General features: G+C 39.7%; 13 protein-coding genes, 1 long non-coding RNA gene and 1 pseudogene across 18 annotated transcripts in view; 14 read left to right on the top strand and 1 right to left on the bottom strand.

Moving 5' to 3' along the window:
* Positions 1–1,228: 1,228 nt before the first annotated feature.
* On the top strand, positions 1,229–3,621 carry LOC116050292 (odorant receptor 131-2-like). Its single transcript, XM_031300274.1, has 2 exons — positions 1,229–1,378; positions 2,854–3,621. Exons 1-2 carry the CDS (start codon positions 1,229–1,231, stop codon positions 3,619–3,621), a joined length of 918 nt encoding a protein of 305 aa, XP_031156134.1.
* Positions 3,622–7,759: 4,138 nt separating this feature from the next.
* LOC116050291 (odorant receptor 131-2-like) lies at positions 7,760–11,379 on the top strand. Its single transcript, XM_031300272.1, has 2 exons — positions 7,760–7,909; positions 10,612–11,379. The coding sequence occupies exons 1-2, from the start codon at positions 7,760–7,762 to the stop codon at positions 11,377–11,379; spliced, it is 918 nt and encodes a 305-aa protein (XP_031156132.1).
* Positions 11,380–13,561: 2,182 nt separating this feature from the next.
* LOC116050314 (odorant receptor 131-2-like) lies at positions 13,562–17,496 on the top strand. The gene is made up of 2 exons (XM_031300290.2): positions 13,562–13,711; positions 16,708–17,496. The coding sequence occupies exons 1-2, from the start codon at positions 13,562–13,564 to the stop codon at positions 17,494–17,496; spliced, it is 939 nt and encodes a 312-aa protein (XP_031156150.2).
* Positions 17,497–21,806: 4,310 nt separating this feature from the next.
* LOC116050294 (odorant receptor 131-2-like) lies at positions 21,807–23,452 on the top strand. The gene is made up of 2 exons (XM_031300276.1): positions 21,807–21,956; positions 22,688–23,452. The coding sequence occupies exons 1-2, from the start codon at positions 21,807–21,809 to the stop codon at positions 23,450–23,452; spliced, it is 915 nt and encodes a 304-aa protein (XP_031156136.1).
* Positions 23,453–27,867: 4,415 nt separating this feature from the next.
* On the top strand, positions 27,868–31,184 carry LOC116050313 (odorant receptor 131-2-like). The gene is made up of 2 exons (XM_031300289.2): positions 27,868–28,074; positions 30,326–31,184. Exons 1-2 carry the CDS (start codon positions 27,922–27,924, stop codon positions 31,121–31,123), a joined length of 951 nt encoding a protein of 316 aa, XP_031156149.2. The 5' UTR covers positions 27,868–27,921; the 3' UTR covers positions 31,124–31,184.
* A 3,468-nt stretch (positions 31,185–34,652) lies between these two features.
* On the top strand, positions 34,653–39,316 carry LOC118495266 (odorant receptor 131-2-like). The gene is made up of 2 exons (XM_036002198.1): positions 34,653–34,869; positions 38,522–39,316. The coding sequence occupies exons 1-2, from the start codon at positions 34,717–34,719 to the stop codon at positions 39,314–39,316; spliced, it is 948 nt and encodes a 315-aa protein (XP_035858091.1). The 5' UTR covers positions 34,653–34,716.
* A 2,757-nt stretch (positions 39,317–42,073) lies between these two features.
* On the top strand, positions 42,074–44,949 carry LOC116050311 (odorant receptor 131-2-like). The gene is made up of 2 exons (XM_031300286.1): positions 42,074–42,226; positions 44,179–44,949. The coding sequence occupies exons 1-2, from the start codon at positions 42,074–42,076 to the stop codon at positions 44,947–44,949; spliced, it is 924 nt and encodes a 307-aa protein (XP_031156146.1).
* Positions 44,950–49,063: 4,114 nt separating this feature from the next.
* Positions 49,064–57,898, top strand: LOC116050310 (odorant receptor 131-2-like). Its single transcript, XM_031300285.2, has 2 exons — positions 49,064–49,291; positions 57,101–57,898. The coding sequence occupies exons 1-2, from the start codon at positions 49,139–49,141 to the stop codon at positions 57,896–57,898; spliced, it is 951 nt and encodes a 316-aa protein (XP_031156145.1). The 5' UTR covers positions 49,064–49,138.
* Positions 55,683–56,053, top strand: LOC116050296. Its single transcript, XR_004105053.1, has 2 exons — positions 55,683–55,721; positions 55,984–56,053. It is a non-coding gene; the product is annotated as an uncharacterized LOC116050296 (long non-coding RNA).
* Positions 57,899–60,208: 2,310 nt separating the features above from the next.
* Positions 60,209–61,144, top strand: LOC116050309 (annotated as a pseudogene).
* A 5,570-nt stretch (positions 61,145–66,714) lies between these two features.
* Positions 66,715–74,543, top strand: LOC116050287 (odorant receptor 131-2-like). The gene is made up of 3 exons (XM_031300265.2): positions 66,715–66,978; positions 72,488–72,607; positions 73,177–74,543. Exons 1-3 carry the CDS (start codon positions 66,973–66,975, stop codon positions 73,990–73,992), a joined length of 942 nt encoding a protein of 313 aa, XP_031156125.1. The 5' UTR covers positions 66,715–66,972; the 3' UTR covers positions 73,993–74,543.
* A 2,622-nt stretch (positions 74,544–77,165) lies between these two features.
* LOC116050303 (odorant receptor 131-2-like) lies at positions 77,166–90,240 on the top strand. The gene is made up of 6 exons (XM_036002197.1): positions 77,166–77,184; positions 81,826–81,903; positions 82,695–82,887; positions 84,023–84,161; positions 86,534–86,959; positions 89,851–90,240. The coding sequence occupies exons 1-6, from the start codon at positions 77,166–77,168 to the stop codon at positions 90,106–90,108; spliced, it is 1,113 nt and encodes a 370-aa protein (XP_035858090.1). The 3' UTR covers positions 90,109–90,240.
* Positions 90,241–94,222: 3,982 nt separating this feature from the next.
* si:dkey-43k4.5 (potassium voltage-gated channel subfamily S member 2) lies at positions 94,223–109,849 on the top strand. Its single transcript, XM_031300264.2, has 10 exons — positions 94,223–94,582; positions 99,861–100,037; positions 100,207–100,340; positions 100,499–100,663; positions 101,443–101,614; positions 102,289–102,372; positions 102,492–102,653; positions 104,186–104,269; positions 108,030–108,122; positions 109,089–109,849. The coding sequence occupies exons 2-10, from the start codon at positions 99,867–99,869 to the stop codon at positions 109,542–109,544; spliced, it is 1,521 nt and encodes a 506-aa protein (XP_031156124.1). The 5' UTR covers positions 94,223–94,582; positions 99,861–99,866; the 3' UTR covers positions 109,545–109,849.
* Positions 109,850–116,228: 6,379 nt separating this feature from the next.
* On the top strand, positions 116,229–127,816 carry LOC116050307. Of its 4 annotated transcripts, none has more exons than XM_036002490.1 (5): positions 116,229–116,507; positions 117,976–118,011; positions 122,953–123,099; positions 125,456–125,557; positions 126,231–127,816. In XM_036002490.1, exons 3-5 carry the CDS (start codon positions 122,980–122,982, stop codon positions 126,537–126,539), a joined length of 531 nt encoding a protein of 176 aa, XP_035858383.1. In that variant the 5' UTR covers positions 116,229–116,507; positions 117,976–118,011; positions 122,953–122,979; the 3' UTR covers positions 126,540–127,816. The 4 variants fall into 4 exon arrangements, 3 of the variants coding, with proteins under 3 accessions (XP_035858383.1, XP_035858384.1, XP_031156144.1); XR_004897706.1 differs by lacking the exons at positions 116,229–116,507; positions 117,976–118,011 and adding an exon at positions 122,330–122,540 and having other exon boundaries at positions 126,231–126,665; positions 126,849–127,816; XM_036002491.1 differs by lacking the exon at positions 116,229–116,507 and having other exon boundaries at positions 117,905–118,011.
* Positions 127,817–134,480: 6,664 nt separating this feature from the next.
* Positions 134,481–137,500, bottom strand: part of LOC116050258 (serine/threonine-protein kinase 4-like) — a 50,654-nt gene continuing 47,634 nt past the window's right edge. The window contains exons 11-12 of one of the 2 annotated variants that reach the window (XR_004897624.1): positions 135,236–135,456; positions 134,481–135,167 (exon numbers count right to left, since the gene is read on the bottom strand). Coding sequence is in view for 1 of the 2 variants with exons in the window: in XM_031300237.2 (XP_031156097.1) it covers positions 135,298–135,456 (159 nt within the window). In the remaining variant the exon portion in view is untranslated. Of the gene's footprint in view, positions 135,457–137,500 lie in introns of both variants that reach the window. The other variant, XM_031300237.2, reaches the window with a different exon arrangement.

The raw sequence follows: 137,500 nt of genomic DNA, 5'->3' as shown, positions 1-137,500 counted from the left end.
CAATGCATCATAAAGTAATGAGAATTGATGCTTTAATGGAATATAATGATTTACACGAGTGTGTTATACAACTTTCTCTGCATATTTAAATGATTGACTATTAATAGTATTTTTCAAAATGTGTAGTGCTTCTTTATTTAATAGAAATACATTCAACAAAAACGTTTTGAATGTTTCCTCAGTATAACAATAAATATTGTTATGAAAATAATGAGTACATACACTACCATTCCAAAGTTTGGACTCAGCTGTTGCATTGACATTTTTCTTCTTTCCTTCAATAATAACTCTTTCAACAGTGATAAAGAGTATAAATCAGACACCAAATAAATTATTTCCATTTGAAATAGTTTCGGCCCAAAAAGAAGAAGAATGAAATGATTCAAAATTCCATTAAGAGGATGTCCCCACAGTGTTGCATGATGGGAGAAAAGCGTAAGAGTTTTTCTGTGGGCCCTCTGCACTCTACTCAGTGGTTAGATTGAAGAGGTTTAAATTGTGATTTGTCAGTCCATTAACAGGGATGTTATTTTTTTATTAAGTACCAGTGCGATGCACATCCATCCCTTCATGCATGCGCACGGTTAAATTGTGGCTCCTTTGAAAGGTTATGTAACCACTGTTCCTACGGTGGCATATTTACATACATTAGTCAACTATAGCTACAAAATGAAAGGTTATTTTTGCTGCCCTGTCATCTTTACTAGTTAGTTATGGACTAAGAAAAATGACTCAATTAAATGGCTGCTCAAAAACTACCGCTGGTAGAACGTTTAAGGTGGAATGTTTTCTTGCATGTTACTCAATGCATGAGTTGACGTCGTGAATCAACACAACTATCACACTATGTGATATCACCTATGCCACACTATGACAACTTGACCATTACTTGTTTTTATTGTCTCTCTTGCATGACACACGCTTAAGTGATGATTGGATCCTCAAGCACTTTAAAAAATATGAATTTCAACCGGATTATTATTATTATGTGAACTGAGAATATTTTATTTCCACACCCTTCATACCAAATAACATCTATCTGTACCCAACCAAGCTTTTGTGGCAAGAGTTTCCGAACCTTTGGACGGAAACTCTTTCTGGGGAATTGGATTTTGGATTTGGATTTAAGGACCGCAAAATGACATTGTCTTATATTTGGGTCTATACTGCAATTCCTTGAACTCCATAATAATATTTTCTCCTTTACAAGATCTTCAGCATTCGAGAGATGAACGTGTCATCTGCCAATGTGACTGTGGTTATAGAGTATCGAGACTCCTTTACCAAAGCTGTGACCAAGAATGTGATTGTCGTGGTTCTTTGCATCTTCATCAACTACATCAACGCAGGCCTCATCCAAACTTTTCGTAACCACCAGGTCTGATATTCCTTTAACTAAATGAAAACAGAAATGAAAGATTTCCTGAAAAATTATGTTAGACCAAGTGTTTTTGGGCCAGATCCCAGTCTATTTACAAACAAAGGTAAATATGGTGCAAAATGCGAGAGCTTGTAGACCTGATGTGAGTCCTTGTAGAATACGATGTGAGAACTTGCAGAACAAAAACCTGAACTTGTATGTTAAAATTTGCATTTGCAACATTTACTCATTTTCTTTTTTTAATTCGTCCATTTTCCATCAGAACCATTACAACCTCTAGAATCTGTCACTGCAACTTCACATATGTGCTCTTTCACATCACAAAGTGGTAAATCTGCGCGCCTCGAATTTTGCAACACTTCTTGCAATACATTTGGTGCAAAACTAGTTTTGTACTGTACCTGTGGACTTAGGCTATGGATCTCTCAGCGAGCAGAGCGGGGAGAGCAGGATTTCTATCGCCTGATGAGGGACAACTCTGTCAGACTCATTTAGTGTAGCATGGAAGCTTTGTGGAATTAGTAAGCTAGCGTTATTTAACTAGCCAGTCGGCTTTCCTCACAAACAATCGCTGAGTAGGGTTGGGTACAGAAACCCCGTGCTAATATGGCACAGGTTCCTAAATGACATGGTATCTATCGGACCAAATAGCAATGCGGATTTCCTTGCCTCATTTCGGTCACAGTGAAATCCCTGCGCTTCCCTCTTGTGCTCCGAAACTGACGTTACAGGAAACTCAAGCATAGCTGCATGTGACGCTAGTTAACCCTACACTTGGCAGCAGGGAACGTTAGCCTAACGTTAGCTAGTAACTGGCTAAATCATGGTTAAAATGATGACAGCTAAACAGTTTAACGTGTGGCTGTATTTCACTGGAAAGGATTCCAACACCAGGACGTACAACAGTCTGCAGCTAAAGACATAGAGGAGACTGGCTGCACCTTGAGACTCTATGGACAACTGCCAGAGTCGGAAATAAGAAACAACCCTGACAGGACCTAATGGAGATGCATTCAATTGCATCTCGTAAATTAATGGTGCATTCAAGTGCACCTCAAGAAACTCAAGCTGTTGATGTAAAGTACTCTTCTGCCACCTAGTTGTTCTTCTTTTTGTTGTTTAGCAGAAATTCTATGACCATATGGCCTTAGCAATAAAGAAATCATCCTTAAATGTTAATAGTATCAGTTCAGGCACCGTTCCATCATCATCATTTCAGCACCGGTATCGGGGAAAAAAAACAAACAATACCCAACCCTTATCTCTACAAGTTTTATTGTCTCGTGATACATATTGTCATAGTTTAAAAGTATTCATTGATAAATTATTTCACAACAGATTGTCAGAAATGGAACAAACAATAAATTAACGTAAGCTGATATTTGCTAATTTAATGTATAATGCTTTTCTACGTTTACTGTAGAATAAAAACATTCACTGCCCTCCTGTGTGCACTTTTTTTCATTGCGCAGATCTTCTACATGAATCCACGCTACATCCTTTTTATTCACCTGGTGGTCAACGACATGCTCCAAGTGACACTGACTGTCATGCTGTTCATCATCAGCTACACCCTCTACAAAATAAATGTCTCCGTTTGTGGCACTTTCATCTTGCTTGCTCTTTTCGCCACTGAAAACACCCCTCTGAACCTGGCTTGCATGGCGGTGGAGTGCTACATCGCCATCTGCGTCCCCCTTCGCCACATGCAAATCTGTACCGTCAAGAGAACTTTAATGATAATTGGTTTAATCTGGGCGACAAGCATGTTTTCTGTTCTTCCTGATCTGTTCATCACTTTGGCCACAGAGCCACTGGACTTCTTTCATTCCCAAGTCTTCTGCCTCAGGGAAACTGTCTTTCGTAATCCCTACATTATCAGGAAGAGGGACATTACCTATATAGTGTATCTAATTATAGTTTGGTTTGCTATCTTTTTCACTTACTTCAACGTCCTGTTCACTGCTAAAACAGCTAGCAAAGATGCCAAAAAGGCCAGAAACACAATCCTCCTCCATGGGTTTCAGGTGCTGCTGTGTATGGCAACATATGCAGATCCCCTATTAAGATCTGCTTTGCTGCAATGGTTCCCTAAGAACTATGCAGACTCCTTGTTTGCTTGTTATATTATCATACAGATCCTACCACGATCCATTAGTCCAATCATCTATGGCGTACGGGACAAGACTTTCAGGAAGTACCTGAAAAGGTATCTGTTGTGTAAAATGAGCCACCAGTAAGAATCACTTCATGGAGTATAATTTCAAAACCATTTAAAACCTTTACATGGAGTCGGATGCTCAAACAATGATTTCTTCAGACTTTACTCTGTTCCAGTTAGAAACTACTATGTTTGGTCAAAATTGAGTTACTGAGCCTTAAAACCCTTCCGTTTGGACTACTGTAATGGAGTCCTGTCTGGGGTCCCCAGCAAAACCCTAGACAGGCTCCAGTATGTCCAAAAATCTGCCACCAGGGTCTTCACCCACACCAAGACGTATGCAGCACATCACCCCAACCCTCATCCACTTTCACTGGCTCCCAATTAAGTCCTGCATCACATATAAAATCCTCCTTCTCACCTACAAATCGCTCCATGCCCTGGCCCCACACCCACAGTACCTCTCCGACCTCCTCCATCCATACACCCCACCCCGAAACCTGCGGTCCTCAGACGCTGGCCTGCTCTCCATTCCCCACACCAGACTCTGCACCTTTGGAGACAGAGCCTTCAGTGTTGCAGCCCCATTCCTCTGGAACACCCCCCCGCAGATATCTGAAATGCTACATCCCTTTTTAAAAAACTCCTGAAACACCACCTGTTTACCACGGCCTACAACCTCCCTTAGTATAGCCACTGTAATTCTGTAAAGTGTCCTTGGGTTTCATGAAAAGCGCTTTATAAATAAAAGTTATTATTATTATTATTATTATTAAAATTGTTCCTTTTTTCTTTAGAAATTATGAAATCATGGAAAATCAGTTGTTTAACTAACGGTGTTCAGGCTGGGTATCTAACCTCAACACTTTTTTGGAACCGAATATCATATCTACTGATGCATTAGATGGCATTGAATGCTTGTTCATGTTCTTTTTTCCTTGACTTTTTCCCCCTTAATCGTATCCCCAATAATTCAAACAGATTCCCATTTAAGTCATCATTTTACACCAAGGCCTGGTTGTGGTATTTGTCACTTTTGTTTTTTCCACCCACTCCTAGAAAACCTTTTATCTTTGCAATGAAAGGTTTCTGTAAAAAAAACTGTTCATATCAATTTAAAGTAACTGAAATTGTATTGTCATTCTGCACCAAAACATTTCAAACAATACCCGGAACTATTTAAATATTAAAACCCTGAAATAACACTTTCATTTGACCTGCAGGGTGAATTCTGTATGAATTCATGAAATAAATTTTGTATACTTCAATCACATCTTGTCCCTTTATGTGTGGAATGTTAAACATGTGATTGTCCATGGAAACCGACGCTTTTAAGTTTATTTATTTTTATATTTATGATTATGTCGATGCAGATTTGCAACATTCTGAAAATTCACATTTGTATTTCAAGAAAGCAACAACATTCATACACCTACTACTCTCATGTATGCATAAACATGTTAACATTTATGCACACACCCATCGGAGGGATTTGCAACCAGGCCATATATAAAGTTTGAGATTTCCTGGAGTCATATTGTTTGTGTCCTGGTCTACATGCATTAACTACGGTAAGTACCACCTGCTGTTAAACTGATGACAGATTTTGAACTGTGCTCTGACCGGACTGATATTTCATCACTGTGGCATAGAGAATACAAAGATGCGGGTTTCACTTACACAGGCCATTCTGTTTCTTTTGATTGTTCAATGTGAATGTTTTTTTACCTGTTGTTTTTTATTTTAAGTTAACACATTTTCAGAGCACGTTTTTAAATCAGTTCAAAGTAAAAAGAAGAAATTTGTTCCTACTTTTACTGAAACAGACAGTTTAAAACGTGTATGACTCTTCAGACTCTTGTTAATCCTACAAACAATATTAATGACAAAATGCTAAAGAACTATATCTTGATCTGCAATTTGTACTCAGCATTAACATACGTTTTTTTTCAGGGTTTGGAAAGTGTCAAGACTGAAATTACATTGAAAATTATATAATGAGGATACTTCTTAATATATACATTATCATATTTTAATTGTATGATTTTAAATGAATTAAATTCAATTACAAGAGAAATATATTGATTTTCAGTTTTTAAGTTGATGAATAAGTGAATACTTTTTCCTTGCATCATTATTGTTATTGAGTGACTTTATGCAGGACTATCCATAATTTTCTTTTAACTTATAACACTTCTTCTGAATATCCAGCGAAAAAGTAACTTAACCTACAAAGGGCCTATTTTAGAACTCAAAATAATGATTCACAATACATTTTGATGATGTCGAGAGTTTATTCCCTACCATTTTAAAGCTTAGGAAGAGCACCCAAGCAGTTTTGGGTACCACCTAAGCCAAATGAATGTACAATCAATGTGAGCATAAAAACTTAAAGTGCTCATATTATGCTCATTTTCAGGTTCATAATTGTGTTTAGAGGTTGTACCAGGAGAGGTTTACATAGTTTCATTTTCAAAAAATACCATTTTTTGTAACCTTATTTTTCACCCTGTGTTTTGAGCTCTCTGTTTTAGCTACGGAGTGAGGCATCACATTTCAGTTCCATCTTTGTTGGCAGTTGCATGCGCAGGAGTTAGGTAAGGACTACTAGCCAGTCAGAAGCACAGTATGAGGGCGTGCCATGCTAGCAACTAGGTGAGCATTATAACGTGTGTTACAAAGTGACGCACGTTCGTCTCTAAAGTAAAGGCTGGACTACAATAGAGCTGTTTGGAGCAGTTTGTGAACAGTGTTTTCTGTTGGAGATGGTAAGTCCCTTTGGGGTGGACATTGGGCTTTTTCACTTTGTAAACCTATACCGTGCACAAAAAAGATATATAACATAATAAAGGAAAGGAAAAAGCCAAAAAGCATAATATGAGCACTTTAATGACTTTTCTCTGATCTAATGATAGTAGTTGTTCTCCAGCGGAGCTCTTTGGCATGTTTTTGAGAGTTATTTATTTATTATCCGCTCTAGGTTTTCCAAGTTTTTAGACACAGATATGTTAACAATAACGGTGCAAAATTATGTATAATTGCATTTTTTATTGAAAAACCTTTTTCCCACCCCCCTGAAAAAAGAATCCTAGGGAAAACACTGATATGTGCAACTTCCCCAAACCTTGGGGAAGACTTAGTACATATATACATATATATATTCCTGTTTGCACACATCTTTCCTGGAAAATAAATGTATTTAAATCAAAATATTAGATCAGGAGATTAGACTCTCTCTCTCTCTCTCTCTCTCTCTCTCTCTCTCTCTCTCTCTCTCTCTCTCCCTCAGCAGTGCGCACTGCACACACACAAACAAACAAACACACACACACACGCAGGCAGGCAGGCTGGCAGAGAGGCAGCCTATGCCTAAACAACTAAAACACAGCACTTGCCCAGTTAATGAGTTAATAGTCTTTCCCCCTTAAATGTTAGGTTTAAATACGTAGATTAATTTAGAAGAAATGTACAGAATAAAACAAATACCATCTAAATGTTTTTTCATTAGTGGTGCAGTGTTTTTCCTGTAAAATTAACAAAATATCCGCAACAGCCTTTTTCAGGTTAGATTTTTGTTGAGATTTTTTATGGTCATTTGCAAAATAAACACAACTATGTCCCTCTCCTTGGTGCAGTCATTTATTCTAAATATAAACAGAAAACATGCACATTGTGGCAGAGTTCCCTTTGGTGTTTGTGATTAACCTGGTGAATACTAAAAAGTCTGTATGAACTGATTATTTTGTTGAGTATTTATAATATATTAAACAATTGCGTAAGGGGAATAAGATAAATTAGTAAGGTAGTCAGAGTTGTGTTAATACATTTAACGTTTTGTTTAAATTTCAAATAAATAATTATTAACTATTAGGCCTTTTTTTTTCTTTGAGCCCCTGCCACCCAAAATGTCTGTGCATGTTGCTGCCTAGTGGAAACACTGATGTCCTCTCATTTTCTTTTACACAAATGCACCATTCTGAATTTATTCTGAACTTACTGAACTACCGGTAACTAACTAAAAATGTCAGATATGTTATATTAGCCTACCTTCTTTTGGTCAAAGTGTCTCAGATTCTAAGTAAGTCTACCACAAACAGGTCTTAAAATCAGTGTTGTCTTATAGGTCATTGTCTAGTCCATTTACCCTGTAATTTGTATAGTCTATAATGATTGTAAATATTAACTAAAGAATATTTGTTTTCTTTTCAGTTCAAGAGATGAACGCGTCATCTGCCAATATAACTGTGGTTTTACAGTATAGAGACTCCCTCACTAAAGCTGTGATCAAGAATGTGATTGTTGTGGTTCTTGGGATCTCCATCAACTACATCAATGCAGGCCTCATTCACACCTTCTGCAAACACCAGGTCTGATATTCATTTGACATGCAGGCAATAAAAATGAATTTAGAGAAGAAGTTATCAGCTTTGCATCGAATTCATGTTAGCAGATTTCTTGGTATTGTGGGAATATTTTGCTTATTTGGACATATCCATGGTGTCAGTTAGCATGGAAGTTGTTGTAGTGGTTGCTAACAAAAGTTAATTCAATGTTTTTTATCACTATAGGAGAACATTTAGAGTTTTTATTTCAGCGAATCACAGAACCTGAACAACTGCTTCTATCTCATTGACGCTTGGCCAATTTTCTGTGGCCATTTTACTGTCTACTTTTCCACTGATGTATCTAGGTAGCTATTAAGTGACAGGGAGATGACATCTCTAAAAGATTGCTTGATTACTTGTCCAACTAGTTCCAACTCGATCTTTATGAATCACTGCACCGATACCAAAATCTTGTAAATTTTGAAATCGCTTTCCGGTTCCTGTTTGTTAGTCTCGCATGGACAGAACTATTTTCACAGCACTGTGGAGTAATGTCTGGCCACATCACAGATAGTTTCTGGGATAGGAGAAAAGAACGGTCTGGGTTGTTTCATTTTTTTTGAACCAATCACAATCATGCTCTGATCCGTGGTCCGTACGGATCGACACTCAGTTCGGAATGCATGTTATCCGCGGATTATAGAGATAGATAGATACTTTATTCATCCCGAGGGAAATTTTAGGCATCCAGTAGCTTAGACAACCATAACACAACAAACACACAAACACACATACAGTATATCTCACATACATAAAAGTCACTCACAGAAATTTAAAGGGTTAACAATTTGTGAAGTGATTACAAAGGTCTGGTATGGACTGACCATGTGATACAATGGCCCTGGTAAGGCGCTATGGTAGAGTGTGTGCAATGGTGGTAGTGCAAAAATAAACAGTGCAGGGATTGAACAGTGCAATAGCTTATTATTAGATATTATGACTATGAGAAGACAAGAATGTAAACATAATAGAATTAATTGCAAAGTTTAACCATAATAATAGTGTGAAATACATTTTTACTGTCGCTGTTACTTAATGTAGGTTTATAAATCTCTATGGAGGGTAGCCATGAAAAGATACAGGCAACGCAATTTTCTGTTCATGTGAACAGCACATGTTAAAATCCGGTGCCTAAACGACCGGTAACGTTATCTACTGGACAAAATAGCAATGCAGATTTTGGTGCCACTGAAATGTCTGCGCTGCTCTCTGGTGATCCGAAACAGACGTTGGAGGCAACAGAAGCATCACTGCATGTCACGCTAGTTAACACTAACGTTACGCTTGGCAGCAGGTAACGTTGATGTTAGCCTACCGCTTGATTAAACACGGTTAAAATGCTGCCAGCTAAACGGTATAAAAGTGCAACAGGTTCTCACACTCATCTCGTAAAATATGGACGCTTGGTCAGGTGCCTTTGTCGTTTTTATTGACGCTAAAAGTCTCCTTTAGCGCTTTAAGTAAACGCGCTTGGTTGGGGCTATTGCCGTCCCTTTAGCGCTTTAAGTAAACGCGCTTGGTCAGGACTATTGCCGTCCCTTTAGCGCTTTAAGTAAACGCGCTTGGTCGGGACTATTGCCGTCCCTTTAGCGCTTTAAGTAAACGCGCTTGGTCGGGACTATTGCCGTCCCTTTAGCGCTTTAAGTAAACGCGCTTGGTCGGGACTATTGCCGTCCCTTTAGCGCTTTAAGTAAACGCGCTTGGTCAGGACTATTGCCGTCCCTTTAGCGCTTTAAGTAAACGCGCTTGGTCGGGACTATTGCCGTCCCTTTAGCTCTTTAAGTAAACGCGCTTGGTCGGGACTATTGCCGTCCCTTTAGCTCTTTAAGTAAACGCGCTTGGTCGGGACTATTGCCGTCCCTTTAGCGCTTTAAGTAAACGCGCTTGGTCGGGACTATTGCCGTCCCTTTAGCGCTTTAAGTAAACGCGCTTGGTCGGGACTATTGCCGTCCCTTTAGCGCTTTAAGTAAACGCGCTTGGTCAGGACTATTGCCGTCCCTTTAGCGCTTTAAGTAAACGCGCTTGGTCGGGACTATTGCCGTCCCTTTAGCTCTTTAAGTAAACGCGCTTGGTCGGGACTATTGCCGTCCCTTTAGCTCTTTAAGTAAACGCGCTTGGTCGGGACTATTGCCGTCCCTTTAGCGCTTTAAGTAAACGCGCTTGGTCAGGACTATTGCCGTCCCTTTAGCTCTTTAAGTAAACGCGCTTGGTCTGGACTATTGCCGTCCCTTTTGACGCAGTTATGTTAAGGAAAAGGTGGGGGGGAGGAAAGAAAAAAGCGACTATCGATCTAAAAGCTTTTTCTCCAATTTTTTTTCCGAGTTTATCTGCATACATACAGTATGTAGATAAACAATCTGGTCGTAGACGTCATCTCTCAACTCTTCTTGTGACTCAAGTTGCTGACTGTAATGTAAAAAATGATGGCCGCATGGAAGAGAAAGTCTTTGCCTGGATATATCCTGGATAAACTGGAACCCCAGAAATATTGGCCCTTGCCAACTTGTTATCACACTGATATCAGATGAGTTCTGAGATTTGGTAGCTGTTGAATGTAAATTATTTAAAACTGGCTAATAGAGTGGTAAGAATTCCACATTTAAATTTTGAGCATGTCCCTGTTTTATACTTAAAGCTTTCAAACCTTTTCTCCCTTCCTTTGTGCTTTTTTTCCCACCTTCTAGCTCTTCTACATGAATCCTCGATATGTACTTTTCATTCACCTGGTTGTCAATGACATGGTCCAAATGACATTAACCGTCATCCTGTTTGTCATCAGCTACATCATACGCCAAATAAATGTCCCCATCTGTTGTATCCTCATCCTGTTTGCTCTTTCCACCACTGAAAACACCCCTCTGAACCTGGCTTGCATGGCGGTGGAGTGCTACATCGCCATCTGCGTCCCCCTTCGCCACGGGCAAATCTGTACCGTCAACAGAACTTTAATGCTAATTGGTTCAATCTGGGCGACAAGCATGTTTTCTGCTCTTGCTGATCTGTTCATCACTTTGGCCACAGAGCCACTGGACTTTTTCTATTCCCAAGTCTTCTGTCAAACACAAACTGTCTTCCCAAATCCAATTATCATCAAGAAGAGAGAAATCACATATGCAGTGTTTCTAGTTTTAGTTTGGATCACTATCTTTTACACTTACTTCAACATCCTTTTCACTGCACAAACAGCTAGCAAAGACGCTAAAAAGGCCAGAAACACAATCATTCTCCATGGGTTTCAGTTGCTGCTGTGTATGACAACATATGTAGCCCCCCAGTTATCAACTGTTCTGCTGCAATGGTTCCCTAAAAATTACACAGACTCCCTATTTTCTGTTCATCTTATTGTACAGGTCCTGCCACGAGCCATTAGTCCTATCATCTATGGCGTACGAGACAATACTTTCAGGAAGTACCTGAAAAGATATCTGTTGTGTAAAATGAGCCCACAGTAGGTATCAATTCATGTGATATAATATGGATGGCCTCTTAAAAACATTCAATAGCTTTAAATGAAGTCAGATCCTAAAACTTGCCCAATTATTTAGTTGACTTTACTTTGTTCACGTTTAAAACCACTATGTTTGGTCATAATTTAGTTATTGAGATTTAATTTGTTTATTTTTTTGATTGGTTTATGAAATTATAGACAGTTGTTAAACTAATGGTATGTTAAAATTAGGGCTGGGTATTAAACCTCAATACTTGTTAGGTACCGAATATCATATTTAATGATACAGTAGGTGGCATTGAATACTTGTTCATGTTCCAAACCTTTTTTTGTACATTACTTTTTTACTTATTCTTATTACGTTTACAAAAATATTCTGGTTTGAATCCTAATTTTACTTAAGTAGGCCAGTTTGGAATGTGTTTTTCAATACACATTTTATATTTTTCTCTGACTTCTAGAAAACTGTTTAAAATCTTTTCAATGAAATAAGAAATGAAAAGTGTTAGTTAGAAAAACATGTTCATATACCTCAAAGCAACTCAGATTGTATTATCATTTGGCATTTTACAAAAACACACCCACTACTCATGTATGAATGTACATCTAAAAATGCATATGCACGCCTGGGAATTTGAGGACATTCGCCACCAAGCCATATATAAAGTTCAACATTTCCTGGAGTCATATTGTTGGCATCCTGGTCTACATGCATTAACTAAGGTAAGTACCACCTGCTGTGAACTGATGACAGATTTTGAACTGTGTTCTGACTGGAATAATATTGTATCACTGTGGCATACAGAATAGAAATATACAGGCTTGTGGTGTATTTTTCACTTGTTTTGATTATAAATATGATTTTTCAATGTTTTTTTTCCTGTTGACCTTTAATATATATAGTTCCTTGATTTCCAGAGCAAAGTTTTAAATCAGTTCAATGTAAGAAATGTATTCCAACCTGAAACATGGACAGTTTAAAACATATGGCTCTTCAGCTAATCTTACAGACAATATACTAATAACAAAGGAAGTAATGCTTTTGACGATGCCGTTTAAAGAATTATATCTTGTTTTGCAATTTGTACTCAGCTTTAGCATACGTTTTATGAAAGTTTGGAAAGTATACAGTAAAATTACATTGAAATACACCTGTTGATATTTTCAATAATTTTAATTGTATGATTGTAAATGCATTTAATTCAATTAGATTTTTTATTTTTGAAGTTGGTGAAAGAGGGAAGACTTCTTTCTTGTGTCGTTATGTGGCTTTATGTAGGAATATCCAGTAAAACGTTTAATTCACAACGCCAGTTCTAAATGTCCTACAGTGTCTAGTTTTTTCCAACATGGGAAAATAAATTCTAAAAACGATCTACCGTAAGCTGTAATGAAGCTCTTAATGTTAGTGATAATACAAGATGTAAGCCTATTGTCCAAGCTTCTGAAATTAGATTATGAAGCACAAATTAATGATGACTAGAAAACCACATTTTAAGAACGAGACATAAATGACATTATGGATTTATAACTTATCCTGTCTGTCTTTACTGTTGATGGAAATATAATATGTTGATAAAGAAGGTGGTTAAAAACACCAATCCATCAGTTTGTTCTGATACTTATTCACATAGTGAACAAGCAGTTCGTGCCACACGCACACACGCCCGCCGCAAGAGTTGAATTGTGTTGAACTTTTCCCTACGCAAGCGACGCACCGTGCAAATCAATGAACAAGAGACTGATTCTTCTGTTTGTGAGTTCAATAAAATATAAAAAATTGTTTCCCCTAACAGTTATCAGGACATAGACAGCAGGGCTTCTGCTTGTCAGAGCATCGGCACAACCCTGGATTTATCGGGTAATATCCGATATGGAATATGGAAAAGTATCTTACCTTACAAAGGGCCTATAATTCAGAACTGATTATTAAAATTGTATTGATGATTAAATAGAATGCATTTTGATGATCTCCTCCTCTCATTTTCTTTTACACAAATGCACTATTCTGAATTAATTCTGAACTTAGTGAACCAACATAAAATGTCAGGTATGTTTTATTGCTCTAACTTGTTTTGGTCAAAGTGTCTTTTATGCTCAGAAAGTCACACAAATATGTAATAATTGCTGTAAATGCTTACTTATAAGTGAAGAGTATATATATATTTTCTTTTCAGTTTATAGAGATGAACGCGTCATCTGCCAATGTGACGGTGGTTTTACAGTATCGAGACTCCTTCACTAAAGCTGTGATCAAGAATGTGATTGTTGTGGTTCTCGGGATCTCCATCAACTACATCAATGCAGGCCTCATTCACACCTTCTGCAAACACCAGGTCTGATATTCATTTGACATGCAGGCACTAACAATCTGAAAACTAAATGTGTTAAGGCTGGCTGGAGTTCAGTATCCTGCTATTTCCTTTGACTTCAGTAATTCAGCTTTACATTGTGTTAATGTTAGATTTCTTCTTGTGTGGAAAATGTTTGCCTGTTCTGTCCTAAACAATCAGGGGCAGTGAAGTTTCCATTGTGCCATTTTCATTTAACATGGAAGCTGCTGTAGCAAGTGCTATGACTTAACTTTTAATTTAATGTTTTTCATGACTATAGAAGACATTTATTATTTCAGTGAGTCAACTAACCTGTACATCTGCATCAATCTCATCATGCACTAAGCTAAATACTAAAAGTGGAAAGTTGACAATTTTAAACCCTTCTGAAGCCAGTCATCCAGTGGAGATTTACCGGCAGGTAAACGGGGACCTCCGGGTAATGGCCCCATTTATCTTCATGTACGGCTGAACAGAAAATCAGCAAGATTTTCCTGAAAGGGATATTTCACCGCTGGAAAGATGAATATGTATTTAAATTGGGCCATTCATGTAGTAAAAATGTGAAATAATTTTAGAAGTTGGTGCCTTCTAGACCGACAAAAGCCAGAAAATGTATTTTTGGCTCATGTGGATGAAAAACAGCAACTCCTAGAATGCACTTGCTTCGCTTCCCTACGAGGCCGCTCCCAAGCCATGCCTACCGGTTACAGAGGGCAGTATTGGAGGGAAATGAATAATACATACTAATACTAATACATACTCTAATGGAGCAACACTAAGGACTATAACACGAACCACAACCAATGTGAGTTTGAACTTTTAATTAGAAAACATAATATGAACAATTTTACACTCATAGCTCATCCAGAGCTTCAGCAGTGTCTTTATAGCCGCAGTATTGCCCATCAGGAGCTGGATATCTCTGTCTGATGTCCTGAACAACACAGGCAGGCAAAACAAGACGATAGGCTTTCCCCAGTCTCTGGCCTTGCAGGACCCATTCCACGAAGTGACGGTAGGCTGTTAGGCAATATTGTCTACAAAACAGAAAGCACAATGTTAGCAATGCAAGCTATTTGCACCTACAGTAGGCTAGCATAGATGTAAATATAACAACGATAGTAACAGCTGACTAAGTGGGAAGAACGTTGTGATAATGGGTCTAAAAACTCTGTACATACAGACAAAAAATACTCACTTTATACTCAGGCGTCCGTTTGTCCCTGCGGGCTTTGGCTGGTGTTTCCACTTCACCTTCTGGATCCTGAAATAAGTTTCCAGGATCCCCCTGTCCATGTGTCGATCAAAGCTAGGGTGCTCTGTTACACATGCTGGTAGTGCCGTTTCTTGAGCAGATTCAGCGATTTCTTCCAGAAGAAAATGGCATTGCCGAAATTTGCGACAGCAAAATAGGACTCTTTTCTGTGTCACCACCACCAGTCAGCCCCAGCTCGAGTCTGCCCGGGCTCTTCCTCCCGACCGCCATGCAGGTCTCGCTCCTGTCCTACAGCAGCTGCTCCGGCCGCCTCGTTCCTCAATCATCTGCAATTGTTCCTCGCTGTACTGCGCCTCGTACAGGTAGCCACGACCATCGGATTCGTGCACCAGATCTTTATAAAAAATCCCCTTCTGCCATATCATCTTCAAAACTATCTTCATGCATCGTGGTTAGCATACTACTCAGCTTTCTCCACAATTCAATTCAATTCAATTAAATTTTATTTATAGTATCAAATCATAACAAGAGTTATCTCGAGACACTTTACAGATAGAGTAGTTCTAGACCACACTCTATAATTTACAAAGCCCCAACAATTCCAGTAATTCCCCCAAGAGCAAGCATTAGCAGTGGCTAATGCGACAGTAGCGAGGAAAAACTCCCTTTTAGGAAGAAACCTCGGCAGACCCAGGCTCTTGGTAGGTGGTGTCTGACGGTGCCGGTTGGGGATGTGATGAACAGTGGCAATAATAGAGCACAGAGCAAGACCTGTTAGCTTAGCTTCAAGATGGCGGACACTATTTGGACATTCTGGGATTGAGGTCCCACCCCCTATGGGTGGGTTGAAAACATGTGGAACTAGCTCCTACTGGCTGTAGTCTCTAGCCTCTGGCCAACAAAGCCACCGATGACACAAAATGATGGTTTTTGCGTCATCAGAGGGTTTTTTCCAGACACACAATACAGAGATCTCTCATCTCAGGGGGACATGAGGGAGGCAAGCATGGTCATTAAAAAATACTACCGTGTTACTACTGATACAAAGCTTAATGCTAATCGGTGAAGTATCCCTTTAAGTTACCAGCTAACGCTCGTGGTAGCTAGCTAGCTTGGCTCTGTCCTGATTGACAGGTCCTAAAGCATCCTCTGCTTTATCATCTGTTTTAGAATAAATGGGACCATAATTTACAAAATGAACATCATGCTGTATTGAAGAAGACTTGAAACTAAAAAAATGTTTACTGAGGTAATAAATCAAGTGAGAAGTAGGGTCATTGTCTTATAGACTTCTGTAGAAAATGACTTCTTTTTGGAGCTAGTAGAGTCGCCCCCTGCTGGAAATTAGATAGAATTCAGCTTTAAGGAGCTTCATCATTGGCCTCACTTTAAGCCCCGTAGTTCGGAGTAGCATTGATTAATCCTGTTTGGTTGCATGCAAGAAACCATCTGTGTGGAGAGCAAAAAAGGCGGAATTCATTAAGCTCATTGGCTATCATCTAATGACGATTTAGCTTTTTATTAGATTTTTCAAATTTATCTGCATTCATATGCATAGACTCAATCAGTTCTTAGACGTCGCCTCTGAACTCCAACTACATTTTTGTGTCTCAACTTGGTAATTTGACTGTAAACAATGTTTGGCACACGGAAGAGAAAATCTTGAATAAATGTAAATTATTTACATCTGGTGGTTGAGAACTTTTGAGCATGTCTCCGTTTCAAACTTAAAGCTGTCAAACCCTTTCTCTTCCTTTGTGCTTTTCTTTCGACCCTCCAGATCTTCTACATGAATCCTCGATATATACTTTTCATTCACCTGGTTGTCAACGACATGATCGAAGTGACAGTGACTGTGATCCTGTTCGTCATCAGCTACACCATCTACCAAATTAATGTCTCCGTCTGTTGCATTTTAACCCTGTTTGCTCTATCTACCACTGAAAACACCCCTCTGAACCTGGCTTGCATGGCGGTGGAGTGCTACATCGCCATTTGCATCCCCCTTCGCCACGTGCAGATCTGTTCCGTCAAGAGAACTTTAATGCTGATTGGTTTAATCTGGGCGACAACCATGTTTTCTGCTCTTGCTGATCTGTTCATCACTTTGGCCACTGAGCCACTGGATTACTTTTATTCCCGACTCTTTTGTCTCCCAAAAACTGTCTTCCCGAATCCAGTTATCATCAAGAAGAGAGATATCACATATTCAGTGTATCTAGTTCTAGTTTGGATCACTATCTTTTACACTTACTTCAGAATCCTGTTAACCGCTAAAACAGCTAGCAAAGATGCTAAAAAGGCCAGAAACACAATCATCCTCCATGGGTTTCAGGTGCTGCTGTGTATGGCAACATATGCAGAACCCCCGTTAAAAGAGGCTCTGCTACAATGGTTCCCTAAGAACTACACAGACTCCCTTTTTAGTTGTTATATTATTATACAGATCCTGCCAAGATCCATTAGTCCAATCATCTATGGAATGCGAGACAAGACTTACAGGAAGTACCTGAAAAGATATCTGTTATGTAAAATCAGCACATATAAAGCAACTATTCATAGACTATAACAAGGTCTCAAAAAAAAGGTAAAAACATTTGTCTGTTTAAACAAGAAAACTCTTTAGCCTCTACAACTTCCTGTGCTTTTCTTGCATTTACACAGTTCATTTGCCCAAGTAACATGCAGACACTGTAAAGTTCACACAGCTGTTAGAAACTTGTGTGAATCAAAACTTATGCATGGCTCATTACATGTGGAAGCTGTACGGTATGTCAAGTTATTTAGTGTTTCTGAGAGACTGCTGTACAATATGCAAAATACTGTAACTACAAGTTTGGAAAAATAGAATACTCAGATTGGTAGGGGTGTAACGATACATGGATCTGGATCGATTCAATGATCGATCAACGATCCAAAATCATCGACAAAAAGTGTAAATATTGATACAGAATGCACCTTTATTTTGAAATTCCCACTTCATATTTATTCCTTCTATGAAAAAGAATAGTTTGTTTTTCATTTCGTATTTAGTTACTTTACTTGGTTGATATAAAACTAACTGATTGTGCTGAATGGTGATTTGATAAGCGACTTTTCATGAACCATACGTTCAAAAATCTATGAAAAGTTAATAATTCGCAAGCATTCCACGTTTTTTTTTTTGCTGTATGCACCCCAATGACTGCTGCTGTATAAGAACACAGCCGACCGCGTAGGAAGGAGCTCAGGGAGGATGTTCGGGTCATAAAACACAGGACTTTCAAGCCAGGGAGTGGCGTTCGCTTCCCGGGGAAAACAAAAGAATTTCACCCTGGAAATGTGTGTTCCTTGTTTTAATCCAAACGACAATCTTTACTCCAAACTTAACTAGTTGCTTTGGTGCCTAAACTTAACTTTCGTGGCTGCATAACGCTCACTTTGTCACCTAAACTTAACCATAATGTCCTATAAAACAACCAGCAGCTCGCGGTGCTCTGTACCCGGCCCAAAGTCACCTATTTTCGGTTTAACTGAACCACCGCTGACCACCGTGGCCGGCGTTGCAGAGCTCTGTAGCGTCTAAACACATCTACTTACTGTCGCTGATACAACCGAGCTGAAATGGAGGTCTGTAGCGGCTTAAACAACTAGCAACTGCCACTCGTCGTCATGGAGCTTGTAGCCAGCCACTGTATCCAGCGTCACGTGACCAGCCGGCAGTCTCCTAGTTTTGTATGATAGCTTACATGTTGGTGTGCATACATTTTCGTATGATTTCGTACGGACACATTCATGAGAATGCGTTGATATGATTGTAGGGTATCTACGAATTTGTGATTAAACTTGTGAAGACTTTTATTTTGACATTTGACACGGCGCCGCCATTTTGGGTTATGACGAGGAGAGAGGAGAGAGTGGAGAAGAGCAGCGGCAAGCTGAAAATGAATGTCGATCTCGGGTAGTCAGTCACGATAAGAAGTTGAGTTTAGACCCGCGACAAATATAAGAGCTGCATGACGTTGCCTCTGAGCGTTTGTTTATGTGAACAAGTTTGTTAAAGTAAGTGTTAAAAGTAGTTTTCTGCCGTGTTCGTGCGTGAAGCTGGGCAAAAAGATCTGTGAGTCTCATTAAGTTTTGGTCGCGTAGGAGTTAAATACTCTCGTGTTTTCTTTGTTGAAAACAGTTTGTTTTTTTCTTGTTTCATTTGTTCAAACGAACTTGAAACCGTGAATGCTGCTGGTCGTGTGAAGAAAAAGATTGAGTCGTCGGATAGGGTCGTGTGTTGTTTGTCTTCTCATTGCGTATCCATCAGCTGGGATTGCGGCCTCGTTGAATCAAGCTGCCGTTGTCAGGATCGCGAGGACAATCGCTGAGGGTCAATGAGTGAAGAAACAGTACCCTGCCATCCGTTGGTCATCATTCAGCACCTCATCCACGAACCAAGAGTGGTGATGGATATTGTTTTCCTCTTTTCCTACTGAACATTGGTAAGCAAACTACCATTTTCTGTTAGTGAGTCATCAGAACTGAACTGTTCAATCGTGCAGTTATCTGTGATGGAACTGTGACCAGTGAATATTCCTGCAAAGGGATTCATAGACTTTCTTTTGTGCACATTACTGAACTTTTTGGCCCGTGAACTCATAAATGGACGGAGTATAACTTTTCCTGGATTTTTTTTAATCGGATCTTGAATTTTTTAACCGAATTGAAGTGAACTTTAAGTGAATCAAGTGAACTTCATTTGAAAGGTTGAGTTTCCTGAAGTGAACTGTGAAACGTTTCAGTCTACTTACAATAAGTGAAACTGATTGTTATTTTGTTCAGATTGAACTGCAACTGAAACACATTTGTTGATTTTCTCTCTTTATTATTTTCCACATTTTTATTTCACTTTGATTTTTCTGCATTTGAAATTGTTTTACACTTCCTGTGAAAACAAAGAAAACAGAATCATTTCAATTCACGCAGCAGAAATAAATGTTATTTTTGTTTGTTAAGCTAAAACTGTTTATGTTAATTTTGAGTCACTTATACTAAGGAGTGGGGGCGTCTTACCTATCCTGTTAGATCCGGGGAGGGCGGGTTTTGCAGTCAACTAGATTTAACTCCTGAGTTTTCTACATATACACACTTCAGGTGGCTGCCGTGTATTGAGTAAATCCTGAAGCCCACCTCGCCGACTCTTGAGCATTACACATTGCAACGCGATAGACACCACACACAACAAGGCTAGCAGTTGTACAAAGACTAAAAGCAATGGGTGGGGGGACTAGGATCCTTTTGCTCACTCAGTCTTCCTTAGTATAGTGCTGGATATTTCCCCCACAAGGCGGTGGCATATTTCCCTCCGCCACATGATATTATCTCATATCGATCGCAGGCCCATGAATTATATCAAATCAAAATCATATTGTGCCAGACTTTGGGATATCTGCAAATATTGCATTGTTGTCCAAAGAATCTGTTTGTTTTAATCAATGACATGTTAAAATAAATGAAAAATGCCAATATCTAGTGTTTTCTTTGCTCTGTTTCTGCATTAGGATGTCATAAGTCAAGGCAACACACACACACACACACACACACACACACACACACACACACACACACACACACACACACACACACACACACAGACAGACAGACAGACAGACAGACAGACACACACACACACACACACACACACACATACACACACATGCAAACACACCCCTGAATCCTGAACATATAAGGACAGAGATTTACTGGAGTCATTATGTTGGTGTCCCTGTCTGAATGCATTAACTTAGGTAAGTAACTGTGGTTAATTATCTACTACAACTGTCACGTGAAGTACTACAAACCTAGTTAACTCATGCCTCTTTAACTTTCCAACTGATACTGTGTATCATCTCGTAGTCACCGGCTCTGTTGGTTGATTATGTGTACACAGGTCTGTTTTCAACGATTGTGAAAAAAGTTTTTCCTGTTGCAGAACTTTTTTATATTTTCAATTCCCCCATTCACATTTCTAAAACACAATTTTGACTGTTGGTTGAGACGATAACAAATTATTTGCAAATAGAATGTACATTTTTAAATCTACTGAGGACACGGTTTAAAAAAATCCTTTGTTGGTAAAACTTTAACAAACTGAATGAGTAGCTTATTTCATTATCCTTCATTCTTTTTCCATGATCATACTTTTATTGAATGAGTCTTAATGCATTGATGTCAATCTTTATTTCTTCATATTTTAGATTGATGCTTTGATCTTCTGAGTTATTCTGTCTCTGATGCTGTTATCACTGAGTGATTGACTTTCTACAAAATCCAGCTGTTTCTACTTTGTTTGATTATGATTTGGTTGATGTAAAAAAATGTTAACAGTAGCATATGTTAGACTATTTTCAAAGCTTTTGCTTTATAAATAATGTTTTGTAATTCCAAAATCCTGATCTTGTAATGGTAATCTTTTCTCGTAATCTGTTTAGGTTTTGACTTCAATAGAGCTGCAAAGATGAATCAATTAGTTGTCAAATGTTAAATTAATCGCCAACTATTTAGACAATGAATGAATCGGTTTGAGTCATTTTTAATGAACAAAGTAAAAGTCATCTGATTACAGCTTGTTAAATGTGAATATTTTCTAGTTCCTTCACTCCTCTGTGACAGTAAACTGAATATCTTTGAGTTGTGGACAAAACAAGACATTTAAGGGACGTCATCTCGGGCTTTGGGAAACACTGATCCACGTTTTCTTTTACCATTTTCTGACATTTTAGAGACCAAACAACTAATCGGTTAATCAAGAAAATAATTAACACATTAAGTGATGATGAAATTAATTTGTTGCAGCCCTAGACATCAGCAACTGTTTCTTAGGTGCTGGATCATCTTATTTTCTGTTGAGAGATGAACGTGACATCTGCCAACGTAACGGCAGTCTTACAGTATCGAGACTCCTTCTCTAAAGCTGTGACCAAGAATGTGATTGTTGTGGTTCTCGGGATCTTCATCAACTACATCAATGCAGGCCTCATTTACACCTTCTGCAAACACCAGGTCTGACACATCTTTCATGCCGTGCTACCAGTAAAACATAATTTACTTTAGATATTTGGTAGAAATGAATATTCACATCATCAGCTCTATAGACATTACTCTTCAATAACACATACATTAAATGTAAGTGATAATTCTTAAACATAAATAAGATGAGGTAGGTTAGTGAAACAGTCAGTCACAAAACAGAGTAAAACAACCAAATACATCCAACACAGAAAGTAGCACTTATTTGATCTAAAATGTCCACTCCTTGATGTCTGAGTGGTGACAATGCATGTCTACATATAGACAAGTGTGTATAGATTTGTCAACTTTTGATACAACAGTGGTACAAAGTAAAAGTTCACCATTTATACTTGGCATTAACATGCAATCTGTATCTGGATATGCTGTCTGGACATAGAAAACTGCAAGTTAATGAAAGTTTAAATTCACAGCTGCAACTTGAAGGGTCACCTGACCCCGCCTCTTCCTGCAAGCTCAAGCAAGTGTGACAAAAGCTACTTGAAGTAACAGTAGCTCTCATGTCTTTCTATGCAAAAAAGTGATTTAAAAATGAATGACGCCCTTCCATTACACTCAGCATCCAGATTTGGATCACATGTTAATTCCGACTGTAAATGGGGCAAAAGTTAGCACAAAGATTGAAAGCAAATATTTGCTATTGTCAATACTAAAAAAATCTACCCTCTATGGTTAAAACGTTCCTCCATACTTCTACCCTCCAGATCTTCTACATGAATCCACGCTACATCCTTTTTATTCACCTGGTGGTCAACGACATGCTCCAAGTGACGCTGACCGTCATCCTGTTTGTCATCAGTTACACCATCTACACAATTAATGTCTCCCTCTGTTGCATCTTCATCCTGTTTGCTCTTTTCACCACTGAAAACACCCCTCTGAATCTGGCTTGCATGGCGGTGGAGTGCTACATCGCCATCTGCGTCCCCCTTCGCCACGTGCAAATCTGTACCGTCAAGAGAACTTTAATGCTGATTGGTTTAATCTGGAAAACAAGCATGTTGTCTGTTCTTTCTGATCTGTTCATCACTTTGGCCACAGAGCCACTGGACTTCTTTCATTCCAAAGTATTCTGCATCAGACAAACTGTCTTTCCAAATCCCATCATCATCAAAAAAAGAGATATCACATATTCAGTGTTTCTAGTTCTAGTTTGGATCACTATCTTTTACACTTACTTCAGAATTCTATTTACTGCAAAAACAGCGAGCAGAGATGCTAAAAAAGCCAGAAACACAATCCTCCTCCACGGGTTTCAGGTGCTCTTGTGTATGACAACATATGCAGCACCCCAGCTTTTAACTGTTCTACAGCAATGGTTTCCTAAGAATTACACAGACTCTCTGTTTGCTTGCTATATTATTGTACAGATCCTGCCACGATCCATTAGTCCAATCATCTATGGGGTACGAGACAATACTTTCAGGAGGTACGTGAAAAAGTATCTGTGTAGAGTCAGCATACTGTAAAACGTAGGTCTTTTCAATAAAAGTAAAAGAAAAAAGGTTTGCACAACTTCAGGCTCATTTATTCTGGGAGTTAGACAAATATGTGAGCTCCTGTTTTAAAACGGCAAATACGTCTGGTGCCCCTCAAGTTCACATAGATTTCCATCCGACCTGGCCCAGGTCGGGCCAATGGCAACCGTTTATCTAATATAGGGCGAGCTTCAGACAACGCCAGACAACTTTTGGAGCATTCGCGTGACACTGTGGCGAGCATTAACATAGCTAAGTAAAGAGGAGAGTTGTGAAGGCTGCAGCTGGTGTGGAACGTACTGTTGAAATACTATTTTCTAATTCTGATGGCAAAAACGGTAATTTTAACAGACATATTGACGCTACACCATTACAACTATAGACTGTAAAAAATAATGGACACAGCTTCGGCAGAGGGCCACTCCACTGTCTATGAGAAAATAAGCCTACTTCTCACTATATTTATTATCGCAGTAAACATTTTCATAATGAGTTTATAACCTTAATCACTAGTTTCAAGTCTTCTTCAATACGGCATGATGTCCATTCAGTTAATTATGGTCCCATTTATTTTAAAATTGACGTCAATGCAGTTTTTTAGGTCAGAAGCATGTGAAAAAACTCTTTGAATCTGCTGTAAAACCTTATCTTGCAATAGCACAGTCATATTAAAGCAGATTCATGTCCAGATTAGGCCAGGAATACAATCCTGATCCATGGCTTTCAGCTACTGTATGCTAACCTATGTAGCCCATGTGTTACAAAAGGCGCTGTTGTACTGGTTCCCTGAACATTATGTACTTGTACTCTTTGTTTGCTACATCATCATCCAGATCCTCCCCAGGTTTCTCAGTCCTATTGTGTACAGGCTACGAGACAAGACATTCAGACAGCATTTGAAAAAGTATTTGCTGTGTTCAGTAAAAGCAAACAAACCATAGACTGCAGCGAAAATGATTAAGGAATCAAACCCTGTCATTTCTGCTGCTAAGTTTCCTCCAAAAACAAGATAATTATCATCCTGTGTCAGGATCAGACTGCATGCATAGTGTCATCTAAAGCCCAGTTCAGACCAAAGATTCGAGACCAGATAAAACTATTTTAGAGCGTTGCAGGGAAAGCTGCAGTGGTCTGAACTGGCCTGTCTCAGGTCGACTCACACCAACTGATGGTGTCGCTGCGACTCAGCTTGTGAAGTCGCCGGCGGCTGGTTTTAAATCGTAAGAGACGTCACCTGTTTCAACAGCCAGTAGAGAAGTCAGTTTGTAAAGTCAGCTACTAACTATAGAAATAAAATGACGGTTTGAGTTTTAGACGGAGTGTAGTGGGAATTTTATTTTAACATTATAGTTTGATATCTTACAAGATTCTCTTATATACTTTACAGGAGTTTCCTAATAATCTTTAATTTTGTTATAGACTTAGAGACTCCAAGGGAAGAAGCAACTGGCATCATAAAATCTTGAGCCTAGGTGAAGCTATTCTTTGTAAAGCTATTTTTTGTTTTTAGAACGCAGTCACTCCTTTTTTAGATAAGGGTGAAGAAGGGCCATAACATTTTGAACTGTGTCTCCTTCTGTCTCCTGCTTTAACAGATGTTTAGGCTAAGTAGAGAGCAGGAACAGAGGGGAAAGGTAGTAAAGTCATTGTGACTGTTTATGGTGTTTTTTCATCTGCGTAGCTGCTAAACTTATCCTGGAGGGGGGTGGTTTAAGTGAGTTTTTACTATATAGATGTATGGTTTTCTAGCTGGGTCAGAAGACCCTTTCAGATGTGCCATGAGTACTTGTGAAACTGTTTTCTCTGCATTTGCAAATGTAAATAAATACTCAAAGACCAAACTTTGGTTTAATCCTCAAATCGTCCTTATTTGTTTCATCTGGTGTTTTTGATACACACTCCTGCTGCTAACAAGAAAAACTTCCACTACAGGAGGCTCAAAGAGCGCCCACGAGCACGGATTTTTGATCGAGCGAGCTAGAGAGTGACTAAAGAGAGGGAGCGGTGTTAGAACAAAGCAGTAAATCAGAAAAATAAAATGTTTTCGTAGTTTCCTCACTTCTAGAAATGCAACTGTAGCAAGTATCTCACTATCACTAATGTTATCCTCGTTCATATTTTGAATATGATTTTAGATTATATAGATATATATTGCTACAAATGTTCTAGCTAAAAAATAGCTGAACGTCTGAAGTTAGAACTAAAGTACAGTATAAAGTATGTGTTTATACTTGCTGCACACCTAATCGCCCTTCGGGGACACAAATAAAGTTGAAGTTGAAGAGAGTTGTTGCTATAAAGATGACACTCTGTCTCGTCGCATCGGTGAAAATGGCAGGTTTTAGAATGTTGCAGATGTGCGTTGCAAGTAGTTGCAAGTTCAACTCATCATGTTGCAAATATTTGGTCTAAACTGAGCTTAACTATAAAGCAAGGAATCTCTGTGAGTTTGTGTGTCTGTCATTCAAATTTCTCAAGAACTGTTCATCCGATGTACTTCACATGTGGCGGGAGTGTTGCTGGGGAGCCGATGGCCTGCAGTGTCGAATTTGATGTAATTTGTAATTGCGTACAATTTTAATAAACTGAACAAAACTACGCAAACAGCTGTTAGCGGGTTCACGGCTCCGTGGACTTCAAGTTCATGTTTTCCACTGCGGGCTACCAGCGACCAATACGTATATTTAGATCAATAACTCAGCTAAGTGTCTTTCATTGTGTGCGTTTCTTACCGCGGATGCTGAGTATACTAATGTGACAACCGAACTCTTCTTTATTTCCCTGAAGTTAGCAAATAAGAGTAGATATCCTACAGGACAGAAAAAAAAACATTTTTGTTTTGTAAGTTTGTTATTTGTGCTGGCATTAAAATGATTGTGGTCGGTATGTTGTCTGAGTTACAGTTGTAAATAAGATTATTTTAAGTCACTTTTTACAGAAGCATTTGACAAATCAATGTACAGTAATGTCTCGTATTTATGTATTTACAATGTACAACTTCGAAACCAAACTTATGAGGCATAGTGCCCAAACGCACACACACACACACACACACACACACACACACACACACACACACACACACACACAAACACACACGTTTGTTTCACTATCTTTGTGGGGACCCTTCATTGACATAATGCATTCCCTAGCCCCTTACCCTAACTTAACCATCACAACTAAATGCCTAACCTTAACCCTTACCCTCACCCTAACCATAACCTAATTCTAACCCTAATCCTAAAACCAAGTCTTAACCCTCAAACAGCCCTTTAACCTTGTGGGGTCCAGCATTTTGGGCCCCACAAGGCTGTGCAGACCCCATAAGTATACTGTATTCCCTGGTTTTTGGACCCCATGAATATAGTAAAACAAGTGCACACACACACACACACACACACACACACACACACACACACACACACACACACACGCACACACACACACACACACACACACACACACACACACACACCTGATCTTGATCCCATGACAGTTGCATTTAACTACTATATAATAAGCAATTTCAAAATACATCTGACACTGTGTGTATGATTGCCACATATGACCTTTGCCAAGGTGGGTACATATATTTTTCTGTGTTAATATCTGTATATTAGGAGACAATATCTTGATTTTATATTTTACTTTTGTGTGCATGGCTCATTTTGTACATTATATTTTAAGGAAGATGTTCTCTACTCTAGAATGAAACAATATTTGAAAAAAAAAAAATGTTTTAATATCTCTTAATATCATGGTTTGAATCTTGCTCTCTTGATTGCTTCGAAATGCAATTATTTGTGCTTACAATATTATTTGTTTCTGTTTTGGTGTTCCAAGAATAACAGCAAATGTACAGAGAATAGTCTTTTTTCACAGCAGACATTGTTACTATTAGTAATTTTTCATACTATTTACATGCTAAAGGATTTATTACCAGGAAACATATGAGCACATCACTGGTTAACCAAAGATTTAAAGTTGTGTTTTGCATTATTCTTTGAGGAGAAAATCAGTTTTTACATATCTGTCGATTAACCCAACCAGTGGATTAGTCGACAAAATCATACGAGTGTTAGTCGATTAAGAATTTCTTTAATCAAGCACAAACCTAGTCATCACTTTATTTTATGGTGTTTTCTTTGTAAATGTCAGTAATAAAATTAACTACATATCAAAATAAAAATAACTACAATTGTGTATTGATAAATACACAATAAAAGTGATATTTATTCAAATTGAATTGACTCTTTATGGCCTATATGAGTCCAAATCTAATAGTGTTTTTCATTTAGCATTGTAAAGCTTTGTATTTATGAGAGAAGCTTCTTTCAAGATGGTGATTTGTGTCTGGCAGAGAACTCGACCTTCTGATCAATAATATTCTATCATTTTGTTCTCTTTAACTCTAACGTAACCAACAGTTGTCTGGTGAAACAGGTTTGGACAGTCGACTCATGAACCTCTCAAATACTGGCAGCAATTTCACAACAGCTGTGTATCGGGACACTTTAAACACAGCTATAATCAAGAATGTGATTACTGTGGTTCTCTGCCTCTCCATCAACTATGTCAACAGTACCCTGGTGTACACATTCTCAAAACATCAGGTCTGAGTCTCGTCTATTTCTAGAAATCTATTCAGCATGTATGTGTGTATGTACCAAGTTGAAATTCATTTCATCACTTCATAGGATTAAACAGTATGTTTTGATATATTCTAATATAATCAGTGCCTGAAATGGACTGGTACTCACTTTAGTATGGTGTTATATTTGTGCCTCATTCCTGAGCAAGCAATTGTTGCAAGAATTGTGGAGGTGATATCAAAGAAGGGGTCCTATGTTAACATGTAACTTGCCTTGTTAAGATGTGTTTGATTGAAATAGCTTTTGAATTCAGTAAATATGACCTCCAAATGCTGCAAATTCAGCAAATGACCATTTTCGGTTCTTTACAACCTATGAAATGTTTTGAAACTGTCGTGCATAATAATGTGGAACAGTGCATTTTGAGTTTTTTATTTAAAAAAAACTGTTTTCATTGGGTGGTTTGTTCAATGAAATTCAACTTATACCCTAACGGTTGGTGACTTGAAAATTATACTGACTGTCATTTGCATTGACTACTTAGGAAAATCTGTGTAAAATATAATTTGCATAATAATTTGGAACACAGTGTATATTTTTAGCACATTCATTACATTTTGAAAATAAATTATACACAAGCACAAAATATAAACAAACAAACAATAATTGTATTATCCATAATAACCTGCAATAATAACCCCTCTCACGCAGTTTACTCATATGTCCTCTCATATACTCTTGCTTGGTGCCCTGGCAAACGGCTGCTGCACACCTGTCATGTCTCTCTCAACCTCTCCACTCTGTGCACTCACTGCCCGCACACACTCACACACTGGCTTTCTCTTCAAAATGTAATGTATGTGCTTGCAAAATATATTTCTCTGTCACAGTTGCTGGTGAGCAAAAAAATGTCCATTTGTAATGAAATGCATTCAAAAATGAATTTGAAGTGATACACTTATAAGATATCAGGGATTGACAGTCCTTGGCAACCAGATTGAGTCAATTGGCATCCGTTTCATGGCCTCTGTTTGCCCCCTTTGGCAACCACCTGTTCAATATTAGTGTTTTTTTAAAATATATAAAAACTGAAAAACTGGAAATTCTTATTTCAAAAGAAGTCAATATTGTATTTGGTTGTCTCCGTAAAGCTTAAACACTACGTTTCAGCTGTTGTGCGACCACTTTCCACACACGCGTGTTCACGTTAACGGCACATTTTAAAATCCGGTGCTAATATGGCACCGGTGCCAGGTATCTACCGGACGGAATGGCAACAAGGATTTCGGTGCCTCATTATGGTGCCACCTAAATGTCTGCACTGCTCTCTGATGCTCTGAAACAGACGTTAAAGGTAACAGAATCCTGGCTGCACGTCACACTAGTAAACATTAATAACACGTTACACTTGGCAGCAGGTAACGTTAGCCTACCGTTAGCTACAGTAGTAACTGGATAACACGGTTAAAATGCTGACAGCTAAACGGTGTAAAACTGTGACTGTATTTCGCTGTAGAGGATTCCAACAACGGGACGTACAACTGTGATGGTGCTAAGGCTATGAGCTAATAGACACAAAGTAGCACCAGGATCTTTGCTAGCACGCACTTGGTCACTGCAGTTGTCGGAAAAACAACACAGACGGGACTAAAAGTTGTGTTTACTTAAAACTGGTAAACCTTGTGGTGCATTCAACGTTATTGTAAAATACCATTTTCTCATCTGTTTTTGTCATTTAACAGCAAGTTATTGGTGAAAGAAGTAATTATTGTTAAAAGTTATTATTACATTTTTAATAATGATTTAAATTTCCCCCTTTTTTGTGCTGATTTGAAAATTGATCCAATCTGTGACTCAAAACCGTTATCTGATCGGTGAGTTTTGTGATACGTTGCATTTGAGAGGGCTGGAAAATTATATTGCAAGCCATTTTCCATTGTTTCACTGTTAAAATGTGTGGTATAGTTACAGAAAAAAATAAATAGCTCCAAATATAGGCAGTTTAAAACATGGCAACCGTATTGTCAATTTCGACAATCAAAAGCTGATGCATGGTTGCCAAGCCTGGCAACCACTTTAAAAAGTTAGCCTTGAGCCCTGGATATGGTTATGAATAAAAATACATCCAAGACACATACAAGGATTATGTCATGCAACTGCTTAACTAGGCTACTAGGAGCTTTTTCGGTCCAATTCAGGCACTGAATATCATCAATGGTACAGTTTCTACTCTTTCCCTTTGTTTCCTAATCACTTGTGTCCTCCTCTGCAGGTTTTCAAAATGAACCCTCGCTACATCCTGTACATCCACCTGGTGATCAACGATATCATCCTGCTGAGTCTGTTTACTCTCGTTCAGGTGCTGAGTTACATCGTTTTCACTCTTAACGTCTCTCTATGTATCGTTCTGCTAACGATTGCTACATTTGCAAGTCTAAACAATCCCCTAACATTAGCAATTATGGCAGTAGAGTGTTACATCGCCATATGCTTCCCTCTCCACCACACCCAGATCTGTACAGTCAGGAAAACGTATGTTGTGATCGGCCTGATTTGGGCGATAAGTATACTCTCGATCCTACCGGATTTATTTGTGGCCTTGGCAACAGAATCTCTGGAATTCTTTCGTTCCAGAGTTTTTTGTCTCAGAGATACCGTTTTTAGAAACTCTAATCTGACAGTGAAGAGAGATGTTTCCAACTCAGTGTTTTTGGTCATTGTTTGGCTTACTCTTTTGTATACATACTTCAGGATCCTGTTCGCAGCAAAGGCAGCTGCCAAAGATGCCAAGAAAGCGAGAAACACTGTCCTCCTCCACGGCTTCCAGCTGCTGCTCTGTATGCTCACCTACGTTTATGATCTCGTAATGCAGGGTCTGACATACTTGTTCCCAAAAGAGGTGCTGGCCATTCGCTACATTGTTTCGATATTTATTCAGGTACTGCCTCGACTCATCAGTCCGGTTGTTTATGGGCTACGAGACAAGACATTCAGGAAGTACCTGAAAAGATATCTGCTCTGTACAACTTGTGCTAACACTCATCCACTAACAACTTTAAAGAGGGCATAAAGTCCTGTTTTTGAGTTGTTCATGCTATGCTTTTTTCATAATAAAAGGATATTTCAGATGTTTTGAAGTGTGATTGTATGAGCTACCTTTTTAATAGTTAGTGTTTTAGCAGTAGATGGCGGTTGGCACACCCTGAGTTTGGATAAGCAGGCAGGTTATAACAAAGTGTCCCTGGGCAGGATACCGAAACCCAAATTGATGTGAGTGTGAATGTTTATCCCTCCCCTCCTGATGAGATGGCACCTTGAACAGTAGGGCAGCAGCTACTCAGATGCAGATGAACGGTGCCAGCACCCGGAGGTCCACCTTTATTCACCGGCCAAACTCTTCCTGAATACTTGAGTCACGAGTGTTGAAATCTGTAACTTTCCTTCTTTAGGCTTTAGCTTAGCACAGCACTATTGAAAACATAAACAACACTGGCTTAGACACATCATCCTCCCCAGCACCGCCCTTTTGTCCAAATATGGTCAATTCTGGCACTAAAAATACCAAGATAGCGACCAGCAAAATGCAAACTGCTGGCCTCAAAACGGCAGTCAAGCCAACCACAAACACATATCAGGCACAAACCAATGGGTGAGCTAGAGGTCACGCCACGAACAGGCAAGTTTTTAACGTGCACAGCTAGTTTACACAATGTGAGGAAAAACCTGCTACTGTTACAGTATTGATACAGGGCTTCCTGTTTGAAAGTCGAAGCAGAAAAACATGTTTGTTGTTTTGTAGTTTTGTGGTGCCATGTAAATGATTTTGGTTGTGTTGTTGTCTGAGTTAAAGGCTATAAACAAGATTATTTTTGTACTTATGGGTAGGGTTGGGTACCGAACCCTGTACTTTTACCGGTACCGACCGAATCACATTAGTATTACCGAGTATTGGTTCACGTAAAATTAAACGGTGCCAAATTTTTGTACCTGACAGCGCGTAGCGCAAACTTATCTGTCTTCTCTGCATGTTGACAGAGAGGGGAGCTCCGACACACACACGCGCAGAGGTGCGGACGGAGCAAACTACGTCGCCTCTGCAGTTTTGTTGAAGTCACAGTGAGTCACGGCAATGCCGATAAAGTGGTTTCAAGTGTGGTTACAGTTTTTCTAAACCTCACGCAGACACCTTTCACTGTGATATGATATTAATGGCGAGCCGAAAGCAGTCGCGGTGCTGTTGACTTCCTGTGAGACAAGCAGGCACAACAGTGGTTTCTATGCCCGGGGCTCTGACTGACAGGCTGAGGTTCTAAGGCAAGGTAACTTTATTTCTATAGCACCTTTAAGCAACAAGGCAATTCAAATGATGAAAATAAAACAAGCTAGAAAAGAATAATATACAAATACAAGAATAAAAGTTGAATAATTATTCAATTTAATAGGTTGTAGGGACAGGTTTGGGAGGAGAGAGGGAGGAGTTGGATTTATATTTAATTTCTGTCAGTGAAAAATATTCTAAATAAATAACAATGTTCTAAGTAAATAGGATAAATAGATTTGGAATTGTTTTTACAACTGAAATAATTTTTTTGTAATTACAGAGGGAAAGTACCGAAAAAAGTACCGTTGGGTACCGGGAACCGAATTTCAGGTACCGTTATTGGTACTGATATTGGTTCAGATGCGAAAGGTACACAACCCTACTGATGGGAAGTCACGTTGTACAGATCACATCTGACAAATCAGTAATGTTATTTTATTGTGAATTCATCTAGAATTTACAACTTGGAAATAAAACTTATCATATCCACTAACGGCATGAAAAGTTTCAGGCCTACCCTAATGTTCACTTACTGATCATACACACACACACACACACACACACACACACACACACACACACACACACACACACACAATCCCATGACATTTACATTTAACTTCTATATATGGGTAATTTCAAAAGACATCTGACTAACTGTGCGATTGCCACATATGACCTTTGCCAAGGTGGGTACATATTTTTTCTTCTATTTTATTATCTGTGTATTAAGAGACAATATCTTGATTTTGATTGCACTATTACTTTGTGTGTGTATGGCTCATTTTGTACAGTAGACTTGAAAAAAGATGTTCTCTACTCTAGCATTAAACAATTTTAAAGTTTCTCATTAACATGGTTTGAAAGTATTTGTGTGCTCATATATATATATTATTTATGTTTATATATATATATATATATGTATATATATATATATATTATTTATATTTATCTTGACATGAATTCATTAGATCATCTATTTTTCTTCAGTCTAGCTTTAAATTGAGCCTCTGCTTAAAATTTACTTCATAAATGTCATGCATGTATTTTATAGATTCATATAATGTCTGATTGACAAAAAGGTTTATGGGATGTGCCTTCTTCAGCAGACTGTTTGATTGTCTTTGACCTATTAGGAAATCTCCAGGTGTTACTAATAAGCTCTATTATGGCTTTGTTCTGTGTCCCAGTAAGTTATGACAGTGTGAAAGTGAGTCAGCATGAACAAAACCAGGAACCTGAAACTGAAGCACTTATTATTTCTTGTATTATTTACACCTGTGTTTTTGTTTTACTGTAACATTTCAAAATGTCTCCTGTAAAAACGGACTGTTGCAGTTCAGAATTGGATTGATGAAAAATAGCAGGTTTATGTCAAGTATTTTATTTACTTTAATTAAGTTAGGTTCACAGCTTTTTTTATATCAGCTCAAAGGGTTTAATCAGTTTGTAAGGGAGACAAGGAGAATTAGAAATACTTTGATCTGTAACAGGACAATACTGAATCCAGAGTGTGAATGTAATTATGTGTCTTCACTAGGACTGCCCCCTCTCGGTCAACAAAAAATTATCTTCAGTGGATTAGTCCGTTTTTATGATATTTTCTCATGCTGAATGATTTAATACCAAGGCACTTATTAGTAGGGCTGGGTTAAAATAATTGTTAGTTTGGGTGATCTAAAATCTATTCAGAAAATCCAGAAATCGATATTTTAATATATGCCTTTTCAATGACTGTCAAGTTAGTCCTGTTAAGTAAACAATACTTCAAACAAACTTTTTGAGGGTCAGTTCTTAATGTAAACATTAACTGGTGCATTATCAAAAATATTTGAGGGTTGCTTCGTGCTTGTGTTTTTACAGCAGAAGTTTTCTGAGAATCTCTTTCATCAATTAAATCATTGGTGATGCCAGCTCTACTTATGAGCTCATCTCTGGTAGACAAAGATGTAAAGCTGTGACTTACATGATTCTTTGTGGACAAACTCAGTTTTATAGATCTGTCGATTAAATCAACTAATGGATTAGTGTTAATTAAAGTTAACTGCAAGCACACAAATGTAAATAACTAAACTAAAACTGAGTATTGTTGATAAATACACAGTGCAAGTGACATATATTCAAATTAAATTTACTCTTCATAGCCTATATGAGTCCAAATCTAATATTTTTTAATGTAACATTTTAAAGCTTTGTATTTATATGGGAAGCTTCTTTCCAGCTGTTGATTTGTGTCTGGCAAAGAACTCAACCTTCTGATCAAAAATAATCTTTTATTCTTTTCTCTTCAGCTGTAAAGTAACCAACAGTTTTCTGGTGAAACAGATTTGGACAGTCGACTCATGAACCTCTCAAATACTGGCAGCAATTTCACAACAGCTGTGTATCGGGACAATTTAACCACAGCTATAATCAAGAATGGGATTACTGTGGTTCTCTGCATCTCCATCAACTATGTCAACAGTACCCTGGTGTACACATTCTCAAAACATCAGGTCTGAGTCTCGTTTATTTCTAGAAATCCATTCAGCATGTATGTATCAAGTTGAAATTAATTTTATCCCTTCAAGCCCAGTTCAGACCAAAGATTTGTGAGCCAATCAACTCATAACACTGAGTGACTGAAGAGAATCAAAATCAGAAAAGGATTTATTGCTAAGTAGGTAACGCTTCAAGGAACTTGACTTGGTGTATGGTGCATACATAAATGTAATAAAGGAAATAAACAAAAAATGTAAAAGAAACGTTAACATCAACAAATACGTTAAAATATAACTGTTTTAACAATAATGAATGAAGAGAGGATGGATGGAGCGGGAGATTGGTCGGAGAATCGGCGCAGCGGGTGCGGTATTACACTCAATTTATCGCACCGTTGTGACGAAAAGAGAGCTGAGCCAGAAGGCAAAGCTCTCAATCTACCGGTCAGTTTTCGTTCCTACCCTCACCTATGGTCATGAAGGCTGGGTCATGACCGAAAGAACGAGATCCAGGGTACAAGCGGCCGAAATGGGTTTCCTCAGGAGGGTGGCTGGCGTCTCCCTTAGAGATAGGGTGAGAAGCTCAGTCATCCGTGAGGAGCTCAGAGTAGAGCCGCTGCTCCTTTGCGTCGAAAGGAGCCAGTTGAGGTGGTTCGGGCATCTGGTAAGGATGCCCCCTGGGCGCCTCCCTAGGGAGGTTTTCCAGGCACGTCCAGCTGGGAGGAGGCCTCGGGGAAGACCCAGGACTAGGTGGAGGGATTATATCTCCAACCTGGCCTGGGAACGCCTCGGGATCCCCCAGTCGGAGCTGGTTAATGTGGCTCGGGAAAGGGAAGTTTGGGGTCCCCTGCTGGAGCTGCTACCCCCGCGACCCGTTACCGGATAAGCGGAAGAAGATGGATGGAATGAAGAGAGGGAGTGGTGTAAGAACAAAGCGAATCAGAATCAGAGAAATCAAAGGTTTTCACTTTTTCATCACTACTAGAAATGCAACTGTAGCAAGTATCTGACTATCACTAATGTTATCCTCGTTCATATTTTAAAATGATAAAAATGATAAATCCAGCTACAAAAAAAGGATGTAAAGTTAGGACGAATGCACAGAGAGTCGTTGCTATGGAGACAGTGTCGGCGCTATGGTGGGGCATTCGAGGGCCGTGCCCCCCCTAGCGATCATTGATGCCCCTCCTACCACAGGCCATGGCGTGACAAAAAACTATCCTCATGACGACTGGTGGGGAAAAAGCTAAAAACTTCTCAGACGCTGGTGAATTGCTGCAAATGGAATTAAAAATTTGGCCTGTTCTTGAACATTGTAGGGAAACCTGATCTATAGACTACCTATATTAGTAATACCTTCCAAAACATCAGGCATTACGGCACTTGGGGACAACTTCGATATACTAGACCTATTTGATAAGATTTAACGTAGTTAAGTATATATTATAGGCTATCCAAACAAGCCATAGTGATAAAGTTGAAGATTATATATAATATTTATATAAAACACTTAGCTGTCTGACATTTCCCTCTGGAAACAGCCGGTTGCCCCCAGAGTGGCGAGGACCTGTATTTGGACCGGGATGGCACGGTTGGCAAGGTTGCCCTGTCTACTGGACCCAATTCAGTACATAAATCCAAGAGCTAGATAGATCTGCTACGTGGTGGCATGATATGAAAATAACAACAACAACAACAAAAAAATGAAATTAGCTAATGAAATAATAATAACAAAGAAAAACATATTTCGTTTTTTATCAACATTTCTGCTGTGTTGGAATATGTCGCCACTGCGTTAAAATATTCTCAAAACGGCAGTGCCCTCCCGCCGATGACCTAATGCCCCTCCAGTAGATCTACTCTGGCGAGGACTCTGTATGGAGATGATACTGCTTGTCGCATTGGTGTAAACTGGCAGGTTTCATAACGTTGCAGACCAGGGGCCTCATTTATAAAACTGTGCGTAGATTCTATTCTGAAAGATTTTGTCCGGCAAAAAGTCAGACTTTTCGTATGCAAAAACAAAATTCTGATTTATAACACCTTGCGCACTCTTCTTGTTGTAAATGCGGACGTGCGTTACCTTATGCGGTCGTGCACGAGCCTCAAGCTCCTCCCGAGGTCGTCCCATATTTGTCCTAATAAGGTCCATGTCAATCAATCAATGAATATTGCAGCCTTGTAAAGAAGCCCTTGATGACCAATCATGAAACGGAAAAATGGGGAAAAAACACGATTCAGTGATTGTGAGATCGAGGTGCTCCTAACAGAGGTAGAACATCAAAACAAAATCCTGTTTGGAGGCCTTAAATAGATTTATTTGTTGGATATAAATATCCATTTTATAATTCATAGATAGACCTCATGGATTTTTACAAAAACTAAATTAAAATTTAGAGTGTGCTCACTGCAGGCTGTGCGCTATGCATCCAGAGTACTTTATTAATGTGATATTTTGTGTTACCATCGGAGTTCACTAAAACCTTGTGAGCATTACGCACGATCACACGCATGGTCAAAATGTTGCGGAAAACTGGGCACATTTTTACGCATGGAAATTCTTTATAAATCCTGACTTTTGCGAGGAATGTTGCGACAACAAATTTCACCCTACTTCACACAACTTTTTCTTGCGTAACAGGTTTTATAAATGAGGCCACAGAACATTGACAGTAGTTGCAAGTTTCAACTTGTCTCAATATGACTCTTTGGATGAACTGGGCTTTAAGTTTGATTTATGATTCTGCATTAAATCTACCTCGTAGCCTGACGTGTACCTCCCAAAAAATATAACTAAACGTCACAGCGACGCAGACCACAACAAATGTGATTGGTCTGTTTGGCCGTGGCTTTGTAGCGTCACATATTTGCACTAAAGCTGCAAAGATTAATCAATTAATCGATTAGTTGTCAACTACTTAATTAATCGCCAAATATTTTGATAATCGATTAACTGGTTTGAGTCATTTATATGAAAAAAAAGTTTAAATTATCTGATTCCAGCTCATGTTCTAGTTTCTTCTCTCCTCTGTGACAGTAAACTGAATTTCTTTAAGTCGAGGACAGAATGAGACATTTGAGGAGGTCAGCTTAAGCTTTGGAAAATACTGATCGACATTTTTCACAATTTTCTGACATTTTATAGACCAAGCAACTAATCGATTAATCGGGAAAATAATCAACAGATTAATTGACAAAGAAAATAATTGTTAGTTGCAGCCCTATTTTGCACCTACTCATTCTCAGGTTCTCATTCTCCGTGAACAACATGGAATCAAGGAGAGGTTTAACTTTTCCTGCTACAGCTTTCCAACCATGGTCAGACTTGCAGGGGAGACACTTTGTCTCTCTGTCTCCACCGCCGGAGTCGGTGTTCGCTCCGAAGTCAATACCCATCACTCTCTCACTCGCTCTACCTCACACTCCCCACACACACACATCAGCTCTGCTATTCTCTTAAAGAGATACGCTAGATTGATGCAGACACACACCAAAGCAGAAGTATAAATCCTAACAACGGGGTAGGTCACTTACGAAGGCTACAGCATCGGTTCCGCAGAGAGCCAACATACAACCATTTTTATTCTAATACAATTATTCTAATACAATAATTGGTACAGTTTCTACTCTTTCTTAGTTTGCTAATCACTTGTGTCCTCCCCTGCAGGTTTTCAATGTGAACCCTCGCTACATCCTGTACATCCACCTGGTGATCAATGATATCATTCTGCTGAGCCTGTTTACCCTCCTTCAGGTCCTGAGTTACATTGTGTACACTCTTAATGTCTCTCTATGTATCGTTCTGCTAATGATTGCTACAATTGCAAGTCTACACAATCCTCTTACACTAGCATTTATGGCAGTAGAGTGTTACATCGCCGTATGCTTCCCTCTCCGCCACACCCAGATCTGTACGGTCAGGAAAACGTATGTTGTGATTGGCCTGATTTGGACGATAAGTATACTCTCGATCCTACCAGATTTGTTTGTGGCCTTGGCAACAGAATCCCTGGAATTCTTTCGTTCCAGAGTTTTTTGTCTCAGAGACAATGTTTTTAGAGACCCTAATCTGACATTGAAGAGAGATGTTTCCAACTCAGTGTTTATGGTCATTGTTTGGTTCACTCTATTCTATACATACTTCTGGATCCTGTTTGCAGCAAAGGCAGCTGCATCGGATGCCAAGAAAGCGAGGAACACTGTCCTCCTCCACGGCTTCCAGCTGCTACTTTGCATGCTCACCTACGTTTTTCATCTCATAATGCAGGGTCTGACATACTTGTTCCCAAACAAGGTGCTTGCCATTCGCTTCACTGTCTCGATATTTATTCAGGTACTGCCTCGACTCATCAGTCCAGTTGTTTATGGGCTACGAGACAAGACATTCAGGAATTATCTGAAAAGATATCTCTTCTGTACAACTAGTGCTACCACTCATCCAAAAACTTCAAAACGGCAGTGAAGCCAACAAACCAGCCACAGCCACAAACCAATGGGTGATTTAGAGGTCACGCCCAAACAGGCACATTTTCAACGGTCACAGCTAGTTTACACAATGTGAGGAAAAAGCTTTTGCTGTATTGATACAGGGTTTTCTACTTGACAGTCAAAGCAGAAACAAAAAGCTTTTTGTTTTGTAGTTTTGTGCCGACATATTATAATGATTGTGGTTGTATTGTTGTCTGAGTTACAGGTGTAAATAAGATTATATTTAGTCTTACAGCTTGTCACTTTGTACGAAAGCATCTGCTAAATCAATGTACAGTAATGTCATTTTATTGTAATTTTAGCTAGAATTTACAACTTGGATACAAACAAAACTTATGAGGCATACTGCACCAACTGCATGAAAAGTTTCAGGCCTTCCCCAATGTTCACTTACTGATGACACACACCACACACACACATACACAGCCTGGTCTTGATCCCATGACAATTGCATTTAACTTCTGTATACACACACACACACACACACACACACACACACACACTATAACTACTATATAATAAGTAATTTTAAAAGGCATCTGACTTACTCTGCGATTGCCACATATGACCTTTGCCAAGGTGGGTACATATATTTTTCTGTGTTAATATCTGTGTATTAAGGGATAATATCTTGATCTTTATTTTACTTTTATTTTGTGTATGGCTCATTTTGTACATTAAGAACAAAGTTCTCTCTAGAATTAAAAAAGTATTTGGAAAAAAAAATGTTTTAATATCTCTTATTAACATGGTTTGAATCTTGCTCTCTCGATGGATTCGAAATGCAAATTATTTGTGTGCTTAAATATATATATTATTTATAATTTTCAAAAACTGTCAACTGTTTCTGTTTTGGTGCTCAATGAATAACAGCAAATGTACAGAGAATATTCTTTTCACAGCAGACGTTCTCATTTCAAGTCATTTTTTATGATTTCATGTATAATCACATCTCTGGTAAAAGCAAAGATTTAAAGTTGTGTTTTTGCATTATTCTTTGAGGAGAAACTCAGTTTTTACAGATCTGTCGATTAAATCAACTAATTGATAAGTCAACAAAATCATACGAGTGTTAGTCGATTAAGAATTTCTTTAATCAAGGACCAGTGTTGGGCAAGTTACTTCCAAAATGTAATACATTATAGATTACTAGTTACTGTCATTTGAGAGTAATTAGTTATATTACAATATTACTGTCTCTGAATTGTAATGCGTTACACTACTTTTGCATTACTTTTGAGTTACTTTTACCAAAATAACAGGGGAAATTTGATTTGGCAGCTAGCTTGTGAATCCACTTTAATACATCATAGATTATTCATATTTTGTATAATTAATATAAATATGCAAAGTAACTAAAGCTATAAAAAATAGATAAGTAAAACGTATAATAGGCAATTCGGAGAAAATGAAAATACTCAATTAAAAGTATGGCATTGTTGTAAAATGTTTGTTTATAGCACTTGAATAAGAAATTCATGTTGTTTAGTTTAAAACACTCTAAAGGAAATGTTCAATTATAGTGTGATTAAAACTCACTATTTACATTATTTACAGTACTTGATTTACAGCTGATTTGTGAAAAGGTAGCCTGCACAACCTTATTGAACAGTAATTTAGTATTACAGCGAACCGTCACAGGAAGTGCTTTTTATTTTGAAGTAAGCTACACGGAAGTTGTCTGTTGTGTAGCCTACTCTTGCTAGCTTACTGAGATGCAACCTTATATACAGTCTATGGATGCAACATGTCCGTCAGGCTCAAGTTGTTCACTTTCTTGTTTGTAAAACTGCAACATATTGAACAGTAAATGGTCACAGTAAAAGACAAGCGCTTTTGGTCGTCATTCGAAGCCATTCCACTACTACTAGTTACTCTCTACGGCTGATAAAATGCAATGATATTTACGTGTAGCAAGCCTCAACATTAATTCCCGACATGTTTATATCTGTCAGCCGCTGACGTACCGTCACCTGTTGGGACATACATGCTGTCCGTACCGTCTCTGGTTCTGGCTCTGACCACGGGAACAGAAACAGGACAGCTCACTTCAACGCAGTGTAATAACTCCTGAAAATAATATCCATCTCGCAAATGTATTTGTCTCTGCAGTCATCTCAACCATCGAATACAGCGACAGGAAAATAATACGGCTTTTTTTTTTCCTGTGAAGAAATGTGTCGCGGTGTTGGTGAATTCTTAAAAAAAACGCACCACTAAATGTTGCGTTAAAATGCATTGTAACTCGCGTTATTGAGACTGTAACGAGTATAATATTACCGAAATTTAATTAGTAATGCGTTATATTACTGCGTTACAGCAAAAAGGAATACATTACTGTAATTGCGTTACTCCCAACACTGTCAAGGACAGACTTAGTCATCACATTGCTTTATGGTGGTTTTTGTGTAAATGTCAGTAATAAATTTAACTAAATATCAAAATAAAAATAACTAAAATTGTGTATTGTTGATGAATACACAGTAACGTGACAGTTCATGATTACATTCAAATTGAATTGACTTTTATGTCTGATTCGAATCCAAATCTAATAATGTTTTTCATTTAGCATTGTAAAGCTTTGTATTTATGAGAGAAGCTTCTTTCAAGATGGTGATTTGTGTCTGGCAAAGAACTCGACCTTCTGATCAATAATATTCTATCATTTTGTTCTCTTTAACTCTAACGTAACCAACAGTTGTCTGGTGAAACAGGTTTGGACAGTCGACTCATGAACCTCTCAAATACTGGGAGCAATTTCACAACAGCTGTGTATCGGGACACTTTAAACACAGCTATAATCAAGAATGTGATTACTGTGGTTCTCTGCATCTCCATCAACTATGTCAACAGTACCCTGGTGTACACATTCACAAAACATCAGGTCTGAGTCTCATCTATTTCTAGAAATCCATTCAACATGTATGCATGTGTGTACCAAGTTGAAAATCATTACATCACTTCTTAGGATTAAACAGTATGTTTTGGTATATTCTAATATAATCAGTGCCTGACAGACTGGTACTCACTTTAGATTTTTGTTTACAAGTATGGTGTTATATTTGTGCTTCATTCCTGAGCGAGGAGTTGTGTATTTTGAGTACAGACAAATATTTCTGGCAAGCACATGCATTACATTTTGAAAATAAATAGTTAACAAGCAAAAAAGTATTTTGTTTGAGCAAACAAAAATATATTCTGTGCTCAATAATTGTATTTGCATGTTTGCTATTGTCCATAATAACCTGCAATAATAACCCCTCTCATGCAGTTTACTCATATGTCCTCATATACTCTTGCTTGGTTTGCTGGCAAACCGCTGCTGCCTTTCCACTCTATGCACGCTCAACTCTGGCCGCACAAACTCACACACTGGCTTTCTCTTCAAAATGTAATGTATATGCTTGCAAAATATATTTCTCTGTCACAATCGCTGGTGAGCAAAAAAATGTCCATTTGTAATGAAATGCATTCAAAAATGAATTTGAAGTGATACACTTATAATATATCAGGGATCAACAGTAACGGTTGCCCTTGGCAACCAGATTGAGTCAATTGGCAACTGTTTCATGACCTCTGGTTGCCCCCTTTGTCAACCACCTGTTCAATATTTGTGTTTTTTTTAAATACATAAAAACAAATCAAAACCTACAAAACTGGAAATTCTTATTTCAAAAGAAGTCAATATTGTATTTGATTGTCTCCGTAAAGTTTAAACACAAGTTCATGCGCAACACAACATTTCAGCTGTTGTGTGACCGTTTTCCACAAATGTGTGTTTGCCGTAAAAAGATACAGGCAACACAATTTTCTTTTCACGTTAACGGCACATTTTAAAATCCGGTGCTAATATGGCACCGGTGCCCGGTATCTACCGGGCGGAATAGCAACAAGGATTTCAGTGCCTCATTACGGTGCCACCTAAATGTCTGCGCTGCTCTCTGATGCTCTGAAACAGACGTTGAAGGTAACAGAATCCTCGCTGCATGTCACGCTAGTAAACATTAATAACATGTTACACTTGGCAGCAGGTAACATTAGCCTACTGTTAGCTACAGTAGTAACTGGATAACACGGTTAAAATGCAGACAGCTAAACGGTGTAAAAGTGTGACTGTATTTCACTGTAGAGGATTCCAATAGCGGGATGTACAACCGTGATATTGCTAAGGCTATGAGCTAATAGACACAAAGTAGCACCAGGATCTTTGCTAGCCAAGCTGCCAAGTGTAATATGTTATTAATGTTGGTCATTGCAGAACTGGTAAACCTTGTGGTGCATTCAACGTTATTGTAAAATATCATTTTCTCAACTGTTTTTGTCGTTTAACAGCAAGTTATTGGTGAAAGAATTAATTATTGTTAAAAGTTATTATTACATTTTTAATAGTCATTTAAATTTCCCCCTTTTTTGTGATGATTTGAAAATTTATCCGATCTGTGACTCAAAACTGTTATCTGATCGGTGAGTTTGGTGATATGTTGCATTTGAGAGGGCTGGAAAATTATATTGCATTTATATTCTCTCATTGTTTCACTATTGAAATGTGTGGTAGTTACTAAAAAAAATGAATAGCTCCAAATATAGGCAGTTTAAAACATGGCAACCGTATTGTCAATTTCGACAACCAAAAGCTGATGCCTGGTTGCCAAGCCTGGCAACCACTTTAAAAAGTTAGCCTTGAGCCCTGGATATGGTTATGAATAAAAATACATCCAAGACAAATGCAAGGATTATGTCATGGAACTGCTAAACTATTCAGGCAGTGAAAATCATCAGTGGTACAGTTTCTACTCTTTCCCTTTGTTTCCTAATCACTTGTGTCCTCCCCTGCAGGTTTTCAAAATGAACCCTCGCTACATCCTGTACATCCACCTGGTGATCAACGATATCATCCTGCTGAGTCTGTTTACTCTCGTTCAGGTGCTGAGTTACATCGTTTTCACTCTTAACGTCTCTCTATGTATCGTTCTGCTAATGATTGCTACATTTGCAAGTCTAAACAATCCCCTAACATTAGCAATTATGGCAGTAGAGTGTTACATTGCCATACGCTTCCCTCTCCGTCACACCCAGATCTGTACCTTCAGGAAAACGTATGTTGTGATCAGTCTGATTTGGGCGATAAGTATACTCTCGATCCTACCAGATTTATTTGTGGCCTTGGCAACAGAATCCCTGGAATTCTTTCGTTCTAGAGTTTATTGTCTCAGAGACACTGTTTTTAGAAACTCTAATCTGACAGTGAAGAGAGATGTTTCCAACTTAGTATTTTTGGTCATTGTTTGGCTCACTCTATTCTATACATACTTCAGGATCCTGTTCGCAGCAAAGGCAGCTGCCAAAGATGCCAAGAAAGCGAGAAACACTGTCCTCCTCCACGGCTTCCAGCTGCTGCTCTGTATGCTCACCTACGTTTATGATCTCATGCTACAGGGTCTGACATACTTGTTACCAAAAGAGGTGCTGGCCATTCGCTACACTGTCGCAATATTTATTCAGGTACTGCCTCGACTCATCAGTCCAGTTGTTTATGGGCTACGAGACAAGACATTCAGGAAGTACCTGAAAAGATATCTGCTCTGTACAACCAGGGCCGCCGTATAGGGGGGAAAAGTTAGGACAATTCCAAGGGCCCATGATTGACAGGGTCCCAAAAAATAGGTAAAAACTAACATAAAATTACTAAACCATCATCATTCAGTATATATATTTCAAATATATATATTGTTTTTACTTGTTTTTAAGTTAAATATCCCCATTGACCTAAAAGTAAACATCCATATTGACCGACCTCCCCCCTGTATCTGCATGAAATGTTTTGGTCCTGCCTTAGCGCACTCTGATGGTGTTTAGTTGCAGTCAGTAGATGCGCCAGAACTACAGTGACCACAATGTTACCAAGTAAAGTTAAATCAAAATCTGGTTTTCAAAAAAGGAAAGAGAGAAAAGAGAGAGAGGAAAGACAAAGGAAAGGGTGTCAAACTGTAACCAAGTTTTTCACCAAGAAAGGTGGGTAGCCTATAGTCTGTGAGTGGTATTAACCTGTTGGCTTAATGTCCATAGTGAAATAAGCTAGCTAGCTAGCTATAGACTAGTGTTAGCCGACATTTAATCACCATTTAATCAGTGCAGGGAAACGTTTAGCAAGATAATCATATTAAATCATTGTCCCTGCCCCTTATAGCAGACTTAACAACAGATGAGCAGCACCCCAGTCTCCCCCTAACTGTGCCCCTCCCTGTCCCAGTGAAGAAGGTGAGCAACATTGTGTTCAATGAAATGCCAGTTAGCATCATTGCAGGGAGTCTGTGGGGATTTCTCTGTCCCTCTTGCTCTTTTTACCATTACAAAAAAGAAAATGAAATATTTATTAATGACAGAAATTCACATTAATAACAATTATTTTCTCACATAATGATAATTATGAAATAAAATTAAAAAAAACAACAACCTACTGTCTGTAATGGATGCTGGACAGTTGGAAACAGTGAGTAGCTTACCTAAGCCTGCATGTAAGATAAAGACAATATTAACTGTATTGAACTACAAGAAGCAAGACAGTTGCAAGCCTTTAATTAGAGGTATGTAAAGCTTTTGATGGGACAGTAGAGATGTGGTGACAACAGCTGCGCGGAGGGGGCCCAATTTGATTTTTTGTCATGGGGCCCAAAATCCTGGCGGCGCCCCTGTGTAAAACTAGTGCTAACACTCATCCACTAACAACTCTAAAAAGGGCATAAAGTCCTGTTTTCGAGTTGTTCATGCTATGCTTACACTGTTTCATAATAAAGGGATAGTTCAGATGTTTTGAAGTGTGATTGTATGAGCTACCTTTTTAATAGTTACTTAGCAGTAGATGGCGGTTGGCACACCCCCAGTTTAGAGAAGCAGGCAGGTTATAACAAAGTGTCCCTTGAAAGGACACTGAACCCCAAATTAATGTGAGTGTGTGTGATTGTGAATGTTTATCCCTCCTCTCCTGATGAGATGGCACCTTGCATAGTAGGGCAGCAGCTACTCGGATGAATGCAGATGAACGGTGCCAGAGCCCGGAGGTCCACGTTTATTCACCGGCAAAACTCTTCCTGAATACTTGTGTCACAAGTGTTGAAAATCTGTAACTTTCCTTCTTTAGCCTTTAGCTTAGTGCAGCACAATTGAAACCATAAACAACACTGGCTTAGAGACATCATCCTCTCCAGCTCCACCCTTTTGTCCAAATATGCTAAATTCTGGCACAAAAAATACCAAGATGGCGACCATCAAAATGCAAACTAAATAATAACTAAATAATTCCTTCGTTAATAATTCGTTACAAAGAACTCTGTCTCTTTCTCTCCCTGACCCTGTCTTTCTGCTTGAGCAGCACTGGTTGAAGCCTGAAAATATTGTAAACAAATTAATAACATAACTAATTACACTGGTCGGACGGTTCAGCTCTGTTTGAGACTGATACCTCCGATTCAGGCTGGTCCTCATCATCAACAGGTGCCTTTTTCAGTCGCGGAAAATACTTTTCAATACTCATCTGGAATGAAGCAGCAAACATTCAGTGTAAGAGTAAAAAAATTATATAACATTGTTATAATAAGTTTATTTGATTCACAGCTGCTACATATAGTGTTTTGACCTCGACAACCCAACTGCATTTTACCGCAAACTTGCGACTAGTAAACTTTCTAAAGAAGGCGCAATCGCTTGTTTGCTAAGGGTCAGGTCGGGACTCATTAACACACTGACAACATTGTTTTCAGAGTATAAAATATTTTTCTAGCACTTTTTAATGTGTGATTGTGTGAAGGTGTTCACGAGATACCAACCTTTCGGGAAGGGCTGTGTGTGTGTGTGTGTTTATGTGAGAGAGATGTGTGAGTGTCAGAGGGAGAGCAGGGAAAGGAAATGCAGCAGAACGAATACTCTGCGTGTTTTAAATAACGTAAAAAAAAAAATAATAATGAAACACAATTTGTGGTGGCCGGTGTTGATTCTTTGGCGCACCGCCACAAATTCGTCTATGTGTGGGAAACACTGCAAATCATTGTACAGTAATGTTATTTTATTGTGAATGCAGGCCTACCCTAATGTTCACTTACTGATCTCACACACTCACACACACACACACTTTATCACACACACACACACACACACACACACACACACAATCCCATGACATTTGCATTTAACTTCTATATATAGGTCATTTCAAAAGACATCTGTATAACTGTGCGATTGCCACATATGATCGTTGCCAAGGTGGGTACATATTCTTTCTTCAATTTTATTATCTGTGTATTATGAGACAATATCTTGATTTTGATTGCACTATTACTTTGTGTGTGTATGGCTCATTTTGTACAGTAGACTTGAAAAAAGATGTTCTCTACTCTAAAATTAAACAATTTGTTTCTCATTAACATGGTTTGATCTTGCTTACTTGATGGCTTCAAAACTAAAGTATTTGTGTGCTCATACATATATATATATATTTCAGTTAGATCCAGCATTAATTTTAATCGTCACATTTGTATTGCTGCTTAAAATTTACTTCATAAATGTCATGCATGTATTTTATAGATTCATATAATGTCTGATTGACAAAAAGGTTTATGGGATGTGCCTTCTTCAGCAGACTGTTTGACTGTCTTTGACCTATTAGGAAAACTCCAGGTGTTACTAATAACCTCTATTATGGCTTTGTTCTGTGTCCCAGTAAGTTATGACAGTGTGAAAGTGAGTCAGCATGAACAAAACCAGGAACCTGAAACTGAAGTACTTATTATTTCATGTATTATTTACACCTGTGTTTTTTGTTTTACTGTAACATTTCAAAATGTCTCCTGTAAAAATGGACTATTGTAGTTCAGATTTGGAGTGCATTGATGAAAAATAGCAGGTTTACGTAAAGTACTTAATTTACTTTAATTAAGTTAAGTTCACAGCTTTTTTATATCAGCTCAAAGGGTTTAATTGGTTTGTAAGGGACACAAGGAGAATTATCCAATTAATCCAGAGTGTAAATATAATTATGTGTCTTCACGTCGTTTAAAAGTCATCGTTTCAGTGGATTAGTCAGTTTTTATGATTTTTTCATGCTGAATGATTTAATACCAAGGCACTTATGAGTAGGGCTGGGTTAAAATAGTCGTTAGTTTAGGTGATCTGATATCCATTCAGAAAATCCAGAAATCAATATTTGAATATTTGCCTTTTCAATGACTGTCAAGTTAGTCCTGTTAAGGATTAACTTTTTGAGGGTCAATTCTTAATGTTAACATTAATTGATGCATTATAAAAAATATTTGAGGGTTGCTTCGTGCTTGTATATTTACAGCAGAAGTTTTCTGAGAATTTCTTTCATCAATTAAATCATTGGTGATGCCAGCTCTACTTATGAGCTCATCTCTGGTAGACAAAGATGTAAAGCTGTGACTTACATGATTCTTTGTGGACAAACTCAGTTTTATAGATCTGTCGATTACATCAACTAATGGATTAGTGTTAATTAAAGTTAACTGCAAGCATATAAATTTAAATAACTATTGTTGATGAAATACACAGTGCAAGTGATTTATTCAAATTTAATTTACTCTTCATGCCCTATATGAGTCTGAATCTAATATTTCTTTATGTAACATTTTAAAGCTTTGTATTTATATGAGAAGCTTCTTTCCAGCTGTTGATTTTTGTCAGCAAAGAACTCAACCTTCTGATCAATAATAATCTATTATTCTTTTCTCTTCAGCTGTAAAGTAACCAACAATTGTCTGCTGAAACAGATTTGGACAGTCGACTCATGAACCTCTCAAATACTGGCAGCAATTTCACAACAGCTGTGTATCGGGACACTTTAAACACAGCTATAATGAAGAATGTGATTACTGTGGTTTTCTGCATCTCCATCAACTATGTCAACAGTACCCTGGTGTATACATTCACAAAACATCAGGTATGAGTCTTGTCTATTTCTAGAAATCCATTCAGCATGTATGTACCTAGTTGAAATTAATTTTATCCCTTCAAGCCCAGTTCAGACCAAAGATTTGCGAGCCAATCAACTCATAGCACTGAGTGACTGAAGAGAATTTATTAAAAAGGATTTATTGCTAAGTAGGTAACGCTTCAAGGAACTTGCCTTGGTGTATGGTGCATACATAATAGAGCCCGACCGATATATCGGCGGGCCGATATTATCGACCGATATTAGGCATTTTCCAAACTTTCGGTATCGGCATTTATAATGGCCGATAAATGAGTATTTAAAAAATAAAATAAAAACGGACGAAACACCCTTCAACCATGTTCTGAGTGTTGTCGTTACCAGAGGGCGCTCTACAAGTCCCTGTTGGCAACACTCATGTTTAACCCTTTAAGTTTCATATCTTAAGTTTGTATTTTTATACATTTTATTTATCAGAACTTTAATATATTTTGATGTTCCTATATTCTGTTGTGACAATAAAACAGAAAAGTTTATTTTTAAACTGCATTATTATATTATTTTAGTGAGGACTCATAAATAACTACAAATAACTAATGTTGAAATCTGCTTGTTTTGTTACGCGTTTCTGGATTATTTTTTTTAAATATACAGTATATTGGCCGATATATATCGGAATATTGGATTTTTAAATCTCCAAATATTTGTATCGATATCGGCCGGGCTCTAATACATAAACATAATAAAGGAAATAATGTCAAAAAGTAACGTTACCTGAAAACAGCGTGTGGTTTCTTTTTAGCATCTCACATCACACTTTTAGTCACTATGAACACTACTACGGTCAGAAACATTGTGCCAACTTATGACGTCGCTGTCAACAGGCTTATCTGCTAATGTTTGCTACCGACCATTATCTTGAAACCATCCAGCAAATAGATGGTGCAGTAGGGTGCCGTTACCTGAAACCGGTGATTTAACATCACCGCTCATTTTACACACTGTAACAACAAAACAAAACGCTGAGTGAACATTACTAGCCACGTTTTTCATGTTGGTTTTGATGCGTATGCAGCTCCACTAACCTGGAAAACGGTTTTAAAACAGTAACGTTAATACAGTGTGTGGGAGGAATACAGCGGGTCGGAGGAATACTGCATCTCCTGCAGCAAGGAGTCAAAGGCAGAGGGACCGCAGCGTTCGCTATAGGGCTGGGGCGATTAGTCGACGTAGTCGACACAAATAATTTGCGTCGACGCGTCACTAAATAAAATAAATAAAACTCACCTGAAAATTAATTAATGTAATGTGGGACTAATGTAACGTTAGATAAGCGGGTTCTAGGGCCACCTAATCTGTAGCCCCGCCTTAGCTCTGAAGCTAGCCGAGCTCTCCGCCTACATGCAGTTATTTGTTAGGTTGACGGTCCAGTGAGTGAGTCAGAGATAGCAGCACAAAAGGACGAGTATGGCGAGTAGTGGCGACCCACAAGAGTTAGAGGACCCGCTGGCCTCTTTAAGATCGCAAGTTTGGGAAAAGTTCGAGACTGTACGGCTGCAGCCTGGAGCCTCCCGTCACATGCCTCCCGGCTGGTGCCCTCCCCGCCTCGAAAACTTCGGTCTTCAGGTCAGTTACAGTAGTAGGCTACAGGCGAGAGAGTGGTGATTAAGACGAGGACTGTATGTCGGCGTTGTTCAGCAGTTGTTGAGTATGTAAGTGGAAATACATCTAACATGCTACTGCATATCCAACGCCATCACCCAGATGTGCCAATCACTGGAACGAGACAAAAAAACTGTCCAAATTCTCCTCCCTACAGTGCTTAACCAGCCTTTAGATACAAATAAATACAGTTAAATTAAAGGGAGAAGAGCTTGGATGTTAAACAAGAGCTTATTCATTATGTTACCTACAACTGTTAAAAAAAGCAAATACAGGTTACTCTTTTTGCACTTGCTCTGTTTACTTTAAGTTTTTATTTTTGTATTCCTCTTGAAAGTGACTTTATTTTGTGGTTGGATTGATAGCCTACATCTGGCTTCAGGTTGCACTAAAAATTAATTTTACTTGAACAGTGCAGTGTTAAACAATTTGAATAAATAGAGATTTGAACCTTATTGAAATTTGTTTTGTGTAAATTGTTAATAATTGAGCAATGGGAAAATAATCGCTAATTGAAAAATTAATCGTTAGAATAATCGTAAATGAATCGTTAGATTAGTCGACTAATCGAAAAAATTATTGCTAGATTAATCGTTTAAAAAATAAATGTTTGGGACAGCCCTAGTTCGCTGAGCTTCTTGTCTCATCTGGGGTCTGATAAACAGTAAATTCATCAAATTCAGTGTCCACAATGCTATTTTCCAATAAACTGTAGCTGTCATATTTCACGGGAAACTGCGTTGCGGCTTTTGTCGCTGTTTGTGACTTTGCCTAAGATTGAGTGACAAGTAGTACTCGCCCTGTTGTTTATTTGGTTGCCATGACTTCACGAGTGATGACATCCTGTCACTGTTCCAGTTGCTCACCCTAAAGGGGAGAGAGAGCGGATGACAGTTTGCTTGAGTTCAGTAGAGCACTGGCTCTGCAGAGTCATGAAATTAATTATAAATTGATTGTGAACCCTTTGGCTCATTCTTTGCACTCTCTGCTGGCACTCCAATGCATCCTGTGTGCGTCTTCATGAGTTAACGTGAGTCAATTTATCATTTTGACTGTGTTTTATGCCATGAGTTACTGTCACTTTGCTAACATGTGCACTGCTGACTGAATTATTTTGTTTGCCAGAAATATTGTTTGTATTATGTTAAAGCCTGTGCAGTTGTGAGTGGTAACCTCACATATCCTTTGTTCATTTGTATAATTGTTTAATTTATGTGTTAATTGACCACTTTCACTAATTATATTATGTCTTTGTTATCCCTTTCTGGAGCACACAGACAATGCAATGAATCAAATTCAACCTGAATGATAAAATAAAATAAACACTGGTGTTGCATCAAACCCTGCCTTCTCCCTGCTTCATTCATCACTCCATATCACCTGACGTCTTCTGACCGAGACACTGTTTGTTCCCCAAACCCTCACTCCACCTGAACCATTCCCATCACCACCCTAAAGTTCCTTCAATGGTCCTTTGAGCCAGAGTATTGAGTGAGGGATACCATGGCAGGCATCGGTATGGATGGAAAAGATGAAGATGAAGCCCAAGAGCCTCCCTCATCACAGCCAAGCAGCCAAACCATCTCCTAACACGACAGCAGCCGAGGATGGAGACGTGGAGGAGGAAGAGGAGACAGCAGATGAGGAGGGAGAAGTGGTGGAGGAAGAAGAAATCACCCACAATTATGTTCAGCCCGACTCGGCGGAGGAGCTTTCAGCTCAACAACCAGCTCCACAACCAGCTCCACCCTCACAGGGAGAGGGGAGACCTAACAGATCTAGAGGCAAGAGGGATAAGCGTGAGTCCTTAACAAGGTCGAAGAAGGCCACAACTTATACTTACATTTATGGCAGTGGAAGTTCCCGAAGCTCGCGCAAGAGCCACCAGGTGGTTTGGCTCTCATGTCGACAGGCTACTTACCAAGCTCCCCCTTCACTACCGGGACAGTTTCGTTGAGCACTGTTTGAATCGTGGCATCCTGAAAGATGGCGCAGAACAAACATACACCTTTGAAGAATTGGACTTTGAAGAAAGCCAGGGCCAAGAGTATTGTCCAACAAGTCTCAGTCCCTGCTTCAATGGAGAGACGAGAGCCAGTCCAGAGGAGCCAAGGGAGAAAGGTGATGCCTACCACTATGTACCTAAGTAACACAGCCACTGTGGAAATCCAGCCTAGTTTCCAAGGAGGCCGTGGAAAAAGGATGACCATCCTCGGTAAACCCAAGTTCCAACCTTTCTGTCCATACTGTAACAACAATGACCACTTCCTGGAAACCCGTCCAAAAGTGAAGGAGTTTAGCCCATCAGAACTGAGAACTTGGATAGAGGTATGATCGTTGTTACAGATGTACCCGCTGCCATAAGCCAGATAAATGCACCCTCAAAAAGCCTTGCAACACCTGCAATGAGCTGCATCTCACCATCCTGCATGGAATTGCACGTCAACTGTCCACACACACACAAAGCCCTGAGAACTCGGCTACGGCAGACATTCTCAATGTGCTCATCAGTGCACCCTGCAATGAGGACACACTGTACATCGATCAGCCAAACCGATCTCCTGGTGTGATGTTGAAGGTGGTTTCGGTCTTACTAATCAATGGCCGGCAAAGGCTGCAGATGTATGCCATACTCGATGGCTCAGAAAGAACAATCATTCTGACCACGGCAGCGTCCCAGCTACAACATAAAGGCCCAAAAGAGATCCTCAATCTCAGAACCGTGCGGCATGAGGTAATTCCCATGAGTGGTGAGACCATCTCCTGTCATATCTCCCCTGTGAGCCAGAAGAAGATTAGGTTCCCTATAGCCAATGCCTTTACTGCCCCAGTCCTCAACTTGGCTGAGCATATTCTTGTCGTGCCTCTGACCTGCAGAGGGAGTATTCCCACTTGCGAGGCTTACCCTTACCGGACTTTGTCCATGCTCGGCCATTAATCCTAATAGGCTCAGATCATTCCCACTTATTGGTGCCCAAAGAGCCTGTCCGCTTGTTCACTCTTTGTGATTGTATATCCTGCCCAGCTACTGCGGAGTTGATGGAGAATGTGGAGGGACTGTGGAGACTGGATTCCTTCCCACACCGTAAGGAGAAGGAAGTAACCCGATCTAAACAAGATCATTATTGCCTGGAACTGCTTGAGACTAAGACTGCCGTCAAAGAAGTAGGTGAGGTCTTGCGGTATGCTACCCCACTGCTCAGAGCACCCAACAGTTCTAAGTTATTCTCCTCAGTCCATACCTTGTTGCCATGGCTCTGGGGAACCGAGCGCAGACTGAAGAAGGACTAAGAGCTAATTGAGATCTATAACCAGGAGATTGTTGACATGGAGTATGTGAAGGAGGGTGATCCCAAAGATGACCAGCCGGGGTCAGAATCCTGGCTAGTTCCACATCATGTTATCAAACAAACCAGTGGGAAACATCGACTGGTGTTCAACTGCTCTTTTCAACTGCATGGTCTCAACTTGAATCGTAGCCTTCTTCCTGGTTCAACTCTCGGTCCCTCTCTTCTTGGTGGGCTCCTCCGTTTCCGTGAGCACAGTGTGGCCATCAGTGGTGACATAAAATCTATGTTCCAAGTTCACCTACTCCCTGCTGACCGGCCATTATTCAGGTTTCTCTGGCGAGCTATGGCTCAGGCAACTCACCCAAAGACCTACGAGTGGCAAGTGTTACCTTTTGGCACAACTTGTAGTTCTTGTTGCGCCATTTACGCCCTGTAGCGTCATGCGAAGGAGCACCCAGAGAGTGACCATGAAGTGTTGAACTCAGTGCTCAGAGCTTTCTATGTTGACAATTGCCTGCAAAGCTTCAACACATCAGCCACAGCCAAAGCCTTGCTGGACAAACTTCGTGCCACACTGTCCCAAGGGGGATTCAAAATTCATCAGTGGGACCCAGGAATGAACTTCCATGCTGGGGACAGAACTGAGTAAATGCTTCCAGGCGATGGAACCCAAGCTCCTTGAACGCTTGGCCAATCAACAGATTTCATTTAACTTCAATCCACCAGGGGCTCCACACGTCGGTGGAGTCTTGGAGCATGAAATCAGATCAGTTAAGAATGCCCTGCTAGTGATTCTTGGAAAGCAGACCACCTCCGAAGTTGTCCTTCAAACTGTCCTGATCGAAGTAGAAGGCATCATGAATTCAAAGCCTCTAGGTTATCTTTCCTCAAATGCCGCTGATCCTGATCCAGTCACTCCCAATTTGGTCCTGATGGGGCGGCGGGATGCCTCTCTGCCACAAGCCATGTTTGCCAGCAGTAAGCTCCTTGGGCGAAAGAAGTGGCGTCATAGCAAGATTTTGGCTGACCACTTCTGGACACGGTTCATTCGTGGCTACTTGCCTAACCTACAACCTAGAGGAAAGTGGCTGAGGAAAGTCCAGAATCTCGAAATAGGGAAGACTGTTCTAATCTTTGACCCACAACTGCCTCGAGCCTCTTGGCCAACAGGGCGTCTCACAACAGTCACGACCGGTAGAGAGCAAGTTGGCCGTCAGATTTACACGACACCAGTGTCACGTTTGAGCTGGCAGAAGAGTGAGTCTGTTTCCCAGGAGGAATTGATTCCAATTGTGGGGCGGCTATGAAAAGACTCCTGCCATTTCCTTTCCACTCCATTTTGCTCTTTCAAGGATACTTTTGCCACCTGCCACCTGACCACACCCACTTCACCTGTTTCCTATAAATTGATTGTGAACCCTTTGGCTCATTCTTTGCACTCTCTGCTGGCACTCCAATGCATCCTGTGTGCGTCTTCATGAGTTAACGTGAGTCAATTTATCATTTTGACTGTGTTTTATGCCATGAGTTACTGTCACTTTGCTAACATGTGCACTGCTGACTGAATTCTTTTGTTTGCCAGACATGTGCCATGAGCCATGTGGAAATATTGTTTGTATTATGTTAAAGCCTGTGCAGTTGTGAGTGGTAACCTCACATATCCTTTGTTCATTTGTATAATTGTTTAATTTATGTGTTAATTGACCACTTTCACTAATTGTATTATGTCTTTGTTATCCCTTTCTGCAGCACACAGACAATGCAATGAATCAAATTCAACCTGAATGATAAAATAAAAAAATACTGGTGTTGCATCAAACCCTGCCTTCTCCCTGTTAAATTCATCACTCCATATCACCTGACGTCTTCTGACCGACTCTGTTTGTTCCCCAAACCCTCACTCTACCTCAACCATTCCCATCACCACCCTACAGTTCCTTCACCAAGACTTTTCATAAACGGATTAAGGAGCAGCGGTGCGCGGTGTACACAACCCTGTTGTGCGTCTGCCCTATTTCTGATACCATGGCAGGCCGCCACGGTAAAATCAACATAGAGGAAACTCTGCCAGCTACATAAATACAAAAAGTTGGAAGTCAGAATGAATACAAAGAGAGTCGTTGCTAGGGAGATGATACAGCTTGTCGCATTGGTGTAAACTGGCAGGTTTCAGAACGTTGCAGACCAGAGCATTGATAGTAGTTGCAAGTTTCAACTTGTCTCAATATGACTCTTTGGTTTAACTGGGCTTTAAGTTGATGTATGGTTCTGCGTTGAATCTACCCTGTAGGTACGGAGTAGCCTGACGTTTACCTCCCAAAAAATATAACTACACGTCACAGCGACGCAGAACACAGCAAATGTGATTGGTCTGCATGGCCGTGGCTTGGTAGTGTCGCATTTGCACCTACTCATTCTCAGGTTCTCATTCTCCATGAACAACATGGAATCAGAGAGGTTTAACTTTTCCTGCTACAGCTTTCCGACCGTGGTCAGACTTGCAGGGGAGACACTTTGTTTCTCTGTCTCGTCCGCTGGAGTCGGTACTCGCTCCGAAGCCAATACCCATCACTCTCTCACTCGCTCTACCTCACACTCCCCACACACACACACACACACACACCGGATCTGCTATTCTCTTAAAGAGATACGCTAGATTGACGTAGACACACCAGCGCAGAAGTATAAATCCTAACAACGGCGTAGGTCACTTACGAAGGCTACAGCATCGGTTCTGCAGAGAGCCCAAAAACAACCATAAATCAGAATTAGGTGTAAAGAGTGTTTTGATTTATGCTAATACAATAATTGGTACAGTTCATACTCTTTCCCTTTATTTCCTAATCACTTGTGTCCTCCCCTGCAGGTTTTCAATGTGAACCCTCGCTACATCCTGTACATCCACCTGGTGATCAACGATATCATTCTGCTAAGTCTGTTTACCCTCCTTCATGTCCTGAGTTACATTGTGTACACTCTTAATGTCTCTCTGTGTATCGTTCTGGTAATGATTGCTATATTTGCAAGTCTAAACAATCCCCTAACATTAGCCGTAATGGCAGTAGAGTGTTACATCGCCGTATGCTTCCCTCTCCGCCACACCCAGATCTGTACAGTCAGGAAAACGTATGTTGTGATCTGCCTGATTTGGGCGATAAGTATACTCTCGATCCTACCATATTTGTTTGTGGCATTGGCAACAGAATCCCTGGAATTCTTTCGTTCCAGAGTTTTTTGTCTCAGAGTCAATGTTTTTAGAGACCCTAATCTGACAGTGAAGAGAGATGTTTCCAACTCAGTGTTTATGGTCATTGTTTGGCTCACTCTATTCTATACATACTTCAGGATCCTGTTCACTGCAAAGGCAGCTGCCACAGACGCCAAGAAAGCGAGGAACACTGTCCTCCTCCACGGCTTCCAGCTGCTACTTTGCATGCTCACCTACGTTTATGATCTCATAATGCAGGGTCTGACATACTTGTTCCCAAATGAGGTGCTGGCCATTCGCTTCACTGTCTCGATATTTATTCAGGTACTGCCTCGACTCATCAGTCCAGTTGTCTATGGGCTACGAGACAAGACATTCAGGATTTACCTGAAAAGATATCTGCTCTGTACAACTAGTGCTAACACTCATCCACTAACAACTCTAAAGAGGGCATAAAGTCCTGTTATTGAGTTGTTCAAGCTATGCTTACACTGTTTCATAATAAAGGGATATTTTAGATGTTGTGAAGAGTGGATGTATGAGCTACCTTTCCATAGTCAGTGTATTAGTTAGAGTAGAATGCGGTCGGTGTGCCCCAGTTTGAAGAAGCAGGCAGGAGTACCGACACAGAAGATAAGCAATGTCCTGCTGTGGAGGGAGGCAGCAGCTAAACGCATTTCATGCAGATGAAGGTATACAACACTGGCTTAACACAACATTCTCTCGAGCTTTGCCTTTTGTCCAAATATGGTCACATCTGGCTCCAAAATGGCAACCGCAAAAAATGCAAAGTGCTGGCATCAAAACAGCAGTCAAGCCAACAAACCAGCCACAGCCACAAACCAATGGGTGAGCTAGAGGTCACGCCCAAACAGGCACATTTTCAACTGGCACAGCTAGTTTACACAATGTGAGGAAAAACCTGCTGCTGTATTGATACAGGGTTTTCTATTTGACAGTCAAAGCAGAAACAAAAAGCATACTGCACAAACTGCATGAAAGGTTTCGAGCCTTCCCCAATGTTCACTTACTGATCACACACACACACACACACACACACACACACACACACACACAGATCTTGATCCCATGACAACTGGAACTTCTATATATATACACACATTATAACTACTATATAATAAGTCATTTTAAAAAGGCATCTGACTTACTGTGCGATTGCCATATATGACCTTTGCCAAGGTGGGTACATATATTTTTCTGTCATTATTTGTGTGTTAAGTAATAATATCTTGATCTTTATTTTACTTTTGTGTGTATGGTTCATTTTGTACATTCTATTTTAAGAACAAAGTTCTCTACTCTAGAATTAAAAAGTATTCTGAAAAAAACGTTTTAATATCTCTTATTAACATGGTTTGAATCTTGCTCTCTCAATGGATTCGCAAATGCTAATTATTTGTGTGCTTAAATTTTTTTTTATAATTTTCAAAAACTGTCAACTGTTTCTGTTTTGGTGCTCCACGAATAACAGCAAAAGTACAAAAGTAGTTTTTTATGATTTCATGCAGAGTAATTTATTAGCAAGAAACATATGAGCACATCTCTGGTAAAACCAAAGATTTAAAGTTGTGTTTTGCATTATTCTTTGAGAAGAAACTCAGTTTTTACAGATCTGTCGATTAACTCAACTAATTGATTAGTCGACAAAATCATACGAGTGTTAGTCGATTAAGAATTACTTTAATCAAGGTTGTGCTAAAAAAATAAACAATTGCTCGCTCAGGAATGAGACACAAATATAAAGCCATACATGAGTCTCATTACTTCTTATTACTTACCTCCTATGGTGAGTAGGTACGCACCCCTAAACACCTGCGCAACTGCGTCTCTCACATAGCAGCTTAAAAAAGAACTACAAATTTCCTGTTTAACTGTTAACATAATTTGTATTAGATAGACTAGTAGTAGTAGTAGTAGACTACTGTGCCACCACTCAACACAGGAGCACAGCTGTGATCCAGAGCTTAGTCCACGGCTGGAACATGGTGACCTGTCCGCACCGGTTGTCACCTAGTCTTGCACACAAGAGAGGGGTGAAGCCGAGGCTACGTTTGAGCCTGTGGCAGAAAAACATTTTGACAAGAGATTTTTAAATGAAGTATAGTGCGCGTGCAGCAGGACAACAGACGTTTGCTGTATTTGCTCTGCTTCTGCAGCTGCTGACTCTGCTTGATTCTGCTAGCTTCAATTAAGCTACTACACCCCAGTACCACGTATGCAATAAGAAGCTTCTCTTTTTACGTCTGTGCTGTCTTAATCGGTTCGTTTTAATACAAAAGGAGCTTTACACACAACCCTATCACAGCTGAATATATCGTGACTGCTGTGTTATAGCCTACATCTTATTGATTTGGCTGGTGTCATTTACATTTAAAAGGATTGTAATTCTAGTTCTTCATTGTATCCCACCACCGTCAACTATGATCAAGTAAAACTTTCTAATTTCAAACAAAATAGTGGCTAGTGAAAATGCTGCGCGGCTAATGTTGGAAAACCACAAGCTGCAGTGTAAATGTCAATTTTTCTAATGAAATGCATACGAAAAATAATTTGAAGTGATACATTAAGAAGATATGGGTATGAATATGTCAAAGACAATTGCGAGAATTATGTCGTGCAACTGCTTAACTATGCTACTAGGACCTTTTTTGGTAGAATTCAGGCACTGAATATCATCAATGGTACAGTTTCTAGTCTTTCCCTTTGTTTCCTAATCACTTGTGTCCTCCTCTGCAGGTTTTCAAAATGAACCCTCGCTACATCCTGTACATCCACCTGGTGATCAACGATATCATCCTGCTGAGTCTGTTTACTCTCGTTCAGGTGCTGAAACATCGTTTTCACTCTTAACGTCTCTCTATGTATCGTTCTGCTAATGATTTCTATATTTGCAAATCTAAACAATCCCCTAACACTAGCCGTTATGGCAGTAGAGTGTTACATCGCCATATGCTTCCCTCTCCACCACACCCAGATCTGTACAGTCAGGAAAACGTATGTTGTTATCGGCCTGATTTGCACGATAAGTATACTCTCGATACTATCAGATTTATTTGTGGCCTTGGCAACAGAATCCCTGGAATTCTTCACTTCCAGAGTTTTTTGTCTCAGTGTAAGTATTTTCAGAAACTCTAATCTGACAGTGAATAGAGATGTTTCCAACTCAGTGTTTTTGGTCATTGTTTGGCTCAGTCTTTTCTATATATATTTCAGGATCCTGTTCGCTGCAAAGGCAGCTGCCACAGATGCCAAGAAAGCGAGGAACACTGTCCTCCTCCACGGCTTCCAGCTGCTACTTTGCATGCTCACGTTTATGATCTCATGTTACAGGGTCTGACATACTTGTTCCCAAAAGAGGTTCTGGCCATTCGTTTCACTGTCTCGGTATTTGTCCAGATTCTGCCTCGACTCATCAGTCCGGTTGTTTATGGGCTACATGACAAGACATTCAGGAATTATCTGAAAAGATATCTGCTCTGCACAACTAGGGCTAACTGTTTATTTACAATTATGCTTAGAACGTTTTTTGCTTCAGTTTATTTGTTAAACCATGTGCATCGAAACTGCTGTTTTAGTATTTCTGTCTTAGATTTTCTGTCTTTCATGTGTTAATGTCCCCTTTCATCATGAAAGCTGAGTGACCTTGAGTCAAAGAGCAAAGAGCACACGATGTATCCCTGAGGGCAGAACGCATAATGTGGAGGAGATGCCGGGCCTGACCAGAGATAAGAAGAAAGCTACTGATTGCATTAACCTTATATGAACCGAATAACTAACTTGACTCCCATCTCCTTTAAAAAGACACTGTTGTGAACAATCTTCAGTCACGTTCTGTATTATTATGCTGTGAGTGCTGTAAATTGACTCTTTACTTACAAGTAAAAACAAACTTTTAAGAGAACTCCAGTGATTTTGTCCATTCTTTCATAGATAATTATCCTAACACTAACACTCATCCGCAAGCAACTTTAAAGATGCTGTAAAGTCCCGCTTTGGGTTTGCTCATGCTATGACTACAATGTTTTATAATAAAGGGATAGTTTGGATCTTTTGAAGTGTGATTGTATGCGGGTTCTGTGTAAAATAAACTGAGACTCAGCAGTTTACTTACATCTGAAGGATAAAAGACACTCGTTTGAGGTGCACATTTTAGACAGAGAGGGTCGATGGTTTAAGAGGGGTGTGAAGGAAGCCATTTATTCTCTGAGCTGTTTTCATCCATGTTATCCATTCTGTCCGGCCACACCGGCTGAGATCAGGCGCGAAGCAGCCATGCGCTGGAGCGATCATTTCAGCATCTCCTCTATTTCTTCTATGTGTCGAGCCAGGCAGGTAATCACATACAGGAAGGCCACAGGAAGGCCGGATACTTTACAAAATAAAACTAATTTCTAAATAAAAGACCCAGGTTCATGGTGATTTTGGCTGTCTAGACTTCTCAGCTGTGTCTAAAGCGAGACACACGATCAGGCACACAGAAAGAGAGAGACGGACGAACGGACAGACAGACAGAGGGACACACACGGAGGGAGAGGGAAAGAGAGAGACGTTCTGTAGAGTGGAGAAGGATTGTTTTGTAACCCGGGGCGGACAAATGCGCTGCTGGTATGAACAGCCAGGTGCGAGCTCGGGCACGCATTTACACTTTACGGCACTTTCAGTACTTTGCAGCGCTTCGCCAGCAGTGTCCCAGTGTTAGTCTGCTTAGGTCTGCTCACAATTGATTCCCCATTTACAATGCTGTCCTTCATCTCTTCCCAGGAAACTAAACAAACGCTCATATTTGCCCAAACAGGCAAGTAAATGTTATATTTACTTGCCCTGGGAACATCGGCCAACCCTTATTGTTGAACGCTGAAATCTGTTATTAAAATAAAACAAATTTTGGACAATAATAGATAACTCCTACTAAGGAGCAATTTCTTAGAAAACCTAGAAAAATGACTTTAAAGAATATCTTAAAACTAAGGAGGTTTTGTAGAACGGGCCAGGGGAAACTACCACTCATGTTTACTCATGTGCAAATGATCCCTGCTTGAATTACCTGTTATTACGTCTGTCCTCACTTAATTGCTGTGTAACGTGAACCCTGACATGCTCTTTATTTGCTTTGTGTTGAAGAACTGACGAATGAAATCCATCTGCTGGAGTTGGCGGCGGCCCGCCACGGTAAAATTTCTGCCGCCACGGTATCAGAAATAGGGCAGACGCACAACAGGGTTTCCGCTATGTACAACGACACCGCCGCTCCTTCAGCTGTTTATGAAAAGTCATAATGTCGTAATTACACCACTTTGCAAAGCCGTCTGCTCTTCTGAACTCAAGCGAACTGTCATCCGCTCTCTCTCCCCTTTAGGGTGAGCAACAGTGACAGGACGTCATCACTCGCGAAGTCATGGCAACCAAATTAACAACAGGGCGAGTACTACTTGTCACTCAATCTTAGGCAAAGTGATAAACAGCGACGAAAGCCACGACATGAAATCAGAGTCATTTTTTTATGAAACAAAAGTAATACTCTAATTCCAGCATCATACATGTGAACATTCTCTAGTTTCTTCTCTCCTCTGTGACAGTAAACTGAATATCGTTGAGTTGTGAACAAAACAAGACATTTGAGGACGTCGTCTTGGGCTTTGGGAAACACTGATTCACATTTTCACCATTTTCTGACATGTTATATAACAAACATCTAATCGGTTGATCGAGAAAGTTTAGTTGCAGCCCTAGTCTGATTCTTTTAACTTTTAGTTAAAAACAATATTATTAAAACAAAAATAAAGTTTATTAGAAAACTTTTTTGCATGATAAAAGAAAAACAGGCTCTACATTCTATTTCTTTACTCTTAGAAAACTTGCTAATCACAATTTTGCACTAGTTGCATTTAAGCCCTTTTTATTCTGCTCGTGGCTATCTGCCAAGTAAAATGGTCTTACACACATAGTTTAGGTCTGGTACGATTGTAGTGCTACAGTGCATCCAACACTACTTGGCAACATTGAACTTCAGTGAATAAAAGAAAAGTGCTTTGACCACTAGAGCTGCAAAGATTAATCGATTAATTGTCAACTATTAAAATAACTGTCAACTATTTTGATAATCGATGGATCAGTTTGAGTCATTTTTTATGAAAAAAAAAATATATATTCTCGATTGCAGCTTGTTAGAATGTGAATATTTTCTAGTTTCTTCACTCCTCTGTGACAGTAAACTGAATATTTTTGAGTTGTGGACAAAACAAGACATTTGAAGATATCATCTGGGGCTTTGGGAAACACTGATCCACATTTTTCACAATTTTCTGACATTTTATAGACCAAACAACTGATCGGTTATTCAAGATAATAAACAGATTAATCGTTTTAAATAAATAATCATTAGTTGCAGCCCTACTGACCACACTGTCAGCCTCAAGACTGCCATTAACTACATTCTGGCATTGTGGGGTTTGCACCTTATTTGTAATCTTTAGTGTTCATATTTTTTTTTATTTGAACTATGTATATTTGCAAGACTACTGCACAACAATTTCCCTCAGGATTAATAAAAGTTCAATCTTATCTTCTTTTTTTTTTAACTCCTCTCACAAACACTGATGATGATGCATAAATAAATTAAGTTTTGTTTCAAAGTGTTTATAAAGACTCTTCTGTCGCACTGTCTGCCTTCAGTGTGTGACCTGGACTCAGGTAGGTGGAGCGGGACCAGACGGTGGTGAGGTACAGTAGCTGCTGACTTTCTAATCTAACTCTTTGGCAAGCTATACAACAACGTGAGTTTGTTCGCATGTTGACAGCTATTCTATCCAAATGTCCACATTTGAAATCAAGATTTAAATAATAGAAATGTACTTTAAATGCAATGTGTTTAAATTGTAACTGAAACACTCACTGTATCAGAAGATGCTTTTTCATTTGGATAAATATATACATGTGATGTATTATTTTAGCTGATAGTGATTTGACTAACATCTTGCCAGCATGTTCATCCCGAAGCTCAGTTTCTAATGTCACTTTTCTGCTGCCAGTTTCTTGTCACATTGTGATCATTTGCGATTAATTTACTTGTTTTGCACTGAAAAAATAAACAGCAGAACTGTAACATTTCAGCAGCTGACTGAGCTTTGCTAAGGTTATTTGGGTTTATTTTAAATGAAGGATTAATTTGCTAAATGAGATATATCCATATTCATAAATCTTGTTTTCTCTCTTATGTGTGTACTCAATCAAGGGAACGTCAAACTGTTGTTGATATATTCATTTTAAGAACATCTCTGCCTTTATGCACCAGTTGTGTTAATAGAAATGACATAATTAACGCTATGCTCTAACAATATGTTGGGTTGATTGCTGTCCGACAGCTTTTAAGGGAGAAAAAAAAAAAATCAGGCTGCAGGTGAAAAGAGAATAATGGGCTGCATGGCAGGAAGCAGGAAATAATTTCTTTGGTAAAAACATCCAAGCAAAGTGGTTAGATTTATAAATTGCCTTCAGCTCTGCAGCTTCAGGTCTCTGCTCAGATATACAGCAGTGAGTTAGCAGAACATGAAACTTATGTAACTACAGTATGTGATTTTCTATAAAGACAAATAAAGCCAAAGTTAAAAAAAAAACTCAAATACATGTGCTCTATGTGGCCAAAGTGGTGTTTATGCATCATCATTTTAATACGTTACATTTTAATACATAAAAGTTTGACTGATTTTAAACAGATTTATTGAATTGATTACATTATGCAGTTTTGGGTAATTACTTTATATTCATCCTCTATCAGGTCTGAGTGAAGTATGAGTTCATCAGTGAGTCCTGGAGGCAACATGACTTATCAGGTTTGGTGAAGAAATTGTTCTGAAAATAATCTTTACATCAAATAGAACTATAACCAATTATTGATTTTCTTGTACAGTTGTATTGCTAATTTAGATGTTAAAATGTAAAGTTTCTAGGTGTAGGCGGCTGTGGCTCAGGTGGTAGAGCGGTTGCCTCCAGATGCTGTGCCATCGGAGTGTAAATGTGTGACTGTTTATCTGATGAGCAAGTGGCACCTTGTAAGGCAGCTGTGGCCACCAGTGTGTGAATAGTTCATACCCAAATATTATATTAAGCCTTTAAAGAGAGAACTCACTTTCTGTCATGTACATGCTTCTATCTCCTGATTCACAAACGTGATAATAGATAAAGGATTTTTTGCTTTAAAAATAACTTTCGCAGCTCAGCTGATATTCACAGAAAAATATGTATATAAATTAGGGCTGGGCGATATGGAGAAAATCAAATATTACAATATTTTTGACCAAATACCTCAATATCGATACCGCAACAATATTGTAGTGTTGACTAGTGGTGCTTTCACAACATATTTACACAATGAGATTTTTGATAAATAATCATCAGTATATATAATGACTAAGTGGGTAAAGGCAAATAATAGAACAGCTAGAACAGTCTGGTAAGTTCAGAAAAGTACATCACTTTACTGTAATGAGGCCTTTAAAACCAGGAAAAGACAACACTTATGCCATATTACGATATTACAATATCTAGTCTCATATCACGATATCGATATAATATTGATATATTGCCCAGCTCTAACATAAATATATGGGCTGATGTGTAAGAATTTCATCAACATTTTGACAAATACTTTTAAATAGGGGTGTCCAAAAAATCGATTCGAATTCAAATCGAGATTCAAGATCTACCGATTCAAAATTGATTCATAGAATTCCAAAAATCGCTTCATATTTTTTTTTGTCATTTTGACACTATTATCCTGAAATGACATTACCTCGCCATTCCCATATATGGCACTGCGTCAAATTCACACTGACGCCTGGGCACTCTTGTTATTATCAGAAGAAGAACGAGTGCAGTGGAAGTAGTTTAGTCGGCGCAAACAATGGCAAACCTCACAGAAAGAATTATTCAACCTGCTCCATCCTCATTGAAGGCGAGAGTTTGGACACATTTTGGCTTTTATAACCTTGAGGGGAAGACAGAACTTGATAGGATCATGCTATATGCAGGCTTTGCAAAGAGAAAGTTAAGTATTTTTGACTGTTGCTCAGGAATGGCATCTCACAACCTCCGACCTAGTAACTGTTACAGATGATGCTGCTGTTATGTCTGAAAAACGTTCAGTATTGGGTCCTGTTGGACTCTGTTATGTTATGCACTGCGGGTGACAAGTTACTGTGCCTTTAAGGCTTACAGCAGTGTTTTACGGCAAGGGTCGAAAATGTAAGGTTTGCGACAGTTCAGTAAACGCAACATGAACGGAGCAACACGGTGTGGTTATTGAGTCCTACACAAACATAATAATTGGCGAACGAGGATGTCTGAACTCGTCTTACCACCACCGCCGCCTTTCCTACCTGTTCCTGGTGATCCAGCTGTTCCCTGGGATCGCTGGCTGACGTCGTTTGAGGATTATTTGCTGGCTTTGCGACACTCGGACCTGGCGGAGGCGAGGAAGTGCGCGCTCCTGCGCCATTGTCACGGGCAGGAGTATGAAGGTAAATATGGTGCAAAAAGGGAGAGCTTGTAGAATACAATGTGAGAACTTGCAGAACAAAAAATCTGAACTTGTATGTTAAAATTTGCACTTGTAAAAATTTTATTTGCACTTGTAAAAATAAAATTTGCACTTGTAAAAAATATTCACACACATGTGATCTGAATTTGAAGTCATACAAAGAAAAAAAACATGAGAGCTTGTAAAAAAAATCTGAACTTGTAAGTTGAAATTTGCACTTGTAGAAAATGTTCACACACCTGTATTCTGAATGTGAAGTTACAGAAAAAATATTCACAAATGTGTAGATTGATACATGCAACATTTACTCGTATACTTTTTTTAAAATTCTGGTTCATTTTCCATCACAACCACAACTCAGTGATTACAACCTCTCGAATCTGTCACTGCAACTTCACATATGAGCTCTCTCGCATCACAAAGTGGCGAATCTGCGCGCCTCGACTTTCACAACACTCTTGACGATACATTTGGTGCAAAACTAATTTGTACCTGTGGACTTAGGCTGTGGAGCTCTGAGCTAACAGAACGGGAAAAGCAGGGTTTCTATCACCAGATGAGGGACAACTCTGTCTGGCTTATTTATGTAGCATGGAAACTTGGTGGAATAGCATGCTAGCGTTAGCTAACTAGCAGCCAGCCCGCTTCTAAATAAATACCTTTTAATTGTCTAAACACTTTTAACAGCCAAACTAAAACACTGGCGGTGAGCTCCACGGCCTGCAGCCGCAGACGGACCGTCATCAGTGGGTAACAGATGCCAAGTTTCGCATCCCTGCCGAGAATTGCATCCACTAGGGAAAATAATGATTTTATAAGGCAAAGTACTGTTTAAAAACTAGGCAATAGTAAATCTCTTTGTCATGTTCATCAATAATGATTAGGATTTTAGAAGGTTTAGAGACATCAATGTTTTATCAGACTCTGTAGTAGCATTTCCTTGCTACCTAGATGCAATTTTCGGCAGCAATGAATTCTGCAGAAATTATTGTTTCTGGCCAAGCGGGTGCAATTCTCAACCAGGGATCAGACATGTCCTGCCCAGGGAAAACGTTGTCGTAACTGTAACAAGTTGAACCATTTTGCACGCTGCTGTCGCTCCTCTCCTGCTTGCCATGATACTGCTGCTGTCCCCATAAACACTGTACAGACCTCACAGCCTTCGTTCAAGCTCTGCACATGCCGTGTGGGCACAGCTCTCATTCCACTCCTCGTGGACACAGGAGCGAAAGTGTCAATCCTGAACAAATGCACATATGACCGCTTCTTCAGTCACGTGCCTTTGGAAGCAGCGGCTAAACCCCTATTAGGCTACGGCCATTTCCCCATCTCCACTCTGGGTGTGGCTCGCCTCCCCGTCAGATATGATCAACAATGTGCACCTTCCACCAAGTTTTGCATCACCCGGAAGGGAGCTAACATTATGGGCCTAGACTTGTTCCTCGCCCTGGGTTTTACTGTGAGTGATGCTAGGGGCCTGCATGTCCTGCAGGTCGCCGCTTCCTGGCCTGACCGCTACCCACAACTGTTCAACGGGCTGGGCCGCATGACTGGATTTGTACACCAGCCTACTGTTGACCTGTCAGTCCGCCCTGTTATCCAGCCCCTACGGCGCATTCCCCTGGCTCTCCGGGACGCGGTGGAAGCAGAACTACATCACCTGGTGGAGGAGGACGTCATAGAGCCCGTCGACGCCTCACCGTGGGTGTCTAACCTGGTGATAGCCAAGAGAAAGGGGGGCGGACTGCGACTCTGTGTCGACCTCACAGATGTAAACAAAGCCATCATCCCTGATAAGTACCCCCTACCTACGGCTGAGGAGCTCACTAGCCATTTCCACGGCTCCACTGTTTTCAGTAAGATGGACTTACGTAACGGCTACCTGCAGGTCCCTCTGGCTCCTGCCAGCATGGACCTTACAGCGTTTGTCACGCACGTGGGGGTCTTCAGATTTAAACGCATGGCATTTGGACTCTCATCAGCCCCAAGCTGTTTTCAGAAGATAATGTCACTCATACTGGCAGGTATCCAGGGCGTCTCCATCTACCTGGATGACGTGGTGGTGCATGCCCTCTCCACCGCACTGCATGACGATCGCCTGGAGCAGGTCTTTCGGCGTTTTGAACAGCATGGGGTCACACTGAACTCTGAGAAATGCATGTTCGGGGTTGAGGAGGTTGAGTTCCTGGGCTTCAGACTCTCGAAGGAGGGCATCGCCCCGATTATGTCCCACACTGAGGCCATTCTGTCCCTGCCAGACCCGCAGTCGCCATCCCAGCTGTCTTCCTTCCTGGGGATGGCCGCCTACTACCTTAGATTCATGCCACACTACTCTGACTCAACGGCCCCCCTGCGCCGGCTGCTCAGGAAGGATGTTACGTGGGAATGGACCCCGGCCTGCCATGAAGCCGTGCACATCATCAAACGGCAGCTCACGTCCCCACCCACACTGGCCCATTTCAGCTTGACCGCGCCCACCATGGTCACCTGCGACGCTTCTGGGGTGGCGCTAGGCGCCGTGCTCTCCCAGACTCAAGAGGGGATGGAACGCCCGGTGGCTTTTGCCTCACGGGCACTTACTCCAGCAGAGCAGAAGTATTCGGTGGGGGAGAGGGAGGCCCTGGCCTGCCTGTGGGCGTGCGAACGCTGGCATGTTTACCTATGGCCTTTCACCATTCGCAGACCACCAAGCACTGACGTCACTGCTGGCGACTCAAGGCTCGGGGCACAGGCCCATGAGACTGCTGAGGTGGGCTGACAGGCTAAACCAATACAACTTTAGACTGGAGTTTATGCTGGGGCGGGCCAACACTGTGGCCGACCTCCTGTCTAGAGCTGTGTCGGTGACGAAGGAGACGGGCGGAGTGACATCAGACACAGAGAGCGACGAAGACTGGGTCCACATCCTGCACGGGCCCCTCAGTTCAGTAGTCACTCTGGCGGAGCTGCAGCAGGCCTCAGCTGCTGATGAGGTCTTCACAACTCTCCGTACCTACGTCCAGGACGGCTGGCCTGCCAAAGTGGATGACAGGCTGCTACCCTATTACCGCTTCCGCAACGAGCTCTCCTGCTGGGGGGCGGTGTGCCTAGCCCGTTGCCACCGTGCGGTCGTTCTGGAGATTCTCAGGTCCAGAGTACTACACATGGCGCATGAGGGGCACCTGGGGGTGGTCAAGGTGAAGCAGCGCTGCCGCGACACAGTGTGGTGGCCCCACATAGACTCTGATGTTGAGGAGCTGGTACGTAACTGCGCCTGCTGCCCCCTGAGTGGGAAAACTGGTCAGCCTGCCACAGCCCCTCTCACCCCAACCCCTTGGCCGTCTTCACCCTGGGAACATATTCAGGTCGACCTCTGTGGAGAACTTCATGGGGCACCTGCTCACGCTCGCTACCTGCTGGTTGTGCACGATCTTCATTCAAAGTGGCCGGAGGTTTTTCAGCTGAGCTCCATCACTGCACACTCAATCATCGACCGTCTGGACAACCTGTTTGGGCGCTGGGGCCTCCCCGGTGTCGTCACAACGGATAATGGGCCCCAATTTGCGTCGGCGGAGTACACAGAGTTTCTCACGATGCGGTCCATAAAGCACATCAGGACGGCAGTGTATCACCCAGAGAGTAATGGGGGGGTGGAAAGACTGAATAAAACGCTCAAGAACGGAATCCGAGCCTGTCTGGAGGAAGGGAAAACCTTCAGCGATGCACTCACCCAAACTCTCCTGACCATCCGGGCATCCAAGCATTCCACCACAGGAGTGTCACCTGCATTGCTCATGATAGGGCGCGAACTAAAGCAACCACTGGACTGCTTGAGAGCTGAGTCAGCCCCTGTACGTGGGAGCCCAGGGCTCCAGAAAGCAAGAGCTCAGGTGAAAGGTTCGCAGGCTCGGATGAAAGAGAGGTTTGATACCACGCACAGAGTGCAGACCCCCTCACTTTCTGCAGTAGAAACTGGCAGTACCTGCATCAACTCTGTATCCAGCAGCGGCTCTAGGTTGGCAGCCCAGGCCAAGAGCTAACCAGGTGGGAGGTAATCCACCAGCACTGCCTGATGCAGCTTCACGGCCAGCACGCCCTCAGAGAATGAGGGTCCCGCCTGTCTGGCATGGGGACTATGTGACATGATGATGGCGACGCTGGGAAATGTGGGCTGAATGTTTCAGTTTCCAAGGGGGTGGGGGGGAAAATGTTATGTCTGAAAAACGTTCAGTATTGGGTCCTGTTGGACTCTGTTATGTTATGCACTGCGGGTGACAAGTTACTGTGCCTTTAAGGCTTACAGCAGTGTTTTACGGCAAGGGTCGAAAATGTAAGGTTTGCGACAGTTCAGTAAACGCAACATGAACGGAGCAACACGGTGTGGTTATTGAGTCCTACACAAACATAATAGCTGCCAACACGGTAGCTGCTACGCAGTTGGGCACACACCATTATCCTCGCCGCTCAGAGAGCTCTGAAACTGCCGACTGTGTCACGTTTGCTGGGGAGGATTAGGAGAATCACTGGATTCTTTCACCGCAGCACAAGTCATGTCCTTGAGCAGAAACAGAAGCTACTCGAACTGCCACCTCACAAGTTAAAGACGGACGTGGCTACTAGATGGAATAGTGCCTTCGACATGATTGAAATATTCCTTAAGCAACAACCAGCCATTTGCGCTTCTCTCTCCCGAGGTGAGAAAAAGTAGAACAGATGTCTGTACCCTGAGCTAAGCGGATGTAAACAATGCCGAAGAAATGACTGTGACCCTGAAACCAATAAAGGAGGCAACGAACATCATGTGTGAGGATAGCACACTGACTTTGTCCGTGATTGCTCCATTCCATGCACAGTTACTCAAAGACACAGAAGAAGTTCAATGTTCCCAGTGGAGTTCACATTTCAACAGTCAACCTGGTAGCTGAAGTACTCCTTAAACCACATTTAGCAGTATTTTTTGTTTTATCTGAGTACAGCACTTTAAAGCTAAATGTGAAAGCTCTTTTTATTCAACAGTTTTAAACTTGAATTAAATGTATTTGAAAGCTGGCCAAAGCTTGGCACTTTTGCAGTTTTTAGTTGCAAAAGTTTTTATTTTTGTATGAAGACATATAAAGTAATATCATACTACATTTAATTTGTTGTTTCTTTTCTTTTAAAAAATGTATGTCTACTGCAATCACATGGGAAAAGTAACTACATTTACATCCTGTGAATCGTTTTTGAATCGAAAATCGATACTGAATCGAATTGTGAGCCTAAAAATCGGAATTGAATCGAGACATTTTCTGAATCGTACACCCCTACTTTTTAATGTCCCACATCGTGGCGAGACTGAGAGTGACCAATGAAAGCTTACTTTATTTTTAGTGGACATAATGCATACACAATTTTAATAATATTTGATCAGCTCATAAAACACAGTGATGGAATAAAAAGAAAGTATGGTTCATTGTGTTTAAAAGTAATTTATATTTCTTTCTCTTTGACTCCCTCTATGGTTGGATCAGTTGGTGCTCGTCAGAGACACCTTCACCACAGCGTTGGTGAAGAACCTGATTGTAGTTATGGTCTGGCTCATCCTGAGTTACATCAACGGGAGCTTGGTTGCCACCTTTTTAAGACACCAGGTACACACACAAACAATCGCTCGTTTCAGCTTCTTAAATTTGAAGATTTGCTATTTTTAGGAATGCAACTTACTTATTTTCTGTTGATTATTTTCTCTATTATTTTGGTGTATAAAATGTCAGAAAATTGTGAAAAATGTGGATCAGTGTTTCCCAAAGCCCAAGATGACGTCTTCAAATGTCTTGTTTTTTTCGCAACTCAAAGATATTCAGTTTACTGTTACAGAGGAGAGAAGAAACTAGAAAATATTCACATTTAACAAGATCCAATCAAAGAATCTTTAAAAAATTACTCAAACTGATTAATCGATGCAGCCCTACCTATGTTTGTTTCTCTCTCTATACTCCGAGGATTCTTTCTTACCTTTAATATTAAAAAAAACAGCATGCTGATCAACAATTATTAATATAGTACAATTAATAATTCACTTCAGGATGGTTAATAATGCCATCCAGACTTTTCATCCAGGACTTTACTCATTAACACCAACACACTCTTAATCCATGAATTGTTGTTTTATCCTCTCTACGTTTTTCAATCCCGTCTCTCTTCCTTTATCTTCCTGCAGACATTTTATGAAGACCCTCGTTACATCCTCTTCATCCACATGGTGATCAATGACGGCATCCAGCTGACCATCACAGTCATACTGTTTGTCCTCAGCTACATCTTCTACAAGATTAACGTCTCTTTCTGCTGCTTCTTCATCCTGGTGGCGGTCTTCACCACCAGAAACACGCCGGTCAACTTAGCTAGCATGGCCCTTGAGCGCTATATTTCCATTTGCGAGCCTTTACGGCACCCTCAAATCTGCACAGTGCGAAGGACTTACATTGTTATCGGGTGGATGTGGTTTATATGCGTGGCTCCGGATATCACAGATCTATTTCTTACGCTAGCAACGGAGTCCCTAAGCTTCTTTCATGAGTCTGTGTTCTGCATACGAGCGAATGTGTTCAAAGACCCGATCCTGGCATTCAAAAGACAAGTTTTTGATATCATCTACTTCTCCTGTGTGTTTTTGACTCTGGTCTTTACCTACTTGAGGGTCCTGTTTGCAGCCCGGGCCCTCTCCACGGACAAGATATCCGCCCAGAGAGCCAGGAACACCATTCTGATCCACGGGGTCCAGATGGCCATGTGCATGCTCTCCTACATCTCCCCTAGTGTGGAGATCATTCTGCAGCTAATCTTCCCCAACCAAATCTCAGAAATCAGATATGCAAACTACCTAATCGTCTACATCCTGCCGAGGTTCCTGAGCCCAATGATCTATGGTCTCAGAGACAAAAAGTTCAGGAAGTACCTCAAGATGTACCTTGTAAGCAACAGGTGCAGGGTCAACCTGCAGACAGTGGCCCCCCTTAACAAAGATGGCATGTAACAGATTACTAGCGCTGGGACGACATGCGGTTACATGGGCTGTATTGAGTATTTTTTTTGTCTTTAACAAAAACAAAAGTTTAATAATACACTTCTAGAGACAATGTATCATGAGGTATTTCTAAAACCCAATTTTCTAAAAAAGAATGCATATCACATGTCAGACAGTCTGACATTTGTAAACATGTCTGTTTTGCAGGAATAGATATGATGTAGTCGCTGTCCGTAGTACCGTTTTAAACAGGAAAATAATTGATTTTTAAAACGGTCACACCCCTACAGATTACATAAGGGGGGGTTAAATAAAGATATTCATTTTATTTCTAATGTTATTGTGGATTATTGTAAAGAAATATATATCATTATGTACAGAGTCTAGGGGTGTCACGATTCCGATTTTAAATCTGAAATCGATTTGAAGTGAGCCCCAGAATTTTTTTTTCTCTCTCCACCCCTGCCTACTTGCGCACGTACAATGAAAACAACAGACACAGTGTGGCTTACCGGCTAGTAGCATGCAGCTAAAGACACCAGGGCAGCGTCTTGAAAGTGCTCATATTATGACGCCCTCATACTCTGCTTCTGATTAGCTAGTAGTCCTTACCGAGGTACTGCACATGTGCGACTCCCAACAAAGATGGACCAGAAGTGAGATGCCTCACTCGGTAGCCAAAACAGAGAGCTCAACACACTAGGGATGGGCGTATCGATCCTGTGGTATCGATAGATGGATATACTCACGCTGCTCATTTGGCATTGATTTCCTTAAAAAAATATCAATATAAACTACAAAATAATAATTGGGGGTGTATGCATCACTTTCAGCTGTTTTAGATTACTTACTTAAATTACTATGTGCCGGGACACCCCTGTACCTGGCGGCGTATTGAGCTTGCCCATGTCACGTGACAGGAGACGAGCGAATGAGCGTCAACGTGCGACACAGCCAACAGCGACACAGCCAAGGGCCTGAAAATGTGTATGTTTTTGTTCATATTTAATTTATTTAATTCATATTTATGTTATTTATTTTAAATTTAATTTTATTATGTATTGACCATAATAAATTTTGTATAAATGGTCTGTATTTGTCTTGTGATTTGTCTTAAATGTAATAATATTTTTACTGACAAAAATTGCCAATAAGAAATTAACGGTATCGATGAAAATGCAAGAAAAAGTATCGGTATCGTATCGAATCCTAAAAGTGTGGTATCGCCCATCCCTACAACACACAGGGTGAAAAGAGGAGCTGCAGCATTGTGCAGTATGACAAAAATGATGATGTTTTTTGAAAATGAAACCAGGTAAACCTATTCTGGTACAACCTCTAAATACAACTATGAACCTGAAAATGAGAATAATATGAGCACTTTAAGTCTCTTAATTTGATATCTCCTCGCTTGAACCGGATGCTGTTCTGGCCCTCCTTCATGAAGGGCATCTCAAAGCTCTTATTCTTGCCCCGAGGAGAGAGGATGGAGGGGGGATCGCCAAGGAGCTATGAGCGGGGAGACACCAGAGCAGCCTTCCCAGAAGCAGTGCAGCTGATAGCCGTTGCTAACTCCGTGCATACAGCTGACAAATTAATGTGCTGCTTCAGAGTAAAGGACGTCTCACCCCTCTAAAAAACACATTTCCTTGTTTCCTCTCACCTCGCATGATTTCCTCGCGTCCCTCCCATGCTTCTTTGGTGGGACGGAATAAGATGCGAGGAAGTGATGCAAGTGAAGGAAACGTGGATGTAATTTAACAACCTGAGACACAGCCAGGGTAACGTTAGCTTACCGGTAGCCTGCAGCTGCACTTCTCCAGACATCATGGCCACTGCCGAAGTCTGAGATGACGGAGAAACAACAGAACTGGAAAATCCTCCATCTTCCCTGAAACTGTGAAAAGTGTGAAAATTATTAAAAATATACATGAGTTTAAAATAGGTTGTATGTATTTTAATTGTGCATTTGTTATAACAAAGACTGCAGAAAATACAACTTTCCTGTCAGCCTAAACAGATGCAACAGAGAAAATCATCTCTTTTCATCTAATCCAGTCTGATTTGGGGTTGTGATTATAGCCGAACAGATACTGGACTTTTGAGGCCAATACAGATATCAATATCAGCCAATTCTAACTTCTTCTTTTTTAACATAACAGCCTAAAATTAAACTTTTCAGTGCTCTCTGTGAATGTCTAGCTAGTGGACACACTATAGAATAGTGACACCGTTTCTAAAGTACTTCAAACTTTGTTTGGTATTTCTGTACTTTATGTTACTTATCAAATCGGTGCTGTGTATGTGCCATGGGTGAACGTGTAGGTGTTTGAAGATATTCAAATATTTCTCCCTGAAGCTTCAAAGCCCCAAAAATGGTATTCGCCGGGACCGCTCTATACATACAAAAACATACAATATGAATTTTGCCATGTGGTAAGTTTAACTAGCTTGCAGGTTAACTAACATTGGGGAAAGGTATTTTAAAATTCAAGCTGACAATGGTGGCTCCGTGCAAACTTAATGTTCAAAGGGAACAACTCATTTATAAAAGAAATGTTTTCCAATTTAAAAAAAAAAAAATTGAAATAGATGAATTAAAAGTCCTTAATTAATAGTTAGCTCATCCAAGCTAACGTTACATCCCACATGGTATAGCTATCTTACAAACACAGGCTTCTATACCTACTATCTCCACCTGTAATATCAAGTAATTATTTTTTTTTTTTGACAGGGTTGACAACATAAAAAGGTTATGTTTTAATTTGTTAAATCTCTGAATTTAAATTACATTTTGTAGTCACCATTTTTGATTACATGGAGTTTATCTATTTTTCAGTTAAGCTTTATTTATTTAGTTACTTGTTTTACTTGACCTGTGAAATTACAAAGTGACAGCAAAACAGTCATTGCTTAATGTATGTGATTATATTATACATGAAAAACAATTATCCTTAAAGCTAACATCAATCCTTAATTTTAGCAAAATTTACAGAAAAATCTGTTTATCACAAACACACCTTCACATTGTTGTCTGCAGTAACCAATCTGAGCTCCAAGTTGCTTTGAAACACTTTTTTTATGATGTGAATAAGATTTAAATTCTACTTTCTGTAGGTTTTCACACCCAGCAGTTGGCTTCCAGTTGAATTAGTCTCTGATGTTTGCAGCAGAGTGACATCATGGCGACTGCAGCAATAGGTGAGTCTTTATTAGTCTGAATAGCACTCTTCTCTCTCTACATTATATAGAAAACAAAAGAGTGTTTGATAAATTCGGTCTGAAAGTCCTGAATTAAAATCCTCCGATTGGTCAGTCCCAACAAAACATTAAATATGAGAACCAGTAAGAACTGTTGCTCAGTGACAGAACAGACAGACAGTAAGCAGAGGCTTCACCCCATCCTGAATCGGTCACTGCAACTTCACATATGTGTTCTCTCGCTTCACAAAGTGGTGAATCTGCATGCCTGACTTGTGTTTTTTTTTTTTTTTTGAAAATATGTTTATTGCAGAACAACAATGGGTTCAGACTGCATTTGTTCATACAAGCAACTTTTTTTTTTTTTAACATTTTCTTATCCGTACAATAACATCAATAACAATAAGCAGCAACAAAGAACTTACAATTGTAGTTATCTGGCAGATTCTGAATACAATTGTGATGAGGCACCGTAGCAAATATCAAGACTAAGAGACCAGAAAGTAAAACAAGGAGTCAAAAGAGATAAGAAAAATTCCCTTTGAAAACCGCTAATGATACATTATCAATATAAGTGACCCCTCATCACTCAGCTTCCTCCCCCAGACCCTTTAAATGTTCCAAGACCGGTCTCCATGCCCTATCAAACGCATTCTCCCTTTTTAGCAAGTACCGTACCCAGATACACTGGCCATTTGTCCCTGCCAGAGTTCAAAGCAATGTCATTTGCAGACCCCAGAATGGCAACCATGGGGTTGGGTATCCACTGCTTGTTGAAGGCTTTTGAGTAGAAATCAAATACAGAAGACCAGAATAAGTGGAGGCTAGGGCATGTCCAAAATTGGTGTGTGAGGGTGCCCTCTTGGTTTTTACACTTCTTACAAAATGCTGATACAATGGGATACATCTTGCTTACTTTTACTTTTGAGTAATGCAACCTGTGTATTAATATCAAGTAATTTAATTAAAACTTACATGAACGCGTGCAGTCCGTTGGTTCATTCCAATGACTGTAAATATATCTTTTTATACAGTGTACGGCTCAGACAGGGCAGCAGTGTGGGAGAATTCATTGCGCACGTGATGCTCAGTGCACTGCTAATTGGCGCCGTTCATTTTGTTAGTACGGGGTGCACAAGATATCTACCTGGACATTTTGATTAGGTCTATACCATGGATGTATTTATTTTACAGAATGTACAACATACAAAGGAGTTCAATAGTAAACACATTTATTCAAAAAAATGGGCCATTGCGTTTTCTCTCTACATTTGTCTTGCAAGTAAAGAACATGTACAAAAGAGAACGCATACGAAAATAGAAAAGCAAACGATAAAAAGTCAGTTTTAACTGTTACAGTGTTAATTGATTTTTGTTTAAGAGAGTGTTGGGTTGACTGGGTGTATTGTTTGAACTAAATTACTAGTAAAACAGGGTTTCCTCCATAGACTGTAATATTATAGAGTCTATGGTTTCCTCCGTGTGAATTTACATTAAATGTGGCCATTGTAATAACATGATTAAATATATACTCATGAGTAGGACTATTTTAGGATATTAAAACAACACATTCCTCCAATGCTAGACAAAACTCTCATCATTAATCTAAGTTATAAAAGTGCATAGGTCTTGCCGGAAAGTTTTCAAAATTGGGCAATGCCAAAATAAATGCACGGTAGTTTCTGTCCAACCACAACAGAAACTCCAATTCACATCAATGTCTCTCTTAAATCTTGTTTTGGACATAGTTTTTAGCTGCATAGAATTTATGAATGAGTTTAAAAGAAATCTCCTTAACTTTATTGGTGCGTAAATATTGATTTGAGAGAAGCCAGGCTTTCTTTCATGCTGCATTATCCACAAATGAATTTCAACATGAACTCAGGTAATATCTCTTTGGAATGGAATAGGATATCATACACATACCAACTTGTTTATCTGGAAGCTGCCACAGAGAGCAGAGAACAGAAGAGAGCACCACCTGGTGGAGCAACAGCATCACAGCATGTATTCCCCTAAAAGTTAACTTTTGTTCAATACAATCATTTCATACATTATATTATACAAATTATAAGGACATATGCTGGAGACAGATCTTCTGCTTTAGCATACAGACAATCATACAATTGTCTCATACAATTGATTTAGCACAATTCAGACACAAAGGCAAGCATATTACATATACAGCAAAAACAACAGATTCAACAATCATAAAACATAAACAAAGTACATTTAAAAGACTTTAGAATGGCAATTGTATTTATAACACCTTTCACAAGTGTGACCATACAAATTCACACACACGCGCACACACACACACACACACACACACACACACACACACACACACACACTGTATTTAGTTTGGAGTTTACTTTTGAATGTGGAAGAAGCATAGAAGTGTATGAATGACCATCTCTAAATGACTTCAGGGAAAGCAATGGCAAACAAAAAAAAGGTGTTAAGCCTTGATTTAAAAGAACAATAACAGGTATAGGGCAGATCTCAAATGTTGTGGAAGTTTATTCCAGATCTGCGGTGCAGAAAAACTGAAAGCTGCTTCTGCATGTTTGGTTCCGACCCTGGGGACGGTGAGTGAGCCTAGCTGTCTCTGGATGGCTCGTAACAGAGCAGCATATCAGACATGTATTTTGGCCCCAAAACATTCAGTGCTAAGTAAGTCAATAACAATATTTGGAAATTAATCCTTTGAATTATAGGAAGCCTGTGCAAAGCTCTGAGAACAGGGGTGATGTGTTCAAATGTCTTGGTTTTAGTGAAGACTTGTGCAGCAGCGTTTTTGAATAAGCTGCAGTTGTCTGATTGATTTCCCTTCTTCTTTTTTACATAGAACTGTAAAGACACTGTTATAAGGAAGAAGATCAGGGCCAATGTGAAAAATATATTTGAGTTCTGAATTTTAAACTTTTTCTTTCTTTCTTTCTCTTTACTTTTTTTTTTAATTTTTCTTTAAACTCAAATACATTTTTACACATTGGCTCTAATCCTCTTCCGTCCTGTTACAGTAATCAAGTCAACTAAAAACAAAGGCATGCAGAAGTTTCTCAAAGTCTTTTTTGGGAGGTGAGTCCTTTAAGTTTGCCTAAATATACTTACAAAAGATAGACAAAAGAGAATCTGCCCGTTCTGGACGTTAGGTCAACCCAACAATGTGGGCAGTGTCGGATATTAGATCTGAAAACACCACAAAATGTTCTTTTCATGACTGAAATACACACATCAGAATTGTCAGATTTTCTAAATGTAAATAAGATAATAAAAAAAGAAATCAACCCCTTGCATTTGACCTTTATTCTAAAGATCAGTGCCTTGGATTTTTTCTTGATGCTCACTGGATTTCTTCATGACCCCCACTACCAAAGAGCTCCGTCTTATACTAATCTGTATGTTAATAAACGGGTCACTCACACTCGTTACAGGGATCCATAACATAACCTGTGACATCATGACATTTACCCTATCCCTACAGCAACCTGATCAACACACACACACAAATACAGATCCTTATAAACGAGACAGCAGGCTGCTAGAGGAGTCTCGGACTCAACAGGTGAGAGACGGGCTCTGCCATCAATCACCTTAACATACATCATTATTACTTTTTCTTTTGAAGTTTTATGAAACAGCTGATAGTAAAGGATATGAATAAAGATGTGTTTCTTGGTTCTTTACAAAAAAAGTGTGAAAAGGTTTTCTGTTGTACACTTTTATGAATCATGTTATGGATACTTAAAAGTAGAGTATGTGAATCTGAATGCCCTAAACAGTGAAACTACATCGATGTTTTAACGTGATGTTATGCGATTTTCTGGTAATGCATTTCCCTTTTTCATTACAGACTACAGAGTGGAGGTTTATGGGCTGCTGAATGAGGTAAGTTTGTATAAAATGTGATAATATGCATGTATACAGTGAAACGGTTGTGTAACAGGAGTTGTATTATTATTTCTAATACTATACATACATACAACTGTTTGGTGTCAGGTGGTCATAACACACACCAAGTCTTGGTAGTAAAATCTTCTAGTCTGTGACAAAAAAATTCTGTGACATTATTGCCTACCATACACAAGAACGATGTTTTTTAAGCCAAGGACCCCTTAACTGAAAGAGAGACGGAGCAGGGAGCCCCTACTACAAATATTGTAGAAATTAAGTTGCATGTTGAACTGGGCCTACAATATTGTGTAGGGCGACCTTCACCTTTTTTATTGCATAGAATACTAAGCTATTAAAATAGCCTAATAATTGTTGCCATGATTTTATAAATCATGTTTTAATGTTGAATCTTTAACTGTATCTGTGGATGGATATCTTAGTGACTACCTTACCTATAGGCCAGTAAGCCTATCATCAGTGGGGATTTATATTTGCTAATAATATGTTTGATTCATGTTAAGAGAGAGAAGCATCTCACATCTAAAGAACATCTGTCATAATGTCACTGAGTTTTCAGTCACAGACTAGAAGATTTTACCACCAAGAAGTCTAAACTCTAACTCCTTGAGTTTGTCTGTAGATGTGAGAAGCTGTCAGACTTTAGTCTTTTCAGGGCTTCTAGTTTAACGTAGGCATTAGATGTTTCGATTTTAATAAACAGCTTTTATAGTAATGAATTAGACACATTATTTTACGGTTACCGTTTCCTTTGTCTAAATAAAAGCCTCAAAGCTGTAACCAAATGTTTTTTTTTTCTTTGTGTACATTATCAGAAAGGAAACTAAACTAAACTAAAATGTTTGTAATGCCACTTTTTAAAAGTCCTTCACACTGAATGTGTTTTCTTTCTTTGATCTGCAGATTGTGAAGCTTAATTTGTGAGCCATGGACTCCTGATAAAGTGTGAATGTGATACCTGTGGTTGTAAGTGTGTACAGGTTAGGATGTCTTTATAGTTATTACTACAAAATGTGTCAGTATAGCTGCTGTACAACAAAAGAAAGTGCAATTCAGCCTTTCATGCATTTTATGTACTCATCAGTTTTCCTTATACTGCTTTCTAAGGATATAATAGTGATTATTAAAATAAACGATGCATTGTGAATCACTTAAATCAGTATAAATGTGTAAAGATTACAACCGGTTGAGATAAAAAAAAATTAATTAATAATTAATACAATTTCTGTTGCACTTTTGACAAGAGGAAACATCTGTTGTTTTTTACAGTTCATAGAAATAAAGGAATATGTTTAAGTCATTTGTCTGCAGCTCATTCTGTAAAAAAAAGCAACTTAAAATCCTGAATCATATCATGAATTCAGTGTATCGTTACATCCCCAATATGCATGTTCTTTTTTAAAAAATGACCTAAAAATGCACCCTAATGTGTGCAGACATTTAAAAATAAGTGCCTTTATAGTGTGTCTACAATTGTTTGGTACCCAATTGGCTAATCTCATGAAATCAAAATGCATCCCTCAAACAAAACATGAAAAGAAGAGTTTTTATTTGTCTGTCAAACCTCAGATTTCCTCTCTGTGTTGCTTCAGATTGTGAAGCGGAGATGGCGGACCCTCTGGAGCTGCTGATGAGTAACAGCAGCTCTGCGCTGACAGCGGGTGCTGTGGCACAGTTTAAAGACAGCTTCTCTAACGCTCTCACCAAGAACATAGTGGCCATGCTGGTGTGGTTCACCCTCAGCGTCATCAACGGCAGCATGGTCCACACCTTCCTGCGAAACAGGTAGACACACTTCTATATGTATGTCACATTGTGCAAACACACATGATGAGCTGTGTCATGCTGTGTTTAATCAAATAATGTTCAACATGATTTAATAGCAGCATCTCCTAAATGTGGTGACAGAAACAAAACGTGTATGAATCCTTTTATCAATTACTCCAAGTGTATACTTTCTGCCATTAATCTCTATACAGCTGTGGTAAAAAAAAAAAACTTTTCTCTTCTTTGTTAAAGCTTTAGTGCGTAGTTTCTATCGCCCCAATGAGGAAGTCTAACCATGCAGATCCACCTGGCCGTGCAACGCTTCTGTCGCGCCATGCTCCACTTTATTCCTATGGGTGACGTCAAGCGACTTTAACGCAAAAAAATGCTGCGCGTCAAAAAAACTGGCCGATGCCCATCTTTATGCAAATGAATCCGTTGAACTCGATGTGATTATCCAATAGAAGTAGACAAAAATCTTTCAAACTGACCTTTGTCGATCTGAAATGATGACAGATCCAGCAACTGTATGGCCTATTTCTCGCTTAAAATCTTATAAGAAACACGTTTCGGTGAACTATTTTCATAAAAATACGAGATTGTATTCTCAACGAGCCGCTATGATGGTCGTTTTGAAATTCGGGAGTAGCCAGACCCACGTGACGCGTTCGTCCAGTCAGCTGCCGGTCCAGGGCGTGGAGCATCAACCGTGGATGTATGACGTCGCAACACCACGCTTCAGTCGTGTCACAAAAATGGATCTTCACTGTGAGTAATGACAACAAAACTGTCGGCGCGTACACATGCTACAAGCATTCCGTGACCTCGTAATTAGCTTTGTTGCAACTCATTTGGCAATGGCTTGAATATAACGGACGTTCATTAATATCAAAAAGTTGAACACTAAAGCTTTAACATGAAAAGGCGATTTGACCTCATGTAAACTAAAGTAATTTCCTACATAAGCACATTGCTCTAAGACACTATCCCGCAGAGCTATTATAGTAAACTAAAACTAGATAGATAGATAGATAGATAGATAGATAGATAGATAGAGATACTTTAATAATCCCGAAGGAAATTAAGGAACTAAAATAAGCAATGAAAAACACTTTTGCCATCTCTCTCAGCTCCTGTTTATCTTTGACTGCAGTCTCTTCTATGAGAACCCGCGGTACATCATGTTCATCGCCATGGTGATCAACGACGCTCTGCAGCTCAGCCTCGTTACGGCTCTCTACGTGGTCAGCTATATCTTCAGGATGATCCACGCCTCCGTCTGCTGCTTTCTGGTAAGTCCTTAACTCAATGTCACTTCCTATTTTTCCCAAACAATTAGGGGTGGATATACAGCATAGTATTGCAATATCTTTGGTGGCAATATTATATCGATACACGGACGCCAAGTATCGATCTTTTATCATATCATTTCCACATAAAAATGTTACCTTTTGGTACTAGAATAATAAAATGAATTGCCTTTTCTTTTAAAATGAAAGTGAGATGAACAGAACGGAATTTGTCTTTTTAGATAAAACAGATGATGATAAAGTTTTCCTTTGGAGAAAAGAAAGAGTTAGAAAAACAACACAGTCTCACTACCAGCACGTCAAAACCAAGCTTGATCAGGTGCCTTTGGTGTTAGTTACTGATGCAAAAAGTCTCCTTTAGCATCTAAGTGGGTCACTCACAGGGGCCTTTTCACTAATTCCAATGTAATCCCATCCGTGGCTTTGGGGTACCCATTTGGTCAGGACACTTGGCATCAGTTTTCAACATGCACAAACCACTTAGTTAAGTTTAGTGAAAGATGGTGACCCCTGTCTCATGGGTGAAAGTCCATGTGTTGTTTGACAACATCCACCTGTGTCCTTACGCAGATCTTCAGCCTTCCGTACAAAGAATTTCTAATAAGGGAAGAAGTTCCACTCTCTCGTTACTTCCGGCTTCTGAACTGGTTGCAGTTCCACCAGAGTTCCATATAGGGGGCGCTCACAAGCTAGTGCAGAATGAATGGGACTCTATGGCGCTATACCCCTCAAAATCCTTTTTTCATGATATAATTTTTTTTCTAGTAATTTCAATGTTGCATTTGCAAGGGGAGGTTAAGAAAATACACACTGCTGGGTGTTAGATGTTTTTTAAGTGGTGTTTTTGTTCTAAAAAGCCTTTTAAAATGTCAATGACGTCATACACATCGTACGGCCAGAGATTCTGCTTTACGGCGAGCTCTGAGTCACTTTCTTTTTTCTCTCGAGGCATCGGCAACACAGCTGACAGGTTAGGCTCTCCCTGTCAATACACGTGCTAGAAAGAGGTTTGCTAATGTTTTAAAGACCACGCCGAAATATTCACTCTGACATTCTGGTTCCGCTTCGGATGCCGTCAAGCGGGATCTCTGATCGTAATCAGTCCTTCACTGACCAATCCAAATTCATTAGCAGAATGCTAGCGTGTTATGGGCAACAATGACTCAACCTGTAAGAAATCAAAAGGACATAAGTACTCGTTCATTCAACTTTCAACCTATAATCCAGGGGTGGCCAACCAGTTAGGTATAAAGAGCCACAAAAAAAAACGCACCATAGCAAAAAGCCACACAACACATGCATGTCCACACTACAACAGCAACAGTGTCTTCCAGATCTGATGACAGTCATAATACATAGCAGTTTTCATAGTTTTTTTTCTCACTTAGATTGACTCAGTGGGAAACCTGACAGTCTTTGTTATCCACAGTCCTTTTCAGGTCTTGCTTGAACTCGGTTGTGGCCACTCGAAGAACTCTCTCACTCATTTGTCACTAAAGGGGCTTTCAAACAATCGGATTCAGCAGTGAAAGGGTTAACGAGGAAGGTGATCTGTGGCCGCTGTTTTTCCTCAGGTTGCAGAATCTGTCCTCAAAACTCTGCTGCATTATTTTCCATTTTAAAATAATTGGCAAATGTATTGGCAGATGCATTCAAATGTGGTTTTTTTTAACTTATCTGAAATACTGTATGTTTCAAAAAAGTTAAAGACAACAATCAACCAATGACACAGCCCCCAGCCACACAGTAAGAGCCTCACAGGAGCAGGCAAAGAGCCGCATACGGCTCAAGAGCCACAGGTTCGCCCCCCCTGCTATAATCCATGTTGAACTTGCAAAAACTACAATCAAATCTGAGATTTCTCAACGACAATCAGGCGAAAGAGACACATTTAGCCGTCTAGCTCCATAGAGTCCCATTCATTTTGCACCGGACTGCGATCACCCCCAGTGGAACTCTGGTGGAACTGCAACCAAATTCGGTACAAAGGGGCTGAATAGGGAGTGGAAAGGCTTTCTGTAGACCGGCTTTGCTTTTGTACTACTTGCTACCTTTGACGCTCTTTATACTACATCATCTTACAGTGCCGCCGTTGAGCTACTGCTATGCCCGGTGCGTTCCATAAAGACGCTAGAGTAGTCTTTTTGCGTCAGTAACTAACACCAAAGGCCCTTGAACAAGCGCAGGTTTTTGACGCTCTCAGAGTGAGAACGGGTTGTTATCTTAGGAGTATTTTTTGGCGCCCCAATAGTGTAAGACTTTTACTTGTAACAGATTATTTCTACACTGTGCTATTGCTACATTTACTTAAGTGAAAGACCTGAGTTCTTCTTCCACCTCTGTGCTTCCCTCAGATCATGACGGCGGTCCTCACCACCCGCTCCACCCCTCTCATCCTGGCCGGCATGGCAGTGGAGCGCTACATCTCCATCTGCTTCCCTTTGCACTACAGCCAGATGTGCACAGTCCCTCGCACCCTCCTCCTCATCGGCGTCATCTTCATCCTCACCGCCGCCCCGCCCGTAACCGACCTCCTCATCACCCTCGTCTACCAGCCTCTGAGTTTCTTCCAAACCTCCATTTTCTGCGACCACCCACTTCTCTTCCGCCATCAGTCCATCTACTACAAGAACTGTGTGTTTGACGGGGTGTACCTGTCCTTCGTGGCTCTGACGCTGCTCTACACCTACTGTAAGATCATGCTGGCGGCACAGGCCGCCTCGATGGGCCTGGCATCAGTGAAGAGAGCCAGGAACACTGTGCTGCTTCATGGGCTGCAGGTCGGTGTTTCTACACAGAAATCAATCCAACACTTTTCTCATTAAGGATATTTCTGTGTGTCATAGGAGGAAAAGCTAACCAATAGTCTCGCATTGGCCCCCTCCAAGTGTACACTCCTGGCTTGGATGGCACTAAGCTCCGGACACAGCGACAGTGGCTCTGCAAAATAGTCTCGGGAAGGAAGATGTTTTGGTGGAACATTTGCACCCCGCAAAAGAAAACGCCACTTAGAATATTAAATAAAGTTAACTGATCACACAATACAGTAACGTGAGCTATTTAAATTAGCGGGATACATGGTCAAACTTAATTTGCTCTTACCAGTGTCTCTCCGTGTGTACTTTGTCCACAGCTATCCCACCAACCAAAAGTCCCAGTTAGAGAGGAAATGCCGTAAAAATATTCTTTGTAAATCTGTATAATCATTCACCAAAAGAAGCAAGCAGGCGGCACGATCCAAATTTTCTTTACTTGCCATTTTCAGGGTGAAACGTGTAGCTCGGAGGTTCCGGATGCTGTTCCTCAAAAGGGACTGGAGTTTAAAATGTAAGCACAAAAAAAGCGGAAGTTGAGGGACATTCACCGCAATTATCCGGTAAATGAACCGTCTAATCCAGACTATGTACATACTGTAAAAATAATGGAAGTAGCATCAGTGATGTCAACCGTTGGTTTATTTTGAAGCCTTAAGTTTGGTGATACAGAAGTCGCCATCTTAATTTATTGCAACCAGATGTGTTGTGTATGGTTTCAATGGTGCTGCGCTTAGCTAAATGCTAAACAGGGAAGGTTGCCGATTTTGAACCCTTCTGATGCGAGTCATCCAGCGGAGATTTAAGGGACTTTCACACTTGCCTCATTTAGTTTGGTTTGAACCGCACTAGGGTTGGTTTCCCCCCCCTTGTTTGGGCAGGTGTGACTGCAGCAATCACACTCGGGTGCGCACCAAAAGAGGACCAAACAAACGTACCAAGACCTCCTTAAAGAGGTGATCTCGGTACACTTTCAAATCAACTCTGGAGCGCTTTGTTTGTGGTGAGAACATGATCCGACCTCAAACATCCCCAACTATGTGTACTAAGAGTGACTTATGCTTCTGCGTTAAATCTACGGTGTGGCTACATATGTAGGTACGTGGAGACACGGACCCTGCACCTTGGTAGTGTTGCATTGCCCCCCGACTCATTTCCTGGTTCTCCTTCTCCATAAACAACATTAAATCAAGAAGAGTGTTAAAGGACAATTCCGGCGCAAAACGAACCTAGGGGTTATTAACAGATGTGTACCCACTCTGTCACTTTCTGGGACATGTTTTCATGCTAATTGAATGTGTTTATAGCTTGAAAGATGCTAGCGTGGACCGCTGATTAGCTTACAACGCTAGTATTCGGGGCACAGGGAAAGTAAAAACAAATCGCTATTTTGTACCACTAAAAAGGCTAAAAATATCACCAAACTTCAACGTTAGCATAATGAGGGTCCCTAAATATTAACCAAAGCATTGAGAACTTTGTAAGTGTACAGACAGTTTATTGAAAAGATAGACTATAAAAAAACTCGCGTTCATGTTTACATGCCGCCGCCGTCTTGAAAATCAGTCATGACTTACAGCTGGCGATGCAAAGTAAAATTAAAAGCAATTTGCTGAATATATCTGAAATAATCACACTCTGCATAACTTGTCTAGTGTACTTACTCAGTGGATAACTGTCCATCTGGTCCCTCCGGTCTGGGTCGCCGTCTCCAATTTATTTTCGGGACATGGAAAAAAGTTTCAAGTACAGCCGTGTTTATCAGAGAGGGGAAATCTTCAGACTGTACAAAACACTGCGTCTCTTGGGTGTCGCGACGCAACAGGTCCCACTCCGTGCAACACAGACACTCCTGTTCGGTGGCCATAGCTTCACAATGTCCGCAGGTACACCAGTTTCCCGAAGTACGAGGCTGTGTTGCAGCATTGACTACCGGTAGCTCTCTCTCTCTCTCTCATAGCCATTTCACCGAGCTCCCGCAGCTCTTCGTTCAATAAACTGTCTGTACACTTACAATGTTCTAAATGCTTCGGTTAACATTTAGGGACCCTCATTATGCTACCGTTGAAGTGTGGTGATATTTTGAGCCTTTTTAGTGGTATTAATAGTGATTTGTTTTTACCCCGAATACTAGCGTTGTAAGCTAATCAGCGGACCGCGCTAGCTTGTTTAAAGCTACAAACACATTTGATTAGCATGAAAACATGTCCCAGAGAGCGATCGAGTGGGTACACATCTGTTAATAACCCCTAGGTTCGTTTTGCGCCGGAATTGTCCTTTAACTTTTCCTGCTGCAAATTTCCCACCGTGGTCAGAAAGCATAGGGGTAGACATTTTGTTACTCTCACTATGAATCTAGAGTCGCTACTCGCTCTGAAGCACTCTCTCACTTGCTCTACCACACACTCCCCACGCACACATACCGGCCCTGCTGAGACCGACGCACACACCAGCGACAAGTATTAACTTTAGGCCTTACGTGGGCTACGGTGAAAGCTCTGCGTGGAACCACCGCAGGACCATTAATCCTGTTTAAGTGTGAGCTAAATGGCTCCTGTAGTCAGGTGTGCTTTTTAATCTGCGATGCGGCAGAACAGCAAACTGTAGCAGCATGCAATGTTTCTCTCACAGAAATAGACTTTAAACTCGGCCATAAACTCATTATAAAAATGTTGCTGAAGTAGCAAGTGAGAAGTAGGGTCATTTTCTCACTAACAGTTTGTTTGCAAAGTTTTGGTACACGTAAAAAATGTATATGTTTGTACAAGTTTAAAGACATTAGCTGACCTGATTGAGGTTTGTAAATGTTGTATTTTCTTAAATCACAACTATTAAGATGTATCTGTCTTGTGTTTCAGCTGCTGCTGTGCCTGCTTGCCTTCGTGGTTCCTTCCCTTCAGGCGGCTCTCATCTCCCTCTTCCCTAGCTTCAGTCTAGAGATCCGTTACATTTTCTTCCTGGTCGTCTACATCATCCCCCGCTTCATGAGCCCGGTCATCTACGGTTTTCGGGATGAGCAGTTCAGGAAGTACTGGACCCGGTACCTGGCTTGTCGGGGCAAAGGTATCGTCAGGGTCAGACCGGTGTTACTGCCAGTGAACCTGTATGCGAAATAATCACATCCAGCACACCGACTGTCAGTATACATGTGAGCTCTTGGTTCAGTTCAGCTGAATTCAGTATACCTGAATGAGTAATTGCATTCGCAATAATATCTGGTCACGTGACATGCGAGTGTAAAGCAGTCTGCAGAGGAAGCATCAACTTGGCAACCTACGCCGTACCTGCACCTGTTGTACAATGGCCTCAGACTCGACAGAACCTGACACTGCGGAAACTTTAGTGTCAAAAAGGAACATCGTGTCATTTGTGTGGGACCTTTTTGGCTTTAAAAATGAAGATGCTGCGCAGCATGTTTAATCTATCTAATATTGTGTTGGTCATACTATACTATTAGCTTTGTTGAATAGTACAGACGATAAAGATAAAAATAAATGCATATTAAATCACAATTGCAATATTGGTTAAAAAAAAAAAAAAAAAAGTTTATTTTCCAAAACTATTATACTATAATATAAAGACCGTAATAGACCTCTCTCTCTGCACCGCTAAACAATTAACCCCCTAGCAAGCAACCAGTGTTACCAACTTAGCGACTTTGTCGTTAGATTTAGTGACTTTTCAGACCCCCTTAGCGACTTTTTTTCACAAAAGCAACTAGTGACAAATCTGGCAACTTTCTGTAGAAAAGACAGCGACTTTCTGTAAAAATGACGCCAGTATTTTCCAGCGAGCACGCAAGGTATTTCTCTCCTGTGGCCACCAAAACAGTCACCTCTCTCTTCTGTTCTGTGACTGAGGAGCAGAGGAGTAGCCCCTCCCCTCTTTCCTCATGTGCAGCAGCATTGCACACAGTGCGCAGACAGGTAGAAAGGGGACAAGGGACAGGGTGTGTGGGGGCCGGTGTAGGTAGGAGAGACAGCGGGACGCGATGGGAGAAAGACACCGCTGAGCTGGCCAGGCCCTGGGCAAGCCAGCCTTCTTTCAGAATTCTTCATCAATCTTTTTCCCTCCCTTTGTAGAATTTCTTTTACTTCAAAGATAGGCTACCTAACTAATAATTATGAGGTAAAAATAAATTCCTGTATTGAATTTGGGATTATTTGGCTAAAGATCTCTATTTCTTTCTATCTACCTTGCTGACACAACCACTAAGCTTTATGCAAATGATTGCGTAATGATGTCACATGCATGCAAATGAGAATATGACATCATCTAGCTACTTTTAGCGACTTTTGGAGCTGGTGCTAGCTACTTTCATTGGAAAAGAGTTGGCAACACTGCAAGCAACCTAGCTTTATAGCCAGCCAGCTGGCAAGCCTCTAAATTAGTAAAATGTAACAACTTAATGTTTAATTCACACGCTCTTGTCACATCGTAGTAAAAGCACATTGCTATCGCCGATGAGTGACATGTTTGTTTGGTTAATTTTCCGCCGTCGCCTCTAGTCCCCGGGCCGTCGGCTTGGTGTATAATCAGGGCCTTTAGTGTCTCCCCTTCAGAGACTACCTGTGATTTTACCATTATGTGATTAACATGTTTTTTTTTTTAACAAGATAAAACCTGCATAGCAGAGTAGCCTAATCTGTAGCCTTCAGAACCAAATGTTACTTTTAAGGGGTAAAAGCTAAATTTGTGTAAAAAAAAATTACAATGGGTCGCCTGGGTAACTCACCTGGTTGAGTCCCATGTAAAGAGGCTCAGTCCTTGTTGCAGCGGCTGCAGGTTCGGTTCTGACCTGCGGCCCTTTGCTGCATGTCATCCCCCTCTCTCTCCCACTTTCCTGACTTATTCTGTCCTATAAATAAAGCCAATAAAAGCAAAAAAAAAAAAAACAAATCTTTGAAAAAATTACAATCATACAAATGAGTGTTTACTGTCAGTGTCCCTAAGGACAGTGCAGGTTGCATGACTAAAGACAAAAATCATTAAAAATGTAGTTGCTTTAGCCATTGCTTTTTTTGTCATTTTTAACTATCAGCATCTTTATGTTTATAAACCAAACATCATATGAAAATACACAAGACAACAGATTATTTGCTTGTGGCTCCACTGAGTGAAGTCAAGTGTTAGGAAAGAAGTAGAGGGGAAAGGGGGAAAAGGCCAACAGACGCAAAACCAAATGTTGGCCACTAGATGGATCCACCGTCACATATACATGCAGAAGTCTAAATACAGCTTCCCAAAATGAAATATGAATCAATAAACAAATACATTTCTGAATGTATAAATACAAATAAAAATGTAAAAACTTCATTCATTTGATTACATCTAAAGTATAATGAAGAGGAAACCTATATTCTCTAATGAGCTACTGAGTAAAATGAAGAGTCAGCTGCTGTTGGTGTGAAACTCAAAGGCCTTGCTTGCAATATAGCAGTCTCTCTGGATATTAAAGGCAGTGATTAAAAAAAGTGGGTTCATTAATTATTTCACACATACACACACAGTCTTAAAATCCCAGTTGTGAGATAGCAGAAATATTACAGTAGTGCCACAGGAAATATAAACATCCATTCAGAACCACAGTGTAACTTAATATGTATTACTGACTACAACATACTGATTCTCTGCGGAGATGTGAAAATAAAGACTTACAAATACTGTATAATTAAACTCGCTAAAAATGTACCACTGAGTGCCGCAAACACATCATATAAACAACTCCGTGCAGGATCAGTATATTAGTGACCGTAGCAACATGTCTCCAGATATAAGTTGGACAGTAGGCCTACTGTGTTTAACGAGGCACAGATAAGACAGATGTGCTAATAAACTGTATATTACTACAGCTTTCACTACTGTTGATGCACGGAGCAACCATCTTTGGATTTTGAGGTCGGCTTTGGTTGGAGTTGGAGAGGTTCTCCGAATTTCAGAATCGGAAAAACAACCTCAGTGGGCAAAAATGACCATTTGGAAGTTGTAAATGTTAGGAAGATGTCAGTTTATATCAACGACGTTTCACTTTTGGGATTGTTTAAAGTGCTCATATTATGCTTTTTGGCTTTTTCCTTTTCCTTTATTATATTATATATCTTTTTTGTGCATGTAATAGGCTTGCAAAGTGAAAAAGCCCAGAGTCCACCCCAAAGGAACTTACCATCTCCAACAGAAAACACTGTTCAAAAACTGCCCCAAACAGTTCTATTGTAGTCCAGCCTTTACTTCTGAGACAAACGTGCGTCACTTTGTAACACACGTTATAATGCTCGCCTAGCTGCTAGCATGGCACGCCCTCATACTCTGCTTCTGACTGGCTAGTTGTCCTGACCTGGGTAGTGAGCATTTGCGATTCCCAACAAAGATGGAACAGAAGTGAGATGCCTCACTCCGTAGCTAAAACAGAGAGCTCAACACACAGGGTGAAAAGAGGAGCAGCAGCAATGTGCAGTACAACAAAAATATGTTTTTTGAAAATTAAACCATGTAAACCTAGTCAGAGATAACCTCTAAATACAATTATGAACCTGAAAATGAGCATATAAGCACTTTAAGTGCCGTCAGAAATTTCGCCAGATGTCCGTCATCTTCCTCTTTCTTTGTGTTGTAATTATTGTGTTTGTAAATTCATAAGGACTATGGTTAACTGCTCCTCAGATCTCTGCAGGTAAATCCAGACAGCTAGCTAGACTATCTGTCCAATCTGAGTTTTCCTTCTGAACGTAAACATGTTCCACCAAAACAAGTTCCTTCCCGAGGCTATTTTGCAGAGGCACCGTGGCTACGTCCTACGCTTATTGTGATTGTGATTGGTTTAAAGAAATGCCAATTAACCAGAGCACGTTCCAGTAATGCTGTGTGGTCTTGCCAAACCCTCCTCCGCAACGCTGTGGAGGAAGGTCTGGCAAAGCGAGACTAAGAAGATGTTCACCAATGTTTTTCATTTATTCGTAAATTTGTATAATGTTACCTATTTACAGATTTTTTTTTAATTTGTGAAACTTGTTTGTGTAACCTATTTGCAGATCCATTTTATATTTGTAAATTTCTTTTTATGAGTTTCCAAAACTTTTTGTATTTGTAGAATGTGTTTAATATTTACAGATTGCATATTTACACACCGATTGTCAATCTGTTCCCACAAACCTAATGAGACATATCTCATCCCATAGGGGGCCTTCCAGTTAGATTTCCCGACTGGGTAGATGTAAATTCCGACTTCCCTTTTCAAATGGAACGCACCATTAGTTCGGAGAGGCGACCCTTTTCCGGAATGTGACGGAAAAAGCCGAAGACTCCCTCTGAAAGAAAACAGACCGACCAACAGCGGTTCAGATGGAGGAAACCTGCACCACAGCAGACTCAGTTATCTCTTCTCAACAACAGAAGGAAGGTGGTTTGTGAAGTTTTTTTTAAGCAGAAGAAGCTCGCCGTCTTTTCTCAGCTTTAGAAGATCCGTGTGTGACATGTTTGGTCCTTTTTCATGCGTGAAAGTATAAAAACTTAGAAACGCAACATGGGGTGAATGTGACATCTGAGGAGGATGCTGAATCCGTTGACGGAAGAGTGACGTGACCAAACTCACAGGTAAGTCTTAGTTCTAACTGTGTTATTTGAAGACATTACATGTTGAAATTTCTCCTCTTCGTCAACGTTATCATAACGTTATAAGGTGTGGTGGCGACACACAATTGTAACTGGGGAGTGGGGGGGTCCATCCACAGAAAGTTTTGAATGTCAAACACATTTCCTGCATTCTGGTGATTGTTTTATGGAACACTGTGAGCCTTTTCTGCATGTCTCTATGTAAAGGAAAATGTCATTATTGATTATTATTCTCCTGCAATCTTCTACCGTCTGCATATTTTTATTTATTTATTTTTTTTTTTTTAGAAACCATGTAGCCTTACATTTTACCATCTAAGATGGTAGCTAGATGAACAAATAACTAACAGTACTGTTAAGAGAATGAGACCGTATTAAGCTCCAAAGTTGAAATCTACATAAAAGACATGACTTTCAAAATCATAAGAAATCACATCGTTATTTTTCACGCTCCTGTTGTGATATTTAACCCCCCGTAGCACAAGTAGGCTACACACAATTATTGATTTCCGTCAGATCGTTTATAGCCTAGATCTCGACCGCACTTGAAGGCAGCTTCATTACACAGAGACAGATAACTATTTTGGATATTGGGGGGGGGGGGACACATATCCCCTGCATCCTCCCCCAAATCTACCCCTATGTGGTGCTCTAATGTTGTTTAGGCTACACTGTTTCACTTCATTGTGTTTGAGAGAGTTTGTAAATGAGGCGCATTTTTTTCACCGCTGTGATTTTAAGCCTCAGCGCTGTTTCGTGCTGAATTATAGATGAACTTTATTTCTGTATGTGCAGCATGGTAGCTCCCCCGAGAGCTCAGCATGGGCCCCACATGTAATTATAGACACACAGAAAGAGAGAGAGTCACGTTGTCCCGCCATTGTCTGGATTTTGTTTAGTGCTGAAGAGATGAATCGATAAGTTTTCAACTATTAAAGAAATCGGCAAGTATTTTGATCTGTTTGAGTCACAATTCTCTGATTCCAGCTTGTTAAATGTGAATATGTTCTAGTTTCTTCTCTCCTCTGTGACAGTAAACTGAATATAGGCTATTTGAGTTGTGGACAAAATAAGACGTTTGAGGACGTCATCTTGGCCTTTGGAAAACACTGATCCGACATTTTTTTTTTTACCATTTGACATTTTATAAACCAAACAACTAATCCATTAATGGAGAATTTAATTGACAGATGAATTGACAATGAAAACAATCATTAGTTGCAGCCCTAGCTTGTACAAATAAAACTCACAATGTAACATATTATTTAATAGAAAAATAGAAAAAAAAAATCAATTCTGGTTATATTGAGTCCTTAACATTAATACAGATTATATTGTGCAGCTAATTAAACAAATTGTCTGACAAAGTTTAAACCTCTGTCTCTATGTGGTAGTGTTGTTTAGATACAAGGATTAAAAAAACGCTCCTGTGGGTCGTATTAGAGAGAAGGAACAATCGACTTATGTCATCGTATGGTTTGGAGGACTTGTTGGCCTTTACAGTATAAATGCTAAAATGCTTCCCACATACACACCCACCTGCATGAAGACAGATGTAAGCTGCCATAGTTAACTGCACTTCACGTGTCCATAAATCAGAGAAGAGAGAGACAGAGAAAGGAGATTAAATAGCAGCAGGAAGAGAGTGAAAGATTCAGAGACAGATGAAGTTGGACTGCTCTGGTTGAAACACCATTAAGTCCACATTAGGTGATCACCTGTCTGTGATTCCTCGGGCCATTTCCTACACTCTGCAATAAGAGACTATGAAACATTTTAACATTACATTAAAGCTACACTTTACCTGAAGCGAGGCACTTACCGCTGCCTCCAAATGGATAGATCCCTCAGTCCTGTTAGAGTGGAACAGCTGCTGATGTTATTTGCAGCAGGAGGCATCACTCTGATCAGAATAAAAAAAAAAAACTGAAATTATGATCCAGCTACCATCTTAATTACTATAGAGACATAAAAAACAAAAGAGACACAAAACAACCAAAAAGAGAAACAAAATGACCACATATGGACACACAATGATCACAGGTTGGTTATATATTCTAGTTTGTTGACTATGTGTTGAGGATGTCAGAAACGTTGATAAAAGGGATTGGTGATGTAATGTAATGGATGCTGATGTTGTTGTTGACGATGGTCGTTGTTGATTATATTGTGTCAACTTTGTAGGCTGATATGCACTTTTCCTACCCTATGTAGCTATCCATGCACCTTGTACTGGTATTTATTTGTCCTTGTACTGATATGGTTGTGTTCCAGTTGGACTGTGTGTACAACTTGTATGTATTTATGTGTCTTGTATGTGTTTATACTTGCCACACACTTAATCGCCTTAAAAAGAGACACAAAACAGCCACAAAGAGACACAAAACATAGACACAAAACAACCACATAGACACAAAACAACCATAAAGAGACACAAAACGTCATAGAGACACAAAACAACCACATAGAGACACAAAACAACCACAAAGAGACACAAAACAACAACACAGAGACACAAAACAACCACAAAGAGACACAAAACAACAACACAGAGACACAAAACAACCACATAGAGACACAAAACAACCACAAAGACACACAAAACAACAACACAGAGGCACAAAACAACCACATAGAGACACAAAACAACCTCATAGAGACACAAAACAACCACATAGAGACACAAAACAACCACAAAGAGACACAAAACAACAACACAGACACAAAACAACCACAAAGAGACACAAAACATAGACACAAAACAACCACATAGAGACACAAAACAACCACAAAGAGACACAAAACAACCACAGACAAAACAGCCACATAGAGACACAAAACAACCACATAGAGACACAGACACAAAACAACCACATAGATACACAAAACAACAACGTAGAGACACAAAACAACAACATAGATACAAAACAACAACAGAGACACAAAACAACCACATAGAGACACAAAACAACCACAAAGAGACACAAAACAACAACACAGAGACACAAAACAACCACAAAGAGACAAAACAACAACACAGAGACACAAAACAACCACATAGAGACACAAAACAACCACAAAGACACACAAAACAACAACACAGAGGCACAAAACAACCACATAGAGACACAAAACAACCTCATAGAGACACAAAACAACCACATAGAGACACAAAACAACCACAAAGAGACACAACACAACAACACAGACACAAAACAACCACAAAGAGACACAAAACATAGACACAAAACAACCACAAAGAGACACAAAACAACCACAGACAAAACAGCCACATAGAGACACAAAACAACCACATAGAGACACAGATACAAAACAACCACATAGATACACAAAACAACAACGTAGAGACACAAAACAACAACATAGACACAAAACAACAACAGAGACACAAAACAACCACATAGAGACACACATCCTCTCTCAGTCCTGTTGGGTGGAACAGCTGCTGATTGTATTTACAGCAGGACGCATCACTCTGATCAGATAAAAAAATAGAAATTATGATCCAGATATCATCTTCATTCCCTCACACTGTACTTGTTGCTAAGCAATAATTTATCTTTTCTTTTTGGCCAACTGAATTATTGTTTCCTGGCACTGATATCAACATCATACTGTAAAAAATATTTTAGGCAACAGTGGGAACACTTGAGACCGTTGAGGCAGAAGAGCGACTAAAAACGTCACATAATACTTTTCACAGTTTTAACGTGATAACATTATTATTTATTCATCTGTTGAGGGATTTTTAGGGAAAGTTTGTGCGCCACGTGGGTGTTTGTAGGAGTAGTAGGTGAGCATGTGTGGGAGGTAGTTTCTGTTTTGGCTGCATCTATTTGTAGTTTTTTTATTTTAATCACATAGTTCCTTGCAACCATGGTTTATGTTGATATGAAGTTAATCATCATTTGAGTGTTTTCTGAGCTGAAATGTCAGTTTAATCTTGTTAAAATCTGCATTATGGCTTGCTACACAGAAAACACTAAAACATGGACTTAAATTTACTCTGCAAAGATATAAAAAAAAAAATCCAGTAAAAGCCTTTTGGCTCTTAATCAATGCCCATTTTGTGTTGTAGTCAACATAAAAAAAATATCTGGGACATCAAATTAGTGTCTGGTCTTGGAAGTGCATTTAGCAGAGTAGATTATATTAGAGTGCCTACATTGCGAAAGAGAGGCTCAAACGTGATTGCTGACTCAGCTTGAGATAAAGAAAAGAAAGAGCGAAAGAGAGGACGTCTGGATCACATCTAAACACTTTCCTTTAAAAAAAACGTTGCTCCAAACAAAGTTCAATGCCAAATTATTATAATTTTTTTTTTGGACATTATAGGCCTTTAATTCCACAGGACAGATGAAGACATGAAAGGGGAGAGAGAAGGGGGTTATGACATGCAGCAAAGGTGTCAAACACGCAGCTGCTGCGTCAAGGAGTAAACCTCTACATATGTGCGCCTGCTCTACCAACTGAGCAAACCCGGCCACGTTCATTGTCAAATTAGTCTCAGTCTCGCATTGCCAGACCTGTCTTCACAGCGCCGTGGAGTAAGGTCTGGCTACACCACAGACACATTCTAGGATAGGAGGGGGGTTGTTTGCATTTCTTTAAACCAGTCACAATCGTCTTGGACGGCGCTAAGCTCCGGATGCAGTGACGGTGGCTCTGCTATATAGTCTCGGGAAGGAACTTGTTTTTGTGGAACATTTTGCACCCGGCAAAAGAAAACGCCACTTAGAATATTAAATGAAGTTAACTGATGACACAATACAGTAACGTGAACTATTTAAATTAGCTCAGAGGGATTTTTTTCTCTTTCTGCCCTTTGAACTGTCCGTCTGGTTGAACCATTGTACAGCGTTTTGTTCTCCATGTACAAAACTGAGTAAAATCTATGTGTAAAAAAGACTTTCTACATCCTACAATGGCTTCTCTCATCATAACTCTGTTAAATCTGAACACACTGACATGATACACATATTGTTAGACTCTGTGTGACTACTGCTTTCCGTGGATACATTATCTCTGACTTTCTACAACATAAAAGCATCAACGACCATTCAAAGATATAGAGAAGTTCGCTCAGACGAGACACACAGTATAATGGACCCAATCCATCTTTGTGGTAGGTGATTGCAAACATTTGAACTGTATTGTACAGTACTTGTTATAAGTTACATTTACTGTTGGTTTTAATGTTTCCCCATTTCCATACTCCCCTTCGTTGTGTCTAGACCAGGTAACCATGGTGAAGGAGAGTCTGCCCAGCTGGGTCCGACAGGACTCCGACGAGGCTCTTGTCCACGTGAACGTCGGAGGTCTGAAGAGGAGCCTCTGTTCCAGTACGCTGAAGAAATTCCCAGACACCAGATTGGGAAAACTGCTGGCGTGTGATTCAGAGGAGGATATACTGCAGGTGGGTTGGTACAGTTATATGTCATCAGAAACTATAAAATGTCACTTCCTTCTCTCTCATGGCTATTTAATCCTGTGTCCCTTAATCATTCTCCTTTTTTAAAATGTTTTATTACTCATAATTTCCACCTTCCCTTTGTCCTCGCCGCCACTCTTTCTCCGTTCCGCAGGTGTGTGACGACTATGACGTGCAGCAGAAGGAGTTTTATTTTGATAGGAATCCCGGCCTGTTCCCTTACGTCCTCCACTTTTACCAGACGGGCAAACTTCACATCATGGAGGAGCTGTGTGTCTTCTCTTTCAGGTCTGTCTTATGTTGAACATCTTCCTGTCTCACAGACACACTTTTACTTTATCAATTGCAGAAGCGGGTAAATGAAATTTTCGTTTTATAATTTAAAGCCCCGTTAGACGGAAACGTGTGTACAAACCGACCTGATTTGACTAATGTTTCCCACAAAGTCAGGAGATCGAGTACTGGGGCATCAATGAGTTCTTCCTGGACAGTTGCTGCAGTTACCGTTACCACGACCGCAAGCTGGAGAACAGCCGGCATCACAGCTGGGACGACGAGAGCGACGTCAGCAGCGTCGACACATCTGTGGACGAGATATCTGACTTAAACAGGTAAAGGTAACAGGTAAAAGACTCCAGCCACTCCAGCCATTTGAAGTCTGGATTTATCATGGCGCCCGACTTACATCCGCCCGTTTACTTGCAGTTTAAAACCCTGATTATAGGGTTATGGCAAAGATCTGCGCATGCTCCTTAAGATTAAAGTCGGGGTCACACAGAATCTGCGCATGCTGAATTTTGTAGAATATTCCGCCGATTTTCGGCAGATTTTAAACATATTAAAATAACAAAACTCAGAATTTAACACATCCGCACCCCAAGCTGAAAAACTGCCTGCTAAATTCCTTAGACATTGATTCTGGATCACTGCTCAAAGAACACAAAAAATCCGCTGATTCTGTTTGGGTCTACTTGTAACTGCCCCTCTCAAATCCGCTGCACTGGTTTTTGACCCGGAAATAATTTAGAACAGAGCAGTTGGAAGCAAAGTAACGAAAAACAACAGCAACAACACAAGCTTTAAACCTTTAAACCCACTGAGGACTTCGCCATGGCGAGTTTGAAATGTACAGCACTGAAAAGTTGTCCATGTTCTCCCCGCTTTCCAAGTTGTTGAGATTTTGACAAAGGTCTACTGGAAGAAAAAGCCTTATTCCGACCAGCTGCACGTTGGTGAGCGTTACCTACTGTCCTGGACGGGGAGTTACTCCCGTCATTATTACCCGCTCATGTATAGCTATGGGAAGAACTGGCAGAACTCCCGTTAGTCACTTAACCCCGGTTACTGCTGTGCATGTAAACAGAATGACTGTCTTTCTCCATCCTCACAGAGAAATGCTGCATTTCCAGAAGGTGCGTTATGGGAACATCAGGAAGTGTCTATGGCTGACGCTTGAGAACCCGGGATACTCCATCCCCAGCAAGCTCTTCAGTCTGGTCTCCATCGGGGTGGTGCTCACATCCATCGCCACCATGTGTATTAACAGCATCCCGGAGTATCAGGTTGGTACAGAGACCTGAAAAGATTATGAAGCCAAACAAAGTTGCAAACACTCAGATTTTATGAGACATTTTATTATACAGTAGTCCGGAACTTATTTGCACATTATTAGAACTTGTTTGAGAGTTGATTGTCAAAAGTCGTACTGCTTCTCGCAGTCATAACTCAGTTAAATCTGAACACACAGACATGATGCACATTTCTAAACTCTATGCGACTTATTCTTTCAATGGATACATTATCAAAGATGTCCATCGATGTCCAATGTCTATAAATCTGCTTAGGAGTCATAGAAAAAAGACGATCCTCATAACTGCAGAACTTGCCTGAGAATCAAAACATTTTTCAAGTTTTCTTCAGTATCAAAGTAAAGCAGTGATAGTTGTCTGTACATCCATGGGTACACTGCAAACAGGAACTACTAATAGCTAATTCGGCATACTTTTAATAGAGACAATTTGCTAAAATGAGTAGGGATAATGTGGGCTAGTATTGCCAGACTTTGTTTTTCCTCCCTGATTGCCTCCAAAACTTTCCAAAGTCACAAACAACTATTTACACAAAAACATAATAACGCAGAACTCCCGCTGTAATTATTCAGTTTAAAACCTGGGGGTAAAAACCATTAACAGTCCAGGCAGATGTAGGAACAGTTCTTTCTCTTCTTTTCTCTCAGACATTTAACGATGAAGGGAAGTTGATCGAGGACCCGACCATGCAAGCTCTGGAGGTGTTCTGCATCTGCTGGTTCAACTTCGAGGTGAGGAGATAAAAACAAAAGTATGGTATGTATTGGCGATTCTGGGGAAGGGAACAAAGATATCAATGAAAAATAGAAAAACCAATGCTGAGTATTGTTTCTCTGCTTCTCTGTTTGAGGTGCTGTCGCGGCTGCTGCTCTCCCCGAACAAGAGAAAGTTCTTTCATCACCCTCTGAACATTATCGACATGGTGTCTGTGGCTCCCATCTACATCACGCTGCTCTTTGACTTGACTTTGGGATCAGAGTCTGAACTGGGAAATTTGGGACGACTCATACAGGTTTACAGTTCTTTATTTATTATTGCATGTAAATTAAAAGTACGTATATAACCTTTGAATTAAGAAATACCAAATTCTTTACCTTAAAGATACATTTCTAGGCAACAGAACTTTTGTCACAGATATAACAGAACTGTGTCCATGTTTGGACTTCTTGGCTCTATCAGAATATCTGTTTAAATATGAATATAAATGATACTGTAATGTTTTTAGTTAATTTAATGGTTTTAAATTAAATAGTAGGCTAACTTCTTACCTTTCTAACGGAATATCCTTGTAACCGTTGACTTTAGCTTTGTCTTTACAAGAGCCGGCAAAAGGAAGCCAACACATGTGAAAGCCATGCACTACCCTTGGCCATACTCTGACACCCCTATCTCCCCGCTGAAAAAACTCACTGGGCGCGGCTGTTTTTTTCGGGGTATTAAAGCTATAGTGCGTAGTTTCTGTCTCCCCCATGAGGAATTCTAAGTAATGACAACAAAACTGTTGGTGCATACACATGATACAAGCCTTCCATGACCCAACCCCTCCTGCATACAGTTGCTAGTAGCCAAGGAGGACACGGAGGATTAAAAAAACACGATGGACTCTTCAAAAGAGGTCATTATCTTCAACTGAGTTTCTGCGTGGGAAAGTCGCCAGGATGCCACACAATCTTCTGAACATAGTCATTCTGAAAAATACAGAGAGAGTTGTGTGGAGCTGATAGTCTTAATTAGCTTTATAGCAACTCATTTGGCAATGGCTTGAATGTAACGGAAGATCATTAATATCAAAAAGTTACGCACTAAAGCTTTAACAGTATTAACATTTCACCCAAATTAACATCAATGATATCAACACATCCGGGCCCGTACTTCTGTTCTTCACAATGAGATGGCACGCTTGAACAACTCTAAATGATGCAGTAAAAGCTCCTTTATTTCCATTGTCTCATTAGACATGTAAATGTCCATGTACATGTGTAAAAAATTCACATGCAGATTCTCAGATGTGTATAAATTCCTTCTATTCCCACTTCGGGGGCGATCGGCCAGGAAAAGCACTGTGAACAGTCCAGAAACTGCGTCAGATCGCTTCAATACTAAACCAGTTTACTCTTGAAGAAAAACATATTTTAGGTAATGTTTTAGCTCTGCAGCAGAAAGACAGTAGGATATTAATTACTCACACTATTGAGAAAGCAGCCGTAGTGTTCTCAGCTTTTTCCAACAGTAGTGAGTGATTGAGCAGCAGGACTATGGATTAAAGAGAAAGAAAGATCCAAACTATCCCTTTAACGGGCATTTGGACACTCTGGAAGTTACCAGAAATACAAGTTATACAAGCACTTGACTACTCGTAAATACCGGAAGTGTAAGTTATGTAGAATCTTGGGAAATTTTTAGGAAATTCAATATGCCGTTATCCCATAATTACCACCTTTTATTATGAGATAAATGAAACAAAATGCATTCTCTCTCTCTCTCTCTCTCTCTCTCTCTCTCTCTCTCTCTCTCTCTCTCTCTCTCTCCCTCTCTCTCTCTCAGGTGTTCAGGTTAATGAGGATCTTCAGGGTTTTGAAGTTGGCCCGACACTCGACAGGACTTCGGTCACTGGGAGCGACACTTCGGGTAAGTCAGGACTTGCCCGCTGCTCAGAGACAGAAACATGAAACATTTGACTTTCTGACGCAAGGCAGACTCACGCTGACATTAAGCAAACCGTCGATAACCTCTCGGGGAAAAAGAAAAACAATGCTATTAAGTTCTGGTCTGTTGACCTTTCTGCAGACGCATTAGATAAAGGTTGATGGATCGTGTACAGTTGAAGGTCTGAGCTGAAAACCATTCTTGTGCTTTTGGTTTGAAGATGTGGTTTTGATATTTTAGAGGAAGGGGGATTGGGATTAAAGGGTACTGTAACTACCGTTTTTTTTTTTTTTAAATGGACCCTATTTTCCTATGTTTTTGTGTCTAAGCGACTGATGGGAACAACAGTCTTTGACACTAGTCCAGTATTAAGCGAGATCGCTGCATCGGCAGCAGCAAATCAAGCTACAATGTAAGTTAATAGGACAATTGTCCAGCTTGTATTTACCTTCACAAAAGTGCTCGTTTTGCCACTGACAGACTCAGATTAATATTCAAAGTGTCTGACAACATTATGGAAAGGATTTCTAAGGAGGTCAACCTTTCTGTTAAAGAATAAGATCCTTTTTTTGAACATAAAAACATTCACGAAATTGCGTTCGCTAAACCCACCAGACTCCATGTAAATAAACCGTAATTTTAGCATCATAAAATACACTTCATTCAAAGTCGACGGAAAAAAAATAAAACTGTGAAAAACCTTCTTGTGTCGTCTTTCCACTCTTCCAACCATCACAACTCTAGTTTTGGTTAACATAAACACATAGTTTACAGATTTACATGTGAAAATATGTTGGCTCTATACATGCTAAAAGTATTGCTTTTTTTAAATGGAGTCTGGTGGGTTTAGCGCTAGCGACCTCAGAGCTGTTTCTGGTTAAACAGAAAGATCTCAAAGAGGTTTTAAAAGGTCTATCTTTGTATGGATCCTTTCCATAATGTTGTCAGACACTTAGAATATTAATCTGAGTCTGTCAGTGGCAAAACGAGCACTTATAATGGACGGAAATTGAAGGAGCGCAGTTGCCCTATTAACTTACATTGTAGCTTGTTTCGCCGCTGCTGACTGCAGCGATCTCGCTTAATACTGTCAGTCACATAGAAACAAAAACATAGGAAAATAGGGTCCAGGTTGAAAAAAACAGTAGTTACCCTTTAAGGGACACACTTCAGGAAGTTTGAGACCAACATTTTTTTTTCCAAACTAAAGCAATGAAAACTTTTGCTTTCAAAATGCCTTCATTGTGTTTTTAAATCATGGCTTTATGTATAAGCTGCATTAACTGTGATTTATACCCCTTTAGATTTAAATCTTCTTGTGCTCATGGTTTTAAATCTGTTGCTTTGCAGAAAAGAAACCAAGATATCTTTCACTTCTGATGCCGCTCACGAATCAGGAGCATTTATTAAAGTGCTGCTTCGATCTAAATGCAAAAATAATGCGTTTATAAAAGTGAAACAAATGACTAATCTATTTACATTACAACTCATACATGTTTTATACGCAGATAATGCTCTCCTCATCCTCCCGGTGGAAAGAACTCTGTTGTGATAGATGAGACTGTAACATGAGCTGTAATACTCTCAGATGCTCTACATCTCATGTCCAGTGAGGCCGATGTTATGAAGCCCAGGGGGAGCGGCGCTGTAGTGGACTGTGGTAACTGACTGAGCATCAGATGCATCGTCTCTGCTGGTGAAACCGATCATACAGAATAATGACATTACAACAACATGACAACATTGACTCAGCTGATTTAGTATCTGTCGAGACTGATTTAGTCTCGACAGATTTTCATCAAGAGTTAATGCTTGCAAAGAGGTTTAGATATGTAGTCTATGTCAACGACGTTCCACTTCCTGGATTGGTCTGTTGCCGCCCGGAAATTCTTCCAGATGTCACTCTTTTCTGCCGGATGTCCGTTACCTTCTTCTTTCTTTGTGTTGGTGTTCTAAATTCAGGTGGATTTATGAGGACTATGGTTAACTGCTCCTCAGATCTCTGCAGGGTAAATCCAGACAGCTAGCTAGACTATCTGTCCAATCTGAGTTTTCTGTTGCACGACTAAAACTACTTTTGAACGTACACGTTCCACCAAAGGAAGTTCCTTCCCGAGGCTATTTTGCAGCGGCACCATGGCTCTGTCCAGCGCTTAGCGCTGCCACCAATGAGAGCACCTTTTTCTCCCATCCCAGAATGCTGTGTGGACTAGCCAGACTACATATGTACAAACTAGTTTTCCAGTAGTGCTGCTTGATTATAGAAAAAAAAATCATAATCACAATTATTAGGATCAATATTGAAAATCATGATTACTCTTTGACTTTTGGACAGATGTTGCATGTATTGAACCTAAAAAACAGTTAAACAAACCAACAGTGAAAACACCTTAAACTGTGAAATTTCCCTTCATACTTTTCCCTTTTAAACTTTTTTTTAATTCAGAACACAAGACGTTAGTTTTGTTTTTCTGTGATCGTACTTTTAATGTAAATTTACAGCTAACATCTCACAGTATCTTACTGTTTTAATGTTATACAGGATCATACTGTAAATGGCAATGCATTCTAGGAGAAAATAATAATATTACAGCACTATCTGCGAATGTTACAGATTACAGGTATTTACTGTTAATACCAATGCATCTTGGGAAAATAAAGAAAAAGACGGGAATTACACTGCAGCCAGTATATTACAGTTAATTCAAATAATACTGTAATACACTATATGTCTATTTACAGTAAAACAGACTCAACTTTAAAAACAGTGTGCTTACTGTCAGCGATCGGGACTCAAGTCTGAGACTCGGACTCGAGTCACACTTAAGTTGCACAAATGGTGACATCAGACTTGACTTCTTACTCGACCCAAAAGACTTCAGACTTGACTCGGACTCGAGCCTTGAGACTCATCAACAACATGTTTTCATGCAATTATTGCTTTTTAAATCTAAATGTATTCATGTATTTCTATTTTCTTATATTGGTGCATATACGTTGGGGAAACGTATGATGAGCTGCATGTCCCCTTCCCTTTGCCATAATGTGCAACGTAACGCATGCATTATGCCTTATGTGCGCGCACTCACATATAAAAAAAATGCTTCAACGACGGCGACACCATGTCCTCCCGAATTTGTGCCTTTTGTCATTAGTTTTGCTTTCAATAACTTTGTGGCAGTAAGCCAACAGCTACATGCAAGGTGAGTGGCACCAAGATAAATTATGCCAGATCAACACCGTCAAACTTCATCAGGCATCTCAAAACGCACCCAGATAGGTCAGTCACTTGCTAACGTGAAAGAGACGTTTAATTTAGCATATATATCGTCACAGGTAACAAGCTAACCATCGCAGTGGTTGTGCTAATGCTGGGAACAGGCAAATTGTATCTTCATAGTTATACCCAGATCAGATGGCCAGAGACTTGAGACTTGACTTGGACTCGTGGCAAAGACTTGAGACTCGACTTGGATTTCCAAAAAATGACTTGTGAACATCTCTGCTTACTGTAAATAAACAGTAGTTTACTGGCGAAGCTGCTGCCAGTATATTACTGTAAATTTACGGTGAAAGGTTTTACAGTGTACCTGAAATCGAAATTGCGATTCAAATCCGATCAACTGAGCAGCGCTAGTTTCCATAGGCTTCCACAGACAGAGAATTTCACAGCCTAAAGACTTTGGAAGATCAAACTTTTATAGCGGGCTCATTCAAGTTCTCCTCCGTCTTGTTTCTGCAGCACAGTTACCGCGAGGTCGGCATCCTGCTGCTGTACCTGGGTGTCGGAGTGTCCGTCTTCTCGGGTATCGCTTACACCGCTGAATACGAAGAGGTAATGTTTCACTCTTACTCTGAACTTTAGCATAAACATTATATTATAATTACTTTTAATTCTTTAATTCCTACTTAATTTAGCCAGTGAGGTTGTCAGGAATGGGAGGCTTCAGTGGTGTAGTCTACGTGATACGCAGGTATATCCAGTATACCCACTAAGAAAGCTCCAGGATTTCCATATACCCACTTAAAAATGCCCAATGAACCGCAACAACAAACTTTCTATTATGTTTTTGATATATTTCCAACGTAAATTGGTGCATAAAAGCGTATCCGAACGCAGGAAATGAAGTCTTTGGCACTCAAAATAACCCTGGGGGAGGACACCCAGACCCCCCATTATGATATGACCCCCCTCCCCCAAAGGCAGATTCTGGCCCATATATATAGGCCAATATATTTATACACAGTACAGTATACCCACTACAATACATTAGACTACACCACTGCGAGGCTTGGACCCAAAAACGCAGAGTAGAGGTATTTTATTAAACAAAAGACTTGCAACATAAGGTGTCCTGAGGAAGCGCAGGCAGGCAGGCAGGCACAAACGAAGATAAACCAGAAGACATGACAGGGGACAAACAACCGGGAAGGAGCGACGCAGGGAAATCCAGGAGGGGAAGACAATGAACCGACAAGAGACAAGACAGCACAGAGACTAAATACACAAGGTAACAAGGGTGAAACAAGGGACAGGTGACACAAGGGCTCAGGAACAAGTGAAACACATCAGGGACGGGCAGTTTTGAGATATTTCTATTTTTTTTCTATTTATTTTCTGCATCAAGTTATGGTGCAAATGTCTTTATTCATGTAAAGGAAATATAATAGCTTTTTAGGGTGGGTTGCACTGGCCAGTTTAGATTATTGTGGGGGTTGTAACCCCCCTTTCCCCACTGTAAATTACACCTATGGTAACCCTACATAACTATAAAGCCCCTCCGTCTGTCTCTGTGCTCAGGATGTGGGTCTGGACACCATCCCGGCCTGCTGGTGGTGGGGGACGGTGAGCATGACGACGGTAGGCTACGGTGACGTGGTGCCTGTTACAGTGGCTGGGAAGCTGGCGGCCAGCGGCTGCATCCTGGGCGGCACCCTGGTTGTGGCGCTGCCCATCACCATCATCTTCAACAAGTTCTCCCACTTCTACCGGAGACAGAAAGCCCTGGAGGCGTCGGTGAGGAACAACCACCGCAGGAAGATGAGAATGAGCTGCGAGAACGAGCCGGAGGAGGAAGAGGAGGAGGGAGAGGAGGGGTCAGACGGGGACAGCAGGTGCCTGGACGATGACGATACCGTTGGCATGGAGGAGGACGATATAGATCACGAGGATGACGGAGGTGTGATCAACTACAGCTACGTGGAGCATCCGTACTACGCGTCCATACTGAGGAGGAAGGAGCTGCGTCACCTGTGAGGAGATGAACGCTCACACTGGAGATTAAAACATCACATTAAAACCATAGACTGTAAAAATAATGCATGTAGCATCCATGATGTCACCCGTTGGTTTGTGGACTGCCGGTTTGATGCTTCGAGTTTAGTGATAGGGGCATACATTGTTTTTTTGCAACCGGATGTTACGGTTGGGGGGAGCTTGGGAGGGATGACGTGGCCAAACCAGTGTTGTTTATGGTTGCAGTGGTGCTGTGCTAAGCTAAACGCTAAAGAGGGAAAGTTGCTGATTGTCAACCCTTCTGAAACGAGTCATCCAACGGAGATTTAACACAATTTTTTTAACACACAGCGAGAGGGTCAAAGTTTAAGATGAAAACACGGAAACCCCCCAAAACAAGTTCAGGTCTATTTTAATGTCCACAGTGTTAGCATGGTTAGCATTGCTCAGCCTCTGTCCTGACTGATAGGTCCAAAAGCATCCCCTGCCTTATCGTCTATTTTAAAATAAACGGGAGCATCATTTACAAAAAGAACATCATGCTGTATTGAAGAAGACTTGAAACTAGCATTGAGACCCTAAACTCTTACGTAAAATGTTTACTGAGGTAATAAATGAAGTGAGAAGTAGACTCATTTTCTCATATACTTCTATAGAAACAGACTTCTTTTTGTAAACCAGTGTAGTCACCCCCTGCTGGAAGTTAGATAGAATGCAGCTTTAAGGTACTTCAGCATTGGCTTTACTTTTCAGACCCGGAAGCTACGTCCATTATTTTTACAGTCTTTACAGACAAGTAATATCTGACCATGACTTTCATCTGATCCAAGACCACATAAATGTAGTATGAACTGTTGGATTTGGTTAACGTGTGATTGTCTGTCACTGCATGAAGACGGCAGGACAGAATTCGAGTAGCTGCTTCTCAACGTGAAAGTTCGAGGGTCCAAATTGTAAATGTCTGATTTTCTGACACTAATTGGGAGTTTTATTATAACTCTGAGTCTTCCATGACAGGCTGTTATGACTGTAGATTGTTGTCACACAGGGCTGCAACTAACGATTATTTTCATTGGCGATTAATCTGTAGATTATTTTCTGGATTAATGGATTAGTTGTTCGGTCTCTAAAATGTCAGAAAATGGTGAAAAATGTGTTTTCCAAGATGACGTCCTCAAATGTCTTGTTTTGTCCACGACTCAAAGATATTCAGTTTACTGTCACAGAGGAGTGAAGAAACTAGAAAATATTCACATTTACTTTTTTCTCATAGAAAATGACTCAAAGCGATTAACCAATTATCAAAATAGTTGGCGATAATTTTAGTAGTTGACAACTAATCCATTATTCTTTACTGCTCTAATTGTCATTCGTCTGTGCATGTCGGGTGTTTCAGGATGTAGGTTTGTTACTGATGGATGTGTTGCTCTGTTAAAAACACAAAGGTGAAGAATCACAATGGGACAAAAAGGTCTGAACTCAAAGGCCTGCAGTTCTGTAGCAACAATGAACTGAACTACTTTCAGGACTGAAGTGAAATACAACGCACCCAAATGAAATAAAAAAATATATGAAATGTGTGAAAGTACTTTTGTGGAAGGAGAAGATATATTTAAAGAAGCAACAACCCTATGAAGGAAAAACATCTCTGCACTGAACTTTATGCTGTATGATACTTTACTTGAGTATTTTCATTTTCTGCTAATATTGCCTACTTTTTTCTCCACTATTCATACAACATCTTCAGTTTCTTTGCAGATTTGGATTAATGCTGCGTTCCCGGCAACATGTAACCCGTGTTTTCACAACCTTCTACCCGTGAAAGTACCCTGGAATGGCAGTCAAACTTGTAACCTACTACCCGTGATCGACCAGATCGTTATACTCCCAGTTACAGTTTTTGACACACACATTAAACAACAATGGCGACCCCTGTTGATGCTGTACAGATGCCGGTGATTAACGGTGAGAAATATAAATAAATAGACATACATAAATAGGCAACGTAAAGTAATTCCGCACATTGTAATCAAAACAATACACATACGATTGTGTACTACTACAGGTTACGTTTATTATAAATGAAGCCCAAAGTATGCCGCCGACTAGAAATCACTAGTATCAGCTAGCGCTAGCTAACGTCAACGTTAGGTAGCTGCTAGCTAGAAGGCTTTGTCGTGACTTTGCCTGGAACGCTACAAAGTCGTAAGTCGTGACTTGAAGTTGTAACTTACGGGCTAAAAATTGTGTCTGGAACACAGCATAATAATACAAGATATAATCAACAAATCAATTATGATGTTTTATTACAGGTTAGGTAACACTTTAATGGGTGCCCGGATAGCTCAGTTGGTAGAGCGTGCGCCCATATACAGAGGTTTACTCCTCGACGCAGCAGGCCTGGGTTCGACTCTGACCTGCGGCCCTTTTCTGCATGTCATTCCTCTCCCCTTTCATGTCTTTAGCTGTCCTGTCAAATAAAGGCCTAAAAATGCCCAAAAAATAATCTAAAAAGAAAAGGTTAACAATTTATTGATCCTGGGGACAAACTCACACAACGCATTCTCATGAACCAGGGGCACGTTTGTGCACCGTTTTGCGGTTTTACGGTTATCAGATTGAACGGTTATCGATTTTCTCTGAACGGTGTGCAATGGGCTTTGCGTTTTCTCTCCGCCGGTGGGTGTCAACAGTGATAGCCAATCAGTAGAGACTTGTATGTGAACTCGTGGTAATAAAGGGTTAGGGGTGTTCAGCACACCCTCTTTTCAGTTTAAATAAATGTTCGGTACGTTTTGTCAGGGCTTGGTCTCGCTTTGCCAGACCTTCCTCCACAGCGTTGCGGAGGAGAGTCTGGCGAGTCCACACAGCATTCTAGGATGGGAGAAAAATGTGCTCTGGTTTATTGGCATTTCTTTAAACCAATCACAATCGTCTTGGGCAGTGCTAGTCAAGACAAAAGTTGTTTTGCCTGGGTGGAAGTCTTGCGGTTTCTCCTTAAAGTGCCCATATTATGAAAAAATTGGGATTTGGGGTGTTATTTTGTGTCTCTGGTGCTTTCACATGCATACAAACTTTGAAAAAAAAAACATCTACACTGTTTTGAGTGAGATACGGGTTTCTGAATGTGTCCTGCCTTCAGTCTGCGGGTGAGCTGTTCAAAATCTGCACAGCTTTTTACGTCACTAGCCGAGACGAGGGGCCTAGGGGGCTAACCGTTAGCATGCTAGCGCTAGCATGCTAGCTCGTTCTCAATGGCAAAACACTGCTACAACACACAAATTCACCCTAATCTACAAAATAAATTGTATAGAACTACTTACATGTCCATAGGCGTCGATTTCGGTGGGGACGGTGGGTACGCTTACCTACCAGATTTCTTCATGAGTCATTTTGTACCCACCACTTTTTTTGAAAACCTTGAGCTCAATTTAGTAAAAAAAAAAAAAAAAACACATATAATTCTTGAGCGACAGATGCCAAAAAATCCACAACAATCTCTATCCCCACAGGACAGACACAAACACAGCCGCTCTGCTGCTGCGCTGGCTGCACGCTTCTCTGTTCACTACAATGCCTGTCGGGACATTCTGCTTAACGTGAAAAAAAGCTTAACATGGTTTAATGTACCTAAACAAAGATCAATGATCACCAAATTTCTCATGGCCATATCTTGTAATGAACACTTAACTGACAGAAGAAAAGAAAACTGTCAAAAAATCGAACCAGAAATGTAGTGATGATTGATTGTTGTTAAGGTACATTAAACCACGTTAAGCTTTTTCACGTTAGGACCATAGACTGTTAATATACAGTCTATGGTCAAGGACTTATAAAGCCCGTGAGAACCGTGGGGAGTCAACCCACAACCGCTCCGCTGCCCTGCTGAAAATGTGAAGCAGAAACACTTAATGTCAGATAACGTCCATAATAATTTGACTTTGGGTTAGATTTTTTAACAGTTTTCAGTGGTTATGAGGAGCAATATGAGAGAGAAATTTGGTAATCATTGATCATTGTTTACGTACATTAAACCACGTTTTTATTCATTAGTAAGCTACAGGACAGCGCCTTTCAAAACATGACCTGCGTGAAAGAGAGAAAAACAAAATGAATGCGTCATTGTACCCAGCACTTCTGGAAATGTACTTCCGAATGCGTCTCTGTCCCCAGCACATTTCAAACCAAACTGACGCCCATGTACATGTCCCTGTTCTGCAGGTATTCCACACAAAGTTGGAAGTGCGCCCTCATTTAGAAGAAGTCTCCCGGCTAATCCTGCCTTGTACAGGCCAAAGGTGCAGAAACACCTAGCTAGCTCATGTAATCCTTACCTAGCTACTGCGCATGTGTGACTGACAACAAAGATGTTACAGAAGTTGCAGGGTCTCACTCTGTAGCTAAAACAGAGACCTGAACACAGGGTGAAAAGAGGATCTGCAGCAATGTGCAGTACAACAAAAAGATGGTGTTTTTTGAAAATTAAACCATGTAAAACTATTTTGATACAATCTCAAATTACAATTATGAACCTGAAAATGAGCATAATATGGCCACTTTAACTTTAATGGGTCTTATAGTGTGTTTACCTCGTGATGAACACATGAATGCCATTGTGCATAATGAATACTTTTGGTACTTTAAGTATATTTTTATGATATTACGTTTTACTTATGTAACATTTTTAATGCAAATTTTACTTACTACTTTTAAACATTATGAAAGACTTACACAAACCAACCAGCTGACTGTTTGAAGGGCTGTGGTATAGAGATGCACGGCCCAAAAGAAAAAAAGAAGAAACACAGCTACTTTTTAACATATGAAAGACTTGGATATCAACAGATTTTTGGATATGCACAAACATGGCAACGCTGAGCCTTTTCATGAAGGTGGTTGAAAGAATAAAAGAGGAGGCTGTGTTCGCACGGTTAAACAGTTTTCCACCGGTGGAACACTTTGAAAAAAGTCGTATTTTGCACGGCTGCACGTGAACGGGAATATTAGTGAAATATTCATTTTCATTAGCCAATGGAAACAGCTTCGTCGGAATATCGTCTTTTTCGAAATAAGGGCAAACACTGGGATATTATGTGCATGTAAACACAGTCAGTCAGAGTTTTATTAAAATAAAGTCTTTGGAGGAACAGAAGAGAGTGAACGCTGTATATGATACATACCATATTCAGCAGTATTTTTGCCTCTCAGTTCCTACAGAAGACTCCTGGACTGGTTTCAGTTCTGTGTGAAGGATGATGGTGGGTGGCGGCGTGCCACACAGTTCATTTACAGGATGACTTTGTGAAAACGTTCGCAGTGTTTACTGGATAATGGATCAAATCCGTCAAACTGTCATTTAATATCAGCTATGAGTCCCCAAACGGTGGACACTCCGTATTATAAGCTGCTGTGCTGACTGAGCATCCTCAGGGGCAGAAGGGGACACAGTTAGTGCTGGTGTTCCGGAGGTACGGTTCTTGTTACTTTAAATACTTTTCAATATTTCAACTGAGGATGAATTATTTAGGATTTTACACAAATGAAAAGTACACAGAAGATGTCTTTATACTATTATCTATGTGTAACGTCATTATGTCAACTAAATAAATCTTTATGCCTTTATTTAAAAATACACACAGACAGACAGACAGACAGACACACACACACGCACGCACGCACGCGCGCACACACACGCACGCACACACAGGAGACGGAGATCAGATTTGTGGTTTTTCAGCTGATTAAAAATTCATCTCTGTTATTTTGGCAGATGACATTGTGGAGAAATCAGAGAAGAGAACAAAAGTTGGATTTGATGGCTCTGACGAGACGAAAGAGGACGAGAGGAAGCTTTTAGGAAGTCTAAACGACAGCAAGCTTAAAGGGACTGCATATATAGCGCTTTTCTAGACTCAAAGCGCTTTACAAAACAAGCCAGCATTCTCTCACACACACACACACACACACACACACACACACACACACACACACACACACACACACACACACACACACACACACACACTTGCTGATGGCAGAGCTACAAGGTTTCATCTCATCAGAAGGGGAGTGATAAACATTTACATGTAAATGTAAAATATACAATATATATATATATATATATATATATATATATATATATATATATATATATATATATATATATTCTTAAAGCTGCACTTTCATATGGCTCTTTGTAGTTTTGCTTATTTAAAGCTAATGTAGGTCTACTTGCACTTGGAGTTTGCACCTTCAAGGTTGAAAGCACTTAATTGGAAGTTGCTTTGGATAAAAGCGCCAGCTAAATGACATGTAATGTAATGTAATGTAAACTCACAGCAATTTGGGGTTCAGTTTCTTGCCCAAGGACACTTGGATGACATGCAGAGGCCAGGAATGATGTTTTAAAGCGTTAGGGAACTAACAAATCTCACAAACAAACTAAGCGATGGAGGCAGCGCTAGAGCAGCAACTCCCGTGTTCTGCGAGGTAAAATGAATGTTTTTGTCAAAGGAGTCTGGTGGCTCCGTCGTAAAGGGCTGTCTGACAGCAAGGTAAAGCTGTAAAAATATTCTAAATATAGCTTTCACTTGAACTGATACACATCTTTTTAGGTGTCTAAAATGCGTTTAGCTGCACTGTAAAAACTGAGAACGGTGTTAATTAATATTTAGTTATCAAACATTAGTAACATATCCATAATAAAAATGACTATTTGCAGTTTGGAATCACATTGAGCTGAATTCAACAAATTTTATTTATTTATCAATTACATTTTACTCAGTTTTGTTTGAATAAAATCAGCTGTGAATCATTAAGAAGAATTTAATTATATTTTATCGGGAAAGTCAAAGATGCAGAAAATTAATAAATTTTACTCATTGGGAGGTCTTTGGATTTAATCATCTAACACTTCCGCTCCAGCTATTTTCAGCCACATGGACATCGTCATCGGACATTTCAGATACTGCCATTTTCCCAAAGGTAAGACTTGTTTAATTATTGTAAGTTGTAAACATTTTACAACGAGTTGCTGTAACAGTTAGCAGTTGAACATTGTTTTGCATTGCTGCAAGTTACCCAACAGTCCAACTTTACTGGCTGAAAGTGAAAATAAAGATATGTTAGCCTAACTTAACGTTACAGTACTGCCTAATGTTTAGACTAAAAGCGTGGCAATGAATGACTGAAAAAGTAGTCGGTTAAATATCAAAATTTCATGTGATTTTTCCAAGTATAAGGTATAATGGTCTTTAAGATACCAGCTAACATATTCTACTGTTGACAATTTTCCTGGCATCGGCCTGCGCCTCCACCCCTCCCCTGCCGTAACAAGCTAAATGAACTAACGTTAGTCTGTTACTGTGTTTTGTGGACGCTATGGAGGGTGTGCTAATCCCAAGTTCACAGAGGCTCCATGTTAAGTAATGTTAGCCACGCAGTTTCATGTCTCAATTCACGGTAACATACAACGAGGCACAACAGCAGATGGCATAAACCTTTTCAGTTTTTCTCTGTCGGAGTATACCTTCAAACCGGTTTCAGCACGTGCTGACAGATTACACCGGCGAGCTGCGTCTGAGGTCAGTAAATTAGACCATGGTGCAGACTTTGCGCTGCCAGAGAGAGGCTTCGTCCGTCTGTTTGCAACAACAGATTTAGCTATTTAGCTATTATGTTAGCATGTCATGCTCAGTATATCCAAATTCTGTCAACAACATGTCTCCACAAAACAGAATAAATCTAATTTAGGCGATGGACCTTTTATAGAATAATAAGACCAAAATAAATACCAGAAAGACAGACCGTATTCACACGAAAAAAGGATCATAATACCTTTAATAAATGATTTGCCTGATAAATTTTCTTTGTCAGGTTCACTCTTCATTTTTATTTGCATACTACTTGTTTCAGTGTACCTAAGCCTTATTAATTACTGTTGCAAACCACAGTTTTTTATGATTTGCCATATTTTATGGAAGTAAATGTCCTGTAAGTGTGTCTGACTAGTTTGACCTTGTGTCAGAGTCTACTGGGTTATTTTAATGCAGTTCTGTACTTACTGTACCTATAGTTAATTATATAGGTAGGTGTTATCGTGGTGTGGTGGTCTGTCACAGACTAACTACTCTTTACCTGAGAAAGATCACCTGTGGTTGAAACAATTGTGGTACTATGAATGCACATAAAGTACAAGACAGATGTGTGCCACCTTTTATAGTATGCCAGTTTCAGCTCCTTGTGGTTACACATTTTCACTTTGTTGCTTGTGTGTTTTGTATGTTCCTGACAGAAATGTGCATGATAATGATAAAAAAAAAAAACTTTTACCTCAGTGACTATGATTTTCATCATCTGTGAACAAACAATACTCCTTATATGTTACCTCTTATGTATGTGTAAAATACAAACTTTTCCAATTGAATTTAAGCTCATTTGAATTTCTTTCCAGGTGCATGAAGAGTCTTTGACTGAAATTTGTCAACAGGTATGTATTTGACTTGTATGCAAAACACAAAATGCTGTGTTACCACATTTCACATAGAGTACATGTTATGTAAAGGTTTATACACTGTTTGTTTTGCAATACAATATTTGATTATTACTATGTCTTGTATCAACATTTGCTGGTTAAAAAGTTTTGATTTTCAATTATCAAAACCTGTGAACCTTGAAATTTAAACAGCAGAAAATATAGAAATACTGATAACATATTTCTCATAGACATACAATTAAGTGATGATAACACATTGTTTGCACATACTTTTTCACACCCTAGTTACCATTTACGGGAATTGTATTACCTTGACACTAATTAAGCAAATTTTCTTTCAAATAGTTTATTGCAAAAATTAGATGTCAGACAAAAACTAAATTTGAACGTAATATGTACGCAACATCAACAAACACTAAAAAAACAATACTGAAATCAAAGGTGCCCAATCTCTTTCATGTCATGATACATTATTTCATTATTAGACCTATTATCGATGTAGGCTACTAGTTATACAGTAAGTTAATAAGACCTTTTTATTTTTTACTACCTTAGGTTTTGTTCGATGGGATGGCAGTGTAAGATCTGCAAGTCTTTGTCTGCCACAAAGGGGGATCTACTAAAGCATTACAGACTACAACACGCAACATCTGGTCGTGGGCAATCCCAGCCATGTCTATATGACAGTTGCCCTTGCACATTTAAAACTCAGAGTGCCCTTCGCACACATTTGTCCAGGTACCATGCAGCTGAACAAAGTCTACAGCCAGGAATAATCTCAGCTTTTAAGTGTATAGTTTGCAACGCTTATTTTTCTACAGAGAAGGACTACTTTCAGCATATTGGAAATCATTTGAAGTGCCACGAAACAGTCTTTTGTGTATTTGAAGGATGCGACTTTAGGACAAATATATACAACACATATCTGAAACACAAAAGCAGAAGACACAAATCTTATTCTTTGAGTGATTTTAAGCAAGACGTGTATGGGAGTCACCATAACCAGACTTTTGACCATTCTGATGTACCAGAGGCCAGTGACCATGAGGGCACTAGTTTAAATTGTGATCAGGAAAGTGCATCTTGCTTAGTTCTTCAAAGAATTGCCTTATTTCTGCTGAAGCTAGAAAGCATATATAATGCCTCAGGGAAGTGCATTGATGCATTGGTTGAAGACCTTCAGTTCATCTCATCTTCAGCATCTGTTGCAGCTGTTAGAAACATACTTGATTCAACATTGAAGTTTAATAACTGCATTGTTGACCAGGCCATCCTAACTGACTTGGCAGAACAATTGTGTAACTTCCATCCCATTAGTACAGCACTTGCAGCAGGTGGTCCGCTTGGTTCGGCTTTTAAGAGAAGGAAGTATTTTAAGTTACATTTTCAGTGTGTCGATCCTGTTGAATATATTCTTGATTCACAAAAGAACAAGACATTTCAATATGTGCCTATTCTAGAGACTCTGCAGGAAGTCTTGAAGAATAAAGACATTGCTGAGGGAATCTTATCCAAACATTCAAACAGCACTGGATATATTAAATCATTTTGTGATGGCAAATGTTTCAAGAAAAATGACTTCTATGCTGGAGAAGAAACAAGACTCTCTATAATCCTTTATGTTGACGACTTTGAGGTGTGTAACCCGCTTGGAACTTCGAGAAAAAAACACAAAATAACAGCCGTTTATTGGGTTTTGGCAAATGGGTTGTCCAAGTTGCAATCTGCATTATCGTCAATTCAGCTAGCTTTACTTTGCAAAGCTGTTGATGTCAAGCAGTTTGATTACAAAGCAGTTTTGGAACCACTCTTGAAAGATCTTGCCACTCTAGAACAGAAAGGGATTTTCATTTCTAGTGTTGGACAGAATCTTAAAGGCACTGTACACTGTGTTGTAGCTGATAATCTCGGTGCACATTCAATCAGTGGACTAGTTGAAAGTTTCACAGGGCCATACATCTGTAGATTTTGTCTTGGACATTCTTCAGAGTTCCAGACACACGAAGTGCGGACTGGGGTGTTTCCACCTCGGACAAAGAAGGACCATAGTTTGCATGTGCAAACTGTGAGAGAAAATCCAAATTTAACACATTGCTTTGGCGTAAAGCGGTCGTGTCCATTGACTGATAAATTGAATAATTTTCACTTTGTCTCTGGGTACCCACCAGATGTGCTACATGACCTTTTTGAAGGCATAGTCCCAAGAGAATTAGCATTGTGTTTCCAGATTTTTACCAAGAAGAAGTACTTTAATTTGACTGTACTCAACGAGTTAATCACACTTTTTCCCTATAAGGGCTCGGACAAAGCCAACAGCCCTCAAGAAATCCCTCAAAACTACATTCATCGCAAAACTATAGGTGGAAATGCCCATGAAAATTGGGCCCTTATACAGTTGTTGCCACTCATTATTGGATCGCGGATACCTGAGGGTGATCCTGCCTGGCAGGTTCTTCTGACTTTAAAAGACATCGTTGAATTGGTGGTTGCCCCTGTTCACACAGCTGAAACTATTGCATACCTTGACTTTAAAATATCTGAACATTGTGACAGATTCTTAGCAGTTTTTCCTGAAGAGACACTGACACCCAAACACCATTTTTTGGAACACTATCCTGGATTAATTGAAGAATATGGGCCTCTGGTTGGTGTATGGACAATGCGCTTTGAAGCAAAACACAGCTTTTTTAAGCAGGTTGTGAGGCACACTAAAAACTTTAAAAATGTATTGTTGACCCTTTCTACAAGACATCAAATGATGATGGCATACCACTTGTATACAGACATTGGAAAACAGGCATTGTGTGTAACAAAAATATCTGTCGTGCCTTTAGATGTGCTGCATTCAGACATACAGGAAGCTTTAAGAAAAACATCACCGCGTCTGTGTACTGTGCAGTTAGCTAACACTGTCAGCTACTATGGAACAAGGTACACTGTTGGGATGATCCTGTCCTATGGCTCTACTGGTGGACTACCTGACTTTGCTGAGATTGTTCAGATAGCCATTTTGGACAACTGTATATATTTTATTGTAAAGTTACTTGCTGCCTGGTATGAAGAGCATATAAAATCTTTTTACCTGGAGGTCACTGGGAAAATGGCTCTTTTGGATCAGCAGAAACTTGGTGACGTCTACCCCTTGGCCGCGTACAGTGTGGGAGGAAAACGCTTGGTTACACTCAAACGTCACATCTGTTGTGCATTTTAGGTAATTGGAATTAATTATGTTATTCTTTACATCTTAAAATATCTATACTGTAACACATTTGTCTGGAAGTGCACCATACTAACTAAATTAGTCCATCAGTAAGAGTTTCAGTTGCTGGCTTTGGTGGTGGATTTCATTTTATTGGCATCCTACTGATATAACCTTTATTTGAAGAGCGTTGTCTATCTATTTATTCTGGTGGCACACACCAGGCTCTTAATTACATTATTCATTGTTAAGTCTAGTGTCATGTTTAACTTTCTGCTTGCTATTGAACTTTTGTCCTTTCACATTCTTGTCAATCTGGCAGAGATGGAGGCCAAGCTCAGAGTAATACTTAATGACCGAGTTGAGAAGTTGGTCCTTCCATCAGGAATCCCACCCACAGTGGAGGAGCTGCAAACTGTTGTGAAGGAGACCTTTGGAATTTCTGATGAGTTCAGTCTTCAGTATTTGGACTCAGAATTTGAAGATTACTTTACTCTTCATACAAGTGACCAAATTAAACACAAAGACACCATAAAGATAGTTCACACTGCCTCAATTATCCTTAACATGCTTCCACTTGATGAAAGTTTGGGCAGTTCCTTTGATCAACAGTCAACAGACTGTGACTCTGCATCTTATGCAGACTCATCTGCTGGAACGTCTTCTTCACAGGACACCATTATCCTGTCTAGGTGAAATACTACAGAACGATGTCAAGGGTGGCCAAAGCAGTTCCCCATTCCAGGGTTTGCATATGAAACTGAGATTTACCTTGAAAGAGCCACTGAAGACTACAAGAAGAATGGAACACTTGTGACTACCTCAAAGATCAAGACAGACATACTTGAGAAGCTGGCTGAAACTATATATACATATACAGCCTATCCATCAAGTGCACAGATAAGTGATGTTGCTGAGGCACTTGTCAGTAAGTATCCTTGTCTTAAGGAACCCGGCTCCTCAGGTTACTATGGATGGCAACAAAGCATCAAATACAAGATGGCAAATTATCGCACCAAACTCCGAGGCTATGGTATTCCTGAGGTGATGTGTAATGCACTGAAACACAAGAGCCCAGCAAACCAGAAGTCTGCAAAGAGTGTAAAAAAACTACCTCCCCCCTTACCCAGCAGGAGAGGATGAAGAAAGTCAAGAACAAGAGAGGATTCAGTTGCTTACTGAAGTAAGAAAAAGGGACAACAACAAATTGATCAAAGAAAAAATGGCCAAAACATTTGCACACAGAAGAAACGAAATCATCAACCTATCACCCAGCATAGAGGACATCAAAACCAGATGGCCTGCTCTATTTGAGCCCTCTCAAGTGAGTTACAAGCACATGCTAATTTGAAATATTTCTAGTCCACTATGAAGGACTGCACTAGTGGTTTTGCATATTTAGCTCATAAATAGAAAATGTGTTATGTTACTGTCAACTATTTTCTAAATCATATTTTCAAGGTCAAATTCCAGAATTATTTAGATTTTGTTGCATTATATAACTGTACAGTTTCTAACAGAAATCATTTTAAATAATCTTTGTGAGTGCATGTAAGAAACTACCAACACTGAAGATTGTAGTATGCTAGCCAAAATATATTAACATGCTGCACAGTCAGATGATTTAACCCAGAATGTACATGAAGGTCATAATATCATGAGAATAATATTGCTTCTTGCTAGAGTTGCAAGAACAATATGTAAAATATGTAATGTATGTATTATTTACCTTTCAGATCCAGGATGAGTTTCACAGAATCACAATGGTGCATCTTGAATCAAAGTTCATGTCTAAGCTGGATGAATACACTCCGAAGCTTCTGAACATCTTCCACTCCAAAGGTGGAACCATGGGGTTGAGGTTGCAGGCCATCCTACTCAAGGTAACCTTAAATGGCTATTATGTTTGTATATTATTTTGTAATCAAACTGGAATATAATGCTTATTACTTAAATCTACAGGAGGTAATGTTAGCCTGTGATTCTCTCTGATAAAGAGAATTTCCCGGTAAATAATAGCTAACATTTTTTTAAATAATTTGTATACACTCAGTGGTCACTTTATTAGATACATAATTATTCAAGTTTATATTGTTCAGTTTTTTTTGACATTGTCAGAAAGGTGTACATTCAATTATATGTTTATTATTGAGGTCATAGTTAAAAGCGGTGCTATACTAGACGGCATTGTACTGAAGTGTGTTTGTAATTCTTTGTACTGCATATTTACATACATGTGGGGTTGGCATATTAGTAACACCTCCCAATAGTCCAGTAGAAAATCTTCCAATAGTAATAAGCTCAATGCTAAAACATATACATTATTAACATTTCTCTGACGTGTGAACAAAAACGGAACATTATATCCATCATAAAAGGAGACTTTATGGCAGAACAATTGTATTGAACTGCATTAAATTGTACAGGTGCACAAATTTAAAGTGACCACTGAATATACACTGTCACTCACAACCAATGGCACATGTTTGAGACTTGCAAAGTAGTGCTTTGACATGACTGATTCTGTTCCACATTGTTGATTGGACACCAAAACCCTCAACCTGCAATGGTTATGTGATTAACAGCCATTTGAAGCATATATGTTTAGGTATATCTTTTTGAAACACTAAACAATTTATTGAAAATGTCTGCTGCGGTCATCTACAAATAATGTTCAACATTTATGGTTTACATAACCATATAGCAACTCGTTTAGCGCCAGTTATCACTCAGCTCTGTGTACTTACTGCTTAAAGGAATACATTGAGGAACGGCTAGTCTGGCTCTGTCCCAAGGTTACTAAATTTGCCTACCAGCACATCTAAAGCTCACCGATTGACATGTTATGTCTTGTTTGTTTAATCCATACAAAACACAAGGTGTAAAAATGTTTTGGTTTTATGGGAGTATATATGCACTGTTAGTTTGCTGGGACCAAAACCTTTGTTTCACTGGACTGGTCCCTAAGACATTTTGTTTAGCAGTAATGTAAGCCACCTGGTGTTAAAAGCTGCAGCTTTAACAGGGCTCGAGACTAACGGCGTCCTGTTGTCCTGGGGACGATAGAAAATGTGTTTGGGACGAAGAGAAATATTCTGTAGAACGCCTCTAGGGCGAAAGGGATTGTGTGTGTGCTTATTTATTACTATCACTTAGCGAATGACAAACTGAACCGACCGAGCGCTGACTACAACGGAGGCCGTCTTCTCACGCTGTTACTACAGTCAGGCCGGACTCACACAGGAGGCTGGCTGCTCACCTGTTCCCGCGGTACAGGTCCATTGATTCTCTCATTCACAAACGGCTTGCTGACCTCGCAATCACGCTGTGTAGGCTAGCGTTAAGTGACACACATCAATCTTCTCACGCAGTGAAAAACAAATCTATATTCTGATAACGATGAGTAGCAGCAAGAATCATCTCCACCCAGCTAATGCAACTCGGCATACGGCGTGATGGTAAAGTAACCCGCACGCGCTGAGACGCAGCCAGCAGACTCACTGGTTTTGCATTATAAATATCTAAAACCTGAAGCACAATCTGGCTCTGTTTGGGACTGTGAGCTGCACTTTATGGGAGCTGCAGAAGTTAACGTGAGGATTTGTGCCAAGATTTCTGTCTGATCACAAGTGTTGGTTTCGGTTTGTACCTTCGATGAAGTGCACTTGTCTCATTCAGTACAGTACAGAAGGGGAGCACAGCTGAGTATAGGTCAGGTAGACTTATATTATAAAATATTATGAATTCTCATTAAATAATGATGTTAGTCTCATAATATTATGATTTTCCTCTGGACTTGTCAGAGAACACAGATATGTGGGAGAGATTCTGAATGTGCAGAAAGTTTTGAACCTGAGCAGAAAACCTGCTGAAACAAAGTCCAGGAGTTTATAACTGAATTGAAAATAAATAATTTATCATCAAGAAAAAAGGTGCCCCAACAGATAACTTTTCAGTTTTGTTTATAAATCTTTTTGTTTGAATCAAGCAAAATAAATATTATTTATTTTATCAATATATAATAATTTATTATGTCACTAACAGCTATAGAGGATAATAAACAAATAACATTTAGATTTTTGGACGCTTTACATTAACTTCAGGACGGTTAAAATTGTTTTTCAGGACGGTTCAGGGACGGAGGTGAAAAAAGTTAGTCTGGAGCCCTGTTTAAGAAGTTTTGTCATTAAATGATTTTTACACCATGAACTTGAATTATGTTTATGTTTGTAATTTCAGGCTCCAAGCAACCATAGCATCAGCATGACCAGAGATGTTGTCATTCGGTGTTTGATGGTGTACCTTGGGGAATCCACAGATCATCTCTTAAAGGAGTATGATGTAAGTTCAAGAACATGTTAAAATATAAAGAAGGTAATCTGTCTCATCTCTAGGGCTGGGTATCGAAAGCCAAATTGCTCCGATACTGACAAGTATTGAAAAGTGCATGGTCAATCGGTACCAAATTTGATACATAAGGAGTAAATCTCATCAGTGTCAGTGAGCCAATATGCATGCAGCATGCTTGTACCTATATTTAATAATGCAGCTGATTGGCTAGCTAAGGTTAATTTAACATCATAGATATGCACCAAGAAAAAGACTACAGTATAATACTCCCAGAAACGAGGCTCACTAGGTGACCAGCCTGTGTTAGTGAATGTAGAATAACAGGTGTGCAACGGATCACAAAGTGCGCAGACAAGTGCCATGAAGAAATTCATTTCTGTAGCGATGAATTGATTTAATTTCCAAAATCTTACAAATATTTACAACTGTGACTAAATTCAGACCATCATCTCTGGTGTCATTGAATTGTTTTCATGTGGTGGTGAGCTGATTAGATCCTTTTTAACTTACCTGGCATGAAAATATGCTTATGGAAGTACATTATCTCAGATTTTATTACGTAACGGAAGTGCATCATGTGCAGCAGCCAATTTGGGAGTTGTTCAATTCGAACCTTCTCCTTTGGTGGTACAGTCTGAAATACCCAATGTTGTTGCTATTTCAGGATGCTGATGAAGACAGTGTGTCGCAGGACCTTGCTGTACAAAGAACTAAAATCTACAACATCAAGACTACTACGCCAGAGGGTCCTGATGACATCGGCATCGTAGTAGAGGGCGTGAAAGTTCTGACTGCTCTGGGTAACTTTCCAAGGGCTTGCTCCATGGTCGTTGGCTTGGCATATGCAGTGAATCTTGCCTATCCCAAGGAGCTCAGGTACACGCTTGAAGTCTTCCAGAAACTCCTCCTTGAGCTGGATTGTTCAAAGCTGTCCCCAAAAGTGAACAGCCTCAAGAATAAGCTACTAGCTTAAGAAAAGGGACGCTCGCAGAATGACAGGGAACAATTAACTCACTGTCAAAACTGTCACATGGTTACCCACTCACTGTGAAGGAACTGCAAACTGTTACTGAAGGAGACCTTTTGGAATTTCTGATGAGTTCAGTCTTTAGTATTTGGACTTGGAATTTGAAGATTACTTTACTCTTCATAAAAGTGACCAAAATAAACATAAAGACACCATAAAGATTGTTCACGCTGCCCTGATTGTTCTTAACTTGCTTCCACTTGATGAAAGTTTGGGCATTTTCTTTTTCAACTGTTAAGTAACTAAAAAATATAGATTTTCAGTGCAACATGTGGTTGTTTAGAAATATCAAGCCAACCATACTCATTTTACGGGAGTGGCATTGTGTTTTTGAATTTGTATTGCCACAGGCAGCTGTTATTGTACCTTGTGATTCCTCTGTGTACACCAGGGATGCAAATTTGACATGTTTCAATTGATTGTTTAAGTGAGTCCTATTTTAGCAAAAAGTAAAGAAGTAAGGCTAATGGAATAACTTGACCTTATCCCAGACTCCATGTGATATTAATCAATTACTTGTAGCCGTTTGAAAAACATAATGGCCCTGACGATTTCAATTGGCACATAAATGAAAATATAAGAAAAATTTGCAGACTGAAAACATTGTCTTAATTTAAATACACTAACAGGACTAAACCTTAAATCACATCAAAAATCAATGTGGATAATTTAAGCCAATGATGTAGCAGAAATTAAACACCATTAAATGATTAAACATGTATTAAAAAGAATCCCAAATGCCATTATATTGTGTCCCTATTGTACACATACATAATTTCTGCCTTTGTGTTCTCATAGCCTCTCTCTGTGTTTTATTGTTGTATTTTGACATTTTGCACTAAACAACTTGAAAAATGTTAGATAAACATGTTTAGAAAAAAATGGACAAATAAATGTTTACCTGCTGTTCTTATTATGCATGATGATTTATTAACCCAATTGAAGTTACCTGTGGCACCAAGAAGGCATGATATTAAGTGTATTATACATAAAAAAAGGATGGCAACAAAGTGACATGCAATATAATTGAATAGATTTAAAGTAATGTGATACCAATTAAAACTTCAATGTAAACAATTCATTTAGGTACGGATAAATAAGAAACGCAGTGTAAATGTGTTGAATTAGGCAACAATGTGCTAAACTATTAGTTAATATAATTTATTTTATGTTAGTGAATACAACTTATTTTTATCCAGATATTTAGTAAATCTAAATTAATTTCTCCCAGATATTTAATAAATCTAAATTAATTTCTCCCAGATATTTATTAAATCTAAATTAATTTCTCCCAGATATTTAAAAAATCTAAATTAATTTCTCCCAGATATTTAGTAAATCTAAATTAATTTCTCCCAGATATTTAGTAAATCTAAATTAATTTCTCCCAGATATTTAGTAAATCTGAATTAATTTCTCCCAGATATTTAGTAAATCTAAATTACTTTTGCTCAGATACTTATTAAACATAAATCAGTTTTCTTTGTGAAACTGATTTGGATTTACTCAAAAATGTTTGGCTATATAACTTATAATTTTGTATGCTATTACTAAATCCAACACATTTTAAGTGTTGCTTTTATGAAAATGTACTCATTTGTTTTGTTTATATTTAGTTTATTTTTTCAATACTTGTTAATCAAAGTTGAAGAACTTAAAATCTATTCAATTATATTACGTGTCACTTTGTTGCCATGCATTTTTTTAAGTAACCATTGGTCACATTTTTTACGGTGTGCTGGAGACTCTCCTCCCCCAGAAAACGTTCCTATAGGTTGTTTGTTCAAGAAGAATTTACAAATCATCTTTACGTTTATAGTGGACGCACCCTCTAGTGACCGTAGTAATTATGACGGGAGCAAAACAGGAAGTAAGATAAAGTATAAGAGCGCCAAATTCCTCATAAGGAGGCAAACGCACACAGGACAGGACACACTTTCACCCAGGAGACTTGAAGGACTTGGAGATTTGAAAATATAAGTAAATGTCGAGTTAATTTTAAACTTTATGAAGGTCATTTTCATTCATAATGAAGTAATGACAGATTACGATATTTTTCTAAACTTAACTAAGTAGTTTTTGTGCCTAAACATAACCAAACTGCAACCGTTTTTAAAACCACAACCTTTAGGTTTAAAATCGTGACTGTTACATTCTCCGGTTTAGATGTGAGGACGGAAAACGCTCCTGTGGGTCGTATTAGAGGGTAGGAACAAACGACCCATATCGTCGTATGGTTTGGAGGACTGGTTTAGCTACTGCCTCCGTCCACAGCAGGATGTGAATTTTTTCCCCCACTATGGCCTCGCCAATAGCAGCTCAGTTGGTTGGGGTTAAACATTGACCTTGAGTGGTTAAGGTTAGGATAGCCGATTGGTCAGAGGATAGGACCTGAACAAATTGGGTTACATTACCTTGCGTAAGCATGGACACCTGGCCAATAGTAGTGTGTGAAGGGCGGGTCTTGGCGTGACCATAATAGGAAAAAAATATTCGCCCGCAGGACATTGCTTAATTTCCGTGTCGCTACTCCTGCCTGCTTCTCCAAACTGGGGAACGTGCCGACTGCCGTCTACTGTAGCTAACACACTGACTATGGAGAGGCAGCTAATACAAACATATTTCAAAACATCTGAACTATCCCTTTAAGTACAGAATCTAAATACTTTCTCCACCACTTGTTTTACATCTAAAACAAAAGATAACCTGATGGTGGAAATCCTAAACGCAAATGATCAAAAATCTACAAAACTTCCAGAAAACGCTCCAGAGTATTAAATAAGAAACGTAAAATTTCTGTAAAAGTGTAAAAAAAAAACAAAAAAAACACGTTCTTTAACTTTCCTTAGTTTTTTTTTATCCTTTTCTTTATTAGACAAGCAAACAAAAATAAAAACACACAAACCAAATATCAGTGATATCAAACATAAGCACGACTTCCACTGCATACTTTAAGGCATAATATATACTTCAGCAACTTTTTCAGGCATCAGGAACAGAGTGTGCAAAACATGAGAAGAGCAGACGTTAACAGCAGATCTTAACATACCTGGAAAAACCAAAAAAAAAGTTTTGCACATAAAAGGAGGACGAGAAAACTTACTTAGATTCCTAACCCCCTGAAACTGGCATTTGATTTGAAATCCGTAAAAAGCATCTTCACTTTTTTTTTGTGCTGTTAATTCATTTGTTCATGTTTCCAGGCGTCACAGTTTTACGTTAAGGCCAATGCCGGGCTGTATTTAAACATTTTACAGCCACAATGTTGAATTAGTAGAGCATACGTATTATCAAACATCTGAAAATACCTGTGGGTAAAAAACAAAGTGATATGAGCTGTATAGAAAATTAATAAATTACACACTTGAGGAAAGAATGAAATCCAAACACTCCATATGTTTCAGCAGGATTTAGACAGTTGTACTGATTCACTCAAATAAATTAGAGCCTCGTGAAGTGGTTGTGCTTCTGAAACATCTATGTTCACACTTGCTGCCAGCGTCTGTTTTACATTATAATCCTGTGGAGTAAACCGTGTTTTCAAAAAAGTCCTGAGCGCTTTTTTAAACGCCACGGCCGACTTCTTTTTTGCAGCTCGGTGCATCTTTTTGAAGTTGAAAAAAAGTTAAACTTTTCGGAAAGAAATAAAAACCTGCCCTACGTCAAGCGCTTTTTTTGACAGCCGACCAATGACAAGCAGAGTAGCCAGACCTGTTGTTTCCATAACAACAAGAAAAAAATGTAGTCGGAGCACAGCGAGTTATACGGTATGACTGGGAGCTCCCTTTACAGGGAACTCACTTTGTTTTATCTAACGTTAGCACCGCTCTCTCTCTCTCTCTCTGTTCTTTCTCTAGCTCGCTCCACCACTTTGTTTTATCTAACGTTAGAATCGCTCCACATAGCGCTCTAGCTTGGATAGTGTAGCAGTAGCTGTTGTTATAGCAACAAAAGATGCTCTCGGCTGATTTTGGAACCAAAACGCTGCCAGCTTTCTTTTTTTTCACTACAAAAGCGCCTTTGTCAACTTTTTCTTGTCAGAAAAGATGCCAAGTGTGAACATACCTTAAGAAAAATCTCCTGAAATTAAAGAACAATTAAATGTAATCCAGATATGTTTAAGGTTTTCACTTTGCACAATGATGTAAAAGAAGCATGGATCTGTAATAATTGTTGGTTGTGTCCCAACTTTCCCTTCATACTGCTCAACATACCAAAACCTACAAATGCCTGCAGTGGTTTATTTTATTTATTTATATATATATATATATATATATATATATAAAAAAAGTTTTAGACAATCACAGAAAGCATTTAAAAAGGCAGAAAAAAAAAAAAAAAAAAAATTTTAAAACCGATCCAAAGCATCAGAACAGTTTAATTTCTGTTCAAAATCTCCAGTGATCACGACTTTCTGATGCATCACTTTTTCCGACACTTTACTGCCAGCACCAAACAGCTCATGCATCACATTTTAGAACAATTAAACATTATCTTTTCAACAGTTTCCCTTTTTGTTCTCCAATCAAAAGCATCATATATATTAGGTCACTGTTCAGAAAGAAAGCAGCAGAACATTTAAAATAAGGCAGAAAGAAAAATCCCTTTTTGTTTTGCTTGTAACACAGAAGAGAAAATGAAAAATGAATATGAGTCGTTATCTTACAGAGAAACCATGAGAGTCCTGCACACAAACAAGTCTAAAAAGGTTGAAATATTTTGTTTTTACGTCTGGACTTTAAGTCCAGCTGAAGGGGTTCTCCCCAAAAATCATCCCGACACTAGTTTTAAAAGGGTAACTTATTAGTAAGTTTTCACCTGGACCCCATTTTCCCATGTTTCTGTGACTAATGGGAACAACAATCTTTGAAATTGGTCCAGTATTAAGCGAGAAGCAAGCTGCAACCGGCAGCAGGGAAACAAGCTGCAAAGTGCAGTTAATTGAAATTAATGGGCAACTGCGCACCTTCAATTTCCGTCCATTAGAAGTTAATTGACAATGTATATTTGCCCTGTAGGATTACATTGCAGCCTGGTTTGCGGCTGCCGGTTACAGCGTTCTCTCTCTCAATACTGGGACAATTTCAAAGATGTTTGTCCACATTGGTCACGTAGACACCAATGCATGGGGAAAATAGGGTCCAAAATACCAAAATCACGCTTTAACTTGTTGATTACGGCTTGATATTTAAATAAAACTTTGTTTTGTGGACAAAACCGTTCAACTGTTCAAATTAAATCACAATATACAAATGCAGGCAGTGGTGCTCATATACATACACACACAAACTCTTTGTGTGAAGGCTCTCCAAATTTAATATCTACAGTCATTTGTCTTCACTACCTACTACTGTCATTATTTCACACCCCTGAGGAGTTTTATGACCTGAGAAACCGTCTCCTATCGGACCGTGTAACCACTGAACCTATGTAGAAAAATAGAAATGTTTTTGTGCTGCGTGTATAAAAATGAGCGGCTGAGGTGCTCCGAGCGAAGGTGAATCAGACCTGGGTTGACGCCAGATTCAGTCGGTGGCTCCCTGCCACTTTTGGGCAATCTCATTCAGTGCCAAATCAAAACTAATAAATCCAGGAAATAAAAGCTTTGTTGAACCGATTCCACAAATCTGTCGCCCCAGGTCTTTTTTATTTTAGCTTACTGAGGGAGAAAAAAAAAAAACTAAGGAGGACACGGGAGGTCAAACAAAGTCAAGTTTCCATCTCGTTAGATCCCCTTTCAAACATGAATGCAGTTTCGTGCATCATAAAAGAAGTACAACTTCAGCGTGAGATAAACATATTACACATTCAAATGCAGCTTGGTCTGTTCTGGCAGTCGTTCAACAGACTAGTTTTGGCTCGTGATCCCTGGAAATTAAACCAAAAAAATGAAAAAACAGATGATATCGGGACCTGAAGAGGGAACATTTTTCAGGAATTTTAAAAGAAACTAAAGATTCAAGAAAAAAATCTGAAAAAATAAAAAGGTAACACTTTCGCTTTAAACATTCAATAAATGGTTCAGAACACGATTACGTAGTTGTAAAAGGCGTTTATAACGACAACTCGTTCAGTGGAGGCTGCTGTATGAGCAGATAGTTGATAATACATGTTTAAAACTACATTAAAAGGGTGTTATGAACCATTTAAATGTTTATATACTGCTTATAAATGCTAATGGGGCGGGTAAAGGTCAATAAATATTTTGTGGAGCAATTTTCTTTCCTGCTGACGACTAAAAAATCATCCAGAAACAGAGTTAGTTACTTCTGGAGATCAAACATTTCGTTTGGCCTGAATATTTGTCTGTTACTAGTCCATTTTGTTTAATGGGAGTCAGACAAAGACTTTTAACCTCCGGTTGGATCCATGACGTGGAAGATGAGGAAAGAACAATCACACAAAACAAAAGTAGCTGCTCGGGTTAAACGACCACTGCTAAGAAAGCCGTCATCATTAGGCGTTAAGAGTAAAAATCAGTCTGACTGACCGGCAACAGAAGACAATAATAACATATGTAATAACTATTTTCAGACGTATTTGTAGAACTTAAACATGATGAACTAGAAGGGGCACTGAGAGCACAGACCTCCGCCAAGGCCACACCCTCTCTCAAATTGTTAACGAAGGTGAAACATAATGTGTGTATCTTTTCAAAATTTTTAAAAAGGTACTTCCTTGGCCCATGCTTCAACCTTCCACCAAGTTTCGTGAAATTTGGGCTAGTAGTTTTTCTATAATCCTGCTGACAGACAGACAAACCGATGCGAAAACATGACCCTTTCTTGCAGAGGTAACTATGACAACTTCAACAATGGCTTTATATTTAAAGGTCCAAACACACATAGCCGATAATCGGCCATCGGACAGTCTGGCGAGGTCGAGTCTGTTCGGTGTGTTCCGTGCCGTCGGCCTTCATTTTGGCCGATATGACATGTATAATCGGCAGAGGCGGGAACTGCCGGCAGTCGGACTCAAATGACCCATCTGATTGGTAGAGTGCTAACCCGGAAACGGGGAGCGGAATGAGCGTGACTAGAGTCTCTCAAAATCTGAGGAAAATCTTTTAAACTGACCTTTGTTGATCTGAAATGAAGACAGATTCAGCAACTGCATGGCCTATTTCTCGCTTAAAATGTTTTCAGAAACACGTTTCGGTGAACGATTTTAGTACAATATGAGATCGTATTCTGAACAAGCCGCCATGACAGTCCATCTTTGAATTTTGAAAAAGTGACGCGTTCGTCCAATCAGCTGCTGGTTTGCATTTTTGGGTGACGATACAGATTAGCGCCGCCTGCGGTTATGGAGACGTATTACGTCTCGTCGCTTCGGTGTGTTCCGAGGCACTTTTTTGACCAACTTGGGGAGACTGATCAGTCCAACTGCCTTTTCTGCCGAGGGTCGGCCATCTGGTCGGTGTGTCTTGACCTTTAAGGTGCCGTAGGTAGGATAGTGAAGATCCAGGACTTAGCCAAAAAATTTTTGTGCATGAGCAGTGACTGACGCAGTTAGACACCCCCGGCCCTGATTGGTGCATCTGAACAGCGAGCAGTGGATTTTTGCAAATACAGGCTGAAGGTGGTGCCTGAGGAGCCAGATTTTTTTTTTTTTTAATTACCTGCTTCATGTAGTTCTACTGGAACATAGGGTCAGTTTCAGCAAATATGACAGAAAGTTAGTTTTATAAGTCTTACCTACTGCACCTTTAATGCTGTATGTAGAAAATGAATTAAAAAAAACATGGGAACATGTACCAAATTAAAGAAAGTTAGTTTTCGTTATCAAGTTTAAAAGAGAAAGCTTTTTTAAGTTTTTTAGAGTGAGGAACCTTCTGGACGTTTAGCACCCTCACAGGCCATATGATGATGCTCTCCTTTTAGCTAATCCAATACGGCGGATGGCAAACAAGTACTTTTTTTTTTTTTTTTTTTAAAAAGATCTTGAAACTTTGATTTGTCACAAAAGAAGCCAACATGTCCAGGACCATTTTCAGCCCTTTGTGCATATCACAAACATTTTCAAGACCAGAGAATGATACATTTCTAGACCACAGACTTCTGAGACTTTCACGGTGCAGAGCGGGAACACGGAAAGCAGCATCATCGTTTACCAACGACGACAGGAAACACTTGAGGAGTTAATAGACGAGTACCTAAGTTGAGCAGGCAGCGGTTAAAATGATATGTACCACATGATAAAGTAAAAAACAAAACTTAAAGAGATCTGATAACATCTTCGCTGTGTAACAACCCTGAAATAAACCGAAAGAAAGTCCCGATCAGCTGCTGATGGTGTCAAAATCAAACTTTCTCAAATGCCGTTTTTTTTTAATCCAGATCAGCGTTTTTTTAAACCGTTAATCCGGAAAACAAAACAAAAAAGTTCTTGAAGACTCTCAAACGGACAGAATAAAGAGAACGTGGATCTCGACTCAAATAGACAAAATAAACGTCATTCATATTCTGTCAAATGGCTCTTTGGAAGTTTCTTCTTCAGCAGTTAAATCATCAGAAGTCTCCGCACAGTTTTTCCAGATCTCGGCGTCTTCGTGAGCAGTTATTTTGGACGAACCTCAGCAGCGGAGTTTTTGTGAAACCTCGGCTGTCTCGCTGACATTTCACAAAACTGCTGCAGAGAACACAAAGACATAAAAAAAAAAAAAATCCAGTCGTTGCTGCGAGGAGCTCGGCAGTTCCTTTTCTCAGAAGTTCTGCTGCCGGCGTTTTTTGGCTTCGATGGCGTCGAGGATGGGCTGCCTCTTGGTCTGGTAGCGCTGGCGGATCTCCTCGATCTCCTGCTCCATCTGGGGGGCCAGAGACGCCAGACGCAGTCGCAGCTCCTCCACCGACCACGAGTTCACCTACAAACACACATCCAACATGTTTTTATTCGTACCTGTCGTATAACACACATCATAGTCTGATAGTTTGCTTTCTATCCCTTTTAGCTTTTAGTTGTTCTTCTTTTAATTTCCTTCTTTTCTGTGATGGTCCTACCCCAGTATCAGCGATAACTACTAACAGATAACTTCTAAAAAAATTTAATACAATTAGGCCTATATAAAGAAATCTCCTGATACCTTTTACCTGGCTGGATACAATTACACAGGCTTTTTCCGGTGTTACACTGAAATCTGTGACCCGTCAGAATGTGTGACTGTAGAGCGGACTATTCAATTCAATTCAATTTTATTTTATTTATAGTATCAAATTATAACAAGAGTTATCTTGAGACACTTTACATATAGAGTAGGTCTAAACCACACTCTATAATTTATAAAGACCCAACAATTCCAGTAATTCACCCAAGAGCAAGCATTTAGTGCGACAGTGGCGAGGAAAAACTCCCTTTGAGGAACAAACTCCCTTTGAGGAACAAACCTCGGCCAGACCCAGGCTCTTGGTAGGCGGTGTCTGACGGTGTCGGTTGGGGATGTGATGAACAGTGGCAATAATAGTCACAATAAAGACAATGGAACAGTGACTACAATGGTAGTCGTAGTAGTTTATGTCATAGCAGGGCACTGCAGGGCGTTACAGGATGTAGCGTGGCACGGCAGAGCATAGCTGGACGTAGCAGGACACAGAAGGACACTGCAGGGCACCGCAGAGTGTAGCAGGGTGTAACAGGGAGTGCAGCAGTACCACGGCGACAGCTGTAACCATCTACTTTCCGCAAATCATTTTGTGTGTGTAAAGGACCTGAACGCTTCTTCTGCCACTTTTACAAAGTAATGTCACATACAGGTCAGTATGCCCATCTATTGTTGCTTAAAACCCACAACTGAATCCAAATCACAGGTTGGTGCGTATATCACCACCCTCACAACTGGATACGATGCTAGTTTTCTTCTTCTACGACTTCTCGTTCTTGTTAAAATCCTGTGCAGCCGGAGGATTTGATGACGTCAAAGATCAATCGGTACCGAGTCCATTAATGGACACTTAAGAAAATCGTTACCACCTAAAAATTCCTCAAGCGTGAAGGCGATAATCAAGGTGTCTGATGAGTGCATCCATTTTAGCAGCTCTCAAAAGGCTACATCTATTGACATTTATTTGATCTCTTTCCCCCTCTGCTGTAGGTCTCAGATAGGGACCTAATGCCAAGCTTTAGCTTCCCCCCCTGGGGGATTCCCCCCCTCTCAGCTTTTACCAGCAGCACTTCGCTCTCCAGCTATTTATTACCCACAATCAATGATGCTAAAAAAACACTGGCGTCCACTGGAGAGCTAACCGTGAGGAGCGAAGGGAAGGTCCTGCACCACGGTCAATGTAAAAACGAGTCATCTTTAAACTTTAAAATGTTTTTAGACCTAGAGGCAACATTCACTGTAAATCCCAACATATACATTGTTTGGAAAACACTCATTTATAGAAATACAGCAGATTAGGGCTGCAATTTACGATTTATACTATTGGTTAATCTGCCAATTAATTTCTCGATTAAATGTTGGGGCTATAAAGTCAAACAGATTTCGGAAAATGTCCCAGTTTCTTAACCCTTAGAGCAGAGGTTCAAGCTTTTTCCAATACTGTACCCCCTTTGCAGCTGAAACTTACAAACACCTTTACACTCTGCTCATAAAAACGAGCATATCTCAAAAACTACAGAGTTGAAATAATTTACGGAGTGTTAAAAAACATGTTGAACTTTTACATCAATGTTTTGTGTGTTTATTTAGGAAAACTTGATCAAAAATAACCATTTTTTTTTTATTTACGACACAATTTCAATACTCTAAATTATTATGATCTACTGACTAACATAACCTGTTTGCTTAGGTTGTACAGATTTTAGGGATATGAAGCATTTGAAGACAAATGACATCGCAATAAGTAAAAAAAATACCAATGTAGGCACTGGCAGACCATTGTTATTGCAGATTTGAAAGGGTTGAAGGC

Source organism: Sander lucioperca, chromosome 6 (assembly GCF_008315115.2).
Source record: "Sander lucioperca isolate FBNREF2018 chromosome 6, SLUC_FBN_1.2, whole genome shotgun sequence".
Lineage (NCBI taxonomy): Eukaryota > Metazoa > Chordata > Actinopteri > Perciformes > Percidae > Sander > Sander lucioperca.
This window is presented reverse-complemented; position numbering and strand designations above follow the sequence as displayed.

Excerpts from the sequence above, each read along its gene's own strand:
- LOC116050292 (XM_031300274.1), top strand. The coding sequence starts at position 1,229 with ATGAACGTGTCATCTGCCAATGTGACTGTGGTTATAGAGTATCGAGAC. Across the intron at positions 1,379-2,853 it reads AAACTTTTCGTAACCACCAG|ATCTTCTACATGAATCCACG; the intron begins GTCTGATATTCC and ends TTCATTGCGCAG.
- LOC116050291 (XM_031300272.1), top strand. The coding sequence starts at position 7,760 with ATGAACGCGTCATCTGCCAATATAACTGTGGTTTTACAGTATAGAGAC. Across the intron at positions 7,910-10,611 it reads ACACCTTCTGCAAACACCAG|CTCTTCTACATGAATCCTCG; the intron begins GTCTGATATTCA and ends CCCACCTTCTAG.
- LOC116050314 (XM_031300290.2), top strand. The coding sequence starts at position 13,562 with ATGAACGCGTCATCTGCCAATGTGACGGTGGTTTTACAGTATCGAGAC. Across the intron at positions 13,712-16,707 it reads ACACCTTCTGCAAACACCAG|ATCTTCTACATGAATCCTCG; the intron begins GTCTGATATTCA and ends TCGACCCTCCAG.
- LOC116050294 (XM_031300276.1), top strand. The coding sequence starts at position 21,807 with ATGAACGTGACATCTGCCAACGTAACGGCAGTCTTACAGTATCGAGAC. Across the intron at positions 21,957-22,687 it reads ACACCTTCTGCAAACACCAG|ATCTTCTACATGAATCCACG; the intron begins GTCTGACACATC and ends TCTACCCTCCAG.
- LOC116050313 (XM_031300289.2), top strand. The coding sequence starts at position 27,922 with ATGAACCTCTCAAATACTGGCAGCAATTTCACAACAGCTGTGTATCGG. Across the intron at positions 28,075-30,325 it reads ACACATTCTCAAAACATCAG|GTTTTCAAAATGAACCCTCG; the intron begins GTCTGAGTCTCG and ends CCTCCTCTGCAG.
- LOC118495266 (XM_036002198.1), top strand. The coding sequence starts at position 34,717 with ATGAACCTCTCAAATACTGGCAGCAATTTCACAACAGCTGTGTATCGG. Across the intron at positions 34,870-38,521 it reads ACACATTCTCAAAACATCAG|GTTTTCAATGTGAACCCTCG; the intron begins GTCTGAGTCTCG and ends CCTCCCCTGCAG.
- LOC116050311 (XM_031300286.1), top strand. The coding sequence starts at position 42,074 with ATGAACCTCTCAAATACTGGGAGCAATTTCACAACAGCTGTGTATCGG. Across the intron at positions 42,227-44,178 it reads ACACATTCACAAAACATCAG|GTTTTCAAAATGAACCCTCG; the intron begins GTCTGAGTCTCA and ends CCTCCCCTGCAG.
- LOC116050310 (XM_031300285.2), top strand. The coding sequence starts at position 49,139 with ATGAACCTCTCAAATACTGGCAGCAATTTCACAACAGCTGTGTATCGG. Across the intron at positions 49,292-57,100 it reads ATACATTCACAAAACATCAG|GTTTTCAATGTGAACCCTCG; the intron begins GTATGAGTCTTG and ends CCTCCCCTGCAG.
- LOC116050287 (XM_031300265.2), top strand. Across the intron at positions 72,608-73,176 it reads CCACCTTTTTAAGACACCAG|ACATTTTATGAAGACCCTCG; the intron begins GTACACACACAA and ends ATCTTCCTGCAG.
- LOC116050303 (XM_036002197.1), top strand. Across the intron at positions 82,888-84,022 it reads CACACCTTCCTGCGAAACAG|TCTCTTCTATGAGAACCCGC; the intron begins GTAGACACACTT and ends CTTTGACTGCAG. Across the intron at positions 86,960-89,850 it reads TGCTGCTTCATGGGCTGCAG|CTGCTGCTGTGCCTGCTTGC; the intron begins GTCGGTGTTTCT and ends CTTGTGTTTCAG.
- si:dkey-43k4.5 (XM_031300264.2), top strand. The coding sequence starts at position 99,867 with ATGGTGAAGGAGAGTCTGCCCAGCTGGGTCCGACAGGACTCCGACGAG. Across the intron at positions 100,038-100,206 it reads CAGAGGAGGATATACTGCAG|GTGTGTGACGACTATGACGT; the intron begins GTGGGTTGGTAC and ends TCCGTTCCGCAG. Across the intron at positions 102,373-102,491 it reads TCTGCTGGTTCAACTTCGAG|GTGCTGTCGCGGCTGCTGCT; the intron begins GTGAGGAGATAA and ends TCTCTGTTTGAG.
- LOC116050307 (XM_031300284.2), top strand. The coding sequence starts at position 122,439 with ATGGCCAAAACATTTGCACACAGAAGAAACGAAATCATCAACCTATCA. Across the intron at positions 123,100-125,455 it reads TGCAGGCCATCCTACTCAAG|GCTCCAAGCAACCATAGCAT; the intron begins GTAACCTTAAAT and ends TTGTAATTTCAG. Across the intron at positions 125,558-126,230 it reads ATCTCTTAAAGGAGTATGAT|GATGCTGATGAAGACAGTGT; the intron begins GTAAGTTCAAGA and ends TTGCTATTTCAG.